At 41.4% G+C, this 144179-nt stretch overlaps 1 protein-coding gene and 1 pseudogene across 1 annotated transcript; one reads left to right on the forward strand and one right to left on the reverse strand.

Moving 5' to 3' along the window:
• Window positions 1-27411: 27411 nt before the first annotated feature.
• LOC124789646 (UDP-glycosyltransferase UGT5-like) lies at window positions 27412-105401 on the reverse strand. The gene is made up of 7 exons (XM_047257078.1): window positions 105279-105401; window positions 79586-79788; window positions 64541-64722; window positions 63986-64445; window positions 52904-53126; window positions 52599-52818; window positions 27412-29437 (listed from the first exon to the last, which is right to left on the reverse strand). Exons 2-7 carry the CDS (start codon window positions 79766-79768, stop codon window positions 29161-29163), a joined length of 1545 nt encoding a protein of 514 aa, XP_047113034.1. The 5' UTR covers window positions 79769-79788; window positions 105279-105401; the 3' UTR covers window positions 27412-29160.
• Window positions 82160-82277, forward strand: LOC124790397 (annotated as a pseudogene).
• Window positions 105402-144179: the final 38778 nt, after the last annotated feature.

The following is a 144179-nucleotide window of genomic DNA, read 5'->3' on the forward strand; positions in this document are numbered from 1 at the left end:
AAGGACGTTACAGATTGAAGAACACGACAAAAGAGAAAACCACTACAATGTTATGACAAAAGAATCTTACGATAAATTAGTAGACGAAATTGAAGAAGCACAATCAGCTGAGAAAAAGACACAGAAGCAGTAGAGAAGATTAAATCAATTCAAGGTTAGTAATATTTGTGGGACCAGGAAAATAGTGACAAGAAAACAGCCTGTACATTACTACTTACGTGTCGAAAAAATTTTCGATCTTATTGAAGCAGCTCATCAGGCCGTTGGTCATGGAGGTCGAGACATATTAAGGTTTGAAACTTCAAGAAAATATGCAAACATAACATTGGAGATGATAAACATTTATCTGTCCACGTGTGCAACTTGTCAGCGCAAATGAAGCATTAAGAATAGGGGGCGTGTTTCGAAACCTATACTTCATTCAGAAATGAACACTCGTTGCCAAGTTGATCTGATCGACATGCAAACTCAAGAAGATCATGGATTTACGTATATGATGGTGTATCAGGACCACTTGACAAAATTTGTTTTGTTACGTGCACTGCAAAGGAAGAGGGCAGAGGAAGTGGCACATCATTTAGCAGATATATTTTTAACATTTGGTGCTCCTTGTAATTTACACTCTGACAACGGCAGAGAAATTCATGGATGCAACACAACATTACCACCAACTGGTCAAACTGTCTTCGCTTTGTACAGTTTATGAAAAATCGGGCATATCATTCTGGTATCAAGAAAACATCTTAGAAAGTCATGTTTGACAAGACCACGAGTAGGGCTTATGATTTCGAGTTTGCCTCTACATGTTATTAAGGAGATACAAGATGAAGATGATCTTAAAGAGGATTTAAATAAAATTAATGTGGTAGGGGCAGTAAATGAGACACCAGATGAACTGAAAATATTACACGGCTCAGAGGAGATTGTGATTATGGATAGTAGCAATGGACAGATTACAGCTCCAGCCAGACAAGAAGATGCAGAAGCTTTGCCCAGTACAAGTATACAGTCTCCAACAACAGCAACAGCCAATCAAGAGGATCCAGAAGCCGTAGCTAGTACGAGTGCAGAGCCTCAAATAACTCCTGCTTGTCACGAAGATCCAGAAGCTGAGGCTATTACGAAACGACAATCTCAAATAGGAACAGCTATAGAAAACGCTCATGAAAACCTGACGAAACAGGCCAAAAGAATGAAGATGGCTTCAGATTCAATACACGCCATTGCAGAAACCAGTGACAATATAATTATACCGATTCCTGTTATCGACAGAGCCAAAGCAGATCTCCCCAATATTATGGGAGTTGTTCTTCAGAAAGATGAACAGGGCTTGCACAAGATTGGAACGAAATATGGGATATTCGACAAATTGTATTGCAGGTATGTATTTCTGAATTGATTCAAATAATTAAGGACAAATGTCAGACATATTCATTACATCACTGATTTAATGCTCTGAAAATGTTGCTAACTATTCAAGTAATTAATTAATATTTTAAGTTTTAATACTTACATTGTAATATATTTTATAATATGTATTAAGTACCTAATCGCCTTTCAAACTAGCTAATTAAAAGTTCTCTTCCAGACCTGAATTCTACGTGTCCAAAGAAAAATTCTTGCTGCTGGAAGACATGCCAGAGGCAAAGGTATCAGTAAGAATTGCTGCCGAGATGGCAGCCTTAGGATTAGGGCAAGGATTTGTTCGCTGTGTGTGTTTTAAGGTACGTATTTCAAAAAGGTGCTTTTGTAGGAAAAAGGGAAACCTTTGTAACTCAAAATGTCACGACAGTTTTCCTTTAGAATAAGAACAATCAAAATTTAATTGTTAATTTTTTTGGTATGTTTATCTTTTATTGAGACTGTAGCAACTTTTGTCAAATGTATGAGTAATTAATATAATTGTACTGTATGATTATTTTATTTCCACTTTCGTAACTAATACTGTTAATATGGCTCTGTAATGTTCCTTAAAATGATCCTTCAGTGTATGGTTATTTTTGTATTACTGTGGTTGACTTTAATGACTTAGATGCATTATCAATATTCTCAATGAGTATTGCATTGCACAACACAAAAATGCTTTTTTTTTATTTCAGTCAAGACGTAGGTGGTCTTAATTTTAACATTCGCCCCTGAATAAATTTAGTGAAAACTAGATCTGTCTAGCTTAGTTAGAACACGTTCTTACTCGTTGAAACTAGGTGATACTGATAGCCTTAGTTACAATTAGAATTTACAGACTCTCAAAAGCGAAAGTAAATTAAAATTAGTTTCACAAGGCAAAACGCGTTTTCACGAAGTGGCTCAGTATAAACTAGTTTTAACTAGTAAGAACGCGTTCTAACGGGTTTTGACTGTAACATTATCACTTCGACGAATGTACAGACACTTATTGATGACAGATAGTAATCTAGGATGGAGAAATAGTAATTAGGATTTAGGTGTTCCGAAGTTCACCCAGAGTTCTATATCATACATCTCTTGAAACCGTTCGCTTTTCGTCCGCAGCTCGTGGTCGTGTGGTAGCGTTCTCGCTTCTCACGCCCGGGTTCGATTCCCGGCGGGGTCGGGGATTTTCTCTGCCTCGTGATGACTGGATGTTGTGTGATATCGTTAAGTTTAAGTAGTTCTAGGGGACTGATGACCATAGATGTTAAGTCCCATAGTGCTCAGAGCCATTTTTGAACGTTCGTTTTTCCCGTTTCCTTAGACATCTGGTCAAGTATGAAACGTTCAGCGTTATCAACTTAGGATTTCCCATGGAATGATTTGTTGAGGTCTGAAATCGTGCTAGTAGGTTCCTAGAGACAAGTAAACATAGGGGAGATACGTGTGACTGTGTCTTGGTCCCAGTGAGCTGGGATTTGTCTTGGAGCTTTTAATCATTTCCCTAGATGTTTCGTCTTGTCAGCCTCCCAGATCGTCGAAAGGTATCGGTAGTACGCTCCTGTGTTTGTTTGTCCATTACGAGCATACTGTGTTAGCGTTTAACTTTTTATTGCCAGAAAACACTCGACATCAGCTTGCGTGATGATGGTTAGGTCTCAGACCTTTTCGGCCATCGTGAATCCGCATGATTCCATTGTATGGCTTGTTCGTTTATCTCGAGGTAATAGTGATACGAGTGTCGTTCAATAAGTAATAAGAAACATGTTTTCTTGGTCAGTTTCGGTCGAAAAAATGCAGAATAAGATGTGAGATGTCGTGGAATACTCCTACTTCAGACCTTTTGTTTCATGAAGTTCCGAGAGATAGTGACGCTAAACATAGCCTCCAAAATGGCGTCTCAAACGGAGATGCGTTCCAAGGAGAGAGCTGTTTCTGAGATTTTTTTTTTTTTTTTTTTTGCATAAAACTAGAGCATCGCAGATATTGATAGGCGCTGGCAGAATGTCTACGGAGACCTGGGAGTGAAAAAAATCAAGATGAGTCGCTGGGCGGACCGTCCGTTATCACCGCAACAAGGTCCCGCAAATCCTTCCCATGTCCCACGTGCCCGCCTGCCCGTCACAGCTGTGACTCGTGAAACATTGGAGCGCGCGGACATTCTCATTCGACTTGACCCGCGAATCACAATCAAACATCATGTTGCGCAAATGGACGTCTTTGTTGGCACTGCTGACACACTCGTTCGCCAGTTGGTGTACTCACAGGTGTATGCCAGATGGCTTCCTGGCCGCCTAAAGGAAGACCTAAAGAAAAATATGGTTAAAATGGCTCTAATACTATGGGACTTAACATCTGGGGTCATCTGTCCCCTAGACATAGAACTACTTATACCTAACTAACCTAAGGACATCACACACATCCATGGCCGAGGCAGGATTCGAACCTGCGACCGCAGCAGCATCGCGGTTCCGGACTGAAGCGTCTAGAACCGCTCGGCCACAACGGCCAGCTAGACCTAAAGAGCAACGACGGATCATCTGTACTGTCTTGCTTGCGCCTTACGAGGCTGATCGTGACAATTTTTGTCGAACATCGTCACAGGCAATGAAACATGGGTCTGTCACTTCGAATCACAAACAAAATGGCAATGTGTGAAGTGGTGCCACTCTGCATCACCTCCGAAGTAAAAGTTGAAAGCCTCTCCCTCACCCAGTAAAGTAATTCCGACCGTCTTCTGGGAATCTGAAAGGATTATTTTGTTTGATTTCAAACCTCACGGTGCAGGGATCAACCCGCAGGAAACTGAAGAAAAAACTTCAGCGTGTTCGTCGCCACAAAAATGCAAATGTACTTCTGCGTCTCCGTGGCAACGAAAAGCCTCACACAAGTCTGCACTCCTGAGAGGATATCATTGGACTGTTTCCCTTATCCACCCTACAGCCCGGGTCTCACGTCCACAGACTTACATTTGTCTGCCCACAAGAGTGTATGATATATGGCGGGGAGGCTATTGATGCAGCAAGACGCCGATCAGTAGAGTGGTTGTCGCATTGAACGGAGATTGAAAAAGAGGGAAGGGGGAATAGTATGCTGTATTCGAATTCTGAATAAAACCAATTTCCTTTCAGAAAAAAGAAGAATGTATTGCATTACATACTGAATGAACCTCGTACATACAACACCCGTCTTAAACAGTGATTAAATGGCTCTGAGCACTATGGGACTTAACTTCTGAGGTCATCAGTCCCCTAGAACTTAGAACTACTTAAACCTAACTAACCTAAGGACATCACACACATCCATGCCCGAGGCAGGATTCGAACCTGCGACCGTAGCGGTCACGCGGTTCCAGAGTGCAGCGCCTACAACCGCTCGGCCACTCCGGCCGGCAAACGGTGATTAGTTGGCTAAAGAAGTCATCCAGACTGACACATCTGAGACGTGTCTGCTGCTGCCGAACTTCGGAGGGCCCTCTGAATTGGTGCGAACACTTGCGGAATGCAGCGGACGGCGACCTTTTCCATGATCCCCGTACGTCGGTCCTCGAGCACCAAGACCTCCACTTCTCTTGTTATTCCCAGTGTGTCACAAAAAGATCGTCTGTCACTTCGTTCTTCGTCATCCATAGTTGTTTAATCACATTGGGAGCGTCTGCATCATCTAACCACTGAGACATGTTGCTTTGTTCCACTAATTCACAAGGACTGTAGTAAGTTTGTCCTTCAAGTGCGCAGTGCTCCACTTTGTCAATGGGCTGAACTATTTCCTTTTGGATCATCTAGTGAGCGTGCTGCGGTACTATGACACTGTGATTTTACTGTGTATCAAGACAGCGGACATATACCTGAAAACATTTACGTAACTACATAATTATGTAACCATATGTTTATAGGTGCCAATTAATTTTTATGGCGTCTCTAGCGGTCTCGTCACATTTTAAGCAAAGTGATAAAACATCCTAAGAAAAAAAATAAAAAATAAAAAATAAATAAAAAGACGCACCACGAAAGAATAATGCGAATGGCACGGAAATCGGTTACGTAACGTACCTGGAAAGACTAACCAATAATTAAAATTTCGGAGAAACTGGATGATTTATTCAAGAGAAGGAGCTTCACAATTTGAGCAAATCAGTGAATGCTTGGTCCACTATGGACCTTATGCAAGCAATTATTCGGTTGGGCATTGACCGACAGAGTTTTTGGATATCCACCTGAGGGGTATCTGTCGAGTTGGCACATTAGATCGTCAGTTTTGCTACCCTTCTTGGCAAGACATCCTGAGCTTACAATGAGAACAAAAAATTCGTTAAATGTGTGCGAATTCCTAAGGGACCAAACTGCTAAGGTCATCGGTCCCTAGACGTACAGTCTACTTAAACTAACTTACGCTAAGGACAACACACATACCCATGCCCGAGGGAGGACTAGAATCTCCAGTAGGAGGGGCCGCGCAAACCGTGACATGACGCCTAAGACCGAAAGTCTACCACGAGCGGAGTCAATTCTTTCTTCTATCGAAAGTCATTTTGCAAACCGCAAACAGAAACGTCTAACTCCCCTAACGAAATAAACTGAAATTCTGACAGAAGAATGCTAACAAACGATTATTTCCATATATCTCTCCATTGTAGTAATTGTTTATTTCAGATGTTGAAATATTGTATTCGCATTCAAAGGGCAGGCGGGTAAAATTTAACTGCGCTACCCTGTATACGTGACACACTTTACATAACATCATTCACACGTTGACACATATGACGTTACTACTTACTTTCTATTTGAATTCGCTGCCACGTTAAATAGTTTTGTAGCAACCTTATAATAAAGTGGTCTCTAAATGGTATGACTACATTGTTATGTTAGTGAATCAGGAAGACATTATCTATGAAAGACTGAACATTTCGGGTTTTAAGTAACACAAAAAATATTCACTCGGACTTAAATGGTGACTTACTGTTATTATTTTTGAGAGATTTTTTTAAACATTTTTAAAGTTGATAGCCGGCCGAAGTGGGCATGCGGTTCTAGGCGCTGCAGTCTGGAACCGCGAGACCGCTATGGTCGCAGGTTCGAATCCTGCCTCGGGCATGGATGTGTGTGATGTCCTTAGGTTAATTAGGTTTAACTAGTTCTACGTTCTAGGGGACTAATGACCTCAGAAGTTGAGTCCCATAGTGCTCAGAGCCATTTGAACCATTTTTTAAAGTTGATAGCTTATTCTTGGTATTCGTTGAAAGTGATGCGAGCTCTCTTTTTATCCGATGTGTCATACTTCGTGTCTCTACACTGGATACTTTTCAAACAGAAGTCTTTAATAGCCGATATGCTAGACCACAGAGATTATGAGTACAAGCAACTTGATTTCTAGTTGTAGTTAGTATTGTCGTTGGCAGTGCAGCATTCAGTTTGAAGCATGTGAGTGAGTCGGATGTTGGTCACATAGCTGAGCGGTCTGAAAATAACGCAGAGCTTCAAGTGCAGAGGATGTTGCTTTTTGGAGATTCATTTGAGAAGTGTGAACATATTCAGGTAATGTTGCTTGCAATATACTTGCTCGCGCGTAATTGAACATGATTTAGAAAAAGGCTTAGAATGATTTCTCTTTATTGTTTCGGGTCAGTTAGTTTGAAGGTCGAGACATGATTAAACGAAGTTATCTGCTCACATAGCTTGGACTCAGAGCAATAGTTTCATCACCCCTTTGCTATTTCAGTAACGTGTATATGGTAGATAATATTTTTTAATGAGAAATCAATTTTGTGAAGAATGTTGTAATTATTAAGGAATGAGTTGCATAACACAGAATACATATATAAATGCTAGTCTCTTCTACATCAGTCAGTAAATTCAGCTGCTACCACGTTCTCCTAACTAAAGTTTTATTTCTTAATAGTGAGTTACCACACCGTATATAGTAGAATACATTTTCTCATGCTTAATGTATGATGTGGTTAACATATGTATTGTGTCCACCTACCCTGTCTATTGAGTGACATTTATAAGTTCGACTTTCATTTAATATGATTTATGTAGTACCGTACCTTGATGTTAACGACGGTGTTACTGAACAATACTTACACTGCACTCAACCATAATAAGACGCACCACGTAAATCAGCAAAAAATTCTTTGATAAATAATGTGGCCAAGAGACCTGATATACTTCTGATTCCAGTACGCAGTAGAATAATTTGCAGTTTCTGGTATGGGTTTAGCTGAGGACACATCATCTATTTTTCTCTAGTTATTCTTTTTGTTAGAACTGCACTTTCAGAATTCGTTAAGCTTATTAACATTAAATAAAATTGTCACTACAGAATCAAACATATCCCTGCAACCCCGTCTACGTGGCGAATGATTAATCCAAGTAAAAAATTCTGTAACATCTACCAAGTATCAATAATTCATTGCAAAACCTACACAGGTTTTTGTCACTACAGAAATACATGTACAACTTTAAGACACATCTTCCTTTTATTAGTCTATATTCAGAGTACCTAGTCGAATTTCGATGACCACTTCGTAAGTTATTCATCTTTGTTGTTAATAAACAAAGAATTTTAAAATATTTTCCTTTAGACTCTATATCTTGTTAGAACCGATGTCTTCCTGTGGTCAATAGATTACTTTTAATAATATAATATTAAGTAGCTTCGTAGAAATTCTCAACTTCTGTGAATGAAAATTTTCTCTTTGTCTTTTGTTTATATCAGCGGTGTTAATAGTATATTTCCCTATTTCAGTTTACTGAAACCAATAATATCTATGACCGCTGAGTATGTATTAGGAAGAAAATGAGAAAATTCAATTTATTCCCTCATTCAATATTAATTATCGTAAGGGATCTTGTTCTGATATCTCCCAAGATATTCAATTTTCTCCATGCGAGTATAGTAGTCGTAATTAAAGAAGCCACACAAATTACTTTGTAGTGTGTCACTTTACGACGAAAAGAACTCGAAAAATATCATTCTAAAATTCCGTAAAACTTATACGTTGAATTAAGAATACTGATTTCTGTTTTAGACTTCTAGGGGTCTCCTTTGTGTTTATACTTTAGTTTGTTAATTGAGTTCTGCATTTTACACCTTTTGCAAAAGGTAGTGACCGAGTGACGGCAAATCAATTTAATCCCCTCTAACGAAATCGAAAGGACAACAGAAATAAAACAAAAACCCTAAGTGTAACGACCACTTTACACTTATCTTAGAACAATTCATAGACAAAGCTACGACTCTTCAGGCGTTGACAGTTCGCGAATCCCAATAATGAACTCAAGATTAATATCGGTCATTCGTCACAATCACTAAATTACAGCACAGACACATGCAGTCTCCTAATACGGTTCCATATTACTATCACATCTACGGAAGATCACAGCTATACCACGATTCGCTGCTTTCTGTAATCTTTCATCATAAAGTTTCCTAATTTTCTCATTGCCAGAAACTGTTATATCAAATACAATAATCACTTACACACCTCGAGACGTCATCGTGCTATAACAATCCCAAACCGCTATTAACTGTCAAATCAAAAGAATGCTCACACTCAGTTACATTTGAGTGGGCCAACAGATCCTCTACATTTACTTTAAAGGAAACAAATCGGATCCTCAGGCTGACCAAATCCACAGTACCAATCGACATTTCAAAAATACCGGAAATTAGTAAGAACTGCAGGTGCTAAACTTTTTGTATTAATCTACTTATTCGCATCAACTCTTAAAGAGATCTTCCTAGCTACAGCATGAGCTATCTCGCACCAGCATTCCCAATTAAGCATAAAAAGGAACCTGTTCGCTTGAAATCAGAAACATTTACAATAGGTAAATTCGTGCCTCGCTCTCAGCTTTGCTGTGTCTGTTTTTAAGAAGCAGCCATCCTCGTACCGGATTTTAGTACAAATGAATAAACAATTATCTGTATACAATTTTGAATTAATTTCCTCCGTAATTTATGATTATTTGCGTAGCTTTGCAAACATGTCCCGACGATAAGTAGACCAAAAAAACATGAAAACAATTCGACACAGTACACATAGATGCCTTTCCTTGCATTGCACTTGGGCATAGTTTCTTTTCTTTAGCTAGTTCACATTCATCACTTTCGAGAAGTACTGAGTTTCCGTGTCCACTAGTTAACTCGCAAAATTTGTTAGGACCAATTTGATATTACAGTCAGGACACAGTAAAATCATTCAGTTAGGCTTTGTATGTGAAAACCAATATCAGGGTCAGTTTAGGTAAAGTTCAGTTCACATCTCATTTTTACTCTTATAGTGGAATGTTGCATTCGTGTGTGTGTATTTCAAGGTTTGGAATTTTATTTAGTTAATTTGCGTACATAAATTTATAGGGTATTTCTTGTTTCAGAGTTTAGAGTTCTTACACTGCTAGTTTCGTGTGATGGAACTGCAAGAGACGCATTGTAACGTCACGCATTTTATCACTGTTCGCTGCACTGTACTGCACAAAAATCAGGCATTTCCTCTCACCGTAGACGACGCAGTGGCCGACGGCCTTCAATTAACGACAAGGATCGGCGGCGTTTGCATAGAGTTATCAGTGAGCGCTAACAGGCAAGCAACACTGAGTTAAATAACTGTAGAAATCAATGTGCGACGTACGACGAACGTATCCGTTAGGACAGTGCGGCGAAATTTGGTGTTAATAGGCTATGGCAGCAGGCGACCGAAGCGAGTGTACTGACCATATAGGTTGGATCCTAGACGACTGGAAACCGTGGCCTGGTCACACGAGTCCCTATTTCAGTTGGTAAAAGCTGACGGTAGGATTTGAGTGTGGAGCAGACCGCGCGAAGCAATGGGCCCGAATTATCAACAAGGCACTGTTTAACGTGGCGGTGGCACCATAATCGTGTGCGCTGTGTTTATATGGAACGGATTGGGTCCTCTAGTCCAGCTGAACCAATTATTGACTGGGAATAGTTCAGTTTGGCTACTAAGAGACCATTTACAGTCATTCATGTACTTCATGTTGCCCAACAAAGATGTAATTTTTATGGATGGCAATGCTATGCTTTACCGGACCACAATTGCTGACAACAGGTTATAACACTACTATAACGTTTGTTGTATCATTATGCAGTTTACCTAGTGACGATAAGACTTTAGTCCTGTCACAAGCAAGCCAAATATAACACTTACTGCCCAACAGACTGTACTGCAGCGGGAAAAGCCAAATACGACACTATACTGCGCCGTTTCTTATACAGGCACAACGTGTATTACCAAATATGGCGTTAGTTGCAGTAAATGTTACCCTCTTGGAGGATTGAAATAAACTGACCGTGAGTTACCTAATGGATTTGGATTATCGAACCTGAATTTAATGTAACAGTAGAAACCAGAAAGCTAAAGATTGAAATTTGGAAAACTGCTTAAGTAACCAAGTTTACTTAAATGAAATAAAATACGGTCGCAAGCTTAATTAGGCGTAGTAATATGCAACATTACTTTTAAAAAATCTGTATTGAATTTTGGTAAAGGAAAGCTACCGTTACTTCTTTCCCAGAGAGGTGTAATAAATTCTAGCATAACCAGACAAGTGGTACAGTGATGCTAGCAGCTATAAATAGTATATGCAAGTTCTCAGAGATACCGCTAACGGCTTGTTTCTTCTCAACAGAAATTACTTTGTTATATATGAATTATGTGATCATCAAAAGTTATGAAGTCAGTACTAAACCAGAAATTGGACATGGACTTAGTCCTATTTCAACAGTACTTTCCAAATAGTACAAATATATTTAAAAGTCACTCGCAATAGGATTTTTACACTCATTGAGAAGTAATATTGTTTCTATTTTTATTGATAAGGGCAATTACTGTAACTTTATCTTTCATAGGCAAAGACTTAGGTGGGGGCCCTCAAACTGTCTTTCCAAATTTTACTACACAAAGCACACAAAATTATAGAATTTCTTCAAAATGCAATTAGTAAAGTCATTGTTCAAGAATGTTTTCTCATATTAAGCAACAGAAAAATGAGGACCTGTAAACTGTCCAATACCATAAAGCAAACTAAACACACTTTTCTGAGACAAATTGTGAGATGCAAAGTTTGGTATTATTATTTAACTAATTTTACTCACCTTGCAGGACCTTTAAAACAGTTAATGTCAGTGATCTTTTATGCAGGTCCTTAAGTATGACTTTAAATGCAGTTTACTCTAACTAACCTCAAAACAACGAGATTCCTTTTGTTATTAGCACAACCAGTAATTTTCAGTGACGGAATTAAATGCAGTTAATCTTTGCAGCACAGATGCTTTGAATTAAAACCAATCAAATATTATGGAGGTTTCACAAATGCAATCCTGGCTACCTCACTTGATTTCAATGAAATCCACAGTATTTCTATACATCTTGTTCCATTCAAAATTAAGCAACACCAACCATCGTTTATTTTCAATCGTTTTTCACATACAGGGTACTCGGCTATTAGTAATTATGTGGAATGGATCCTAAGAGGTGTGATGAGAGGAAACAGTACAAGGGTCGGACACCCCAGCTTAACATAATTTGCCTTATTATTGCAAATTAAACAATACTTAAATCTACTGGTCCATACTTTGACATAAATCTGACTTCTTAGATTTGCTGAAGTGATGGCGCAACATTGGTGGCGAGTACATAGTGGCTACCTCGTCTTTCCTCTGGATGTAATTTACTCTATTATTTTCTTCTTAGCGCTGAAATTACCAACTTCAGAGCATTTTCCAATAATAGAGCACCATTTGAGAGTCGTACACACATCCGCGGCCTTTTCATATTAATCCAGGTACGGAATGCCTCACTCGGCACTTGCGCTGTTCACTCACTAGCTGCTCAGACCAGATTTTCCAGTAGCTAGCTGCCAACTGACTGTGCTCTCTCACTTGACGCCGAGACTGAGCGCCACATCCACCTTTTAGCCCGCGCCAACCACTTTTTGGCGCGCATCAACTCACTTCCATTACAAATGGGAAGTACTGTTGCTTTTCATTTTATACAATGCACCCTAGATATGAACCAGCTTGTACATAGCTGTACACAAACATCTTTTAAATAATCTTAATATTTAAATACATTAACATTTCAACACAAAAGCCACATAATTATATAACATTTTCCTCAATTTAATACAAAGAATTTAAATGGTAAAGAGAAAATATTTTACACAACTTTTCACTTCATTACAATAGGTGAAAGATATTACATAGTAAAAAAAATACACTACCGCCCATCAAGATTGCTACACCAAGAAGAAATGCAGATGATAAACGGGTATTCATTGGACAAATATATTATACTGGAACTGACATGTGATAACATTTTCACGCAATTAGGGTGCATAGATCCTGAGAACTCAGTACCCAGAACAACCACCTCTGGCCGTAATAACGGCCTTGATACGCCTGGGCATTGAGTCAAACAGAACTTGGATGGCGTGTACAGGTACAGTTGCCCATGCAGTTTCAACAAGATACCACAGTTCATCAAGAGTAGTGACTGGCACATTGTGACGAGCCAGTCGGTCGGCCACTATTGACCAGACGTTTTCAGTTGGTGAGAGATCTGGAGAATGTGCTGATCAGGGCAGCAGTCGAACATTTTCTGTATCCAGAAAGGCCCGTACAGGACATGCAACATGCGGTCGTGCATTATCCTGCTGAAATATAGGGTTTCGCAAGGATCGAATGAAGGGTAGAGCCACGGGTCGTGACACGTCTGAAATGTAACCTCAATGCGAATAAAAGGTGACGGAGACGTGTAACCAATGGCACCCCATACCACCACGCCGGGTGATACGCCAGTATGGCGATGACGAATACGCGCTTCCAATGTGCGTTCACCGCGATGTCGCAAAAAACACGTATGCGACCATCATGATCCTGTAAACAGAACCTGGACTCATCCGAAAAAATGACGTTTCGCCATTCGTGCACCCAGATTCGACGCTGAGTACACCATCGCAGTGTGGTAGATTCTTTTATGTGTTTGTCTGTTTTTTATTTGTCTGTTGTCGATGTATTATGCTCGCGGTAAAAGGTCGTAATAACGTGATAAAATTGTCTCTGGTAGTGCTGTTAAAAGAATTACTGTTTGTTGCGCGTTTGAAGAGTCTTGGGACAGACGGCTGGATATTTTTAGCAACTATTCATACATGAGATTGCAGGTTTGAGTGCTGTTGTCCACGTCTCTTCCCGTACACGTCGCATTCAATCTGAAACAATTCTGCTATTTCAATACCTCCAAAAATACTAATAAAGTTCCTGACGCTCACCTTTGTTCTCATGAAATAATAACGGTTTATTGTGTCTCTTGTACAATTCTCCACATAAAATCAAAAGAAGTGAACAGAAAACTCTAGTTACCTTTAGTTACGAATAAACCACAGAGAGAGTAATATTCCGAGTCAACGATATAATTATCATAGAGTCTCTCAGATAACGTCTTTGCCACTTAGCTTTCTCACAGCCAATTCAGTACATTAAATATTTATTACACTACAGCAGGCGCTCCTGTCTGAGATGCAACGTCAAGGGTAGCTGCAGTCATGGTCTCCGAACTGAAAGTCCATACTTCTACAAACGTCGTCGAACCGTTCGTACAGATGGCTGTTGTATTGCAAATGTCGCCATCTGTTGACTCAGGGATCGAGACGTGGCTGCACGATCCGTTACAGCCATGCGGATAAGATGTCTGTCATCTCGACTGCTAGTGATACGAAGCCGTTGGGATCCAGCATGGCGCTCCGTATTACCCTCTTGAACCCACCGATTCCATATTCTGCTAACAGTAATCTCGACCGACGAGACCAGCAATGTCGCGATACGATAAACTGAAATCGCGATAGGCTACAATCCGACCTTTATCAAAATCGGAAACGTGATGGTACGCATTTCTCCTCCATACACGAGACATCACAAGACGTTTCACCAGGCAACGCCGGTCAACTGCTGCTTGTGTAAATGCTCTGAAAAGCTAATCATTTGCATATCACAGCATCTGCTTCCTGTCGGTTAAATTTCGCGTCTGTAACACGTCATCTTCGTGGTGTAGCAATTTTAATGGCCGGTAGTGTACATACTTAACATTAAACAGAATTAATCAGTACAAAATATTTACAGAATTAGTGTTGGTGTTAGAAGGTCTGAAGAACAATCTGGACACCCATTGAATTTTTATGGGACATAATCTACAGGTCAGTTAGTGCACCAAATCCTGCATCGTCAACACTGTCACAATTATGGACGCCCCGTCGATTTACTGCACTATGTCGGGTAAGAAGAGGTTCGTCACGAAATTAGGAGGTATCCCATCACTTTTATCACGTCAGTCTATACCAGCGTCATCCGACTTTTACTTTATTGGAGCGCTGGATCCACCATACAAGCGAACCCAGAAGATTTCTAGGGAACGGAGATGTAAGGGGTGCCAAATTTCGAGCTTAAATTCAAAAAACCGGAACAGCTGATGTTTCTTGCCGCTATAATTGTTAGTTGTTTTCTTTGCTGATGCACATTTAATAAAATCATTACTGTTACTCTACTCATATATCACGTACCTGTAACGCCATTTGTTAGTATTTCCAAAAGAACTTGAAAAGCTACAAGGTGTATTTATAATAGTGTTTTATACCAGGGTTGGAACTTCAGTAGTGGCAACTATTTATTTACATCTCGTACAAAACAGATACGTGTCAAAGAGTTACTGAACTTCAAAGTAGTCATCAGTAATGTGTATAAGCGGTTGCCAGCGATGTGAAAGTCGTAGGATACTCTTAGCAGTGCCAGTTGTGGTGACAGTTCGAGCGGCGCCGTCTGTGGCCCGACGAATTTGTAGCGGTTCTGAATCGAATGCCCTGAAGTGTTTCCTTCAGTTTAGAAATCGAGTTGAACTCACGAGGGCTTAAGTCAGGGGAGAGCAGTAGTTGGTATAGCTCTTAGCAGCCCCATCGGTCAAACAAATCAGTAACAGCTTGCACTGTATGTGCTTGAGCATTGTCCTGCAAAAATAATGGCCGGGTCCTGCAGAAAGTGTCATCACTTCTGTCTCTAAGCTGGTCGTAGGTTGTGTTCGAAAAATAAACAGCATTTGATCTGAAGGCCAGTATGGCAGATGCAGCATCTCACCAACATCTCCGGTGCTCATAATCAGCATATTTTGTAAGTGACTGTTAATAACAAAATCAACATTATGCCTTTCTCACTTGTTTGACCTTTTCTGCACACGTCCCATTCCTAATTCATTAGATATGAAAACATTTCTATATATCTTTCTTCCATTCACAGCAATAGATTGACACCTGATGACCAAAATCGGTACAATGTTTTATTCCAGCATAACTCGGTTCTACATTAACGCATTAGTACGTCTAGGAAGTTTCTCCCGCCGGCCGGAGTGGCCGAGCGGTTCTAGGCGCTACAGTCTGGAACCGCGCGACCGTTAAGGTCTCAGGTTCGAATCCTGCCTCGGGCATGGATGTGTGTGATGCCCTTAGATTAGTTAGGTTTAAGTAGTTCTAAGTTCTAGGCGACTGATGACCTCAGAAGTTAAGTCTCATAGTTCTCAGAGCCATTTGAACCATTTTTGAAGTTTCTCCGCCGTGCAACAATTGCAGCCCAACTCTGTGAGTAGCTGCACTTTGATTTTAAGCATCGAGTACCTCCAATTTGTATTTCACAAAACATAAAATTTGTATTTTGCGAAGAAACTATTATCGGAAACTGAGACACGTATTTAAAAACTGGCGTAGATACAACGGCTGAATGCTGTTATGGTAGCTGAAGGACCCTTGATAACATTATTGTTTCTTATATGAAATGCATTGTAATGATAGTCCGCCACAGCAACTACTATTACAATGCATTTAATACTGTTTTGATTTCAAAAGAAATGTTGTTGTTTTACCTCCCATAATAATAACACACAATAAATTTTCAATTGTGATGTTACTCTTGGTGTTTATAATTACATTTCACATTATTTTAGTAATTAAATTTTTGATGTCCTATAATTTTTATGCCTTAGATCTTAATAACGTAATAATGATACCCGGAATTGTTTTCTTAGAGGCGAGGTAAGAATGAGGTCTTGACGGGGGAAAAAGGGTGACTCCAAATGCATTTGTTTTCTAGGGCGTCTAAATAACTGAGGCTGGACCTGTTATATTGTTATCCCACATCTGGAAGCAACAGTTGAGAACTAAAAACTTTCGCCTTCGATAGATCTGACATATATCTTTCTGCCTCACATAATCATAATTCATATTCCAATGTGCTACGTACAAATGTTCGTTTTGTAATGAGCTATGTGCGTTGCATTAGAAATGACGTGCTTAAATGAAATCAGGAATTAGCTGCATTACCGATAGGGTTTCTTCATAGTGAGTAACAATACCATTGGGAAGCAATTAACCTTGTATTCCGAAAAAATGATAGCTCACCCCACAACGTTATCCATACTTTCCACAACGAATTTTGTTTCTTACAAGCCGTGTTCAAATCTGATCAAGATATGCTCATTTACCACTGCCAACAAGATTAAAATTAAATGCCAGACCTTGACTGGAACCGGAAATCTTGACATTCGTTCTCTTATCGACGTTCCGGAAAAATGATAGTTTACCCCGCAACGTTATTCGTACTTTCCACAACGAATTTTGTTTGTTACAAACCATGTTCAAATCTGATCAAGATATGCTCATTTACCACTTACAACAAGATTAAAATTAAATGCCAGACCGTGTCTGGAACCGAAAGTTTTGACATTCGTACTCTTATCGACATTTTTACATACCCATTTCTTTCATAGAACCTGCATCGACCCCCTCTAGACCAGTGTTAAACTCTTCAAGAGTCATTTCTTTGACCGGTTTCATGCTAATAAAATAAGAAATATTGTTAATGAAAAATAAAAGTATTCTTTGATTGTACAGAAACCAGAAGACAGTGATACGAGTTGAGGGGCATGAAAGGCAAGCATTGGTTGGGAAGGGAATGAGACAGGGTTGTAGCCTGTCCCCAATGTTATTCAATCTTTATATTGAGCAAGCAGTGGAAAAAAAAAGAAAATTTGGAGTAGGAATTAAAATCCGTGGAGAAGAAATAAAAACGTTGATGTTTTCCGCTGACATTGTAATTCTGTCGCAGACAGCAAAGGACCTGGAAGAGCAGCTGAACGGAATGGACAGTGTCTTGAAAGGAGGATATAAGATGAATATCAACAAAGAGAACAATAGAATGTAGTTTAATTAAATCAGGTGATGCTGAGGGAGGTAGATTAGGAAATGAGATAGTTAGAGCAGCAGATGACTTTTTCTATTTGGGGATCAAAATAACTGATGATGGTCGAAGTAGAGAGTATATAAAATGTAGACTGGCAAAGGCAAGGAAAGCGTTTTTGAAGAAGAGAAATTTCTTAACATCGAGTATAGATTTAAGTGTCAGGAACTCTTTTCTGAAAGTATTTGTATGGATGTAGCCATGTATGGAAGTGGAAAATGAACAGTAAACAGTTTAGATAAGAAGAGAATAGAAGCTTTCGAAATGTGGTGTTACAGAAGAATACTGAAGATTAGATGGGTAGATGACGTACCTAATGAGGAGGTACTGGATAGAATTGGGGAGAAGAAGAATATGTGCCACAACTTGACTAGAAGAAGAGATCGTTTGTTAGGACATGTTCTGAGGCTTCAAGGGATCACCGGTTTAGTACTGGAGGGCAGCGTGGAGGGTAAAAATCAAATATGGAGACCAAGAGATGAATACACTAAGCAGATTCAGAAGAATGTAGGTTGCAGTAAGTACTGGGAGATGAAGAAACTTGCGCGGGATAGAATATCATGGAGGGCTGCATCAAACCACTCTCTAGACTGAAGACCACACAAACATGCTCCCCAACCAGCAAAGTAGCAAGAAAGTGTTATATGTATGTATTCAGTTATTTATCCTCTCTGGCGTAGTGGAAAGAAAAGATAAGAACAATAGTAAATCACTGTATACGAACGTGTATCTTTGGTTGTACTATATTTATACATGAATATTCCTCTTCTTTTTTGCTTGTCTTTCTAAAGGTCCTTTGTCTGAACCTTGCCATTCCATGAAACAGTTAGTGTCCTATCGAATTTTGAAGCCACAACTTCTGTTTGTGTTCTTTTTTTTCTGTTTAGGAGGACACTGTTACTGTTAAGTAACCTTCGTAATAGGTTTCGTACTTCCGAAGATGCGTTAGCTTATTGTGCTCTGTTGTTCGGTAGTGTTAATAATTCACCATGGATGTTCCTCCTTTCCTGCAAATAAAGTAACAAGTGATAATGACTAACAGTCAGCGGTACCTAATCCATCACGTTTTTGGAAATCACGTGTCGTCTGCGAGCGTTGTATCTCTAGGTCTGAATGTATTTGCAGCTCTTACATATGTATATGACAACCACCTTTTAACTCTTCCATTGACAACTTTGTTCTGGAGTGGCAGTTAAGGACATAGAAAATACGACACCGGACTCTTTTTAAAATTTTTATTGTTTGTGATTGTCCGATAGATTATTCTACACTAGAATTAGAGAGAGTTGGAATTGATTAATGGTTTTACAGTGGTACTCTATTTCTAATTCGTTGTGTTGTGTTGTATATCCATCCAATCGCGATATTTCTATTTATGGATTTCTCGATATATCTGTGTTTTACAAAACTTGACGATCGCTTTGTCAACGGAATCGGAACGGTGCACTGTGGTGGAAACGTGGAGAAGAGCCTGGCACTTTTGCTCCTGCTTCCCATGGAAAGTAATTAAAGATAATTTATGGTCCTTCAGTGCACACTCCATTTTCGTGTGCTATTCTGTTTACGTACAGCAACACAGCAATCAGATTATACAAATCAGTCGTCCCTCATGAGCTAAAATTTTTAATAGTGGAATCCAAACAACAAAAGCTACCATACTATGTTGAAAAAAATTGTAATGAAGCTTAGTATTACCTATCTGGACTCTTGAGGGTTTGCTATTCAATTGTTGTTTCTTAGCAATAACAGAGGTAGCTGCTTCAATACCAGACGAACAGTGTATCCTTAGTTTCAAATTCGTAATTGGTAGGCTTTGTCAAGCAGTTCTTCCAGTACGCACAAATGATTCTTCGTTAGATCGTAGGAAGTTTGTGTATGCCAGGCAGCTGACAGTCATCCACAGAACACGGTTCAAAAGCAAACTAAGTTTAAAAAGTAGACAGAATTCGATGTTAAGGTTTGTCGTGGTAATTTATCAGTACGGTGACGACTTTTCTGTAATTTCAACTAGCAAGGCTACAGAAAGTACTCTGGAGTACTTCTGATACCTGTTGCACAAATAATGTATTTTCCTTGGAAACACTTGAAACGCTCAGCCGTGTTTAACGAATTATTTAGCTATCTGGACAATATAATAAATACGAAAAATCTTAATAATTCTCTATTCATAGCGCTTAAACTGTTTTTCTTATCGCAAGGGACATCATGTATCTAATACACTGAAACATTATCTGTGAAACACAGCCCGTGCTTTTCACTTATAATATTAACGCATTTGATTCAGACAGGCGCTGAACGTTCATCATAGCAAGTTTTTAAGAACTTTTTAGTAACTCTCTGGTGAGTGATACAAACGTTGTATCTCCATTTATACTCTTTTTTGTATTTATAAAGACAGCACTTCTTGTTACTTTTACGTGTTATAGACGTCATCCACTAAAGTATTATCCAATGCACAAACAATCTGTTAAGCAGACAGACAATGCATTCGCAGTATATTACTGATAGAATAAAGCACTGAAATTAGTTTATCTATGTAATTGTCTTTCTTTACTTCCCAATTACTAGTATGATAAAATTAACCAAGACGTCACTCATTAATTCGATAGTCACAGAATTTTATATTTTTAAGCACAATAAAGTAGTCAGCAGTATTTCACTATACATTTCTTGGGAACCAAGTATTTTCATAAGACACCCCATCGTCAAACTATAAACGTGTACTCCTCACGACTTTTGTTTGACGTACGTCTCATCAATGAAATACACACTCGTTAATAAGTCTGATGAACATAAAGTGATCTAGCCTTTTGTCATATGCAGCTAAAGTCACTTACCTTTCTGTTTGTCACTATGTTGGGATACCTAGTGTCCATTGGTTATGATCTCAGGAACTATAGAAGACAGGCATTGTTTGTTATGGAGATGTTTGTAGAAATCATGCTGTCAGCTCTTGAGACTGTTCTCGTTACTCTTTAGTATGCAAATGCTTTGTGATGCGTTTCGAAAACTATGTTTAGTTTTAGTGAAAAGTCGTTTGGGTGAAGTAATGTAATCCGTTCGCCAGAATAGAATTTCGTGACGTTGTCAAATGAATCATTCTTCACTAAAGGTTAACGTAAAAATCACAAAAACTGAATAATAAATGAATTGTAATTAAATAATACTTATCCATCAACAAGAAATTGTCAAATTTATATATATGCAATGGCAAGATTTTTAATGGTTTATTTTGTTACCATTTTCAAACAAATACAGACTTCTTCGTATCGAAAGATACGAGTCAAATAGTATGTGCATATTTATATGTAGCAACAGTGCAACAACAAAAAAATCAGTAAAACTGTGACATCTGAAATGATTAAATATCATCGTAGAGCAATATACCTTTCTTAATAAATTGGCTTAAGAAACATAAAAATTTTAGCAAAAAGGATGGTAGAAACAGAAAATACAGTACGTGATGAAACTGAAAGGTAGACAATGACATTACTTGAGCCATACGATGGGCCAATGCCGGTAAATTATGCTTGCAGTCATGGCGCAGATAACTGAAGAGGCTTAGCCTACTGGTGTCGCAAGCTGTATACACAGTTTACAATTGCATGTGACAAAGGATTAGTAGAAGTCTAAATTAACGTACGTTAACTTGAGCCGGAAGTAAATTGAAATAATAGAATTGGACGATATAAATTAAATCTAAATTGAAATAATAATTTATACAATTGAATTATTATAAATTAATAATTATATAATTTAATATCTCTACCTAAGCCGGTCTCAAGCCAGGTTGAAAAAGAAGGAGAGGGAGGAGTAACAGCTCGTGAAAAAACCTTGGTTCACCTCCCTGATGATAGTGCTTGGTAAGGGTTCCTTGCCAGGATAACGGCAAAGACCTCAACGGCAGTAAAAGCGGAAATGAAGATCATCGAAACTGTGGTACTGGTGGAAGACTCAAGGCTTATAAACAAGATACAACATATTTAAAAGTCCAGACACGTCTGTGTGGTAACTACCGGTGCACGGACCAACGCCTGTTCACCAAGTGACGTGCGGCTGAACACTGGGCTCCAGGAACCAACAGTTCCTGTTTCTGCCCAACCAGCTTTAGCTGGAATCTAATTACTAGCAAAATGATTCGTGCAAGTAATATTAACGTTAAGTCCAGGTGTTCAATCCACTCGCCCTGTGACTACAACCAAGCTGTCGGAATCTGGGGTGCTTGAGTTCGTACGACAGAGGAAGTCAAAGTTCTCTGGTAAATTTCGACGAAAGTCTCACATACATATATTGGAACATTTATTATCCAAACAGTTATTCAGACTGGCAAATTACCGAATCTCACTACAGAACTCGACAGACAGAAAATTCAAGTCCTCGTACTTCAAGAGACTTGATTCACCGATTCGGAAACAACAGACTACCACAACTACCTTATCTTTAGAAACAAAACAGACAAGAAAATATGCAAAGGAGGTGCATTATTCGGTATGGCCTTTATTGAGAATAAGGACATCCTTGACTCTGTTACAGATGTAAATCAAATCATCAACAGACTAATGACCGTGCGAATTAAGCACACCAACAAAACATATAGATTTGTTAATGTTCACGCATCTGCTAACATTGATAACGAAAAAGAATCTGAAAAGTCAGAAAAGTTTTGGAATAGACTAGATACTGAAATGTCCAAAATTCCTAAGGAGGACGTAAAAATTCTTCTCGGTGACTTCAACGTACAAATTGGCAAAGAGCGGAAATATTAAAAAAAAAAAAACAGTCGGCAATTACACTGTACACAAATTCACGAACAACAGTGTCAGGCTCAGCGAGTTGTGCCAACAAAACAATCTCAAAATCATATCAATACCATTTTGAAAGAACCCTGAGAAGCAGAAAACTTGGCGATCCCCGATCCTTCAGCTAGGTGAGTTTCAAATAGTCCACGTAGCGGTCTCCTATGTTTAAAAAAAATATTACATGACTCTGAAGTTTGCAGAGGGCAGTTATAGATTTTGATCACTATCTTACCAGAGTAAAAATTAAATTCACAATAGAAAGGAAATTCCGAAGAAAAACACCACTAATTCCCAAATTTGATTTGAAAAAATCCAAGAATCGAAAGTTACAGAAGTATGAGAAAAATAACCTACAAACAACTCGAGAGATTTCCAAACGAAAATTATACTGAAAGCCAGAGAACTGATCCCATTAAAGAAAAATTCCGTGCACCCATGGTGGAATTCAACCTGTGATAATACAACAGAAGAGAGACAACGAGCCTTCTTCAACTATAATTGTGACAAATCAGAACCACACAAGAGAAAGATTTCGAAGTCAGAAAATAAACAACTAAAATGCTTAGACAAACTACAAAAATATATCATAATGAACAACTAAACTCAGTTGAAGAGGACTTTAGGATCCGCAAAACACACAACTTTTGCTAAACGTTTGCAAATCAAATCAAAAGATACAATCCACGAAATCTCTGTTTCAGTAAACAATATGGAAAATTGGCACTAACTAACAAAGAAAACTGTCAAGAATTAGCCAAATATTTCTCACAACTTCTAATTTGCTAACAACCCATTACGATATTCCATAACTTACAAACCAGAACACACGAATGGAACTTCACTACCGCCAACTCAAGAAGAAATTTATAGTCACATTAAAGAGCTCAGAAACAACAAGTCATTGAGAGATGACGGAATTGCAGCTGAACTACTGAAGAACCTTGGTCCAAATTTCTTAAAAGAGATCACTCAAATCATCCAAGAAATTTGGCCGACAGAAAAAATTCCAGAGGATTGGATCTGTGCACTAATTCACTCATTGCACAAAAAGGGACAGAGATCAGATGTAAACAACTACAGAGGCATTTCACTTTTGGCGGTCACTTACAAAGCTTTATCCGTGTGTCCTGTAAAGACAGCACAAAAACAGCTAGAACATACAATTTCAGGTTACCAAGCAGGCTTTCGCCCTAACAGATCATGCCCGGAATAGATCGTTAAATCTTGAAACTATTTTAAAAATTAAAGCAATCAGGTCCAAAACCAATAGTCTGCACATATGTTGTTTTTTAAAAAGCATACGATTATATAGATACACAATCTCTATCTAGTATTCCAGAAGAACGCGAACTAGACACCAAAACTCAAAAACTGATGGAACAAACACTGTCAGAAACCAAATCAAAAATTAAATTCATAGATGAAATTTAGGAACCATTCTTAGTTAAGACAGGGGTAAGCAAAGGTAACGGTATCTCGCCACTATTATTCAACATAATTTTAGATGAAGTAATGAAAGAATTGGAAATGGAACTAAGAAAACAAAATTTTTGGAAGTCAGTCGAACTAGGAAGAAGTCACGACAGTGGAGAAACAGCAGTAAAACAAATCGAGACCCTCAAAGAATGTGTAGAGAAGGTTGCCCTGCTTTGAGAAGACCGAATTAATGCGCTCTAAGTTAGACGTCTCAAAAATGAGATCGACAGGAAGTGCAAAATGGCTAAGCAGGGATGGCTAGAGAACAAATGCAAGGATTTAGAGGCTTATCTCACTAGAGATAAGATAGATACTGCCTACAGGAAAATTAAAGAGACCTTTGGAAAAAAGAGCGCCACTTGTATGAATATCAAGAGCTCAGATGGAAACCCAGTTCTAAGCAAAGAAGGGAAAGCAGAAAGGTGGAAGGAGTATATAGAGGGTCTATACAAGGGCGATGTACTTGAGGACAATATTATGGAAATGGAAGAGGATGTAGAAGAAGATGAAATGGAAGATACGATACTGCGTGAAGAGTATGACAGAGCACTGAAAGACCTGAGTCGAAACAAGGCCCCGGGAGTAGACAACATTCCATTAGAACTACTGACGGCCTTGTGACAGCCAGTCCTGACAAACCTTTACCATCTGGTGAGCAAGATACGTGAGACAGGCGAAATACACTCAGACTTCAAGAAGAATATAATAATTTCGATCCCAAAGAAAGCAGTTGTTGACAGATGTGAAAATTACCGAACTGTCATTTTAATAAGTCACAGCTGCAAAATACTAACGCGAATTCTTTATAGACGTATGGAAAGACTGGTAGAAGCCGACCTCGGCGAAGATGAGTTTGGATTCCGCAGAAATGTTGGAACACGTGAGGCAATACTGACCCTACGACTTATCTTAGAAAATAGATTAAGGAAAGGCAAACCTACATTTCTAGCATTTGTGGACTTAGAGGAAGCTTTTGACAGTGTTGACTGGAATACTACTCTCTTTCAAATTCTGAAGGTGGCAGGGGTAAAACACAGAGAGCGAAAAACTATTTACAATTTGTACAGAAAGCAGAGTCGAGGGTTATGAAAGGGAAGCAGTGGTTGGGAAGGGAGTGAGACAGGGTTGTAGCCTATCCCCGATGTTATTCAATCTGTATATTGACCAAGCAGTAAAGGAAACAAAAGAAAAATTCGGAGTAGGTATTAAAGTCCATGGAGAAGAAATAAAAACGTTGAGGTTCGCCGATGACATTGTAATTCTGCCAGAGATAGCAAAGGACTTGGAAGAACAGTTGAACGGAATGGCCAATGTCTTGAAAGGAGGATGTAAGATGAACATCAACAAAAGCAAAACGAGGATAATGGGATGTAGTCGAATTAAGTCGGGTGATGCTGAGGGAATTAGATTAGGAAATGAGACACTTAAAGTAGTAAAGGAGTTTTGCTATTTGGGGAGCAAAATAACTGATGATGGTCGAAGTAGAGAGGATATAAAATGTAGACTGGCAATGGCAAGGAAATCGTTTCTGAAGAAGAGAAATTTGTTATCATCGAGTATAGATTTAAGTCGTTTCTGAAAGTATTTGTATGGAGTGTAGCCATGTATGGAAGTGAAACATGGACGATAAATAGTTTGGACAAGAAGAGAATAAAAGCTTTCGAAATGTTGTGCTACAGAAGAATGCTGAAGATTAGATGGGTAGATCACAAAACTAATGAGGAAGTATTGAATAGAATTGGGGAGAAGAGGAGCTTGTGGCACGACTTGAAAAGAAGAAGGGACCGGATGGTAGGACATGTTTTGAGGCATCGAGGGATCACAAATTTAGTATTGGAGGGCAGCGTGGAGGGTAAAACTCGTAGAGGGAGACCACGAGATGAATACACTAAGCAGATTCAGAAGGATGTAGGTTACAGTAAGTACTGGTAGATGAGGAAGCTTGCACAGGATAGAGTAGCGTGGAGAGCTGCATCAAACCAGTCTCAGGACTGAAGACAACAACAGCAACAAGTTAGACATTCCGAAACTTAAAACAAATTATAGTGAAATCAACAGACACTTTAAGCACCTCGGTGAAATTATTGAACCAACAGGGCTTGAAAAAGGACAAAATACATTGCAGAAAATCAAGAAAGCGCCTGAACTTATTTTATACTTTTATGACAAGAAATGCCTGTCAAAAGGCACTAAAATTGAACAGTACAACCCATTAAACTAACCGAGTCACATATGCAAGTGAAATACTCTCACAGAATCGAAAAATATATTTACAAGAAATTAAGAAAGCAGAGAGGAAGATTATTAGAAAAATTGTGGGACCACTTTACACACAAGATGGATACACACTGCAAACCATCGAGACAACAGAAAAATTATCAAACATCGAAACTGACATCAGAAACAGACGAATGAAATTCTGTGGACACCTAGACAGATTATCTGGAAACAGACTAACTAAACGTCTATTGGACTACGTGACATCCCTTAAAGCATCAATACATTGGATAACTGAAGTTAAAACAGATTTGACAAAAGCGAAAATTGATGTAGCAAACACATCATACAGGGATACATTCAGAAGCAAAATTGATAAGTCGAAGTGTATTTCAGAGATGCAACCAAAAACATACTGACCAAAGTGGACAGAAGAAAGGAAAAAAACGCTTCAGGGAGAAAGTCAAGAAATATTGTGAAAATAAGAACTCTAAGAAAAATTGAAAATTACTTGCTTATCGTTCTCCAATGGAGGCTTTCGCTAGTAACAGTAATGATATTAAAATATAACTTAATATCTGTTAGTGTAGAGTTTTGTCATTCTTATCCACAGAAGAGCAAAACGAGTATGCAACGAGTGACACCGACTAAGTGTGTGGTAACTGATATCACAATATGGGACACATAAAAATGTGTACTTTTCACTTAACTCGTGCTTCATATTATCTGACATCCATTTTAGGCTAAAAAAATTGTTTCTATGCCAATTTGTTAACACAGGTACGTTGCCCTAAGGCGATATTTATCACTTTTCGCAATATCATCCTACGAAACGCCTGAAAACCTTTAAAGCAGTTTTTAGCCTGGAAGCCGCATTGCTCATTTTCATAACTATGCAAATTCTTATTCTTTTTAATAGTGCAGTCTGAAGATGATATTGTGCAATTTCTACGACACAATGCGACACGTTGCCAGAGAACGTGTCAAAAAGTTACTAACGTCGGGAAAGCTTCAAACTACAGCATTTTATTGTACCATTGCTCTACCTTATAACTGTGAAAATTATTTTTGTCTTTTAAAGTGTTACCTAAAGTTGCTCTTAACTGATCGAAAGAGTACATAAAAAATGCTTGAAATTAAAGAACGATGGTAATTCTACAATTTCATACACTGGATTTTTTTCCCTTCATGTCACACTTTATCAAATATAAATAAGAAAATCTCAGAAAACACATTTGTGTAAAGATATCTTTATTAGGCGACAGTAACAGGATAAATTTTCAAAAATACATTTCCGTTATACAGCATTGATTTCATAGTAACATAAACAGGTGCTGTTTGAAAACAAAAGTGTGTTCATATGACTGCCTAACACACAACAGTGCTGCAAAAATACTTTTGCTCCATGGAGGAGGTGCAGAATAACGCAGTACATACTTCGTTAAGACTTAAATAGATATGAAAGTGGAGTTGTATTAGACACTACTTACACAGAAGAAGTAGGCAGTTGCGGGTTGCAGATATGGAAGTACTTCAGTTTATGTTAAAATTAAGTTGATTCCGGTTAGGTTATCCAGCAAGAATAATATTTATAGAGGTATCAACATAGTACATTTCAAGACTAAGAATAACATAACAAAACTTCAGAGCCATTTCAAGAAATAGAATATTACAAAAGTTGTGGGTGAAATGACCATATGAAAAGTTACTACGAGGATCAGATACACGCAATGTGTCTCTCAGCATGGGGTTACTACCATTATACCTCTTTTCACGGGCTGGTGTTAATAATACAAATTGTATTAGAAAGATACACGTGTAGTCGGTACATAGGTTTGTGGCCTCTTGTAATGGCCAAGAACATGGACAAGATGTGAACTGTAAAAATATAAATGTTTAAATCTGTCTGAATGTGTATTAACAAGTCTGATTCATTGTAGCATCTTCAGTAACGCAATGAGTTTATTTGGAAAAAGGATTAACTTCCTGTTGATTACAAGACACTTACAGGAAGCGTGCTGGTTCACTTGGGTACATGAGGGGAAGGAAACTGGCTGTATTCCTCTTGAGGGGACTATCTCTAAATAAAGGAACAAAGGAAGATTATGGTTTAACGTTCCTCAGACGTCTTCAGAGACGGAGCACAAACACGGGTAGGGGAACAAAGGAAAATCAAATTGGACCTGCTCATTTCAAGGAAATAGTCCCGGCATAAATCTTAAGCTTAAGATATTTCGAGCGACTACGAAAAGTTCAAGTCTGGATGACCAGGCAGAAATTCGAAACACTTGCATCCCGAAAGTCTGAAAACATTTTGTGTTCAATACAGTCTCAAAACAATATTTTCGTGGTCTGTGTACAATGCAATACAGTACAGTCACTTATGTGTCCTCTACAACACCCACCGTTCAAGGTTACCCTCAGCTCCTTTCATATTCGCTGAATTTAGCTGTGTGTTCCTGAGTTGATTTTCATCGTTAAGCAGCATCAGCAAGGAATGTCCTTGACCAGATATGAAAACCAGTGCAGTCCGTAAAGGGAGGGAGTAGTGTTAAGAGAAAAAAAAATATCGAAGATAATATGTTATTGGGGAAGGAGACACTGCATGCAATTCTCGTTGTACTTGCGGAAACATATAACTGATACACTTGAGAACAACATGCTCCCTAACTCATGACTGTATTTACACTTAGAATGAACAGTCGGGGGATGGGTCTGATTGTCTTTATCCACAAGTATGTTCACATATTCACGAAAATTATAATCAATTCCACTGAAAACTGTTCAACCTGCGGATCACTGCCTACACAGAGAGACACTTGGTAATAATTTTGACACTTGGTAATGAGACCGAAGTGCCCACAGTTGCGAATTATGGATTTGACCACTAAATCTTTATTTCTGTTTCATATATTTTGCACTTTTGTTATGCAAACAACTGTGGAATTTTATTGTCGTCATCCCATTATGACCTCTGAACGGCTCACGAACTTTTCAATTTTCGAGAGAGACTTAGCGTCCTCGCTACATAGCTGACTCCCTTGTAGGTGACGTAGAGAGCAACGCTGGCAGTCACCACAACGAACGCGATGACGTCGAGCAGCAGCAGCTGCCACCAGGTCAGGTCGAGGGCTGCACTACGCATGTGCGGAGCTCCCTTGTGGCGTATCACGTACTCGATCCACCAGACGGCTCTGTCCAGCGACGTCTCCTGGTGCTCGCGGTACACTGCTGAGAAGCGCTCCATGTTCTCCCGATAGCTAAGCAGTAAATACAGGGGTGTAATTTCACTTGCTTACTATCACAGAAACATTTTTAAAGAGAGAAAATGTCATAACTTTTACAGTTGTTGCTGTTGGTTAACTAAACAGAATACACACAATACCTAGTACAACACATAAAAGTAGAACTAGAAAAGTACCACCAGACTTACAACCTTTCTATAGCACTCCTATAAATCATGTTGGTCACTCTGAATTAATGGAACACTCGTAACCATGTCGAGCAACAATCAAAGTGTCAGTCACAGCGTTGTGAATGTGAGACTCATTTAGTATCACAACCCTCATCTTGGCAATCACATTAAGATTAAGAAGTTTGAAAATATCACCTACATTGTATTATACTTAACTGAAACAGAGAAGACTAAAACTTCAAATGACTGAGTTGTGGTGCTATATAAGAATATGAGAAAGTAAATACAGAAATTAGATAGCAGAGGAAGGTACCCTAAGGGTAACAAAGTGTTACGAAAAATAATTTGCAAAAGAAGGGTCATATTAGTAAGTAATTCACTTTTGCATCTATTAATACTTAAGCCGGAATGTGAGTGTTTAACAACGATCATTGTATGATAAAAGGATTAGTTAAGATACTGGGCTTAGGAAAGATCCAGAAACAGGGTTTACATCCTATGGGAAACGACAGAATATGACAAAGAAACAAACAAAATGCTGCTTACTAGAAAATCGAGTGAATTAAAGAAAAATCACAAAACTCTAATTTAAATCACATTTATAACAATTAATATAGTTGTTCAGAAAGTTTGGTCAGCTTCATACTCATTATTATAGCATAAAATATGAGGTAAGTTAGTAAATTGCACAGTGAAAACATCCATGAATGGTATATGCATCACTATCTAAAGATATGAAAATGGTGTTGAAGCAAAAAAAATATTTACTAGTAAAAACAAGTGAATTAAATAGACATTACAAATCTTTCATTGTAATCAGTTACGAAAACATAAATTTTATACACGTTCAGAAAGTATTGAGCTGCTGTGTACACATAATGAAATCTGAAAACTGAGGTAAAACAAGTAATAATATCATAATCATATTGATAAAGATGTAAGAAAGTATACGAAAGTATGATCCCCAGTGAATGTAAAGTTCTGTAATTTATAGTGCCCCAACAAAAATTAGTAGGGGATATGAGGTGGAGAATAGCCATGTTTTTGTCAATTAAATAAAATTTTGCTTAGAAAGGTGAAGCTGTAGAAGTAGCTGAGCTTGCCAACTGAAGTCGGTTCTTCAGTAAGCTACTCCCAATACTTCTTTAGGCAAGCCAGAACGCCCAGTCTCAAGAACGCAAGTGTTAGTAGTGCCTCGGACAACGCCACGCATGATGTCTAACCGGACAGGACCTGAAGAGTTTCCTGAGGCGTATGAACTGAGCTTAATTTTGACAAAGTCATTTTCACTGCAGTCTGCATTGATGCCTGTTTCATTTTGTATCTTTCAAACTGGGCTTAACATGAACAGATGGTAAACTGATGATAGTGCAGCAGAGTTTGGCTCAAATGGCTCTGAGCACTATGAGACTTAACATCTGAGGTCATCAGTCCCCTAGAACTTAGAACTACTTAAACCTAACTAACCTACGGACATGACACACACCCATGCCCGAGGCAGGATGCGAACCTGCGACCGAAGCGGTCGCACGGTTCCTGACTGAAGCGCCTAGAACCGCTCGGCCACATCGGCCGGCACAGCAGAGTTTTCTATTCACCAACCAGTGTAGTAGTTAGGCAATCTCTTTTCGCCTCACCTGTAATATGTTTGCCGAAATGGTAGCAGACTTTGACTGGCTCACTTCTCTATCTAAAATAGCAAATGGAGTGCAGATTCTACGTATTAGTTCCTCACAAAATTGTGTATGAAGATGGTTGCTTTGTAGATACTAACAGTTATATATGCAATACTTTCCGGAATGCACTTCTGCGTGTATTCTGTTTGGTTCATTTAAATCTAAGATGTAATTAAACCTCTTCCATCGTTATTCCTAGTAGAATCATCTTTTGCATCCATTGAGGGCTCTACATTTGTACAAAGTAGTCGGTAACCATTACATTACAATGACTAAAAGTGTCTTTTTTCTGTTACCAACAAATTTCAGTAGCTGCTGTTTAATTTATTGAATTATTAGCAGCATAACGGAACATATATCAGATTTTTCTGCGAACCTTACACAGTATTTGTTGTCTTCCTGATTACCGTTTAGATTACACCTTTATTTCAAGCCGTGAACAATAACCACCTAGTATCATGTGGGTGAACCCACAAGTAACTTACTTTAGAGCACCACAAGAAGGTCCTTAATTATCCATCACACATGAGCTATACAAACATTTGCTTTGAAATCCTAATTCATAATATATTTTAGGGCTCCACATTGTTACCCAGAGATTGCGCACAATGCAGGCTTGTGATACACGACCGTGCAAGTGCTCATTACCGTAATCCCACGGCTTGCTATAAATAGCCAGAGCAGCATTTCACCACGACACCCATCTCGGTACACCAACGTACCACTTGGTCAATGACTGATAGCATTAGCGGTATGCTTGACGCTTTGATGGCATTGGGGCCAGTGGAGTACGTGACACCGGGGAATATCTGCTCGTCAAGAAGCCATCCAGCCAGCAATACGCGTCAAATCAGCGACCACTTTACTGCGGGTTACTGCTGTCAGGCCGTCGCTGTATGTAAACTGCAGGGAATAATAGGGGTTTCCCTCCCCTCTCTTTCAAATCATCCCATCCTCTGACTTTAAATCACCTATCCCAGCCAGGGATGTTTTTCTTTTTCGTTCACTGGATATACACTCCTGGAAATTGAAATAAGAACACCGTGAATTCATTGTCCCAGGAAGGGGAAACTTTATTGACACATTCCTGGGGTCAGATACATCACATGATCACACTGACAGAACCACAGGCACATAGACACAGGCAACAGAGCATGCACAATGTCGGCACTAGTACAGTGTATAACCACCTTTCGCAGCAATGCAGGCTGCTATTCTCCCATGGAGACGATCGTAGAGATGCTGGATGTAGTCCTGTGGAACGGCTTGCCATGCCATTTCCACCTGGCGCCTCAGTTGGACCAGCGTTCGTGCTGGACGTGCAGATCGCGTGAGACGACGCTTCATCCAGTCCCAAACATGCTCAATGGGGGACAGATCCGGAGATCTTACTGGCCAGGGTAGTTGACTTACACCTTCTAGAGCACGTTGGGTGGCACAGGATACATGCGGACGTGCATTGTCCTGTTGGAACAGCAAGTTCCCTTGCCGGTCTAGGAATGGTAGAACCATGGGTTCGATGACGGTTTGGATGTACCGTGCACTATTCAGTGTCCCCTCGACGATCACCAGTGGTGTACGGCCAGTGTAGGAGATCGCTCCCCACACCATGATGCCGGGTGTTGGCCCTGTGTGCCTCGGTCGTATGCAGTCCTGATTGTGGCGCTCACCTGCACGGCGCCAAACACGCATACGACCATCATTGGCACCAAGGCAGAAGCGACTCTCATCGCTGAAGACGACACGTCTCCATTCGTCCCTCCATTCACGCCTGTCGCGACACCACTGGAGGCGGGCTGCACGATGTTGGGGCGTGAGCGGAAGACGGCCTAACGGTGTGCGGGACCGTAGCCCAGCTTCATGGAGACGGTTGCGAATGGTCCTCGCCGATACCCCAGGAGCAACAGTGTTCCTAATTTGCTGGGAAGTGGCGGTGCGGTCCCCTACGGCACTGCGTAGGATCCTACGGTCTTGGCGTGCATCCGTGCGTCGCTGCGGTCCGGTCCCAGGTCGACGGGCACGTGCACCTTCCGCCGACCACTGGCGACAACATCGATGTACTGTGGAGACCTCACGCCCCACGTGTTGAGCAATTCGGCAGTACGTCCACCCGGCCTCCCGCATGCCCACTATACGCCCTCGCTCAAAGTCCGTCAACTGCACATACGGTTCACGTCCACGCTGTCGCGGCATGCTACCAGTGTTAAAGACTGCGATGGAGCTCCGTATGCCACGGCAAACTGGCTGACACTGACGGCGGCGGTGCACAAATGCTGCGCAGCTAGCGCCATTCGACGGCCAACACCGCGGTTCCTGGTGTGTCCGCTGTGCCGTGCGTGTGATCATTGCTTGTACAGCCCTCTCGCAGTGTCCGGAGCAAGTATGGTGGGTCTGACACACCGGTGTCAATGTGTTCTTTTTTCCATTTCCAGGAGTGTATAAAATTTAACATTCAATTTAAATTTGTAGATCTGTACATAGAAAGTTTTATTACACTGTCACTATTTTAACACAACAAGCCTGCTCATTAATTTTGGAAAAGACGTTATTTGTTTTAACATTTCAAAACATTTCACACAGAATCTTCAATCTCGCGCTGTCATTGTTGCTTTAATCTAACGTAAGTTCCGATATCCGTTATTCGCGAGCTTGCGAGGCATCTAACATTATTTTTCATTTGAGTGCGTGCAGGAGGTGGAAGAACTATGGAATTTCCTCTCATCCTTCAAACAAAGCAAAATTTCGTCATTCCTGAAGAGCAATACTTTACCGGGAACGTGATTAAACATTGGCAGTTAGTATACTGAGAATACTGCTAAAGGAGTTAAAATAATCGATGAATCTAAAAGACGAAGTGGTAATGACGATGATAACGAAGAGAAACATAGTGAATGTTTGGGAACTGAAAACTGTGAGAAGTCTCAAGGTAGGGACGGGAGTGGCAGTAGACTTGAAACTACGTTTTCAAAATTGGCATAAGACTAAGCTGTTGCTGCCTGTACGTGAAAAAAAAAAACCTTGGTAATATGCAGCGTGTTTAGTAGTTCGTGAACTTACGGTGGGAAGTATGGAACATGTACGAATCGCTAATACATTTCAAGAAGTGATTCTGGTAATAATGCCAAAAAACTACATGATTAAACGGTGATCATGAATTGCGTAGAATCATACGAGCAAAGAAAAGGAAAGTATAGAAAGATGCATGAGTGACAGCGAAAAGCTGTGGGAAATGCAACACCAAATAATAATAATAATAATCAGAACTGCTTTGTTGTTCAGATCTGAAAATGTAATAGCTAAACAACAATTATCATCCAAATTACATCCCGTGCTAATCGAACTAAAAATTTTAACGGTTTACAAGTCGGTAAAATGCTTCATTCTGACCAGGCATGCCGGAATATCATTACGGTTATTGAAAAATAAATGATAAATTATCTTGTTCACTTTCTTATACAATAGAATACAAATTTTAGTATCATGATGGGCGAAAGTACAACGCCTTCAAATAAAACGTGTTTAATAATACCTCTAGTTTGAGAGAGTTACTTCCAATTATTTTTTCGATATTGTTAAATTAGAAAGTAGAACGGAAAAGGTATTTTCAGTACACTAGTACAATTGTAAGTGAGACGGAAGAAGACGCAAACACACAGCTCGACAACTTAAGTAAGGTAGCCAGAAAGGTGGGACTGAGGATAGCCTATAACAAGACAAAGATATTAAATACCACTGCAGACTGGGAAACACCGGAAGGCACTGTGGAAATGGTGGACAAATTTAAATACGTGGGAGACTTTATAACAGGAAGGAACGGGAGCAAGGTGGGAATAAAAGAGAGGATAAAGAAGATGAGGTCAGCCTTCTGCATGACTAGAGAGATATACAATAAAAATAATATATCCACAGAGGCAAAGATAAGCCACTACAAGGCAACGGTGAGGAATGCAGTATTATATGCTGCTGAAATGATGACACTAGGAAGAAATGGGGCAGAACAACTAGAGAAAGAAGAGAGAAAAATACTGAGAAAAATACTAGGTCCCAAAAGAGGTGGAGAGAAGTGGATGCGAAGACCTAGGGAGGAACTGTACCGGAACATGAGAATAATATCCGGGGAAATCAGACTCAAAAGGACAAGGTTTGCTGGATATGTAGTTAGGATGAGTATGGACAGAATGACGAAGAGAGTGTGCGAAAAAACAGGGAGGAGAAGGGGAAAGACAGGAACCAAGTGGGTTGTTGAACTTCGGAAGGACTGGTTGGAATTGGGGATCAAGGTCGAAGGAATGGAAAATTGCACGAACAAATATACACCGACCAATGACAGAGAAGAATTCAGAAAAAGATTAGAGTGTCACCAGTGGAGCCAACAGGAGAAACGGACACTGAAGATTTCGGAAGAAGAGCGGGAGAGAAGAAAGAATGAAGAGGTTCTGGGAGAAGAAGAGGAGAATGCAGTCCATGAAGGGGCTACCCGTGGTCTTACAGAGGCCGTAACGCAAGAAGAAGAAGAAGAAGAAGATTTTCAGTACACTGGTAGAAGCTCTTGAAAAGTGATAAATTAAATGTGGTGTACTAAAAACCCATCTTGTAGGTATCGCAACAGATGGTGCATTAACAGGCGTAGTGTAGCTGCTCTATTGCGAAACCATATAGAAAAGGACTTAAGTGTCGTTCTTTGTACCAGCCACAAAATGCTAGTAGCTGTCCTTGAGTTATGAATGACGTCACAGATGCGTACCACATACAGATTATTTTTTTTTAAATTCCTTATTTTCTGTGTTTTATGAAAGTCTCAAACTTAGAGTCTACTAAAGGAAGTTCCACAAGAATTATCCTCTCAGGTATCAAAATTAGGCCATGTTTTTCATGTACCTCGGGTCACCTCGTCACTTAACGCTGTTCGAGCGCTTTCTGAAAGTCACAGTTCTGTAGCCATCTTTTTGAAAAAGACATGATATTTCCTCATCAACTAATGTGAGGTCTATCTTTGAAGGTTTGCTAAAATGTCTCGCAAAGCGGTCTCTTATAATGGAACTGGTTGCGCTTTATGAGACGCTAGAAGTTTTGTAAGTATTATTATTACTTACGCGAAACATTAATTCTTCAATCCTTAATGCAAAACAAGAGATCGACGTGGCTGTAAAAACTCTGGAAACACTGAAAACAGTGACTCCCCGCGAATTAGGATGATACTATCAAGGTTGGAAGAAGAGCGCACATTCAAAGGAGTCATAATTAATAAACCATCTTGCCTAGAATATAACAAATTTCAAACGTTTGGAAGACACTTATTTCTGTCTTAGGTTATACATAAAACCACTCTAGAGACTTGGATTTTGTTTTTTCTGATGTCACGTGTCAATTCTTCGTTTATGTAAGAAGGTGCATTTTAAATGGAGTAAAAGAAAATATGTGCAACTATTTAAAAATTTTCGACTCTATAAAGAAACTCAATACAGTCCCACTGCTCTGAAATAATTTCTGATAGCAGTCGAAATTACAGCTACATCTATGGTTGAACGTAAACGCAGAATTATTACCATTAATCTAATACTGACTAGTAAGAGAAATCATTTACAAATCCTGACACTTTCTAATCGACTTTTTATGTCAATAAACTGACTTCCACATCATTGCTGCTGCGCCACGAATAGATACAGGCGTGGATTTGGGGAATTCTTGTCAATTTCACGCAATTATGGCTGGAAGGTAGTACTTACGGGACCGGCTGTTACATCGGATGGTAGGTGGAGGCAACCTTGATATCCAGCAAACGATTCTGCGAGGCAGGTTTACCCGACACCACTCACACGAAAGAAGGTACAGTCCTACGGGAACTGCATACAAGTGTGAAGTAATCACGGAAGCACAGGGCACTAACGTGCTGTGACGAACCACGTACACTATCTGGTCAAAAGTATTCGGACACGTGACTAAAAATGACTTACAAGTTCGAGGCGCCCTCCATCGCTAATGCTGGAATTCAGTATGGTGTTGGTTCACCCTTAGCCTTGATGAGAGCTTCCACTCTCGCAGGCATACGTTCAATCAGGTGCTGGAAGGTTTCTTGGGAATGGCAGGGATGTTATTGTCGTGCAACCACTCCGCCACAGGCCGTGTGTTATGAACAGATGCTCCATCGTGTTGAAAGATGCAATCGCCATCTCCGAATTGCTCTTCAACAGTGGGAAGCAAGAAGGTTCTTAAAACATCAATGTTGGCCTGTGCTGTGATATTACCACGCAAAACAAAGAGGGGTGCAAACCCCCTCCATTAAAAACACGATCACACCATAACATCACCGCCTCCGAATTTTATTGTTGGGACTACACACGCTGGCAGATGACCCTCACCGGGCATTCGCCATACCCACACCCAGCAATCGGATCGCCACATTGTGTACTGTGATTCGTCACTCCACACAACGTTTTTCCACCGTTCAATCGTCCAATGTTTACGCTCCTTACACCAAGCGAAGCGTCGTTTCACATTCACCGGCTTGATGGGTGGCTTATGAGCAGCCGCTCGAGCATGAAATCCAATTTTCTCACCTCTTTCGTAGTACTTGCAGTGGATCCTGATGCAGTTTGGAATTCCTGTGTGATGGTCTGGATAGATATCTGACTATCACACATTACGACCCTCTTCAACTGTCGGCGGTCTCTGTCAGCCTGTACGCTTTTGTTCTGTACGTGTCCCTTCACGTTTCCACTTCTCTATCACATCGGAAACTGTGGACCTAACGATGTTTTGGAGTGTGGGAATCTCGCGTACAGACGTATGACACAAGTGACACCCAATCACCGGACCACATTCGAAATCCTTGAGTACCACGGAGCGCCCTAATGTGTTCTCTTACTATGTCTAATGAGTACCTGGCAGTAGGTGGCAGCACAATGTACCTAACATGAAAAACGTGTGGTTTGGTGGGTGTCCGGATAGTTTCGATCACATAGTGTACGTCGAAGTTATAACAGCCCAGAGGAACAAAGTCAGAAACGTAGGAAAAATACATAAGCAACCGATCCCAGAGGCTCGAATGCGGGCCATCGACGACGACCTTCTGGCGATGGATATTGGCAGCCAACTGGGCCATTGAAACTAGCACTAACATCCGCTGCACAGACGAGCCATAGTCGTGGCCGGGCAGGCTTAACCTTGGAGCTGCACCAGTGCGAGGAGTGAGAGGGCTGCTGGCCTCTACTCTCTGGGGACATCGTCCTGCGGACTGCAAGCAGTCATCCATAGGGGCAGGGGCAAGGCCAGGGCGGGATCTCGCGACCTCCTGGGAGCAGAGCTATCTGTGGTTACTGACCCAACTGCCCTGGGCGGACGGCCAGAGCTGCTGAGCCTCAGCACCACGACGGCGTTCGCCTGCTTCCGTTATACGCTCTACATGGGGCCCACGACTTGTGCTTGAGGGAGCAGCCAGCCGTGTCCCGGGCTACCGATCCCGGGCCAGTGGTGCAGCCAACACGAGTGGGGACTGCTTAGTCGTGGTGTGAGCGGGAGCGCATTGTCTGCAAGGTAGACGAACGCCGACGCAGCAGATTCTGGAAATGCCAGTGGCGCTGAGACACGCACGCTCGCCGCGTGGCGCCACCACCGGGATCCGTGGAAGGGTCGCTGTGTAGTTTTGATGCAATGAAGTCAGTGACATACTTCCCTGTGTTTCTCTGCACGCCTGAGTCACCCTTCTCTCCTCCCAGACTCTAGCTCTCAGTCGTTCTGACGCATTACAACTCCCAAGCTCGGGGGGGGGGGGGGGGTTGTAACATTGCTTGCATACAGAAATATCAGCAGCAAGATGGATCAAGATCAAGTCTCAGTACCATTGCGACCTCGACAAATCTACTGTTGAACCCTCAAATCTTCAGGAGCACTCTCATTCATGTCGTTTGTTCAAGTAAACTCTCAAAGTTAGAATCAGAAGTATATACCGAAGTATGATTTTGCAAATATTCTTTATCTGTAATTTGCAGATAACGTAGAGTTACGTAGGGAACTACAGAGGTTACGAATGGCCATGTTAGTGACTGCTTTTTTCAGTTAATCGGGGGAGGAAATATTTAGTTTTATAAATAACCTACAGATGGCTGTAGGTTTTGAGGGCTGGAATGACTATCGATACTGAGTATGTCTCGGTTATTATTGAAATGGGCTGCAAGGGATTTGTGGAATATTTGAATCTGCCAGTATTTGCATAATGTGCTGTTGGAGCGCCTGTAGGTATTATCGACAGCAGCGCAGTAATTTTACTCAGAGGCAACAGGAGTTCATGGAACATATCATTGATCGAATTACGAAATTAAATACTAATACTTGCAAACTGACACATAATGCCAAAGTCAACAAAACTGTTCTTCAAGAGGCAGAGCATAGGACACCAGATGCATTCTTTCTGGGCTTGTCAGCTGAAATTTCTTCTAACAAGGGAACCTCCCCATCGCACCCCCCTCAGATTTAGTTATAAGTTGGCACAGTGGATAGGCCTTGAAAAACTGAACACAGATCAATTGAGAAAACAGGAAGAAGTTGTGTGGAACTGTGAAAAAATAAGCAAAATATACAAACTGAGTAGTTCATGGGAAGATAGGCAATATTAAGGACGATGGGCCTGCAGGAGCGCCATGGTCTCGTGGTAACGTGAGCAGATGCGGAACGAAAGGTCCTTGGTTCAAATCTATCGTTGAGTGAAAACTTCATTTTTTTATTTTCAGTTTATGTGACAAACTCTTATGTTTTCATCACTTTTATGGGAGTGATTATCACATCCACAAGAAAACCTGAATCGGGCAAGGTAGAAGAATCTTTTTACCCATTCGCCAAGTGTACAAGTTAGGTGGGTCGACAACATATTCCAGTCATGTGACGCACATGCCGTCACAAGTGTCGTATAGAATATATCAGATGTGTCTTCCTGTGGAGGAATCGGTTGACCTATGACCTTGCGATCAAATGTTTTCGGTTCCGATTGGAGAGGCACGTCCTTTCGCCTACTAATCGCACGGTTTTGCGATGCGGTCACAAAACACAGACACTAAACTTATTACAGTGAACAGAGACGTCAATGAACGAACGGACAGATAATAACTATGCAAAAATAAAGCAAGTAAAATTTTCACTCGTGGGAAGACTTGAACCAAGGACCTCTCCTTCTGCAGCTGCTCACGCTACCACGACGCTCCTGAGCTCACGTTCTCCTTGATGTTGCCTATGTGGTCCATGGACTACTCAGTTTGTATATTTTGCTTATTTTTTCACAGTTCCACACAACTTCTTCCTGTTTTCTCTATTGATCTGTGTTCAGTTTATCAAGGCCTATCCACTGTTCCAAGTTATAACTAAATCTGAGGGGGGTGCGATGGGGAGGTTCCCTTGTAAGTGAGAGTACAAGTTTCGGCAGCTTTGCTGGAAACAGATGCGGTGACTAGGCCTAGGGAATGAGGGTGGTTTTTAAAGTGGGAATCAAAACTTATCATTGTGGTCAGTCTAGACATAGTCGATCTACCCGTGGGAAAAAATCAGTTTGGAATGTGTAAGCATATTGGACATTCTGAGCAGGAACGTCCACAGGCGCAAGGAAGGTCGTCGCAGCACGGAACTCGCACTTCGACGTTAAAATAAAACAGAAACACTGCCCCCACTAGGCGGATTTCCCAGTAAATACATTGACAGAAGAGACATTACAACGCGAACAAATAATTAATGTAGAGTAATGAAATTTCGGGAATACATCTATATTTAAGTGATTAACACTGCAAGATCACAGGTTAGTGTAAGCACGAAATAAGCCACCGCAACTGTGAAATGCTCGTACTTTAATAACCAGTGTAATGGTCAGAATGTTGAATGCAAACATGCAAACGTAAATACATTGTGTTGCACAGATGCTGGATGTCAGTATATGGGATGGAGTTTGTAATGTGACAACGTGGCATTTAGTGAAGGCCAGGCATAATCAAGGCGCAACGGTAGAGAAAGTGGACGCTTAAGCCATCTGTGGGCCAGAATCGAAAGCAAAGCGGAAGTGCTTCCGCCTGGTGGCAGCTAAATTAAAGAGCGCTATGCGGGAGACGATCAAGAACGAAGCGCTCGTGTTAAGAAGGGTGTAAGACAAGGCTGTAGCCTTTCACCCCTACTCTTCAATCGGTACATCGAGGAAGCAATGATGGAATTAAAGAAAGGATCAGGAGTGGAATTAAAATACAAGGTGAAAGGATATCAATGATACGATTCGCTGATGACATTGCTATCCTGAGTGAAAGTGAAGAAGAATTAAATGATCTGCTGAACGGAATGAACAGTCTAATGAGTACACAGTATGGTTTGAGAGTAAATCGGAGAAAGACGAAGGTAATGAGAAGTAGTAGAAATGAGAACAGCGAGAAACTTAACATCAGGATTGATGGTCACGAAGTCAATGAAGTTAAGGAATTCTGCTACCTAGGCAGTAAAATAACCAATGACGGACGGAGCAAGGAGGACATCAAAAGTAGACTCGCTATGGCAAAAAAGGCATTTCTGGCCAAGAGAAGTCTACTAATATAAAAAACCGGCCTTAATTTGAGGAAGAAATTTCTGAGGATGTACGTCTGGAGTACAGCATTGTATGGTAGTGAAACATGGACTGTGGTAAAACCAGAACAGAAAAGAATCGAAGCATTTGAGATGAGGTGCTATAGACGAATGTTGAAAATTAGGTGGACTGATAAGGTAAGGAATGAGGAGGTTCTACGCAGAATCGGAGAGGAAAGGAATATGTGGAAAACACTGATAAGGAGAAGGGACAGGATGATAGGACATCTGCTAAGACATGAGGGAATGACTTCCATTGTACTAGAGGGAGCTGTAGAGGGCAAAAACTGTAGAGGAAGACAGAGATTGGAACACGTCAAGCAAATAATTGAGGACGTAGGTTGCAAGTGCTACTCTGAGATGAACAGGTTAGCACAGGAAAGGAATTCGTGGCGGGCCGCATCAAACCAGTCAGTAGACTGATGACCAAAAAAAAAAAAAAATGCGAGAGACAGTGTCTGGCTTGTGCTGCACTCTGACAGCGAAATAACAAAAGAATTAAACTAAATAATACTGTTATGTGTAGTAAAAACATAAATGTAATATTACTTTAATATATGAAAATGACTGTAATTGGATATTTTAATGCTATGGTATGTTTAATTGTAAATAGAGAACGTGGCGTAATGTAAAATAGTGTTTAGGACTGGGGGGAATCACCGAGAATGAGAACAGTGTACAGACTGAGCGCGTAATACTGGCGGTAGAAGGTAGTTGGCGTAGCTCTGAGGCAGAACAAGTGTTAAGTGGCATAAAAGTGACTGCAGGTGTCTGCTACGGTAACGTTGCTAACAGACCAGATTAAAACCGAAGAAACTGCAAAAAGGTGGGAATTTAGGGAGATGGGACCTGGATAAACTGAAAGAACCAGAGGTTGTACAGAGTTTCAGGGAGAGCATAAGGGAACAATTGACAGGAATGGGGGAAAGAAGTACAGTAGAAGAAGAATGGGTAGCTCTGAGGGATGAAGTAGTGAAGGCAGCAGAGGATTAAGTAGGTAAAAAGGCGAGGGCTAGTAGAAATCCTTGGGTAAGAGAAGAAATATTGCATTTAATTGATGAAAGGAGATAATATAAAAATGCAGTAAATGAAGCAGGCAAAAAGGAATACAAATATCTCAAAAATGAGATCGACAGGAAGTGCAAAATGGCTAAGCAGGGATGGCTAGAGGACAAACGTAAGGATGTAGAGGCTTATCTCACTGGGGGCAAGATAGATACTGCCTACAGAAAAATTAAAGAGACCTTTGGAGAAAAGAGAGCCACTTGTATGAATATCAAGACCTCAGATGGAAACCCAGTTTTTAGCAAAGGAGGGAAAGCAGAAAGGTGGAAGGAGTATACAGAGGGTCTATACAAGGGCGATGTACTTGAGGACAATATTATAGAAATGGAAGAGGATGTAGATGAAGATGAAATGGGAGATACGATACTGCATGTAGAGTATGACAGAGCACTGAAAGACCTGAGTCGAAACAAGGCCGCGGGAGTAGACAACATTCCATTAGAACTACTGACAGCCTTGGGAGAGCCAGTCCTGACAAAACTCTACCATCTGGTGAGCAAGATGTATGGGACAGGCGAAATACCCTCAGACTTCAAGAAGAATATAATAATTCCAATCCCAAAGAAAGCAGGTGTTGACAGATGTGAAAATTACCGAACAATCAGTTTAATAAGTCACAGCTGCAAAATACTAACGCGAATTCTTTACAGACGAATGGAAAAACTAGTGGAAGCCAACCTTGGGGAAGATCAGTTTGGATTCCGTAAGAAATATTGGAACACGTGAGGCAATACTAACCTTAAGACTTATCTTAGAAGAAAGAATAAGGAAAGGCAAACCTACGTTTCTAACATTTGTAGACTTAGAGAAAGCTTTTTACAATGTTGACTGGAATACTCTCTTTCAAATTCTAAAAGTAGCAGGGGTAAAATACAGGGAGCGAAAGGCTATTTACAATTTGTACAGAAACCAGATGGCAGTTATAAGAGTTGAGGGACATGAAAGTTAAGCAGTGGTTGGGAAGGGAGTGAGACAGGGTTGTAGCCTCTCCCCGATGTTATTCAATCTGTATATTGTGCAAGCAGTAAAGGAAACAAAAGAAAATGCCAGAGTAGGTATTAAAACCCATGGAGAAGAAATAAAAACTTTAAGGTTCGCCGATGACATTGTAGTTCTGTCAGAGACAGCAAAGGACTTGGAAGAGCAGTTGAACGGAATGGACAGTGTCTTGAAAGGAGGGTATAAGATGAACATCAACAAAAGCAAAACGAGGATAATGGAATGCAGTCGAATTAAGTCGGGTGATGCAGAGAGAATTAGGTTAGGAAATGAGTTTTGCTATTTGGGGAGCAAAATAAATGATGATGGTCTAAGTAGAGAAGATATAAAATGTAGACTGGCAATGGCAAGGAAAGCGTTTCTGAAGAAGAGGAATTTGTTAACATAGCTAGTGTAGATTTAAGTGTCAGGAAGTCGTTTCTGAAAGTATATGTATGGAGTGTAGCCATGTATGGAAGTGAAACATGGACAATAAATAGTTTGGACAAGAAGAGAATAGAAGCTTTCGAAAGAATGCTGAAGATTAGATGGGTAGATCACATAACTAATGATGAAGTATTGAATAGAATTGGGGATAAGAGGAGTTTGTGGCACAACTTGACTAGAAGAAGGGACCGGTTGGTAGGACATGTTCTGAGGCATCAAGGGATCACCAGTTTAGTATTGGAGGGCCAGTTTGGAGGGTAAAAATCGTAGAGGGAGACCAAGAGATGAATACACTAAGCAGATTCAGAAGGATGTAGGCTGCAGTAAGTACTGGGAGATGAAGAAGCTTGCACAGGATAGGGTAGCATGGAGAGCTGCATCAAACCAGTCTCAGGACTGAAGACCACAACAACAAGAACATGAGTGGAAAATCTGTGCCCTTCAGGTGCAGTTGAAAAACGCACAGGAGGAGCTACATAGGATGAGGAGGCAGAAGGGGTAGGGGAATGGGAGCTGGCTGTTGGTAAGAGATCTGCTAGGAGAAGGAAATTTTCAGATAGTTTAACTATTGGTGTTTTTAATAGATATGACCAACTTTCAGAGTCTAGTGGCGAGGAATCTTTAGTAGTTGTAGGTGTAGGAAGTATGCAGCAGACCTCAGCAGTTACGGTGGCTAGGACAGTTGCAAAGTCTAAGAGAAAGAAGAAGGTTCTGCTGTTAGGTAGTTCTCATGGCAGAGGTGTAGGCCAGCAGTTGCAGGAAGTGTTGGGCAGTGAGTACCAGGTCACCAGCATTGTGAAGCCTATTGCAGGATTGACTCAAGTGACTGTTAACATAGGGGGGTTATGTAGGGATTTTACTAAAGAGGATGAGGTAGTGATTGTGGGTGGGGCTGGTAATAGTATTGACAGGAATGGGGAGTATGACACAGATGGTGACCTGGAAAAGATAGCCACTCAGACTGGCAACACGAATGTGCATTTCGTGGGACTGTTTCAGCGTCACGATCGGCCTCAACTTAATACAACCGTCAGGTGTAATAACAAGAGACTTGGGGGTGCGCTGATGACAGAAGGCATGGGTCACATTTCAGTGGTGTCGGTGGAGTCTATCAGCAGGATGGGATTCACTAGACATGGCCTGCACCTCAACAGACATGGGAAGGGGAGGTTGCCAAAGCTTATAGGTGACAGCATAGGTGGGGGTAGTGGAATCACTCATGGGAAAATTCCTGTAGTAGTGGGTGTTAGAGCTGCACCTTTTTTAGATTGAAGTCAGCTGCTAGGTATTTTAACAAAGGAACCACTTTCGACAAAGCTTAGGTATCCGAGTAATGAGGGAATTAGTATATTTCAACAAAATATACAAGGTATTAGAGATCAAGTTAGTGAACTGCTTATAGATGTTGAATCTGAAATTATTGGTATATCTGAACACTTCTTAAATAGGGGGATAATTCAGAGGCTTGCTTTACCAGGATACAGATTGGCTGGCAGCTTTTCCATGAGCTCTTTGCGGTGTGCGGGAGTAGCCATGTATGTGAAAAACGGCATCCCATTTGAGTCAATTGATGTTTCAAAGTTCTGCACTGAAAAGGTGTTTGTATGCTGCACAAGTGTGGTTAAAATTAGTGGAGCTAAACTTCTAACTTGTTATTTATAGATCCCCAGACCCCGATTTCACAACATTTTTGCTAAAGCTACAGGAGGTTCTTGGCTCACTTTATAGGAAATACAAAAAGTTAGTTATATGTGGTGACTTCAGTATTAATTGTATAAGTGACTGTGCAAGGAAACGCATGCTGGTAGACCTCCTTAATTCATATAATCTTATGCAAACCGTATTCTTCTCAACGAGAGAGCCAGGGAACAGTAGAACAACCTTAGACAACATTTTTGTTCATTCCTCATTACTAGAAGGGCATTCTGTTAGCAGAAAGGTGAATGGCCTTTCAGGTCATGATGCGCAAATTTTAACTCTAAAAGATTTTTGTGCTGCAACACATGTTAAATATAGTTATCAACTTTTTAGGAAAGCTGAGACAGTTGCTGTAGAGACCTTTGTAAACCCTATCAAGGAACAAGAGTGGCAAGATGTTTATAGTGCTCATACCGTAGACGATAAGTATAATGCTTTCCTCAAGACTTTTCTCGTGATCTTTGAAAGTTGCATTCCGTTAGAACGTTCAAAACTGGGTACTAGCACAAACAGGCATCCTGGGTGGCTGACTAGAGGGATAAGAATATCTTGTAGAACAAAGTGGTAATTATATCAAAACGTTAGAAACAATCAAAATTTAAATGTAGCAGCCCAGTACAAACAGTATTCCAACGTGCTTAAAAATGTTATTAGGAAGGCAAAAAGTATGCGATATGCAGATAGAATAGCTAAGTCTCTGGATAAAATTAAAACAGTATTCAATAATCACTTTCTGAATATAGCAGGTGAACTAAATAGAAACCTAGTCCCAACAGGGAATCATATAGCGCTCTTAGAAGAAAGTGTTCCGAGACTGTTACCTGAAATGCTCCTCCATGATACTGACAAGAGGGAGATTGCGTTAATAATTAAATCACTAAAGACCATGAACTCTCATGGATATGACAGGGTATCTAGCAGAATACTGAAGTATTGCTCTATGTATGTTAGCCCAGTACTTAGCCATATCTGTAACTTTTCCTTTAGGAGTGGTCGGTTTCCTGACCGATTAAAGTACTCGGTAGTGAAGCCACTTTATAAAAATGTTGACAATTTTAGAACTATTTCTATGCCATCGGTGTTTGCTAAAGTTATCGAGAATGTTGTATGTACAAGGTTACTGGAGCATTTAAAATCACATAATTTGCTGTCAGATGTACAGTTTGGTTTTAGAAATGGTTTAACAACTGAAAATGCTATATTCTCTTTTAACTGTGAGGTTTTGGACGGATTAAATAAAAGGTTGCGAATGCTAGGTGTTTTCTTTGATTTAACGAAGGCTTTTGACTGTGTTGCCCACAAACTATTACTGCAGCAGTTGGACCATTATGGAATAAGGGGAGTAGCTTACAGTTGGTTCGCTTCTTACTTTAAGAACAGAAAGCAGAAGGTAATTCTCCGCAATATTGAGGGTGGGAGTGATGTTCAATCCCAATGGGGCACTGTTAAGTGGGGCGTTACCCAAGGATCGGTGCTGGGGCCACTGCTGTTTCTTATTTATATAAATGATATGCCTTCAAGTATTACAGGTGATTCAAAAATATTTCTGTTTGCTGATGACACCAGCTTGGTAGTGAAGGATCTTGTGTGTAATATTGAAACAGTATCAAATAATGTAGTTCATGAAATAAGTTCGTGGCTTGTGGAAAATAATTTGATGCTAAATCACAGTGAGACTCAGTTTTTACAGTTTCTAACTCACAATTCAACAAGAACCGATATTTTGATCAGACAGAATGGGCATATTATAAGCGAGACGGAAAAGTTCAAGTTCCTAGGCGTTCGAATAGATAGTAAGCTGTTGTGGAAAGCCCATGTTCAGGATCTTGTTCAGAAACAAAATGCTGCTTTATTTACCATTAGAACACTATCTGAAATAAGTGACAGTTCCACACGTAAAGTAATCTACTTCGCGTATTTTCATACGCTTATGTCGTATGTATTATTTTTTGGGGTAATTCTTCTGATTCAAAAAGAGTATTTTTGGCTCAAAACCGGGGTGTTCGAGCTATATGTGGTGTAAGTTCGAGAACCTCTTCTCGACCACTATTCAATAGTATGGGAACTCTGACATTGCCCACACGGTATATATTTTCTTTAATGTCGTTTGTTGTTAGCAATATTAGCTTATTCCCAAGAGTTAGCAGCTTTCAGTCAGTTAATACTCATGGCTCACTCCTTCTATTCTGTCGAGGAGCTCCTGGAAGAGCTGAAAAATTAAGCAAATTCCAGTGTTACATTGTTGGTTTTCTTTATTTTAACTTACGACTTGTCGCCTGAATATGTTTCCTATATTTAATTTTATCTGTTTCTACTATCGTGTTATGATTTCATGTATTGACTCGTTCCATGACCATGGTGACTTCTCCTTAATTTGGTCCCATGGAACAATAAAAAAAAGTAGAGCTATCACAAAGTGTACTGACAGACAACCTACAAGTGTTGGAGGAAGAAGAGTAGACAGAGATTTCATTATACCTGTCTGTGTCATAAGTTTAGGGACTGGATTAATAAAAACTAGAGTAACATTTAGCTGGTTGTTCTACTGCTTCAGGTATCCTACATAGTCTTCTCCCAGGTGTGTCCTACGCACACAACTTTCATACAGCCATGTGAAACTGTCAGAAAAGTCCTTCTTTGGGATTCTGTTCAACTCGTGCATCACATTGTCTTTAATGTCGGTTACATCGTCAATGTGTTGACCCTTTATGTGGATTTCCGCAATTTCGTCATTTTGTGAAAGGTTCGTATTTAAATTCTCATCAACCATGATGATTTTTTCCAGAAAATAGTTTTCATCGTTTTGAATTTCAGTCAAGCTGAAGCAGCTTTCACGTGTTGTTGTTTTTCTTTATGAGTCAAGATGTGAATGACAAACTTCCTCTTCTACAAAACATTCTGAATAAAGTGCTAGACTTGTGATTTAGAGGTATTGTTCCATTGGGATTTGTGACACGACAACACTTACAAGCTATGGCTGTACTTCTACTACTTAAAACTGCCTTTTCACAATAACTGATCGAATCCATGTGTGTTGTTTACAGTTGTTATTTAAAGCTACTATCATAGTAATGGCACTCACATGCCTTATAAGAGAGGAATAAAATCAGTCTCGGAAGTCTTTGATGGATAATGTAGAATGCTCTAAGCGGCGACAGCGTTCCAATTTAGACACACAATGGAGAAGAGTGTCAAAAGAGCTTCACATTTGCAATTAAGTGACAGGGAGGAGACAGAAAATCTGTTAGAGGAATGCGTGGAATTATCTAATCATCCCACATAATTGTCAGCAACACAGATAATGCAGCATTAGATTCCCATAGGGAGTTAACCATGACAGTACAAGAAACCATACTGAGTTTCACATCACATTCAGTCACTGATGCAGGAATGTCTAAATCAACAGCACCGTGACAGGATGATAGAGAAGAGTACGAGCCCTTAGGGCTGTATGTAGAAGGCCTGTATATAGAAGAAGGAATGCAAATAATGTAGGAGCCAAAACAAAGACTGCTGAAGGTACTTCAAATAAAGCAAAACGCATTTGGTCGAAATAAGACTTTATACACAAGAAAAGACAGAAATTCTTCATTACTTGTTTAAAAACAATTAAAATCATCCTCAATGTATGTGTTTACAAGTCATGTTCAGTTTTGTTACAACTTCAAAGCAGAGAGGCGATGACCAAGACAGGAAACTAATTCTTTCCTCCCCAAGTGTTTTAAATTGTGAAGACCATGAAATAAAATTACATGAGACTAGCGTCCTAATCAAAAGTTGTATTACCATGCATGTTTGCATAGAGAGTCGCAATAAATACAAAAACATAATAATTATATTAAGAGAAAGGAATAAGTATATAGATTCTTTGCAAAAACAGATGAACTGTAATGATCGATTACTTGTAATCGAGTATATTCTCACCTGTCAGACACTCAGATACATTCAGCGTTATGTGAAGATAAATGGAGTTCTATATACAGCTTATAATTTCCACATATTCTGGAGTTCTTAAGCTTTCAATGCAGTTCCCAGGGTTCTACCTCTGAAGCTTTATCCCACAGATAAGAACGTAACATTAGTCCTATGCACTGACCAAGTCCTCTCAGTCATGATATTATAATAGAAATTGAAATCCATTTTGGTTGATAACTGCTTCTTTCCTGCAGCCTACATTTAAATATATTTACACAAAGAAAATGTTATTTCCTTAAAGTAATTGAGACTTTCCATATCTTAATGAAATCTAACAAACATGTAATTTGCTAAATACCAAACAATAGTTTGTATTATATAATACTGATGAGGAGACTTCAACAGTTTTAATTCATTTGAAGCAAAGAAGGTAAGTATCTAAAGAAAAGAAAAGAAAATAATTAATGAATTTTTAAGATAAATGAATTGCTAATCATGAGTTAAAGTTTGAACAATATCTATAAAGCCTGTGCCTCATTATTACAAGTACCACTAGATTTAGTCTATCCTGAATAACAGATATATTAGGAAGCGTTTAATAATACTGTACCAGCATTAAATGAATTTTCCACCAATGCTGAACAGAACGCAAGAATAACTACAAAATGAAATAATTTTCGATGTTTTGAAACAATTATTTAAAACTATCGCTTTTATGTATAACTGCATTTTAATGTGTGACTATAAATCAAAAAATACAGCTAAGTGAAAAAGGTATAATTATGTTCATCCATTACAGCATTGTTTCTGTTCACTAGTACACCTACATGGATTTGTCATTTCTGAGTGAGATCCATGTGAAAATGATACAATATAAATAATATAAATGGCATGGTTGAATCATAAACATGATAGAATCTCTCTGAAGTTACTTACATCTGGGAATGCATACCACTACTGCTTTTGTTCTGCTTTCATCTTCTTTCCTTTGCAATGTTCTCAATTCTGTTTTATGGTCATCGTTAAATCGATGATTTCAAATTGTTATTTCAGCGAAGACTGTACATTAAGAGTTAGTAATTGCTTTGAAATGTTTACACATACAGGGTGTTTCAAAAGGACTTTACAACTTCAAAAATTCGTATAAATTTATTGAAAGAAGATCTAGAGCTGGGTTTAGTGCTAGTTTGTAGGGAAACACATCAAGTTTTTTTTTTTTTATCTTAAACTAAAGATGTTGTATGTGGCTTCCATTGGTTATCTTGCTAACATCCCATCGGAAGTAAATTTCTTCCCACATTCTGTGTCGCATTGTAAGTGTAACTTGCTGAGTGGTGGTGTAAATTCTTGCTCTAATTTCAGGTAGATAAGCCAGTACAGGAGGCACAAACACAATATCCTTGGTGAATCCCCATAAAAAAAGTCAAGTGGTGTCAGGTCTGGGGGGGGGGGGGAGGGGGGAGTCATGTAGTTGGCACATCATGGTTAAGTTGTCACTTTACTTTAGGTAATCCCAGACATCAGCCAGGTAGTGAGGTGGTGCACCATCTTGCATGAAGCAATCATTTCGTTCTTGGTTATCCTCATCGATCTGTGGTATCAAAAATTATTGTAACATACCCAGATACACTATCCCATTGATGGTTCTCTCATGGTAAAATATGGGCTCTACACTTTGTTCTTGCTCAGTGCACAAAAAGCATTCAGTTTAGGATAATCACGAACATGTGGAAATGTTTGATGTGGAGTTTTCACTCCCCAAATCCTACAGTTCTGTGTGATAAACATGCCACTTAAATGAAAAGTCATCATTAAAGATGATTTTGACCAAGAAATGTTCATCCTCATGTAATCGATATAACATATCCGCACAGAAGTGCTTGCGTGCAATTTTGTCAGTTTCTTTTATCACTTGTGTGATCTTCAGTCTGTATGGTTTCAAAAGCAAACGGTTTCTCAACACATACCAAACAGTCATAGGTGGGATTTGCAGTCCGCGAGATGCACACTGGGACGTAGGGCTGTTGACAAAATGTTGTCTCACTCGCTCAACGACGTCATCAGATGTGCTTGGTAGATCAGATGATTTCACATGTCTTACCGAGCACCCTGTTTCTACAAAACATTTATGCCAATAATAAATTGTAGGCCTTTTAGGAGGATCTTTAGTATACTTGGTACGGAAATTACGCTGAACTGTTATCGCCGACTTCGATTCTTCAAACCAAAACACACAGCTAGCACGCTCGAGTCCAGTGAAGGCAGCCATCTTTAACGCAACTGCCATTAGCGCTCCTTACGGTGCGTTTCGGCACTAGCGAACTACGTGAGATAAAACTTTATGTATTTCCCTACAAATTGTCACTACAATCATCTCTGTAGGTACTATGAATTAATTTATATGAATTTTCAAGGTTGTAAAGTCGTTTTTGAAACACCCTGTATTAGTTTGTATTCTCTACTGATGTAACAGTCTTCTCATTTACAGATGTTGGTATATTACGTAAATGCAAAGTTTTCGACTATTTGTAAAGTTTTGTATCTCTAAAGTACTCACACAATGTCAGTAGTGTTTGTCTCATTCCCTATTATGAGTTTTGTGCAACTTTGTGCTGAAAGTATCGCTGTGAATTTGTGTTTTACCTTTGATCGCCGAGAACAGTGCGAATAGCATTCAAAACAGTAGTAGTTGTGACATCTTTAAACTCAAGATGATAGCCAATGCCTGCTTGAACCATTTTCGCCACATTGTTTTGTTGGTCACCCATGAATGGAATTCCGATTAGAGGAACACCAAAGTAGCCTGCCTCATTCATACTCTGGAGCCCACCTTGTGTAATGAACAGTTTGATGTTTGGATGAGCTGCAGAACAGAAGAACCACGTCGCCTCATTATGCCAATATATGCTACCATTAGATATCCTGACAGACATAAAGGTTTCACATACCCAACACATCTTGCTGTGGCAGCCACTTGGATATTTTGACATTTCCTGGACGGCCAGGGAGGTCATCTGCTTCCCACTTCCACAGTACCCTCTGTGGCAGCTGCGAGAAAGCCTCCAGGAAGGCCCGACGCTTGTGCTCGGGCATAGTACTGCCTCGGACGTTGGTGCCCAGGCTGAAGTAGATGACTCCATTTTCCGCGCCATCAAGAAAACTTTGAATATCCTATGACATTTCATAAAACAAACTTTAAGTTATACAGCATTAACAGTCATAAGGCCTTGACGTCTTAGATACCATCTTCTGTTCCTCCATTAAATATTACAATATGTGCATCCCTACATAGCCTATTACATTTCTAGTCGTCCATAATATGTATAGACATTTTATTGTTTTATTTCTTCGAAATTCATCGTTCTAGCCCTCATCACCACCCGCAGCTCCCAACCCCACCCTCACACATACTCGTCCCACCAAACAACTGTTTTTTTCAAATGTCAAATTATCTCACTTATAAAAGTCCAGGTCAACCATTACAATACAACCTTTAACGTGATAAGTAATGTGTAAAATCTTATCTCCTCTCTTATTCTTTGCAAAGAATCCCTCGGTGGTGCTCCGTCACTGTACTTAAACTGTACACATTTTTTTTTGCACTGTCCAACTGCTCCTGTTTCTTCTACACAAATTTCCCCTCAATCCACACTGCACGCCTGTAAAATGGCTTTCTGTCATACCTACTGTCGTAGGAGCTGCTTTTCCATTGCTGTGTTATTATGGCTATCAGCAAACTTATTTTGTTCAAAAGGCATTATTCTCCTGTATGTGGATGTGATATCTCTGTCTTTTAATGAGTTTTTCCCACTTTTTGTACGTAGGTGATTAGTTATTCGTGTCTGCTATATTTCAAAACTTATATCTTTACTTTTTTATCCCTGAAACCCATATTTTATATTAACTAATCTGTCCACTACATTTCTCAGTTCTTCTAAGTCAGTCTTACCTTCAGCCAAAAGTCTATGTGGCATTTGAGCTTTATCAGCTTCCTCCAAACACTCATAGTCTTGTTTAACGTCTCATGATCGGGGTTCACAGTCATGCAGAATTGTTTAAAAGACATCATATTCGCCATTGTCTGTAGGGTATTATTCATTTCACAGTTGCAGTTTCGGTCTTTGGGCAATTTTCAAGTGGAACGGCAAAAGATTTTGCTTCAGTGCATGTCAGACTTTAACATCCTCCGACATGTACGCATGTCATCGTGATGAACAGACCTTTTCACTATAGAAATACAGTAATATTAGACGAATGCGAAACTGTGTACACAATTTACGTCATTTGACGACGTACAGAACTTCGCACTTGTCTGATGTTGCTGTATCTCTACAATGAAAAGGTCTACTTTTGACGTTGTTCCAGAGGATTTGTGCTGAAGCAAAATCTTCTGCAGTACCTAATGAAAATGGCCCAGAGGCCGAATTGGCAATTGTGAAATAAATAATCCCACACTCAGTGACTAATATGATGTTCATTAAACAAAACCACTGTATTTCTTCTTAAGCTGTCGTTCATTATGTCTTCGACATACTATTTAGACAAGAATGGCGATCAGTTACTTCCCATCCTACACCTTTCTGAACGTTAGCATATCTTCCTAGATTTTCCAATTACATAACCTGTAATTGTCTTTATGTTGGACAGTCCATTAGTGAGATGACTGTGTACATTATCCTCTTCCATCTAAAAAATTCATAAATATTATTTTTATTAATAAGCTTAGAAACTGTGCCATGCATGTGCGGGTCTTTTCCTAATATCGTTTTTTTTTTCTGCTCTGGGTTTGTCTCTGGCTCATCGCTGGGAGATCAGAGGACTCTTGGCCACAAGAGTGCGGACGTAAGTAGTGGCGGACCGGATTTAAGCCCGAGCTAGGTGAGCTATGGGAAATTGACAGGTTAGCAGCTGTGGCGCTTGGAGGTCAGCGTTTACCAGGGGCATGTAAGCACTCCATTTTGGCCGAACATTGCTGAGAGATGGCGAGCCCACCTGTGGAGTGTTTTTGGCGGAATCAAGCCGGGGATTTATTTAACTTGCAGCTATTCAACCGTGGAAGGAACGAGTCTGTTTGGAGGAAGCACTGTGAACCTTCCCTTTGATAAAAGGCATTAATTTTGAGCTCAGTAAATGCATCCTGTTTCCTTTCGCACCTGCTCGGTATTAGTCTTTTTACATCTGTCTGTTGTGGACGAAAGGCGCTTATTTGTGGTTTTGATCCAAAGCACGTTTTCGCAAGTTGTGGCGAACGTGCATCAAGTTTGTTGTCTCGTCGCCATGTCACTGAACTTTCTTCAAGGCGCTTTCATTAATTTCAATCTGTAAATTTCTTGCCATGATCTTGCTTACTATTTTCCTTTTTAGGCGCCTTGTATTTTAGTCCCTATTACTGCCTCCCGTTTTAATGAAAATAGTGTTGCTTCGAAGTTGTCAGGCTCTGCTCGTTTTTGAATTTCATTCAGATACTATTTAGCCCTCAGCCTAGTTGACTTTGTATAGTACTTAGGCCTACTGGAACTCGTGTATTGGCTTATATTTAAGTATAGTAAGGTTTAATTCTATCTGTATGTGTTTGACGAAGGACAGGCTAGTCTTTATTTCATGAAATTTTTGCTAAGGACTTCACTGCATGCTCTAACAGATCCGGTGATATTCACCAGTTTTGTAATACAATTGTTGAAAAGGTATCTATTTTAGTAAGGCAGCTGGACAGTTGATTAGATAAAATTCGTATTACTCGTCTTTTGCTGCCTGTTTGAAGAAGCTGAGTGGATGTTATTTGTCGTCCCTTTATTTGCGTTGCTGCCTGCCAGGTCTTACACATTGTGTTTGTGTATTTGATCGGCTACTGCTTTTGTTTCCCGGTCGTCCCGAGGTTAGGGGTTTACCTCACTTCAAACTTTTCAATTATCTAGGCAGTAGGTGATTTAATATAAATGGTTTCTTTTAAATTTTCAAGTAAATCTAAGAAACATCGTCTTTAAGATCAGCCTGTTGCTTGTTTCGTCATTTTGTTGTAAATCTCAGTACGTAGTTACTTATGCATTCCTTACGATTTAGGCAAATTTCAGGCAAACCTTTGAGCACTTTCACCGGTTATAAACCTTTTTTGCATGGTCAACAGCCATTAATTCGATTATGCTGTACATGTTCTTATTTATCTGAATACTACTGAAGTTTAGTACATGTAAAATTTGTGGTGCTCCTAAAATTTTGTTTTGCTTCAACATGGACCGTTTGGTGAAGCTGCTATATATAGTCATTGGTTTCAGCATTTATGTTGTATTCAAGGTTCTCGGGTGTCCAACCGGATCCGTTCGTCGAAGTCCCACGATATTTCGGCGGATAACCGTTCCGCCATCATCAGGTGGTGCTGATGGAATGATCTGTTTGCGCTGTGTCCGTGGTATTTATGTCCGTGGGGTCCCGAGTCGTACCCCAGTGCGGGCGGCCGGCGGGGCGCCGCGTGTTGGGAGGGGTGGGGGAAGCTGCAACCACGCCCGGTGCTAGGCGCAGACCATCTCCGTCCGCCGTGGCGGAAGTATCTCGCGTCCGCTCGTGCCGTTGCTCTTTGATGGTGTTTAATAACGGTTTCCAGGCCTTGCTAAGTTGAAACCCGGTGTCCCTGTTGATGAGGTTATCTGTTACTCGAATTTCTTCTTGCGGAACACGGTCTCCAGGTGTTTGAGCTCCGTTGGCAAGTTCTGTTCATCAGAGATCGAGTGTGCTCTATGTACCAAGGTGTTGAGCATTCGATTAAGCTGCGCCGGATGGTGGCAACCGCCAAATCCAAAGGGCCTTCCGACAACAGAGGTGCAGCAAGAACCGAGATGAAGAACAACCCGAAAAGAAAAGCAAGCTCTGGCCTTTCTGCGTTTGCTGGCAACGTGTCGTCAAAAATAGGGAGACTGTTAAGGCGACACAAGATTGACACAGCCTTCCGGCCACCAGCAAAGGTTCGTGACCTACTAGGAACGGCAAAAGATGACGTAGGGCTGAAGAAAGCGGGCGTATATAAAATCCCGTGCGGCTGTGGCAAATCCTACATCGGCCAAACAGTTCGCACGGTCGAGGGCCGATGCAAAGAACACGAACGTCACACCCGCTTACGCCAACCCAGCCATTCGACCCTAGCAGAACACTGCATTGAAACCGGACACACAGCGAAATTCGAAGAGACAAAAATCCTGACTGCCACAAGTGCCTACTGGGACAGTATCTACAAGGAGGCATAGAAATTCGAGTAACAGATAACCTCATCAACAGGGACACCGGGTTTCAACTTAGCAAGGCCTGGAAACCGTTATTAAACACCATCAAAGAGCAACGGCACGAGCGGACGCGAGATCCTTCCGCCACGGCGGACGGAGATGGACTGCGCCTACCGCCGGGCGTGGCTGCAGCTTCCCCCACCCCTCCCAACACGCGGCGCCCCACCGGCCGCCCGCGACGGCGTACGACTCGGGACCCCGCGGACATAAATACCACGGACACAGCGCAGACAGATCATTCCATCAGCACCACCTGATGATGGCGGAACGTTTATCCGCCGAAATATCGTGGAACTTCGACGAACGGATCCGGCTTGACACCCGAGAACCTTGGATACAGCACATTCGCCAGGAAAGCCTGAGATCTCATAGCATTTATGTTCTTAATCTATAGTTATTTATTCCCACTGCAACTGCTTACCGTATTGTGACACGCTTTTATCATTGGGTCCTAACCCATTGGTGCAGTTGATAAGAATAATTTTCGAATGGTATTGCACTATTACTCTGTTAACTGTTTGTACTGTACCTAATTGTAACCTAAGTTAGTCTGGCTTACCAATGAGACATATGTTTTATTGGGTCTAAGCCAATTTGTCACCTTCTAAGTTTGTTATTTGATTTTCTTACTGTCATTCCCCTATTGGAGTATTTTTCTTATCTTAAAGATTTTGATTGTTTTAATAACTTCGTCCGAACAGGCTTTGGAAGTCCAAACGATAGCGACCGACCGCTGCGTCATTCTCGATCGATAGGTGTCACTGGATGCGGATCAGTAAATTGCTCTCCTGGCCGTTGTCAGTTTTCGTGGCCGGAGCCGCTACTTCTCTATAATTGCTTCTTTTCCTCTGAGTACTATTCCAGTCTGTAATTAACAGTCCTCATACACCTAGCAGATTTATTCGTGGCTTCTCATGTTTTCTGGAAGTATGAAATTAAGCTTCTAGTTTCATAAAGTTTTGACTGTCATACTACTGTGTAGAGCAACCATTAGTTTTAGAAACTTCGAAGGTGTCTCATTGACTCACGCACACTTGTTTCAGCTCCTACCAATCAATGCTCCATCAAACACTGGGTATTTCACAGAATAACTTATTTCTTCCACGTCGAAATCCTCCTCCATTTCTACCACACTAAAGTAGAGAGCTATTTTCCACCAAACGATCTCACAGTATACTGTTGCCAATAATTTGTCTTGTTTTGCTCTACCAGTTTGAATCTTGTTGAGCAGCAGACGTACTATGACTTTTCCAAAATTAGATAAAATCTTCCAGTCAACACCTATTGCAATTTATTTCTCGTGATTTCTTTTAGTATCTCTTAAAGTCAAAAGGCACATAAATTCAGATTATATATTTTGTAAGTTCGAAGAAACTGGCGATTAAATACAATTAGCCTCTAATAACAATATTCAGAAACACAGAATTTAAATATGAACAGTGTGGAGCAAAAATTAAAAATTAACTGGTATTATAAATATTGTTTATATTTAGCACCCTTAGTATCGAGTTCCGTGTTTCTTATAAAATGAACCAATGCCTACGGAGTACATCGAGTGACATTGTTAAATTTTTTTAGTTAATCCGTATTAACCAAAAAAAAAAAAAAACGAGAGAAGTGGAAAACATTTACAGAACGGGAACGCACATTAGACTCCCAGCTGCCAACCTTGTAGGGTAGGGAAACATTGTTTCACTAAAAACGAATGTTTGAAACGCATATCTTTTTAAGGAAACCGACTATGATGAGAATTTAGTATATTGCTTGTTTACTGTCCCCGTTGTTATAAGCAACAGGGCAGCTCAGACCTGGTACCGTCACATCACGAATTACGCACCAGCAAAATACAGTTACGGAAAATTTCATCCACAGCCACAGACTCTGACGGCCCTCTACTTGTCAGAGCACAAGTCCGGGACGTGGAGAAACATTTCAAACATAGGGATCCTTCAAAGATATGTAAAAAAGTATAATAAAGAAAACCAAGGGGACAAATCTAGTCCTAGACATAAGTTCCTCGAAAGACCAGATACAGCAAGAGGTCATAAATGGATAGGCAGCTCATATCCATTCTAGACTGATTAACAATAGAAAAACTGGATATGAATTACGTAACATTCACTTCTCTGAAGATAGGGAGCGTGAGGTATGAAGTAATGGAAGATGAAAGGACACAGAAACTGGTTCCTGGTAGTCGAATAATCGATGCTTTTATTAATAAGAACACAGTCATTATGTACAGAAATTCTCATCTACGAATCTAGACTTCGAGAACCTATAGAGGTACTCAAAGTACCCTCCGTCAGACACCGTCAGGTGGCTTGCGGAGTATGGATGTAGATGTAGATGTAGACTTAGCGTAACCATACTATTTAGCTAAGTCTATAGATAATGTAATAACTCATTTTTCCGAATTTCTCAACTATAGTGTGTTACTTACATACAACTGTCTACGGAAGTTTATTTATTTTCGACTTCGTAGGGAACTGACACAACAAACTATGCGGACCGTGGGAGATGTAATTAAGTTCGTACAACTCTAGAATATTTATGAATTATAAGCAGACTTGTAAACGAGAATAAAATGTGTGGACATGTACGAAAATTAATGGTTTTATACACTACTTAATGTAGCCACACGAAAAACTGACGCCAAACATAACTCGAAATTTTCATCGTTATCAAAACATTTGTTTTAGTTGTGAAATATATGTAGAGAACTAGTAACTAAACAAATTTCACATTTACCTGAAGTAACAATATACCGTTTACAGAAAACATTTTAAATCTGCAGTGGGCTTTATAACTACTGCTGAAAGTTTACATAAAATGGTCGATGTAAGTGACTCCATCTGACGCTTAATGTAGAGGAGCAACTGTAATACGCTTTGTGAAGAAATAATATGGGACCATTATCAAACAACCATTCAAATATGAACCCCCTCCCGCTGGTTTCTGTGTTGAAAATGTCTTGTACTCACTATTTCTAAACTTAACGCTGCGTCAGAAGATACTAAGATTAGTGATATCCTTTAGGATAAGGATACTTCATTAGTGTGGTCGCCTCCTCTTTTCCTTCTATTGAACGATGTTCTCTTGCTTTTAGCTTTTGGTGTTTTATTTTGTTATTGCAGTTTCGGCATTTGCGCCATTTTCAAGCATAATATATGGAAGTATAGGTTGTCACTAAGCAGAGATAACAACGAAATATCCACATATCTGTCTAATGTCTGCCTATATTCAAAAATATTATACCTGAAAATGGCATAAATGTCAAAACTGCAATTGTAAAATAAAACACTAACAACTAAAAGCAAGATAACATCATTTAAAAAATTAAAAATGCTGTAAACAAATATTACGAGAGAACAATGCTTCGTCTTCTGTTCGATGCTTTTTACTCTCTAATCAGTTATAGGTACATCAGTCTTCCCTAATGGTTTTAACCGCCATAACCATCGCTTCTCCAGATCCATGCACGTATTCCTGAATTTAGATCGACAGCTTCTTAGTCTTTATGACAGCCTGCTAATGTACAATCTTAAAACACATGACATCAAGAGTATTTATGAAGAACGTTTCACAAACATCACGAAGTTTGCCAACACTACACACAGTTAAGACATTTTTACCGCCTCTTTACCGCCATTGCGCAGAGGGTACTTCCTTCGGTTAAAAATACCATTACTTACGCCTCACATAATGGCATTTCACCCCTATGGGTCCTGCTTCATGTGCCTTTGTTTCTAGAAAAAGAACACGCAATTCAGCTTGTCCCTCTAATGAGTAAGATGCTTTATGTATAAATAAATTTATAGCTCTTGAATAGATAAGGTTTTGTTTGTCGTGAGAAAGATCTGGGACTTTGATTTATTTCGTACATTTTGTTGTTTCCGTACGTTTATCGGTGAGAGACTTAAGAAAATCATTCAATCTAAAAACTTTAAAATGCTACTGAAATATTTTCCTAAATATTCCCCAGAATTACCTATATGAAGTACAAGGTTATTCTGACACAACTTTATAAAGTTAGCTGTTGCTTTTTAATTTATCTGTGCCTTTAAGTTGCGAATTGCTGTTTTCCAAACTTGTCGCCAGTATAAAAGACTCTTGAAGTTAACTGCCTGTCATGAAATGTTCTCGATGTAAGTTATGTTGGTATGTTTCCATTGTCTGCGAAGTACAAGCCCTTAGCCCTAGGATTACATGATTTGCGTGTAATGATTCTTTCAGTAACATTCATGTGCATCATGTAAGGAAATGTGGCACGAAAATTACTGTTCTTCATTTACTGTAGTGATCAACAGACAACGTCGACAGCGTGCTGACGGTGATCGTGGACAGTGAAATTTTATGTAGAATACTATTGAAAAACGATTACAAAAGACCTGTAGATCACTAACAGTTTATACAGATATCTAGGACCATGGATGTCAGTACCATCTGGGAGTGATTAACAATGGTGTAATAATATGCATCTACGTGGTTCTGGACTGAATATTAATAGAAGTTACAAGTAAGAAGTTGTACGTTCCAGAAAATCTGGCTAATGAAATTTAGGCAGTGTGCATATACTCCATAAATTAACAGGAGGTAGTTTGGGAAGCAAAGACTCCAAAGCACCTATAAGGAGGTACAGTTTACGCATTCTTGTTGTCTATGATTCGAAAAGAAGTTGTTTGTAAATAAAATTAGAATATGGATATAATTTCATTACTAAACACAGCCTTCAGAAATGCCTTCACAAAAGAAGACGAAGGAAATATTCCATAATTCGAATCGAGAACAGCTGCCAGCATAAGTAACGTAGTAGTAAATATCCTCGGAGTACTGAAGCAACTTAAATCACTTAATAAAAGCAAGTCTTCTGGTCCAGACTGTATAAGAATTAGGTTCCTTTCGGAGTATGCTGATGCATTAGCTCCATTCTTAACAATCATATACAACCGTTCGCTCGAAGAAAGATCCGTACCCAAAGACTGGAAAGTTGCACAGGTCACACCAATATTCAAGAAAGGTAGTAGGAGTAATCCACTAAGTTACAGGCCCATATCGTTAACGTCGATACGCAGCAGGATTTTAGAACATATATTGTGTTCGAACACTATGAATTACCTCGAAGGAAACGGTCTATTGACACACAGTCAACAAGGGTTTAGAAAACATCGTTCCTGTGAAACACGACTAGCTCTTTATTCACATGAAGTGCTGAGTGCTATTGACAAGGGATTTCAGATCGATTCCGTATTCCTGGATTTCCGGAAGGCTTTTGACACTGTACCACACAAGCAGCTCGTAGTAAAATTGCGTGCTTATGGAATATCGTCTCAGTTATGAGACTGTCAAAGAGGTCACAGTTCGTAGTAATTGACGGAAAGTCATCGAGTAAAACAGAAGTGATTTCTGGCGTTCCCAGAGGTAGTGTTATAGGCTCTTTGCTGTTCCTTATCTATATAAACGATTTGGAAGACAATCTGAGCACCCGTGTTCGGTTGTTTGCAGATGACGCTGTCGTTTATCGGCTAATAAAGTCATCAGGAAATCGAAACAAACTGCAAAAGATTTATAAAAGATATCTGAATGGTGCAAAAAGTGGCGGTTGAGCATAATTAACGAAAAGTGTGAGGTCATCCACATGCGTACTGAAAGGAACTCGTTAAACTTCGGTTACACGATAAATCAGTCTAATCTAAAAGCCGTAAATTCAATTACATACCTAGGTATTACAATTACGAACAACTTAAATTGGAAAGAACACATAGAAAATGTTGTGAAGAAGCCTAACCAAAGACTGCGTTTTATTGGCAGGACACTTAGAAAATGTAACAGATCTACTAAGCAGACTGCCTACTCTACGCTTGTCCGTCCTCTTTTAGAATACTGCTGCGCGGTGGGGGATCCTTACCAGGTAGGACTGACGGAGTACATCGAAAAAGTTCAAAGAAAGGCAGCACGTTTATCGCGAAATATGGGAGAGTGTGTCACAGAAATCATACAGGACTTGGGCTGGAAATCATTCAAAGAAAGGCGTTTTTCGTTGCGACGGAATCTTCTCACGAAATTCCAATCAACTTTTTCCTCCGAATGCGAAAATATTTTGTTGACACCGACCTACATAGGGCGGAACGATCACCACGCTAAAATAAGGGAAATAGAGCTCGTACGGAAAGATATAGGTGTTCATTCTTGGAATAATAGAGAATTGTGAAGGTGGTTCGATGAACCCTCTGCCAGTCACTTAAATGTGATTTGTAGAGTATCCCTGTAGATGTAGATCTGTTTTATTCACCTAGGTATCTTTATGAATCATGGATAAAATGGTCCCTGCAGGTTAAAATGTGTTGCTGATTTGATGCAGAAAATTTTTAACAGTGCCTGTGTTTCATATCTCTGTTCCTGGTTCTCTTGCAAATAGATTATAACTTCTTTCCTCACTTGATACTTACTTTGGAGTAAAACACACCTGATATCATTCCTCCGGGTTTGTCTTTGGGAGGTTGGTGATTCACTATCGCCCCCTTCCAGTCATCCTGCTTTAGGTTTGTAGGATACATCCAAATCGTTTCGTTTCCTCCATCAACGAGCAGCTGATTCCTCGCTTAATTCTTTTCCCTCTAAGATACTACTCCATATATGTTAAATTTTACTTCTCCCTGATTTGCATGCATTCTTGTCTTCTTTCACATTATGTGGAACTAATATTGTATCAACACTGATTTATTTAACTAAGCACTTAAGTGCAGCAACATTAGTACCTACCTTGGGTAGAGGCTTTCGTTGCTTTTCGATGTGCAGCCCTGTCAGTTCTATCACATTTGGTAGCATCGGCCGTGGGTAGTTCATGCTGAAGTGATTATTCACAAGGATCAGGCTTATGTTTGTTTCTGTTTTCAGCACAGATGGCGGTTCAGCACCGAAATACGTTCTCATGACCTCATCTTGAGTCTTCAGTATTACATACCGCCAAAGGTAATTCAGACGGAGTATTATATACGTGTTGTACATTCGCTCCCAGAAGGACATGTGATCGGAGTAGCCAAGCATGAGATCTGGGCAGTAGGAAGGATTGTTGGGATTTCCATACGAGGTATGGACGGGAGAGGGGATACCTAGGGACACGAAACCAACCAGCGGCGGTGATCCCAGCTCATATACCAAACCGTAGTAGCACTGGTACATGAGATGCTCCAGAATAATGACGTCGAAAGACGGCCGGGATCTGAAACATGAAACCGCTCGTTAACTACTCGATATCAAACCTTGGAAAGCTATCAAATATAGCTTTTCACATCTACACTCCACTGTGCCACTTACCTGAGGAAGTCTTTGATCTGAGAAGAGCCAAGCTGTAGTTCGCAAATACGTTTCCCAGCTTCATCCATCATACTCATCAATGCAATGGGACTTGTTTCAGACATGGATGTAAAATCAAACGTTGCTCGCCAGTAATCGTACGTACTAGACAAGTCTATTTCCGTGTAATTCTGTACATTTTTCTGAAAAGAAATGGTAAAGTATTTCAGCAATAATTTTGTGTACATGGCTACTTATACTGTCTACTCACTGCATAAGTCTGATTTGCTGGCATCGACAAACATCAACTTGCTGACACATATCTTTCAATTTTCTGGCTAACTGCTTTGTGTGTAAGATCGATATCATTCTTGTTGTTGCAAACTCTGTGATGGGGTTGAGGCGTGGCGCCTTATGCCCCTATTACACGATGCGCGTAAACCGTACACCTATGCACCAGCGCTGCAAGCGTGCGTGTCTGTAACTACAGACTGGTTCACGTAGACTTATTACACCATCCACGCGGGATATACTTGCCGCACGTGCGCAGTACACAATGATAACGAGCAAAACACAAACAGAACTTCCTGACCTCTTGCAATGTCGTTCGTTCTACCGCGCGAAACACAAGGGGTGCCCTGTGACATATTAGAACAACATTTTTTCAAATTATTTATGTGACTCGAGGTTCCTATTTAATAAGAAATTGTTTTTTATCATTATTTATTAAGTGACTACTATTATCTTATTTAGGTTACTACTGTACTGAATTACAGACTCAACAGTTAGTTTTATATTACGAGACTTGGTTACACAGCTATATGTATTCATACAGCATTTTGCACAAGGAGGACCCACTTGTTTTTAGAACTATTGCTCTGGCAGTGACAGTAAATCTTCGGATTAGGGCACAACGAAGACGAAAACAAAAAGCCTGACGTTTTTGAGTTCGACCACTGCTGAAAGGAAGGGATAGTGGTGGAGGATTATATTCATTGCTTATGAAAGAACTGAGGCCCGAAGATCCACATGAACTTTGGAGCTTCGTGAGGATGAATATGGTCAGTTTCGAGAAGCTGCTATCTATCATAGAAGATGGGATTAGCAAAAAAATGGTCCAAATGGCTCTGAGCACTATGCGACTTAACTTCTGAGGTCATCAGTCGCCTATAACTTACAACTAATTAAACCTAACTAACCGAAGGACATCACACACATCCATGCCCGAGGTAGGATTCGAACCTGCGACCGTAGCTGTCGCTCGGTTCCAGACTGTAGTGCCTAGAACCGCACGGCCATGGAATTAGCAAGTGTGACAGTAATAAGGGAGGCTGTCTCACATTTCCGAAAGGAGAATTAAATCATATGTTTATACGTTTTGTGATCATACCAGCTTACGGTTCTAGACGCTACAGTCTGAAACCGCGCGACAGTTACGGTCGCAGGTTCGAATCCTGCCTCGGACATGGATGTGTGTGATGTCCTTAGGTTAGTTAGGTTTAAGTAGTTCTAAGTTCCAGGGGACTGATGACCTTAGAAATTAAGTCCCATAGTGCTCAGAACCATTTGAACCATACCAGCTTAGATCACGCATAAAACACCGGTCAAAGCCCTATTACGTTGCAGGCTGGTTGTAACATTACGTTTCCTGGCTACTGGAGAAGCATTTTAGCCACAGAATAGCACAGCCAATCATTTCGAAAGTTGTTGTGGATATATGCACTGCAATTTGCAACACGTTAAAGGACCAGTACTTAATGGTGCACCTGTGTTAATTTTTCCGAATTTGTATATATATATATATATATATACCGGGCGATCAAAAAGTCAGTATAAATTTGAAAACGTAATAAACCACGGAATAATGTAGACAGAGAGGTAAAAATTGACACACATGCTTGGAATGACATGGGGTTTTATTAGAACCACCCCATATTGCTAGACGAGTGAAAGATCTCTTGCGCGCGTCGCTTGGTGATAATCGTGTGCTCAGCCGCCACTTTCGTAATGCTTGGCCTCCCAGGTCCCCAGACCTCAGTCCGTGCGATTATCGGCTTTAGGGTTACCTGACGTCGCAAGTGTATCGTGATCGACCGACTTCTCTAGGGATACTGAAAGACAACATCCGACGCCAATACCTCACCATGACTCCGGAAATGCTTTACAGTGCTATTCACAACATTATTCCTCGACTGCAGCTATTGTTGAGGAATGATGATGGACATTTTGAGCATTTCCTGTAAAGAACATCATCTTTGCTTTGTCTTACTTTGTTATGCTAATTATTGCTATTCTGATCAGATGAAGCGCTATATGTCGGACATTTTTTGAAGTTTTGTGTTTGTTTGGTTCTAATAAAACCCCATGTCATTCCAAGCATGTGTGTCAATTTGTATCTCTCTATCTACATTATTCCGTGATTTATTCAGTTATCAAATTTATACTGACTTCAAATTTATACTGACTTTTTGACCACCCGTTTTATATATATATATATATATATATATATGTGTGTGTGTGTGTGTGTGTGTATGTGTGTGTTCTACTCAGAGTTTTGCAGTCCCCGTCTGTCTCACTGCGTCAAACTCACGGACTTTCTCCCCTACCACGGCCAGTTTCTCTTTTCTGACACGCTGAAATAAAGCAAGAGACGCAGTCAAATCAAACATGAACTTTGTAAATTAAGGCATTACGATACAAAACGAAAATCACCGTATAACGTCATATGCACATTACTCAGAAGGAAATAATTGCCGACGTACCTTATTATTATACAGCTGTTCATACATACATCTTCCCTCGCTGTATGCTTAACACCTCTTTGTTCTATTTCATTTCTAGAATACGAAGCAATCAATAGTAAATATGCTTTCACAAGCAGCCAGTATGAAAGAGAGTCTACTGCAAAAAAAGCTTTTTTCTGTATTTATGAAACCTACTTACTAAAAAAATGCGGAAAAATCCCCAGATGAAAATCTGGAACTAGCCACTAGCCGCCTAACAGTAAGCAAATACCAAGCAGAAAGCACTGTGGTACCGCCTTATGCACATGCGCGAGTTATCGCTGCCTAGTGCGCATGCGCGGATTGGCTGCAGTTTATAACTACTCTCTATTCTGGCGGGCGGATAATGTGTCTGCAAATTTTCGTAGTTTCGCGCGCGTTCTACCGAAATAATCCGTACGTCATAAGAATAAACCTGATGTAAACATTGCACTATGTATTATTCCGCCGGCCGCGGTGGTCTAGCGGTTCTAGGCGCGCAGTCCGGAACCGCGCGACTGCTACGGTCGCAGGTTCGAATCCTGCCTCGGGCATGGATGTGTGTGATGTCCTTAGGTTAGTTAGGTTTAAGTAGTTCTAAGTTCTAGGGGCTGATGACCACAGATGTTAAGTCCCATAGTGCTCAGAACCATTTGAACCATTTTTTTGTATTCTTCCGCGTTTGGTGGAACCTCAATAGATTTCAGTTTCACGTGGGACTGCAGCCAAACTGTCTCGGGTATTGTCATAATAAGGGTACGTTTTGTGCTGTGCGTTAAGGGCACATCGACTTAGCGATAACACGGGACAACAGCTTTACCGACGCATTTAACTTGGACAGCACTGGCCGATCAGCTGGTACAGCTAGGCTGCAGTGATGTGACCAGCTGCAGTTCACAAGTAAAAAGAGACGAGCAGCGGAGCAATCTGGCTTCGAATATCATTTAATTTTTAAGCAGAATGAAATAATACACTGCAAATCTCCCACAATTCGCTCCTTAAACCACTAGACGAAAACCGCAACATGTTATCGTTTTTAGCTAACTTACTACTTTAATTAAAAACAAGAATGATGAAAATTGCTGACGTAACGACAGGGTAATTTTTCTGCATAAGCTGTGTTTAACGTTAGAGAGTATTGAAGGATTTCACCGCATAGTTAAATATTCAAGCCACTGAAGGTATTACAGTCAGTCGTCCGGTAATTTCTTAGCTCCTTCCTTATCGGAATCGGAGAAATACATTTCAGTTCTGGAAGTGTCACCTCCTACGTTGATAACGAGCCAATCAACAACAGAATCCACGAATCCAACCACGCGCAGCATTTTCTCTTATTCTTTTATGACGACCGTTCTATATCCCGCCAGCGTTCGGCAGTGACGTGTGAAAAAGCTGCGTGCTTTAGTTCGAGTACATCTGGCAACTTAACAGTGTTGTTACTTCTCGGGCCAAATCTCGCAACTTGGCTCCAGATCAGTGCTGGTGGGTTCATATTTTAATGGTACAGTAGCAAATGCAGAAATGCAGCATTTGTATAATGTGCTCGATATTGTGAAAATGATTATTTTTCATGTTTCTGCGATACGTATATATACGATACTCTGTGGTATAAAACGATGAACATAGTCCAAATATAGAGGATTTGGTTTTTAATTTTTGCCTTAAAAATTAAATTATTATGTTTTGTGGTGTCACCGCCAGACACCACACTTGCTAGGTGGTAGCTTAAATCGGCCGCGGTCCATTTAGTACATGTCGGACCCGCGTGTCGCCACTGTGTAATCGCAGACCTAGCGCCACCACCAAGGCAGGTCTCGTGATACGAGAGAGCACTCGCCCCAGTTGTACGAGAACCTAGCTACCGCCCAGTTGTACGAGAACCTAGCTACCGACCAGATGTACGAAGCCTTTCTCTCTCATTAGCCGAGAGACAGAATAGCCATCAGCTAAGTTAATGGCTACGAACTAGCAAGGCGCATTAGCCATACAGTGATTGAACTTAAAGTCTCCTGTGTATCGTCAAGATCGATGTACCACAATGATATTAAAGATAAGTATTAATCCTGCTCCGTACTTTTCTTCCTAACATTAATTACGTATCCTGTTCCAGTACATCACGCCCGTCTGCGTTAGTCTAGCTTGCCTTTTCAGCCATCTCAACTTCACGGTGTCGGCCCAGCTACCGACACAACATGTTTTCTTAACTTTAATTTCTTAATTTAAACAACTTTTATGAACAGTCTTTCATAAAACATCGATAATTAAGAATTTGTATTTGAAATGGAAACAGGAATTTCGAGTCAAATATGTAATTAGAAGCAAGAAGACGTGCATCATTCACAAAAAGTGATGATGAGTTTTATAATTACGTGATGTAGGTGTTTCAAATTGAATGAGAAAAAAATGATACTGGGGAGATTTGAAGCAACGCACGAATGGCATGATTGGATCTACATTCAGTCACACTACCGACTGCGCTGTACGTTCAAGGTGGCTTTGTCATTTGCAGTATATACAACGCTCTGAAAATTTTATAGCCGATAATCTCCGTAAATTTATGAAAAACATTAAGAATAGCTCATTTCTCGGCCCTTTGTAACAGTGTTCCATGTGCGTGTTTCACTACGGAACAGAAAGCAGCTTCAGTCACTTTCATGCTGCGATTTAGCAGCGCGACAATGAGAGCACAACAGTGCAGAGGCTGTAACTGTACACGATTTTTGAAATAAAAACTACACAGCTAAAGCGTGTTTAAGAAAAACATTGATGGCTGTTAATACATTTGAAATCTTAAAGTTTCATTTAACGTAACTTCTTAATAAGATATCTAATACATAAGTAGGACCTACTTCCAAGAGCGTAACAACACTAGTATACTAGTGCTACGGCTTCTGACCAATCATCGCGTTTGTGTTTGTTTACATCACGTTTATTCTTATGATGAACGGATTATAGATGGCTGTTGCACTAGACCAGTACCGCTCGCGGCGGATCGCCGTGTAGTACCCACTTTACATCGCTCCCGTCTAGAGCTTGTGTATCGGGAGAAGGACTCATGCGTTCACAGTGACAGATGGTCTGAAGCGGATTCAGTCCAGTACGTAGTTTTAATTTTCATCCACCAGAGTCCAGTAGTGTACAGAGGCATTCAAGAAACATGTCAAGAGAATGTGTTTATAAACTTGTCTGTTTATTTCTTGGGGCTTTTTTTTGTTATTTATCTTTGTAAAGTTTTGCATATGCTTTTAGTAGTGTGAATGATGCGTGAATGTGGTCGAAAGTAAATATGTAGATCATTTCTCTACTGATGAACGCTCTACCAACGAGTGTGAGAAAGTTTTAAGACAGTGTGAATGCAGACGACGGGGAATTTTGTATCATAATATGACAAGTAAGTTTATGGTAAAATGAAAGCTAATCGAGTGCAAATGAAAATAGTTAATAATGTAAAGTATAAACAAAACAAATATTTATTACGGGACAAAGTACAGTTCGAAAGTGGGTTATTTTTTGATTTGTTAGTCATGCAAGGCGCGAACTAACGGGCGAGAATAATGTTTTTCTATTGGCCTTAAGGAACCCCCCCCTCCCCCCCATGAACCATGGACCTTGCCGTTGGTGGTGAGGCTTGCGTGCCTCAGCGATACAGATGGCCGTACCGTAGGTGCAACCACAACGGAGGGGTATCTGTTGAGAGGCCAGACAAACGTGTGGTTCCTGAAGAGGGGCAGCAGCCTTTTCAGTAGTTGCAAGGGCAACAGTCTGGATGATTGACTGATCTGGCATTGTAATAATAACCAAAACGGCCTTGCTGTGCTGGTACTGCGAACGGCTGAAAGCAAGGGGAAACTACAGCCGTAATATTTCCCGAGGGCATGCAGCTTTACTGTATGATTAAATGATGATGGCGTCCTCTTGGGTAAAGAGGTAAAATAGTCCCCCATTCGGATCTCCGGGCGGGGACTACTCAAGAGGACGTCATTATCAGGAGAAAGAAAACTGGTATTCTGCGGATCGGAGCGTGGAACGTCAGATCCCTTAATCGGGCAGGTAGGTTAGAAAACTTAAAAATGAAAATGGATAGGTTAAAGTTAGATACAGTGGGAATTAGTGAAGTTCGGTGGCAGGAGGAGCAAGACTTTTGGTCAGGTGAATATAGGGTTATAAATACAAAATCAAATAAGGGTAATGCAGGAGTAGCTTTAATAATGGATAGGAAAATAGGAGAGCGGGTAAGCTACTACAAACACCATAGTGAACGCATTATTGTGGCCAAGATAGACACGAAGCCAACACCTACTACCATAGTACAAGTTTATATGCCAACTAGCTCTGCAGATGATGAACAAATTGATGAAATGTATGATGAGATAAAAGAAATTATTCAGGTAGTGAAGGGAGACGAAAATTTAATAGTCATGGGTGACTGGAATGCGAGAGTAGGAAAAGGGAGAGAAGGAAACATAGTAGGTGAATATGGACTGGAGGGAAGAGATGAAAGAGAAAGCCGTCTGGTAGAATTTTGCACAGAGCACAACTTAATCATAGCTAACACTTGGTTCAAGAATCATAAAAGAAGGTTGTACACATGGAAGAATCCTGGAAATACTAGAAGGTATCAGATAGATTATATCAAGGTAAGGCAGAGATTTAGGAACCAGGTATTAAATTGTAAGACATTTCCAGGGACAAATGTGGACTCTGACCACAATCTATTGGTTATGAGCTGTAGATTAAAACTGATGAAACTGCAAAAAGGTGGGAATTTAAGGAGATGGGACCTGGATAAACTGAAAGAACCAGAGGTTGTACAGAGTTTCAGGGAGATCATAAGGGAACAATTGTCACAAATGGGGGAAAGAAATACAGTAGAAGAAGAATGGATAGCTCTAAGGGATGAAGTAGTGAAGGCAGCAGAGGATCAAGTAGGTAAAAAGACAAGGGCTAGTAGAAATCCTTGGGTAACACAAGAAATATTGAATTTAATAGACGAAAGGAGTAAATATAAAAATGCAGTAAATGAAGCAGGCAAAAAGGAATACAAACGTCTCAAAAAATGAGATCGACATGAAGTGCAAAATGGCTAAGCAGGGATGGCTAGAGGACAAATGTAAGGATGTAGAGGCTTATCTCACTAGGGTTGAGATAGATACTGCCTACAGGAGTATTAAAGAGACCTTTGCAGAAAAGAGAACCACTTGTATGAATATCAAGACCTCAGATGGAAACCCAGTTCTAAGCAAAGAAGGGAAAGCAGAAAGGTGGAAGGAGTACATAGAGGGTCTATACAAGGGCGACGTACTTGAGGACAATATTCTGGAAATGGAGGAGAATGTAGATAAAGACAAAATGGGAGATACAATACTGCGTGAAGAGTTTGACAGAGCACTGAAAGACCTGAGTCGAAACAAGGCCCCCGGAGTAGACAACATTCCATTGGAACTACTGACAGCCTTGGGAGAGCCAGTCCTGACAAAACTCTACCATCTAGTGAGCAAGATGTATGAGACTGGCGAAATACCCTCAGACATCAAGAAGAATATAATAATTCCAATCCCAAAGAAAGCAGGTGTTGACAGATGTGAAAATTACCGAACAATCAGTTTAATAAGTCACAGCTGCAAAATACTAACGCGAATTCTTTACAGACGAATGGAAAAACTAGTGGAAGCCAACCTTGGGGAAGATCAGTTTGGATTCCGTAAGAAATATTGGAACACGTGAGGCAATACTGACCTTAAGACTTATCTTAGAAGAAAGAATAAGGAAAGGCAAACCTACGTTTCTAACATTTGTAGACTTAGAGAAAGCTTTTGACAATGTTGACTGGAATACTCTCTTTCAAATTCTAAATGTGGCAGGGGTAAAATACAGGGAGCGGAAGGCTATTTACAATTTGTACAGAAACCAGATGGCAGTTATAAGAGTCGAGGGACATGAAAGGGAAGCAGTGGTTGGGAAGGGAGTGAGACAGGGTTGTAGCCTTTCCCCAATGTTATTCAATCTGTATATTGAGCAAGCAGTGAAGGAAACAATAGAAAAATTCGGAGTAGGTATTAAAATCCATGGAGAAGAAATAAAAACTTTGAAGTTCGCCGATGACATTGTAATTCTGTCAGAGACAGCAAAGGACTTGGAAGAGCAGTTGAACGGAATGGACAGTGTCTTGAAAGGAGGATATAAGACGAACACCAACAAAAGTAAAACGAGGATAATGGAATGTAGCCGAATAAGTCGTGTGATGCTGAGGGAATTAGATTAGGAAATGAGACACTTAAAGTAGTAAAGGAGTTTTGCTATTTGGGGATCAAAATAACTGATGATGGTAGAAGTAGAGAGGATATAAAAGGTAGACTGGCAATGGCAAGAAAAGCGTTTCTGAAGAAGAGATCGAATATAGATTTAAGTGTCAGGAAGTCGTTTCTGAAAGTATTTGTATGGAGTGTAGCCATGTATGGAAGTGAAACATGGACAATAAATAGTTTGGACAAGAAGAGAATAGAAGCTTTCGAAAGAATGCTGAAGATTAGATGGGTAGATCACATAACTAATGATGAAGTATTGAATAGAATTGGGGAGAAGAGGAGTTTGTTGCACAACTTGACAAGAAGAAGGGACCGGTTGGTAGGACATGTTCTGAGGCATCAAGGGATCACAAATTTAGCATTGGAGGGCAGTGTGGAGGGTAAAAATCGTAGAGGGCGACCAAGAGATGAATACACTAAGCAAATTCAGAAGGACGTAGGTTGCAGCAAGTACTGGGAGATGAAGAAGCTTGCACAGGATAAAGTAGCATGGAGAGCTGCATCAAACCAGTCTCAGGACTGAAGACCACAACAACAACATTAAGGAAAACTGACCAGTCGGAACGGAGTGCTCTTCGCGCGTCTGTTCTCTTGGTGATACAGAATGCTTACAGCTGTCTAGAGTAGTCGCAGTCTAGAATAGTCGGAGCCCAGCCTTTCAATGGTACGGTCATGTGTAGTATGAGCTCCGAAGGAAGTTATAATTTGCCAGTTTTAGTTATACTACATGCTTCAAAAGTGTTTTAAAGGGAAGGCATATTTATTCCGGTGTTTTTTTCAGGAAGTACGGATTTTTTTAGAAATTTTGTGTATTTCGCATGTCATATTGAGCAGATCGCTGACTAAAAACTTGAGTGCATTAGATACCGATAAACCTAATAATATGGCGAGCATTTTCATTTAAGAACAATCCGTGCTTAGTAGCTGTTCAGATTTCGGGAAATATGTTACCATAAACTTGATAACGCGAATGAATGGATTTGTGCATGGCTATGTTAAGATTAGCACGGGCTTGGCAGGGAAAGTGTACATTATCAAGGTTCAGAATATACCGAAGTTTCCAGTATTTCCACCTTTAATTCAAAATTAAAACCTTCTCCCGATTCTTGGAATAGTTATGTTCTATGCTGCCTGGTGCGAGTTGCAGTACGGTAGGTTTCTGCTCAGTTTTCCTACCGTCGACCTACTGCAACACGTTCACAGGTAGGTGTAGGTAATGGACGAAAGGAACCACGCTGCCGCTGGGTGTTTCACTTAAATCATTGGCATAATACTGAGTTGTTATTATAGTACAGCAAACAGTGTGTTTTTGCTTAGAAGGTCTCCGACTTGTCAAGTTGGGTAGGTTACGATGAAGATGAAATAATGTGACTGGTCACCAAGAAACTAGGTTGTTATTGGTAGATCTATGTGGGTATGTTTCCTTAAAAGCTCTCTTACAGACCAAGAATCGTGGCTTAAGATAATTGAAACCTCTTTGACTGGTTCATTTCCAAGAAATGGGGTGTTACAAGAAGATATAGACAAGGAGTATAGCTTAGGATGTTATGATTGCTGTTCATACTGAAGAGCCATAGAAACTGCCTAATATCGTGTAGGGCCCGCGCGAGCACGCAGAAGTGCCGCAACACGTCTGAAGTAGTGCTGGAGGGAAATGACACTATGAATCCTGCAGGGCTCTCCATAAATCCATAAGAGTATGAGGGCGTGGAGATCTGTTCCGAAAAACACGTTGCAAGGCATCCCAGATATGCTCAATAATGTTCATGTCTGGGGAGCCTGGTGGCCAGCGGAAGTGTTTAAATTCAGAAGACTGTTTCTGGAGTCACTCTGTAGCAATTATGGACATGTGCGGTGTCGTAACGTCCTGCTGGAATTGCCCAAGTCTCCATACCCTTACACCTCGATCCGCTCGATACAATTTGAAACAAGACTCGTCCGACCAGGCAACATGTTTCCAGTCATTAGCAGTCCAATGTCGGTGTTGACGGGCCCAGGTGAGGCATAAAGCTTTGTGTCGTGCAGTCATCGAGGGTACACGAGTGGGCCTTCGGCTCGGAAAGCGAATATCGATGATGTTTCAAATGCGTGTGTGAAATCTTATGGGACTTAACTGCTAAGATCATCAGTCCCTAAGCTTACACACTACTTAACCTAAATTATCCAAAGGACATACACACACACACATGCCTGAGGGAGGACTCGAACCTCCGCCGGGTCCATCCGGATGATGTTTCGTTGAATGGTTGGCACAATCACACTTGTTGATGGCCCTGCACAGAAATCTGCAGCAATTTGCGAAAGGGTTCCACTTCTGTCACGTTGAACGATTCTCTTCGGTCGCTGTTGGTCGCGTCCTAGCAGGATCCTTTTCCGGCCGCAGCGATGTGGGAGATTATCTTGATGTTTTACCGGGTTCCTGATATTCACGGTACACTCGTGAAATGGTCGTACGGGAAAATCCCCACATCATCGCTACCTCGGAGATGCTGTGTCCCATCGCTCGTGAGCCGATTGTAACACCACGTCCAAATGCACCTACATCTTGATAACCTGCAATTGTAGCGGCAGTAACCGACCTAACAACTGCGCCAGACACTGGTTGTCTTATACAGGCGCTACCGACCACAGCGCTGTATTCCGCCTATTCACAGTATCACTGTATTTGAATACTCATATGCCTATAGCAGTTTCTTCAGCGCAGCCTCTAAGGTATTCTATCCTGTGAGAGCCTCTTCATCTGGAAATAACCACTGCAAGCTACATCTTACTGAATACGCTTCTGTATTCATCTATTGATCACTTTCTACGATTGTTACTCCCCCCCCCCCCCCCAATTTTCCTCCAGTACTAAACTGGTGATCCCTTGACGTCGCAAAATGCGTCCCATCAACCAATCCCTTCTTTAGCTCAAGCTGAGCCACAAATTTCTTGTCTCTACAATTCTATTCAGTACCTCCTCATTAGTTACGTGTTCAACGTACCAAATCTTCAACATTCTTCTGTAGCACCACATTTTGAAACCTTCCACTCTCTTTTTGTCTAAACTGTTTATCGTGTATAATTCACTTCCATACATGGCTACACTGCAGACAAATACCTTCAGAAAAGACTTCCTTAGAATTAAATCTATATTAGAAGTTAATAAATTTCTCTTCTTCAGAAATGCTGCCAGCCTACATTTTGCATCATCTCTACTTCGGCCATCATCAGTTATTTTGCTGCCCAAATAGAAACGCTCATCTGCTAGTTTAAGTTTCTCGTTTCCTAATGTGTTTACCTTAACATCACCTGATTTAATTCGACCACAATCCATTATCCTTGTTTGGTTTTGTTGATGTACATCTTATATCTTCCATACAAGACGCTGTCCATTCAGTTCCACTACTCTTCCAAGTCCTTTACTGTCTCTGACAGAGTTACAGTGTCATGGGTACGCCTCCAAGTTTTGTTTCTTCTCCCTATTCTTTAATTCCTACTCAAAATTTTCTTTGGTTTTCTTTACTGCTTATTCAATGTGCATATTGAATGATATCGAGGATAGGTTCCACACAAGCTGTAAATAGCCTTTCGCTCCTTGTATTTTACCCATGCTACCTTCAGAATTTCAAAGATAGTATTCCAGTCAACATTGTCAAAAGCTAACTATACGGTAGAGCTACATGTCCTCGGGAAAAATTACTGCTACTTTCAGCCGTTCGCAGTACCGCCACAGCAACGCCGTTTTGCTTGACGTTGAAAGACCAGATTAGTCTGTCATCCAGACTGTTGTCCCTGCAGCTACGTACGATAGGTACAATCCTTTGTAATTCTATTGCTTTTGCAATATTTTAAGTACAGGTAGCATGCAGTCTCCTTTAATCAATGTGAACAAGAACCTGCTTGATATAGAGATGTATTTTTTTATAATTTCCTTTTGAAGAGAGTAGCTAAATAACAAGCTAATATTGTACAACGCCAAAGACGTTTTTTTTTTTTTTTTTTTTTTTTGAGTGCGAACGATTGCAGCTATCTTTCGGCACCACTGGTATTCCCAGCAACATATCTTATGAGCCGCGCGGGATTAGCCGAGCGGTCTAGGGCGCTGCAGTCATGGACTGTGCGGCTGATCCCTCGAGTATGGGTGTGTGTGTTTGTCCTCAGGACAATTTAGGTTAAGTAGTGTGTAAGCTTAGGGACTGATGACCATTGCAGTTAAGTCCCATAAGATTTCACACACATTTGAACAACATATCTTATGATGTGAGTGTCGCAGCACTGGATCATGTGGTAAATTCTGATTCTGTGATCAAAAATATGGTTTGTGAGCTGTATAATGCTGTTATCTAAGTTTTCGTTAAATAAAATTGGAGGTTTCCTTTCTTCTATTTTATACTGAGGGAACTGAGCAAATTTTGTGGCAACCGTTAGCACATGGTACATCGCGATCATGTTATCCTGCTACGTTGGTCTTCAGCACGTCTGATGTTATGCAACTGTGCCTGTGACGAAGAGCTACTGTGAGGAATAATTTTCTGTGCACTGTCTACAAATAAATTAGCTGAATACCCCGTAAGATGTATTGCAAGCAATCTACGTTACAAAACCGCATAGACATATTCACAATGTAGATAAATAAAATATCTGCCTCTACAAGATGTGCCTGGAAAAAGCCTTTATAAAAAAGTCTTCTCGGTTAGCATCAACCTACAGCGTCCCTTCAACGCGACGTTTCGATAAGACCAGTGAGAAGAAGATTAGCATCCGGTCTCATACTTTTGCGTTACAGGCGAAATAACAACGTACATTCCGAAACGAAAGATATTAGGTGTTTGTGGAACCAATGACAGTGATACTGGTAGAGTACTCTCCGTATTATCAATAGCTGCTTCTTTCTTAGGTTCGATCAACACGTAAGTATTACGGCCATGCATCGGGAGCTGAAATGGGAATCTCTGGAGAAAAGGCTACATTCTTTTCGAGTAACACTGCGGAGAAAATTTAGAGAACCGGCATTTGAAGCTGAGTGCCAAACGATTCTGTCGCCGCCGACACACACATTGGGTGTAACGACCGTGAAGATAAAATACGAGAAATTAGGTCTCTTACTGAAGCATATACATAGTTATTTTCCCCTCGCTCTATCTGCGAGTGGAACAGGAAAGGAAATGTGTTGTAGTGGTACAGAGTACCCTCCGCCAGGCACCACACTGTGGCTTTGGAGTATCTACGTAGATGTGGATGTAGATGTAGATGTAGAAGTCAGAATGTTATCAGCGAATTTGTGTTGATGTATAATTTCCAAGCAGAGCTTATGTGGAAGCCACTGACCCAGCAAACCAGCTAACTGTATCACCATAAATCTCCACTACTTCCTAGCATCCGTAGGGATAGTATCACTAGACCTTATTAGTCGAACATTGTTGGCTTGCTGAGTTTGCGTTCTGTATCACCTTATAGCGTCGTATTTGGTCATATATTGAAGACCACAACTGCGCATGGTGCTGTAGTAAAAATAATAAAATAAAATATAATAAAGACCCCTATACCACAATTGGATCGTTAATAGAATGTGAAACGAAATCTCGTAGTTATGTATTTTAAGTGCGAAATTTACATATACCCATCCTACCGAGGTTCCTATAGCTGGGCTTTTTATGCGTGGCCGAGTTGCCAAACACTTGTCTTCTCCACCATTGTCCTCTCCACCTTTTCCTCATCTGCGCGTCTGCGAGGGAGTACCTTCTGTGCATCTGTTACCTTCTTCAGGACGGGTAAAACGATGTTCGGAATTTATAAAAAAAGATGCTTGACGGACTCCAATATTTTACCACGTGATGGTGCTTTGATCAATCGACGAAACATTCCACCAAGATAGTGCTACCCAGCCGAGCGACTCGTCAGTGAAAGTCAGTGAGTTTCATCAGTTCAGTTTATGAAGATAAGATTTTACGCTTCAGAGTAAGATTTATATAATGGACTCATGTTCATGTGTTGGTTTTTATGGTTTGCACTCTTACCTTCACAGGGTCCGTTGTAATAAGTGTGACCTGGTGCCCTCTCTTGGCAAGTTCGAGAGCTATCAGTCGGAAGGGCAGCTGGTGGCTGATAGAGGGCGTTGGGATGATGCCCAAAATCCTGGCCGAATGCGTACCTCCAACAACCAAAATCAGCGTCAATGTATGCACCAAAATGGTCTTCATGGCACCACTGTCAGGAAACTCTGTAAACGAAAGTTATGTTATTGTACTGACGTACGTGGGAGCAGTATTAGCTGTATATACATCTACATCCGAAAGAAAGAAAAAATGTGATGCCTTGTCGATTGTATTGTCGCCAGAGACGGAGCACTCGTTCTGGTGATTAATGAAGTAAGCGGCTGCAATACCGAACACCCTGTCCCTCCAAATTCTCACCTCGCTTCCTGTATCCGCTCACTCTCCCGCACCCATACCGTATATGCCTGTTCAGTTTGCCACGTGTTTTATAGTACCCGGAATAACTTCACCCCAAAATTGAATCCCAGCAGCACACAACCCCAGCAGTGAGAATCCTGGCCCACCTCGTGCCACCTTACTTACCTCTCCTTACACTCTACGTCCTTCCACACGATAATTTCAAACCCTTCCGCTCCCAGATCATAAAATGATTCCTGACATCCATCCAGACTACGCTGTTAACCTGTCCCACCACTACCTCTTCCAAGAGAAGGCTCCAACCTATCCAACAATTCTACACCTCCCCTCCCCTCACTCTTCCCAATACTCATTCCACATCACATAACTTCCTTTCCGATAACACTACATTTAATATCCTCAGCTAGAAGTTCGTAACAGCACCCTAAAGCACTGTACTCCTCACAGTTTTCACTACTCCACGCGTCATCATCCTATTAAGTACATCAAGGTACTTATCTCTATACTTGTCAATATCGTTTATGCATTTTATAATTATATCGTTAAAATCCGTCTGTTGGGGGCTGTAAGTAACAAATAATCAATAAAAATACCTAGATATTTGGACGGAACAAACCAGAAAGCACATAAAATTACGCTATGGTATCAAAAGTGTCCGGACACTCCCAAAAACATACGTTTTTCATATTAGGTACAGTGTGCTGCCACCCGCTGCCAGGTACTCCATTTCAGCGACCTCAGTAGTCATTAGACATCGTGAGAGAGCAGAATGGAGCGCTCCGCGGAACTCACGGACTTCGAACGTGCTCAGGTGATTGGGTGTTACTTGTGTCATACTTGTGTCATACGTCTGTACGTGAGATTTCCACACTCCTAAAGATCCGTAGGTCCAATTTTAAGTGATAGTGAAGTGGAAACGTGAAGGGACACGTACAGCACAATAGTGTATAGGTCGACCTCGTCTGTTGACTGACGAAGACCGCCGACAGTTGAACAGGGTCGTAATGTGTAATAGGCAGACATCTATCCAGACCATCACACAAGAATTCTAAACTGCATCAGTATCCACTTTAAGTACTACGACAGTTAGGCGGGAGGTGAGCAAACTTGGATGTCATGGTCGAGCGGCTGCTCAAAAGCCACACAGCACGCCGGTAAATGCCAAACGACGCCTCGCTTGATGTAAGGAGCGTAAACATTGGACGATTGAACAGTGGAGAAACGTTGTGTGGAGTGACAAATCACGGTACACAATGTGACGAACCGATGGCAGGGTGTGGGTATGGCGAATGCCCGGTGAACGTCATCTGCCAGCGTGTGTAGTGTCAACAATAAAATTCGGAGGCGGTGGTGTTATGGTGTGCTGGTGTTTTTCATTGAGGGGGTTTGAAGCCCTCTTTGTTTTGCGTGGCACTATCACAGCACAGGCCTACATTGATGTTTTAAGCACCTTCTTGTTTTCCACTGTTGAAGAGCAATTCGGGGATGGCGATTGAATCTTTCAACACGATCGAGCACCTGTTCGTAATGCATGGGCTGTGGCGGAGTGGTTGCACGACAATAACATCCTTGTAATGGACTGGCCTGCACAGAGTCCTGACCTGAATCCTATAGAACACCTTTGGGATGTTTTGGAACGACGACTTCGTGCTAGGTCTCAACGATCGACGTCGAGACCTCTCCTCAGTGCAGCACACCGTGAAGAATGGGCTGCCATTCCCAAGAAACCTTCCTGAACCTGATTGAACGTATGTATGCCTGCGAGAGTGGAAGCTGTCATCAAGGCTAAGGGTGGGCCAACACCATATTGAATTCCAGCATTACCGATGGAGTGCGCCACGAACTTGTAAGTCATTTTCAGCCAAGTGTCCCGACACTTTTGATGACAAAGTGTATATAGAGACTTAAGCTTTAATACTTCGTATTTAAAGCGCACAAATGCAGATGTATGCCAGTAACACTTTTCATTATTGTCGATTTCATTGTTTTAAGCTGTAGACAATCTGCTAGTGTATTTATGTTTTTCCCGTATTTTTCTGCAGATCAGAAGATGGTTATTATAGACCGAAACCGGCAGTTTTATGACAAAAATATTTGTGACCATTGACATGAAGTAAAGGATATTTACTTTAATACTGGATGTCCAGATGCAAATCCATAGTGGACAACAGTAATTTAGGCAACGGCCTTGCCGCAGTGGCTACACCGGTTCCCGTGAGATCACCGAAGTTAAGCGCTGTCGGGCGTGGTCGGCACTTGGATGGGGGACCATCCGGGCCGCCATGCACTGTTACCATTTTTCGGGGTGCTCTCAGCCTCGTGATGCCAATTGAGGAGCTACTCGACCGAATAGTAGCTGCTTCGGTCAAGAATATCATCATAACGACCGGGAGACCGGTGTGCTGACCCCATGCCCCTCCTATCCGCATCCCCCCCTGAGGATGACACGGCGGTCGGATAGTCCCGGTAGGCCAGTCGTGGCCTGAAGCCGGAGTGAGTACAACAGTAATTTAAGAGTCCTCTCGCCCTCGCCCCCCTCCAACCCCATCTGAAAAACAAGAGAAGAAATAACGTTCCCAGCGACGACGGTACGATAATTTTGAGGGACGTGTGACAGTAATTTGCACAGATTTAATCTAACGTGGTCGAAAATTCTGCCGAAAGTACTACAGTTCAGGTAAAACAGTTTCTACTAAGGCTGACTGTTATGAGCAACGAAATACGGCTTCGTGGAGTCACCATCTGCTACTTTTACTTTTAACAATTGATAAATGAGTCACACGGCAATTGGCCACTGGTTTATTCTGGCTAAAGCAAGAACAAATGTGAGAACTAATCCATAGAGTTTCATCTTCTCGTCAAAGGATTCAGAAGTTACCGTCGTGCGTAAGTACTTGTGACTCGTCACAGGACACCAAATTAGTACGGCTACTTGAATAATTTCTCGACGATGAAATCGTGGAAGAAGATAAGGCCGAAAGCTCATGACGGTGTTGATCCTCTTCCTCGATTACAACTATGACTGAAATTCTTATGGCATACGGAGAACAGTGAGGCACAGACTTGCTACTACGAGGGTTATTCGGAAAGTAAGGTCCGGCGAGGTGCGAAATGGAAACCGCAGTTCAAATCCGATCAAGCTTTGCACATATGCGTTGGGCACTGTCTCTAGTATGCTCCTCGATCGCGTCACGCCACTATTTTCGGTTCTGAGCGCACAGTGAGCATGTAATGTTGCTTAGAACAATAGCGTCTCCCGCCAGGCATGAGGGCCTGGTGTGAGATTTCGCCTGATGTCATGCAGTCCACGTAACATAACACGTAACATAACAAAAAAAAGGCCACGTAACATTCCTCCTGACACTTCTCGGCCCCTCTATGAAAGGGTAACGAAGATGCTCCTGCAGCGTTTCCGATGGGAAGTGTTTGATCACCCACAACAGAGCCCGTAATTGACTCTCCCTAAGTTTCATCTCTGCTCATATGAACCGCTAGCTGTGAAGACGACGTTCTGGCACAGACAATGAACAGTAGACCAGCGTAGAGAAATGGCAGAAAGCACAGGCTGCTTCCTTCTGTGATGAGGATATTGAAAAGTTCGTAGAACGCTACAACAAATGTCTAAATCAAAGCGGCGACTACGTAGAGAAGTAGCTGGAAACTGTACCTACTGTTGCAAATAGTACATTTTTAATTTTCACAGTGGTTTCCATTTTGCAACCGATCGGACCTTACTTTCCGAATAGGCCTCATAGATGCTACAAGCGTGATGATTCTTCGTATTTTTCTTTTTTCTTTGTTTAAAGGATTCCTTTGGCAGATTTTTCCAAGCTTACTGTACTGCAGGTAAGATAGCGAGCAAATGATTGCGTCTACCGAACAGCGCTGGCACCATAAAATTGACCTGGAGAAATCTTTACATTCGGTGTAATTTTGAAAGAGAGGTTAATACTGCCGTTTCTATGGCATTTCGATAGCCCATACGTGCTCAATGGCTAGTTCTAAATGGCGAGTACTTCAATGGATTCATTCTGTCCCGGCTGGGCTCAGGTTTGGTAGAAGTAACAACACTATAAAAATGTAGCGAAATACTGGAAGACCTGTCGCAATCGATGCTTAGTGCAAGGATTCGCAGTTGACATGATGTATGTGACGTGAAGTGATGTATTGTGCACAAATATGTAGAAAAACTTGTTATGTTATGATTACACGATTGACGAACACTCAATGGAAACATGTACATCCGTTAAATATCCGAGTGAATGCGTACGCTGTGGTTTTAAGTGTTAACAGTACATAAAACTAATCACAGGAAAGGAGCAAGCCATTCATTGCTTGATCCTTGGAAAGTGTAGTCCACCAGCAAAGGAGATATCTCTCAGCCTTGTTCTACCGATATTTCTGTATTGTTCGCCAGCCTGGGACCCTTACCAGATAAAAAATCCAGAGAAGAGCAGCGTATTTCGCCATGTGTTCGTTTAGGAATGACAAAAGCGCAATGGATGTGCACAAGCAACTACAGTATCAGTTTAAATGCTTATGGAAAAACTGTTCTGAAAGTCTTACCGTCTCTGAATTCAATAGGACCCTCAACATCTGGTGTGCTAGAGAACTGAAGTAAAAGGTATACCAAAGTAATGACCTGGCCATGTTTTCATTATTTCTTTTAATTGAAGCATACTTGTATTAATGGAACATATAGCATAAAGACGATTATATTCCTCACGGGTCGTCTGCTTAAGGTGTTAACGTCATAACATGTTACTTATTTTAGTGTTGCAGACACACCACTGTTCTAAACGCAAAGTTACGGGCTGTAAGAATGTGTTATCAGTCCCTGGATGTTAAATGGAATCTAAGTGCCTTCGTGCACTTGTAAATTAGCTTGTATTTATTATGCTGAGGGACATAAGGCTACAGAAAAAATTCTGTATTTCTTAAGAATGAAAAATTTTTGTATAACGCAGGCACGTAACTTTGCTACCTTGTTTGCTTTAATACTTTCAACCCTGTTGATTGTCCTAATGTGCTTTGGCCCTTAAGTGTGCGCGTCTAAGGGATTTGTTTCATCAGTATCCCAGAATTATATACGTTTTTTCATATTCCACCTGATATAATGAGCTTTTTCATTTGTTTCCTAACCAGACAACGGTACAGTATTGTTGTGGGCACGTCTTGCGCCTATCCAGCCAGCAGTCAACACTACATCCGAGGAAAGTGGTTACATAACCGAAAGGAGCCGGCCTTCCCGGAGACAGACCTACCTTAGCCATCATCCAACCTACCGCGAAATCGCATCCCATGTAGCAATAGAGGTCCTTGACTCCAACTGTGCCATACGGTTGTCCATACTTCCCTCACCTATGGTTCGACAGCGTGAGCCACGATTAGTGGCACAGTCTCCAGCGCCTGCAGAGTAAGGTGCTTCGGGGAGCCTGCATGTCCCTCAACTCATGAGCATTGTTAACTCTGCAAGAGGAGACAGACATGGTCTCTCTAAAGACGACCATTCGAGAGAAGGTGAGGCGCCTGTACGACAAATTGGACGCCCTGCGTGACACGGTCAATGGCTTTCAACACATTGGCACCACGACTCCCAGGCTTTGGCACCACCACCCTGTTCCTCTTAGGATCCTCGAGGACTAGGATTTGGACCACGGCTAACGATAGCCCTGCTAACAGCAACTCATACTGCGGTAGATTTTGATGATACCACTCATTATGTGCAATCTTTGGTATGGCCATTACTATAACTACCGATGTAGTTGTGTCACTTCTTACTGACAACATTAAAGTTCCACCACAGGAGGCTGGTACAGGACTTCAAATCCCACCGCCATACCTTCAACGTCCAATACAATGGTGTCATTGTATTTATGTCATTGTAAAATAGAAATATTTTATTCCTAAACTATGGGAGTTAGACGAGTATAAATCAGTCACCCTGTACCGCAACCTCTGCCCCCCCCCCCCCCCCCCCCCAATGCCCAAAAAGAGAGAGAGAAGAAGAGTATTTCACTTTCTGGGCCAGGCGCCAAATGCAGTCGCATTCCATCAATCAAGAAGGACGCTGTGTTTCATGTCAGTGATCAGCTAGTGGACTTGTAACATTTCATCTCTGCGTTTCTACTCTAGACTAGGCAGCGTTTCATCATACTGGAACTCTGAGACTGAGGTGTCGTTCTGGGAGTTTTAACTCATACAGAGTGTAAGTGCACAAATCTTTAACTTTCACCTGTCCCATCAGAACTTGAACTTTGATTAACAGAGTGAATTGTGTATATACTAGTTAGTGATATTTTCTAGCGGTGTTTGTTTTCTTCTTATAGTTCTTACATCTTCAGACAACGTCGATGTTTGGTTCAAATGGCTCTGAGTACTATGGGACTTAACATCTGTGGTCATCAGTCCCCTACAACTTAGAACTACTTAAACCTAACTAACCTAAGGACATCACACACATCCATGCCCAAGGCAGGATTCGAACCTGCGACCGTAGCATTCACGCGGTTCCTGATTGAAGCGCCTAGAACCGCACGGCCACACCGGCCGGCCTCGATGTTTATCTATTCTTCCTGTAAATACATCTTCATTTAGTACTCAAAAAGATACTTTCTTTCCAGTACTATTTTTTCCTTATTCAAGAATAAATGTCTTTGTCAACTGATTCATTCTAACATTGTACTAAAACACACAACAGAAAAGATACATTCTGTTAAATAAACTTAGGTCTCCCAAATCTATGTGAACATTTATTGTCTGACAAACCAGGTGGACACAACAAGTATTTGATCACCAACAAACCAGTATCAAACTATTTATGTACTACGTTGGATTCATATTGAGCCGTTGAATATGGTACACCCCAAAATCGGCCAATAGTGCGAAAATTAATGACTGTGACCATAGCACTGATAAGATGTGAAATTGAATTGTATTTCAACGTCGAAGTTCAGATACGAAGGTAAGTCGATAACTCATATATGAAATGATTTCTGTTTCGGAAATATTTTAAGTTGCATCACTGACCGAAGACGTCATGTAAAAAGATACGAGGTACTTTAAGTTGCCCCACTGACTCAGGCAAAAGACGCGAGTAGATCACCCAATAAATTTCGAAAAAGACATGCCAGGCTGGAATGTCGGTCTTCATAACATAAAATAAAAGTATTTCTTTATTTGGCAGTTCACTTTCTAATCGCATTTATCTGTACAATTTCCCATTATATGACGTTCTGGAGGGACTCCGTGCATCCAGAGAAAATGCTCTTAGTTCAGGAGGGAGCAGCTACGCACACTGTAAATGTCGCAGTAAAACTACGCCATTTCTCCTTGAATCGCACTAAAATTAGGCCATTTCTCTTCAAATGCGAGCTAGATATCACACGAAAATTTCGCCATTTCTTTGCGTGCTACTATACAAATAAAATGTAGGATTACAGGTTTTGTAGTGCTCTCTCTGCAATAACTATAAACTAGTGTTGAGTGCTGTAATCTGGTCAGCCATGCTACGATGAACTCAAAGTAGCGACGCAGTTTTCTCTTTCTGACTGAGCATGAGTGCTACGTTGCTCACAGACTTCGTGCACGCTGTTGTTAAGTGAGTCGATATTCTAGCTACTCTATTATAGCACATGTTGTCCCCAATAAGATCAGTGGTTAATAATATGGCCTCATTCAAAAGAAACTGCAGAATTTACTCATTGAACAGAAATACCATCTGCTCTTGAAAAACCCTTCCATAACCGTTGAATTGCTGCAGTCCTCTCGAACATCAGAGTGGCAGAAAATTGCAAACTAGCTGTAAAAATCAAGAAACCACACAGTATGGTGTTGAATGCCTATTGATTACAGATATGTGAAGCAACTTACGTTGTAGGCAAATGAAAAGAAAGAGAGTGGTAGAATTCACATGATGACTTTACTGGAGAAATGTTTGTTTGGGACTGATGTGACACGAGTTAAATTCTGATCCAGCAAGTAAAGCGAAAACGAATTTCTCGCCAACGCTTGGAACATTTCGAAAACATTCCAGCTATGTTTGTGCACTAATATGTACTGTAAATAAAGCATAGCTTCATCACTTGAAACCAACAATCAATACAGTCATTGTAAACTGGTTGTTCTGCATCCACAAAAGATAAAAACGAGAATAAATAAATTAGTTTTATTATGTATCTCTAAAATGAAAAATAATAGCTGACAATTATCACACAAGTTTTGTAACTACTCGTAGTAGGATGAAAAAATAATTTGAGGGAATAACTGGGCAAAAAAACGATTAAATGTTAATCATATTAAAATCTGATCATATGGAAACTGACGCATTTCATATGCACAAGATTCCGTCTTCAGGCTCTAAACATCACAAGGATTAGCACTTCAAGGAACGGAACAGACGCAGATGGACTCCAGATGTGCGCATGTCGAGTACGCGTTTGTGCCTATTTACACTGCACGAGAGCCTCGAAGTCGCACAGACTGTGTAAATTCGTCACCCCAACTTTCCTGCTGCATGTTGCACAGAACCAAAGGCACATCTATATCCGTGCGTGTCAAAGCACACGATGTTCCACGAATGGTGCCGATAGAAGCCGATGCGTTCACTCAGAAGAGCTACTGTAGCGAAGATGTCTGCAGCTGTGTACTTCACAACTCCCGCTGAGCGCTAACAGACTGATATTGAGCGGAAAGAACAAAGAATATGGCAACTCGGTGCAAAGAACACATGGTCGTTTTAACTTAATAAAACGAATCGAAACAGTGGCTTCTTCACATAGACGGTGAAGATTGTTGCCATAATAACAAACGTGATGTAGCGTTAAACTAAATACTCTGGTCAATGATCACTGTGGAGGGAACTGAAAAGAAAATAATAACTCAGCGGCCAAAGTACTGCTGGAAAAGCCATGTAATTTATATCCGAAAGAGAAGTGGTTATGGCAGTGGGGCTTTATAAGTACAGTTTTTTGACAAACTTCGATTCAACGATGACATGGAATCTTAAAGTTGCCGGTAACTTCTCGGAATTACGCTATGGGCCATTAAAATTGCTACACCAAGAAGAAATGGAGATGATAAACGGGTATTCATTGGACAAATATATTATACTAGAACTGACATGTGATTACATTTTCACGCAATTTGGGTGCATAGATCCTGAGAAATCTGTACCCAGAACAACCACCGCAGGCCGTAATAACGGTCTTGATACGTCTGGGCATTGAGTCAAACAGATCTTGGATGGCGTGTACAGGTACAGCTGCCCATTCAGCCGGCTGAGGTGGCCGTGCGGTTCTAGGCGCTGCAGTCTGGAACCGCGAGGCCGCTACGGTCGCAGGTTCGAATCCTGCCTCGGGCATGGATGTGTGTGATGCCCTTAGGTTAGTTAGGTTTAACTAGTTCTAAGTTCTAGAGGACTCTTGACCTCAGAAGTTGAGCTCCATAGTGCTCAAAGCCATTTGAACCATTTTTTGCCTATTCAGCTTCAACACGATACCACAGTTCATTAACAATAGTGACTGGCGTATTGTGACGAGCAAGTTGCTCGGCCACCATTGACCAGACGTTTTCAGTTGGTGAGAGATCCGGAGAATGCGCTGGCCAGGCAGCAGTCGTACATTTTCTGTATCCAGAAATGCCCGTACAGGACCTGCAACATGCGGTCGTACATTATCCTACTGAAATGTAGGGTTTCCCAGGGATCGAATGAAGGGTAGAGCCACGGGTCGTAACACATCGGAAATGTAATGTCCACTGTTCAAAGTGCCGTCATTGCGAAGAAGAGGTGACCGAGATGTGTAACTAATGGCACCCCATACCATCACGCCGGGTGAAACGCCTGTATGGCAATGAAGAATACACGCTTCAAATGTGCGTTCACCGCGATGCCGCCAAACACGAATGCGACCATCATGATGTTGTAAACAGAACCTGGATTCATCCGAAAAAATGACGTGCCATTCGTGCACCCAGGTTCGTCATTGAGTACACCTTCGCAGGCGCTCCTGTCTACGGTGCAGCGTCAAGGGTAACCGCAACCATGGTCTCCGAGCTAATAGTCCATGCTGCTGCGCCGGCCAGAGTGGCCGTGTGGTTCTAGGCGCTACAGTGTGGAACCGCGCGACCGCTACGGACGCAGGTTCGAATCCTGCCTCGGGCATGGATGTGTGTGATGTCCTTAGGTTAGTTAGGTTTAAGTAGTTCTAATTTCCAGGGGACTGATGACCTAAGAAGTTAAGTCCCATAGTGCTCAGAGCCATTTGAACCATGCTGCTGCAAACGTCATCGAACTGTTCGTGCAGATGGTTGTTGTCTTGCAAACGTCCCCATCTGTTGACTCAGGGATCGAGACATGGCTGCACGAACCGTTACAGCCATGCGGATAAGATGCCTGTCATCTCGACTGCTAGTGATACGAGGCCGTTGGGATCCAGCACGTCGTTCCGTATTACCCTCCTGAGCCCACCGATTCCATATTCTGCTAACAGGCATTGGATCTCGACCAACGCGAGCAGCAATGTCGCGATACGATAAACCGCAATCGCGATGGGCTACAATCCGAACTTTATCAAAGTCGGAAACGTGATGGTACGCATTTCTCCTCCTTACACGAGGCATCACAACTACGTTTCACCAGGCAACGCCGGTCAACTGCTGTTTGTGTATGAGAAATCGGTTGCTAACTTTCCTCATGTCAGCACGTTGTAGGTGTCGCGACCGGCGCCAACCTTGTGTGATGCTCTGAAAAGCTAATCATTTGCATATCACAGCATCTTCTTCCTGTCGGTTAAATTTCTCGTCTGTAGCACGTCATCTTCGTGGTGTAGCAATTTTAATGGCTAGTAGTGTAGTAATTGTTTTTCCCATCCCAGTAGCCCGCTTTTGTTGTATAAGGTGCAGTAGAAACAGAAATTATGCTAGCTCATCCTCAATTTCGAAACGAGTATTCGTCCTCTAAAAGATTTTTTTTTTTTTGTTTCGAAGAAATATCAAGTTCCACTTTACCCATTTTTTCGCCCTTGGTAACAGTTTCGTTCTTTTGCGTTGTCCACTGCCCAGTGCGTAAGATGTAGCGGCTGCTGAGATAGCAATAGCTTCTGATTTACTATTAGCAATTAGCACTCGACACCATAAAATCCGTGCACTGACGTGCGCTTTGTGGCGCGTCTCTCTCTCTCTCTCTCTCTCTCTCTCTCTCTCTCTCTTTCTCTCCCTCTCTCTCTTTCTCTCTCGCTAACTACATGACATTTCTCATGTTCACGTTATTACTCTTTGAGGAACTTGTAAATCGACACACAGTCGCTGCATATCGATGAGCAGGAAAACAAACTTCTGGAAGCCATGGCAGATGCTACTGACCTAGGAGGCACTGTTCAACACACCGCACGCTCACAACGTATCCGGTGCCTGATGAGATGACTCCCGATATTAACAAAAGAACACGACTTAGTCGAAAAGAGTTTTACCATTTTTGTGAAATAGTTTGTGCTCCTATTCCTTGATGACCGATATCTATGATGGATTGAATCTGGAGACGAAATCTTGTTCATTCGAGTCACTTTCAGTGTGATAGATTCTAATGCGATTAGCATTATAAACATGGTTAAGCCCAAGCATTCTCTTACTACCTCAAGTTTACTCCATCGCCCTATCTATAAGGTGCATTAAAAAAGGAATGAACCAGATACTTTAAAATGAAACCTGCTAAAAGCACCGTAATGTCATGCGTACGAAAGAAAGTGTGGATCCTGTAAAAGCACTGAGAACCGAAACTCATCATTAGAGGGACATGGCCTCACAACCACGTGACCACAGAGCGATCACAACACGTGTCAAAACTCAGTAACACCAAAACCAGAGAAATGGAGGCCTTAAACGAAGAGAAAACGGAAAAAGTGCGTTTCCTTACAGCGGAAGGGATACGGGGGACGAGAATTCATCGAAGAATGACACAGATGATCGGAGAGCCAGCTTCGTTGCAAGGTGTTTTGCCGCCCTAGGCGAGAACTGAAAAATGACGCCCCCTCTATTTTACTTCCATTGACCTACTCGATATCCTCTTCCCCAACCCCCTCCACCACTACCAACATGCGACTGCACGACAACGCTAATCCACTATTACCCATTTAATCATTAAATTAAAGTGACTAGACATCGTCATTTTCTGGGGACTGTCCTCAGTTTACATACTCTGTCCTCAATTGGTTTAAAACTGACTGAGGGAAACAAATGTTTTCAGTTTCTTATTTCTTGTCCCCAGTTTTTGAAATTTCCCAAAAGCATTGAAGTAGGAAGACTGTGCCGTTAGAACTCAACTGAATACACCAAATTTGGCATCAGTTACTTATTGTTTTTGACTGCAATGATATGCAGTACGCACAAATACAGGGACAATAGCTTGCAAGGACAAAGCATATAATTTCTCCAATTATGTACCGTCGATAAACAAGTCATGACACTCTCTTCCTGATTGTTATTTGCGTGTACGCGAAATTTTAAGAAAATGAAAGGCGATTTGTTTGAGGAAAGACAAGTAGTGATTTTCTCGTGCTGCGAGAGTCAGACACTAAGAGAGAGCGTTAGAGACAAACACCAACTCCTTTCTTTGTGTGAGTACAATGAACTGCACTTACCTTTTACTCCTTTTAGATATGTTGAAGGAGAAGTACAAGACCTCGGTTGTGAATTCGTGATCGTTTATTCACAGGTAGTAATAGTAGAACCAAAAACATCAACAAAACCACTCAGTGCAACTGACGCTTCACAAATGATCTGCCAAGGCAGAAACAAAAGGAAGGGCTGACGGACGTATGGTATCAACTCGCAGACACGATCGCAGGTCAGTGCACAGGCCCTGCTCCGGCGCTCGATGGACATGAATTAAGGTCGTGTTTTGTTTACATTTCGCGCTCAGTAGCGGCTGCTTTAGTTTTGAGATAGATAAAGGCGATGTGTTTACTTTCGTCAAAGTAGATAAAGACTTATTAAGCCTTCTATATGAGGCTGAGTGAGTAACAGGTTAAAATTATATTTTTGTCTGACGTTTTAGAATTTGTGTCTATTTTAATTTCAGCTGCTGATATACATGGTGGTCCATTGATAGTGACCGGACCAAATATCTCATGAAATAAGCATCAAACGAAAAAACTACAAAGAACGAAACTCGTATAGCTTGAAGGGGGAAACCAGATGGCGCTATGGTTGGCCCGCTAAATGGCGCTGCCATAGGTCAAACAGATATCAATTGCGTTTTTTTAAATAGGAACTCCCATTTTTATTACATATTTGTGTAGTACGTAAAGAAATATGAATGTTTTAGTTGGAACACTTTTTTCGCTTTGTGATAGATGGCGCTGTAATAGTCACAAACGTATAAGTACTTGGTATCACGTAAAATTCCGCCAGTGCGGACGGTATTTGCTTCGTGATACATTACACGTGATAAAATGGACCGTCTACCAATTGCGGAAAAGATCGATATCGTGTTGATGTATGGCTATTGTGATCAAAATGCCCAACGGGCGTGTGCTATGTGTGCTACTCGGTATCCTGGACGATATCATCCAAGTGTCCGGACCGTTCGCCGAGTAGCTACGTTATTTAAGGAAACAGGAAGTGTTCAGCCACATGTGAAACGTCAACCACGACCTGCAACAAATGATGATGCCCAAGTAGGTGTTAAGCTGCTGTCGCGGCTTATCCGCACATCAGTAGCAGACAAATTGCGCGAGAATCGGGAATCTCAAAAACGTCGGTGTTGAGAATGCTACATCAACATCGAATGCACCCGTGCCACATTTCTATGCATCAGGAATTGCATGGCGACGACTTTGAACGTCGTTTGTAGTTCTGCCACTGGGCGCAAGAGAAATTACGGGACGATGACAGATTTTTTGCACGCGTTCTATTTAGCGAAGAAGCGCCATTCATCAACAGCGGTAACGTAAACCGGCATAATATGCGCTATTGGGCAACGGAAAATCCACGATGGCTGCGACAAGTGGAACATCAGTGACGTTGGCGGGTTAATGTATTGTGATCGATGGCAATATAAATGGTGCAATGCATGGTGATTTCCTACATACTGTTCTACCGATGTTACTACAAGATGTTTCACTGCATGACAGAATGGCGATGTACTTCCAACATGATGGATGTCCGGCACATAGCTCACGTGCGGTTGAAGCGGTATTGAATAGCATATTTCATGACAGGTGGATTTGTCGTCGAAGCACCATGCCATGATCCCCGGATTTCTTTCTGTGGGGGAAGTTGAGGCTATTTGCTATCTTGATCCACCGACGACGCCTGACAACATGCGTCAGCGCATTGTCAATGTATCTGCAAATATTACGGAAGGCGAACTAGTCGCTGTTGAGAGAAATGTCGTTACACGTATTGCCAAGAAAAGCGTTTCAAATAAATTTATCAAATTATAAGCCTCATTCGTTTTAAATCTACTTTTTACAAGTATTCGTGGGGATATGGAAATCAATTGCAGCTACTCATGGATCATTTTCCACAGCAGATCTTCTCGACACAGTGGAACTCATTATACCGTTTGTAGTTGCTTCAAAAATCGCACGTTTGTGGGTTGACGAGGCGAACAACCGACAGCAGGCGATATCATACGCGACGGGTCGCTACCGCCGCTATCGGAATACTTGGGGCGAAACGCTGCTTAAGTCAGAATTAATTTCGTCACTTGGTCAGTATCTGTCTCCTCTAAGGTTACTTATTGAATAAGGTTTCTTCAAAAACGTGTGGATCTCAGCCACTAGTCAGTTTTAAAATTAACTTGCTCGTTTATTTCACAGATACTTTGCCTTGCTGTGTTTTGCGTGTTTTCGTACAAGTACTGGTTCGTAAACTTGCGTAGCTAGATGTTGGTTGGAGTTTCTTGCCTTTGTGTGACTTCACATGATGCTGTTGTGCTCGCGTGTTTGGTAACTATTCGGGAATCTGTTATATGGAAATGTATAGTGTACTTGTAAATTCGAGATTTTGTTCCCCACTTTGTGACTAACAAGCTCAAAATCCATTGTCTGAACAAGTAGTGATTAATAAGCCCAGAATCCGTACGGCTTTTACGAGGTAAGACTTCTCTCTCATATGGATCGCAAGTTATGTTTATTTGAGTCAGCGTCCAGACAATTTTATTTTCTTTACTGTGAAAAACCGTGGCCTCCGACACTAATATGTATAAAGTGTGACAGGTCTGAAGGGTCGTCTTATAGTTTCACATTTAAATTATGTATCGTAAAATTTTTATTGTTAATTCGATTTTTTATACAAAACCTAAATAAAAATGGGCTTCATGAGTTTCGGTTCCTTTGTTCCTGAATGCTTTGTCCTGAACAATGTGATGAACACGTGTACCTTTAGTTTAAAGTATACCGAGTATAAATTTTGCTACGTGGTAATAATGCACACGGATTTTCCTCTTGCTTTATTAACTTGTACTGTAGATTTATTACGTACTTGCTCGTCACGTGATGTCTATGTCTACAGCTTCGATTCCTTTTGTAATGTAACAATCCTTCCGTCTGAATATTAAGCTATATCTCAACGAAGTTAGTACAAGATGGCTAACACTAAAGGATGCGAAAGTTTGGGTCACCACGTGGTCTGCAGCAAGCTAGTCCACTGCACGATTGCTGGTTACAAAGCACTGTACAGCACTGCTTCTTTTCGGCTTTCTGTTCGGGCATAAAGCGCGCTGCAAGCAAGATCACAGGTAAGTGCCAATTGTCCATTATGTCCCCAAGTTAACTAGAATGTTGAAGACTTGTTTAGATACAGAGCAATAGAGCATATAATATTGTGGCATATGCAACAAAAATCGTTATCTATGTATGGATTATGTTTTTAAATAACAGTCAATGAATTCTGCTGGTTTTAAATTTCCGTTGTAGCCAGATACCGGTTCGTAATCAGTCCTTTGCATTTGTATACTCATAATTAGCCAAATGTGCTTAAATAATCATGTTTAATCAGTTGTACTACAGTTTGCTAACCTTTCAACATTTGTTTTTCTACGCCTGCTCAATTGTGGTTATCGCAAAATGATGTTGAACCCCGTTTCTCTAGCACATGGAGGTCCAATACGTGAACAGCATCCACTAGTTTCGCACCGAATCATATATGTACACGGCTCTGCCAGTTTTACTGATTTGTAGTAGTCAGCTATCACAAAAATGTTTTCGGTTTCGTTATATTAAGTGTCGTTGCTATGTGAAGCAGAAGTAATTGTGAAGTTTCATCTGCATCGTAACACCAAGCAAGTGTATTCCACATTTTCGTACTAAGTGGAAAGTTCGCCATCGGAGAAGAGTAACAGCTTCAAAAGTTTAAAATTTCGTAAAATTAGCATATCGTCTTAAAACTGTGCAGTTTTCAGGCCATAACGTTATTATTTCCATCGTTTGGTTCCTTGCTGGCATATTAGTCGAATATACGTGGGAAAACTGAGACTTCACAGCAACAAAAATCTGCATTTTAAATATATGTATTTAAGCACTGCTAATGAGCGAATTTAAAAATTTAACGCAAAATTACTTTTGAATGGCTTTATTCGTGCGCCATCAAGTATAATAAAGAGCTGTGGTGCCACCTCAACATAAAAGACAATGTATGCTCCGTTAAAACTGTGCGTACTCTGCTCTATGCCTCGAAATGCTGACTTCTCAAAGAATGGCTTGAAAGTGACTGACACATTTCAAACTTAAATCTGTAAAACAATCCTCCAAACACATTGTGTAACAATAGATGCAGTCTGTTCACAGCGCAGACAGTCTTAAGGGAACGGCAGATCTTCGATAACACAATATGACAATGAAAGCATAGTTGAAGAGAGGCTGTGTAAGTACGGTACACTAACTTAATTAAAAGTAGTACACTGAGTACACTTTCATTACATTTCTTACATCCAAAGGAAAATGTTTCCCACATGATTCTAATTTATTTACATTTACTAACGAGAATTTGAAAGTCCGGAAAATCGGAAAGTAGGTGCAAAGAAAACATTCAGTTTGCAAAAACCATTACCATTGATCTAATGAAACCAATGATTATTTGGACAACATTCACAGCATTAATGTCATTGTTACTAAGCGATCAAGCTACAGAAAATCAAGAAAATAACAGTAAATACACAGCAGCACTAGTTGTATTATAGTCTTTATCTACATCCGGTTTAGATCCACTGTGGTTATCAAGATAACAAAACTAATAACGCCATATCGATGTGAAGACAGATTTCCTATCTCGAATATGAGTTTACGTCGCAGGCATTGTGGGCAACTCGGCACCTGATAATGAACTTAGTGGGAGGGAAGTACATAGTAGTGTAATAATGGCTTGTTTACTATTTCAACTGATGTTTGAAGCGTTACCTCTCTTTCATGCTACGTGTATATAAGTTATCGGTCGCTATTAGAAATTAATACTCGAAGATACCACAGAAATTATATGAAATTTTGCTACAGAACTATGAAAAGTAATATGTTAAAGAAGATCTTTTGCAAGTATTAACTAATATGTAAGCTGAATACTGTAAGCAAAATTCTAAGCTTAATATCTGGTGCTGTTCACTTACTGCAATAAGTGTATGACCATGAAAACAACTCAAAAATGAACGTAACATGAGAAATTCGTTTACTCCGCTGCAAGACATTTCATTTAAGAAAGCTGACATCCTGGTAATAAAGTTTTACGTGAGATTTGAAAAATTGCTCGATATCTGCAAAATTTCTTTAGGTACCTATTGGGTCTTAGATTTTTAGTGTGAGAATGACTTATTAAATTTCTCCAAGGCTTCAGAGTGTTGTGCATTTCTTACGGTTAGCATTTTTATAACATCTTTCTCAAACGGACTAAAAAGTATAAAACATTTTCTTCTAACCCGATACAGGTTCATAATCCCCAAAGAGATAGTTCTGAACATTTCTTCTTGTGAATCTTTAGTACTTATGACAACATTTCTAAAAATAAAAAGAAAAACTTGGGGCACAGTTAGGAGTCAATTAATGCATGAATACTTCACCTTAGTAACTAACAATTTTATTGCACTGCAAATGATATCTACTGTTGTGTGATTATTCTTAATTATACCTACTCTTTATGCTCCTTACTATTATCTATTGCATGTGCTTCGCATTTTTCGTTTTAAATTTTATATGTGTTGTCATAGCTTCTAAAAATTCATAGCACAGATTTTCAGGACTATCAGTATGAGGCAAGGACTCCGTCTGGGGATAGGAGAAATTATTTTATATTAACAACTTTTTATTTAAATAATTACCTTTTGTTTTTAGTCTCGTGAGTCTGAAATTTGTCCATCAATTTCAAACTCTTTGATGAGATCATAACAGACACATTTGGTAAATTTCAGATTCATTTTAGTTTCTCCTCATCCGAGGATCTTCCTACAACGTATGTACTATATCGCGAAATGACCGAGAAATTAGAGAGATTCGAAGTCACACAGAGACCTACCAGCAATCGTGCTTAATTGCGAAACATTCGCAACTGGAACGTTGAAAAGTGAGAAGTAGCAGTGGTACAGAAACTACCCTCCGCCACACAACAGACAAGAAAGCAAATTAATATTTCACTGTCATCCTCTTCTAAGCTATATGGAAAGTTTTAAGTTTCTAGCTCATCGGGAAGTTAGTTTAAAATCAATGTGTACTGTTCACCAGATACAAAAACAAAGTACGCTCTGGAACACACAGGACAACTAAGCCAGTTATTATTGTAGTATAATCCGCTTCTGAGCTATATTGAAAGTTTCAGGTCTGTAGCTCATCGGGAAGTTAATTTGAAATCAACTGTGAGGAACCAACAGAAGGCGGGTGGTTATTTCCTTATAAGAACCAAAATACCATCTGCTTCGACCTACAGAAGTCCAGGACTCAGTTGCCATCTTCTAGGTTATCTGCATCAGCACGTCCTGATGTACTGTCTGTTGTGCTAGCCCGTAACTCCCAGAGAAAAAGAATTGCCACAGGACAAAAAGTTACAGATATACTGATCTATTGACGGCTATCCACAGATTACGATCAATCTGTCAGTTATAACTGCCACAGAAAAATAACTTCTACTCATCATTAGCGACAATTTCTACAAGCTTCTAAGGACTGAAAGCTTGTTAGTCAAATGGCGTTTAGTAACGTTTATTATAAAGCTATGTGACAAATGATAATTTATTATACAGACATCAAAAAAAGTTTTGCATCACCCCTGTTCCCAGAACTCCTGAAGATAGACGTTGACTGCGGATATTGTATCACAGACACAGTCCATTTGACTGTTCAGAGACGTGACTAAACCCTCCCAAGGATGTAAACAACCATGCATGGGCAGCACCTATTAGACGGAGGGGGTCCGACAGCCGATCAGTTCCAGCCATTCCACGAGGAAGGAGATACACGGCTCGTGTTGTCTGTAGTTTAACGATGCCCTAGACGGTCAATACCGCGGTTCGATCGCGTCCGCATAATTACTTTGTGCCATAAAGGGCTCTTAACATGGGAAGTGTCCAGGCGTTTCGGAGTGAACCAAAGCGATGTTGTTCGGACATGGAGGAGATACAGGGAGGAATCGCCGATGACATGCCTCGCTCAGGCCGCGCAAGGGCTACTACTACTGCAGTGGATGACCGCTATCTACGGATTATGGCTCGGGGGAACCCTGACAGCAACGCCACCATGTTGAATAATGGTTTTTGTGCAGCCACCGGACGTCGTCTTACAAATCAAACTGTGCACAATACTGCTTGATGCGCAACTTCACTCCCGACGTCCATGGTGAGATTCATCTTTGCGACCACGACACAATGCAGCACGGTACAGATGGGCCCAACAACGTGCCGAAAGGACCGCTCAGGATTGGCATCACGTCCTCACCGATGAGTGTCGCATGTGCCTTCAACCAGATAATTGGAGGAAACCCAGTCAGGCTGAACTCCTTAAACACATTGTCCAGCGAGTGCAGCAAAGTGGAGGTTACCTCCTGTTTCGGGGTAGCATTATGTGGGGCCGACATACGCCGCTAGTGGTCATGGAAGGCGCCGTAACTGCTGTACGATACGTGAATCCCATCGTCCGACCGATAGTGCAACCCTATCCGCAGTATATTGGCGAGGCATTCGTCTTCATCGACGACAATTCGCGCCCCCATCGTGTACATCTTGTGAGTGACTTCCTCCAGGATAACGACATCGCTAGACTAGAATGGCCAGCATGTTCTTCAGACATTAACGCTATCGAACATGCCTGGGATAGATTGAAAAGGGCTGTGTATGGACGACATGACAAACCAACCGCTCTGGATTTTCTCTGCCTCGTGATGACTGGGTGTTGTGTGATGTCCTTAGGTTAGTTAGGTTTAAGTAGTTCTAAGTTCTAGGGGACTGATGACCATAGATGTTAAGTCCCATAGTGCTCAGAGCCATCTGAACCACCAACCACTCTGAGGCATCTATGCCGAATCGCCGTTGAGGAGTGGGACAATCTGGACCAACAGTGCCTTGATGAACTTGTGGATAGTATGCCACGACGAACACAGGCATGCATCGATGCTGGAGGACGCGCTACTGGGTATTAGAGGTACCGGTGTGTACAGCAATCTGGACTACCACCCCTGAGGGTCTCGCTGTATGGTAGTACAACATGCAATGTGTGGTTTCATAAGCAATAAAAAGGGAAGAAATGGTGTTTATTTTGATCTCTATTCCAGTTTTCTGTACAGGTTCCTGAACTCACGGAACCGAGGTGATGCAAAACTTTTCTTGATGTGTGTATATTAGGACTCACACGGGGAGGCCACGGATTTACTTCAAACTTTGTACATCTCTAACAGCCCATTAACGCACACAATATGCAAGTTATAAGGTGCACTACGCTGGCAGTTCTGAGAAGATCACAAGAGAAGTTTTACACGACTCTTATGTGAGTGAAATACCTGTTTGAGAACGGTGGCTGTAAGAAGTAATTGTAGTCAAGTGTTTAGCGTTCGCGCGTAGTAATAAGGTCGTGAACGAGGAGGTGATTGGAATCCTTCTGACATTTAAATTTTTAACTACATTTTTCTCATCACTGGCCACAGTAATTGATTTATATGACATTTTTGGGTAATATAAGGGGGAAAACCATGTGCATTTTCATGAAATTGTAGTGAATTTCATATGTTATTTGACTATTTACCATTTTTAATTCAAGTTTCAAGTACGAGGGACAGGCTTGGTAAGCACAGGGCAAACCTCGATAAACAGAGATGTGAGTGACGTTATTCACAATTAGTAATATAGTAAGCCACAATGTGCCACTCGATGGATGGGCTCTGGACATCATGCATTGCAGGACCCTATATGTCGTATAGACATGGAAAACATAAATTGAAAGGGCATCTACTTCATCGAATGAAAACAGTTTTCTCGCATTTACAGAAAATGTTTAGGGTTTCTAAGGGAAAACAGACTTCGCTGACATTTTGCAAAATTTCCCCATTCTTTCGCTAGTTTGGATGCAAACCGTGCATAGCGCAACATTTTGACAAATATAGGTTTTGTACGATGGAATTTAATTAAAATTAGTATGTAGTCAAATAAGATGAAATGCGCTAAACCTTCATGCAAGTGAACGTGGTTTTTCATATTTATATTACCTCTCAAGCGCCATTCAAATTAAATAATATGATCAGTAATGAAAAACTAGATTAATAATTAAGTCTGAGCGGAGTTCGTATTAGATAGATCGAACGCTAGTCACTTGTCCACCAGGAACTCTAACATCCACCCCTTCTCACACATACATAAACCACGTGACAGACGCGTCAAATTTCTGTTGTGATTTTCTCGGAATTGCCAGAGCACCCTACTACTTGCACATTATGTTGCTTTACTGGCCTACTAAAGGTGTGCAAAGTTTGAAGTAAATCTGTCACCGCTGCGTCGTCTACATCTACGTCTACATGGATACTCTGCAAATCACATTTAACTGCCTGGCACAGGGTTCGTCGAGCCACTCTCACAATTCTCTATTATTCCAATCTCGTATAGCGCACGGAAAGAACGAACACCTGTGTCTTTCCGTACGAGCTCTGATTTCTCTTATTTTGTCGTGGTGATCGTTTCGCCCTATGTAGGTCGGTGTCAACAAAATATTTTCGCATTCGGAGGAGAAAGTTGGTGATTGGAATTTCGTGAGAACATTCCGCCGCAACGAAAGACGTCTTTGTTTTAATGATGTTCACGCCAAATCCTGTATCATTTCAGTGACGCTCTCTCCCCTGTTTCGTGATAATACAAAACCTGCTGCCCTTCTTAGAACTTTTTCGATGTACTCCGTCAGTCCTGTCTGGTAAGGATCCCCCACCGCGCGGAAGTATTATAAAAGAGGACGGACAAACGTAGTGTAGGCTGTCTCCTTAATACACTCCTGGAAATGGAAAAAAGAACACATTGACATCGGTGTGTCAGACCCACCATACTTGCTCCGGACACTGCGAGAGGGCTGTACAAGCAATGATCACACGCACGGCACAGCGGACACACCAGGAACCGCGGTGTTGGCCGTCGAATGGCGCTAGCTGCGCAGCATTTGTGCACCGCCGCCGTCAGTGTCAGCCAGTTTGCCGTGGCATACGGAGCTCCATCGCAGTCTTTAACACTGGTAGCATGCCGCGACAGCGTGGACGTGAACCTTATGTGCAGCTGACGGACTTTGAGCGAGGGCCTATAGTGGGCATGCGGGAGGCCGGGTGGACGTACCGCCGAATTGCTCAACACGTGGGGCGTGAGGTCTCCACAGTACATCGATGTTGTCGCCAGTGGTCGGTGGAAGGTGCACGTGCCCGTCGACCTGGGACCGGACCGCAGCGATGCACGGATGCACGCCAAGACCGTAGGATCCTACGCAGTGCCGTAGGGGACCGCACCGCCACTTCCCAGCAAATTAGGGACACTGTTGCTCCTGGGGTATCGGCGAGGACCATCCGCAACCGTCTCCATGAAGCTGGGCTACGGTCCCGCACACCGTTAGGCCGTCTTCCGCTCACGCCCCAACATCGTGCAGCCCGCCTCCAGTGGTGTCGCGACAGGCGTGAATGGAGGGACGAATGGAGACGTGTCGTCTTCAGCGATGAGAGTCGCTTCTGCCTTGGTGCCAATGATGGTCGTATGCGTGTTTGGCGCCGTGCAGGTGAGCGCCACAATCAGGACTGCATACGACCGAGGCACACAGGGCCAACACCCGGCATCATGGTGTGGGGAGCGATCTCCTACACTGGCCGTACGCCACTGGTGATCGTCGAGGGGACACTGAATAGTGCACGGTACATCCAAACCGTCATCGAACCCATCGTTCTACCATTCCTAGACCGGCAAGGGAACTTGCTGTTCCAACAGGACAATGCACGTCCGCATGTATCCCGTGCCACCCAACGTGCTCTAGATGGAGTAAGTCAACTACCCTGGCCAGCAAGATCTCCGGATCTGTCCCCCATTGAGCATGTTTGGGACTGGATGAAGCGCCGTCTCACGCGGTCTGCACGTCCAGCACGAACGCTGGTCCAACTGAGGCGCCAGGTGGAAATGGCATGGCAAGCCGTTCCACAGGACTACATCCAGCATCTGTACGATCGTCTCCATGGGAGAATAGCAGCCTGCATTGCTGCGAAAGGTGGATATACACTGTACTAGTGCCGACATTGTGCATGCTCTGTTGCCTGTGTCTATGTGCCTGTGGTTCTCTCAGTGTGATCATGTAATGTATCTGACCCCAGGAATGTGTCAATAAAGTTTCCCCTTCCTGGGACAATGAATTCACGGTGTTCTTATTTCAATTTCCAGGAGTGTAGATATGTTACATTTTCTAAGTGTCTTTCCAATAAAACGCAATCTTTGGTTGGCCTTCCCCATAACATTTCCTATGTCTCCCATACAATTTAAGTTGTTCGTAATTGTAATTTCTAGGTATTTAGTTGAATTTACTGCCTTTGGATTTGACTAATTCATCGTGTAACCGAAGTTTAACGGATTCTTTTTACCACTCATGTGGATGACCTCATACTTTTCGTGATTTAGGGTCAGTTGCCAATTTTCGCACCATACTGTTATCTTCTCTAATTCGTTTTGCAATCCTGATGACTTTATTAGTCGATAAACGACAGCGTCATCTGCAAACAACCTAAGACGGCTGCTCAGATTGTCTCCCAAATCGTTTATATAGATAAGGAACAGCAAAGGGCCCGTAACACTACCTTGTGGAACGCCAGAAATCACTTCTGTTTTACTCGATGACTTTCCGTCAATTACTACGAATTGTGGCATCTCTGACAGGAAAACACGAATCCAGTCACATAACTGAGAAGACTTTCCATAAGCACCAGTCTCACTACAAGCTGCTTGTGTGGTACAGTGTCAAAAACGTCCCGGAATCCTGCCTTCTATAATCAGTATTTATAGGCGCAAAAAAAAAACTTTGAAAAATATCAGTATGATGAAGCAAACATTCAGCTACTAATAGCAGATATATAATATCTCTATAGTAAAGCTCAGGAGGAGGCAGCATAGTTTTTTTCTTTTAAGTAACAGCCTCCTCTCTAAATTTAGATGACTGGGTGCTAATAGCATTATGCATTATGATAGTCTGTTGTTGCTACAATATACATATTACGCTTCTCTGACGTTTTACCTTGTGTGCATGCACAGCACGACTCGTTCCATAGCCCTGAAGTTTCTTGATAGTGTCTACGGAACACGATGAATGAACGAATGAATGAATGGAAACGAGAAGACGGAGGACACCTAAAGTGTTTGCATATTTACATCTGTCAACGCCTTCAGCAAAAGACTGTTTCTTCTTGATTTGCGTTCACCAAGATATACGTCCGTACCGCTGCAGCCCCATTGATAAACTGCTTTTTCTAAATACCTCATATCGTTGCGTGTCGTATGTGGCTGTCTACTGCAGTTATACAAATATTATTTTCCGTTGTTTCTCATTGTATGATCAGCCAGTTTACTGATTAAATTTCTCGAATTCGTTTCCTGCTTTGGACCGGCAGATCTAAATATAATTTTTTACCCTCAAAAATCTTCTGCGTTACGTCTTTATGGCTGGTGAGATATTTCGCTCCATAGAAAGTAATGCTACTACTGTTTTCCTCAAGGCAACAAAACCTAACTAATGAATTATTACACAATGACTATATTTTGCGTTTGAACCTTATTACGAAATTGTAAAGAAAAAAAAAGAGACAATTGAGCTGGTCGCTAGAGAAGTACGTTTACCTATTATACAGGGATGGCGACCGTAGCGACGTCGCTACTCCTCCTCTTGGTGGCGACTACAGCGACCGGTCTTCCCGTTTGAGTGTTGCTGCGGTGGCGGCAGCAGCACAACTTATCCCCTCCCGCTCCCTCCGCGGTCCTGACGGACGTAACCACTGCAAGGTCACAGAAGCGAACTTCCAGCCGGTCACGGACGAAATCGTGCTCCTCCACGCTGGTGGGGGGAACGTGGGCTCGGGACAGGCCTTGTCTTGCAAAAGGCGGTCCAGAGCCACAGTCAGCATGACACACATATTTGCAAATGATGTAACACTGAGCTACCGCACAGTGTAACGTCTCACAACAACAGCGGCTTTAAAAGATGACGAGGCTTCTCCTGAGCAGGACTAGGACCCCCAACAGCTCTTTAGGACCCGCGCGGTATCAAGCAACTGCTACCTCATTCTGTGCGCAGGTGGGCCACAGTTTTGAAGGATTCAGAATTGCCACTACACTTTCTTGGCCACTAATGTTATTTAACATGTAAGTAACGCCTCATTAAGGGTGACAGTAGAATCCTGCGCGGTTCTCCAAACTGCGAAAATCTCTGCCAATATAAGAGGCCGAAACTACGTCTCCATTGTGCCAGTCTTTCATGTTGACTCCTTAGAATCAGGAGCGGGCTGGAATCCTGCACGTGTGCGGTGCACTTGCACGTGTGCAGTTAACAGGCGTTCTGCGTGCACACCGGGGCAAGGTGGCCACCCGCCTCTCTCCCCTCCACACCATCTCTCCGCTCCTTCCTCTGTAATGCAATTTGTTTCCTAGCTTGCTTTATTGAATCAAGGAATGAGGTTAGTAGGAGTGCTTGAAAGAAATCATGATTTGGAAGAGTACCTATTACCTACGATACGTTTCATTTAATTATCATAGGTGGAGTTTACAATACGTTTAATGTCTGGAACAAAATTTCTTCATACAGACAAACGCAAACAGTTATGTAAATTTTCATCACTGATGTTTGCTCTTAACCGAGACTTATTAATTTTCATAACAGAAAAAAAATCTCTCACAAACGTATGTCGAGCCAAACATGACATTATATTCGCGGCTTCACAATGGAGACGAGAAAACTCTTGCTGTGGAAAGTCGTGATAAAAGTCTATTACACGTCTTGCCAAAAGGAAGTTGTCTCTCAGACGAGAATTACACCCTAGATCTATTAATTCCATTTGCAAAGTGGGATGATTATCATCTACAGAAACATCAAATGGTCTCGAGAACCATACAAAAGCTTGGGATAAATATGATATATCCCAAAATCGCTTCAGAAATTCCGTTCTTATTGCACTAAGTACGGAAACATATTCTTTGCAATTCTGTTCTCGCACAGTAGACAGAGTAGGGAAATGCACAGCGTTCCCTGACGAGAGCTGTCGTTCCCACAGATCAAGCTTGCTAGTGAAAGCTTGCACTTTTCAGCCTTTTCACAAATTAGCTGATTTTCTCCTTGCAAACTTGTCTTCAATGCATTCATGTATCCGGTAATGTCCAGTAAAAATGCGAGGTCGACAACCCGCTCTGGATCTTCTAACTTGGGGTCGTAACTTTCTTTGTCCTTTAAAAACTGATTTATTGGTATTCTCAGCTCAAAAATTCTTTTGAGTACATTACGGAGACTAAGCCAGCGGTGTGGTATGGTAGGTCACCCTACTCTACCCCAATTTCAGCTAAATATGTGAGAAACTTTCTATGTGTAAGCCCGTGGGATCTCAAATAATTAACTGCCCGAATAACCACTTGCATGACGTCCCCCAGTTTTGCTGCTTTTGCACAGTGTACTTCTTGGTACAAAATGCAGTGGATGCTGTACAATGACTCTTCTGTACGCTGCAGCTTTTTCCTTAGTAATCCAACAAATCCCATTTGTTCCCCTTTCATTGCAGGTGCTCCGTCTGTTGTCGCTGACACCAAACGTTCCGAGTTTAAACCACCTGAAAGCTTCTTCAACGGCTTCTAGGATGTCGGAGCCAGTGGTCGTGCTTCTCAAAGATATCATATCAAAAAATATCCTCTGTTCTGTGGAGAGCAGTGTCCACACCGCGGACATAAATCACTAATTCCGCGGTGTCTGAAATATTTGTGGACTCATCAAGTGCGATGGAAAACGCAATAAACGCCTGAACTGCACTCCTTAATTAATGGTAAACGTCACCCGCCACGGCACATATACGACGACTTACAGTCCGCCGGGAAAGAATGATAGCTCAAAACTGATTTGCATTCAGTGGGCAAAGTAAATCAGCAGCGTCATTGATGCACTCCTTTATAAACTCACCTTCAGGCAAATGGTTTTCCAGCTCTCGCTAGATTAAGCGCAATGTTATAACTCACACGTACCGCCGGGCTATCGTTGCTGTCGTCCTGAAAAATTGAAAACAGTGCTCCATAAAATTTTAAATCAGTTAGACGAGAGACATGACGGAAGAAAGTCGCAGATCTCTCGTGACAACAGCAACTTAAGTCAGATTCATCTAGTATCGTCAGATCGCTCTTCTTTAGCACAGTCAGTTTCCCCATCCGCTCAGAATCCGACAATAAATTGTACTCGTCCTTGTGAAATTTATTATAATGGCGTTCAATACTAAACTTCCGCTGACCAGCGAGAATACTGCCACATATTAAACATTTCGAATTTTCACGTTTTTGCACAAAGACAAAATGATTCTCCCATTCCATTTAAAAGATAGCAAATCTCCGTTTCCTTGATCCTCTCTGCATTTTCCGGCTCTCGAAATACAACGTTCACTACGTAGCGGTCGCTTCGCGTCAACGTCCGCAGCTTAGCCTGGTACTACACTGCCGCAACCTGCCGGCTGTAGCCACTGCCCCGGTCAACGACTGCACGCGAGCAGCACACGTGCAGCGCTGTGCGCTCATGAGTCGCGTGCAACGTTTGCCCACCCCTGCCGTCTTTTTTCTTTAGTTTTTTTCATTACTGTTCGTTGTATTTGGTCGTAGCGGACGTCACATGACATCCGTTAAAGTTCGTTTGTTGGTTCATTGACTCAGTTTTTTTATTACAGAGACCAACCAACTCTCTGACCGAACACGCTGAGCTACCGTGCCGGCGCCTTAGATAGTGAGGTGGACGCACCACCCCCAAGTCGTTTGTTCAGTCATATTACGTAAATAGACGCTGAGAGGACAAAAGTCATGGGATAGCAATAGGCACACATACAGAAGGCGGTAATTCGCGTATACAAGATATAAAAGGGAGGTACAGTGTCAGAGTTTTCATTTGCACTCAGATGATTCATGTGAAAAGGTTTCCAACGTGATTATGACCCCACGACGGGAATTAACAGACTTTTAAAGCTGACTAGCAGTTGGAGCTCGACAAATGGGACATTTGGTTTCGGTGATCGTTAGGGAATTCAATATTCCGAGATCCACAGTGTCAAGAGTGTGCTGAGATTAACAAATTTCAGGCATCACTCCTCACCACGGGCTTCGCAGTGGCCGACAGTCTTCCCTTAACGACCGAGAGCAGCGGCGTTGTTAGTGCTAACAGACAAGATGCACTGTGTGCAATAACAGCATAAATCCATATGGAACGTATGACGAACGTATCCGTTAGGTCCTTGCGGCGAAATTTGGCGTTAATGGGCTATAGCAGCAAACGACTGACGCGAGTGCCCTCGCTATCGGCACGACATATGGTCGTGACCATATCGTTTGAAGATTAGACTACCGGAAAACCGTTGCCTGGTCAGTTGAGTCCAGATTTCAGTTGATAAGAACTGCTGAGAAGGTTCGAGTGCTGCACAAACTCCACGAATCCATGGACCCAAGCTGTCAACAAGGCACTGTGCAAACTGGTGGTAGCTTCATAATGTTGTGAGCTGTGTTTACATGGAATGGACTGGGTCCTTTGGTCCAACTGAACCGACTGTTCACTGGAAATGGTTATCTTGATCTACTTGGACACCCTTTTCAGCCATACAGGGACTTCATGTTCACAAAAACTAAATCATGCCACCAGGCCACAGTTGTCCACTTTTGACTTGGAGAACATTCTGGACAATTCGAGCGAATGATTTGGTCATCCAGATCGTCCGACATGAAGCGCATCAAACTTTTCTTTTTCTTAAGTCACCAATCTTCTGACTCAGTTATTTGCCGGATGTACTCCAATCTCTGTCTTCCTCTAAAGCCTTTGCCCTCTACAACTCCCTCTAGTACCACAGAAGTCACTCCCTGATATCTTAACAGATGCCCTATCGTCTGTCCCTTCTCCTTGTCAGTGTTTTCCACATATTTCTTTTCTCTCCGATTATGGGCAGAACCTCCTCATCCCTCACGTTATCAGTACACCTAATTTTCAACATTCGTCTGCAGCACCGCATCTCAAATGCTTCGATTCTCTTCTGTTCCGATTTTCCCACAGTCCATGTTTCACTGCCATAGAATGCTGTGTTCCAAACGTACAATCACAGAAATTTCTTCCTCATATTACGGTCTGTGTTGGATACTAATAGACTGCTCTTGGCCAGAAATGCCCTTTTCGCCAGTGCTACTCTGATTTTAATGTCCTCCTTGCTCCGTTCGTCATTGGTTATTTCCTGCCTAGGTAACGTCAGCTACATCGTGACCATCAATCCTAATGTTAAGTTTCTCACTGTTCTCATTTCTGTTACTTCCCATTACTTTCGTCTTTGTTAGGTTTACTCTTAGTCCATATTCTGGACTCATTAAACTGTTCCTTCCATTCAGCAGATCATATAATTCTTCTTTGCTCTCATTTAGGATAGCAATATTTTCAGCGAATCGTATCATTGATATTCTTCGCCCTTAAATTTTAATCCCACTACTGAACCTTTCTTATATTTCCATCATTGCTTCTTAGATGTGCAGATTGAACAGTAAGGCTGAAAGAGTACATCACTGTCTTACACCATTTTTAACCCGAGCACTTCGTCCTTGGTCGCCCACTCTCATTATTATACCCTCTTGGCTCTTGTACATACATTACCGATCTCACCCTGTAACTTACTCCTATTTTTCTCAAAATTTCGAACATCTTGCATCATTTTACATTGTCGAATGCTTTTTCCAGGTCGAAAAATCCTATGAACTTTTCTTGATTTATTTTCAATCTTGCTTCCATTATCAACCGCAACATTAGAATTGCCTCTCTCATGTCTTTACCTTTCCTAAAGCCAAACTGATAGTCCATCTAACACAACCTCACTTTCCTTTTGTATATTATTCTTGTCAGAAACTTGAATGCAATAGCTGTTAAGCTGATTGTGCGATAATTCTCGCACTTGTCAGTTCTTGCAGCCTTCGAAATTATGTGGATGATATTTTTCCAAAAATCTGATGGTATGTCGCCAGTTTCATACGTTCTACACACTAACGTGATTAGTCGTTTTGCTGCCGTTTTCACCAATGATTTTAGAAATTCTGATGGAATGTTATTATCCCTTCTGCCTTATTTGGTCTTAAGTGCTCCAAAGTTCTCTTAAATTCCGACTCTAATTATGGATCGCCAGTCTATTCTATAGCGACTCCTGTTTCTTCTTCTATCATACAAATCTTCCTCCTCATAGAGGCCTTCACTGTACTCTTTCTATCTGTTCTCTCCTCTGCATTTAACAGAATTCCCGCTGCACTCTTAATGTTCCCTCCCTTGCTTTTAATTTCACCGAGCCGGCCGCGGTGGCAGAACGCTTCTACGCGCTTCAGTCTGGAACCGCGCGACTGCTACGGTCGCAGGTTCGAATCCTGCCTCAGGCACGGATGTGTGTGATGTCCTTAGGTTAGTTAGGCTTAAGTAGTTCTAAGTTCTAGGGGACTGATGACCTCAGATGTTAAGTCCCATAGTGCTCAGAGCCATTTGAACCATTTGAATTTCACCGAAGTTTGTTTTGACTTTCCTATATTCTGGGTCAGTCCCTCTAACAATCATTTCTTTTTCAATTTCTTCACATTTTTTATGCAGCCTTTTCGTGATAGCTTCCATGCACTTGCTATTTGTTTCATTCCTCAGCGACTTGTATTTCTCTATTTCTGAATTTCCCTGAAAATTTTTGTACTACTTTCTTTCAAGGAGATGTTACAATAATTAGACGTGATTCAAAGGTCTGTTCGTCCACGACATTCTGCACCGGCAACTTTTTCGCATTTACTGACGGCTGTAGGGGAGGCATGGCTCAACATTTCTGCAGGGAACTTACGACGACTTGTTGAGTCCACGCCAAATCGAACTGCTGCACTTCGCCGAGCAAAAGAAGGTACGACCCTATATTACGAGGTACCCCATGACTTTTGTCACCTCAGCGTGCTGTGAATTTCCCTGTGTATTTGGACAGCCATAATTCCTGAAACACGAGTTTCCTCCTTCTATGTTTTGTATCTGGAGCCACCTGATGCTCCGTCTCCTGATCCTGGCATACAGTGAACTTCTACATCTACAGCTTCATTCTGTAAACCACCGCAAAGCGTATGGCAGAGTGAACTCTCGTTGTACCACTTATTGCGGCTTGTGCTCGTGGCTCTGAGCACTATGCGACTTAACTTCTGAGGTCATCAGTCGCCTAGAACTTAGAACTAATTAAACCTAACTAACCCAAGGACATCACACACAGCCATGCCCGAGGCAGGATTCGAGCCTGCGACCGTAGCGGTCGCTCGGCTCCAGACTGTAGCGCCTAGAACCGCACGGCCACTCTGGCCGGCGCTTGTGCTCGTTCCATTCAAGTACTGAGGGTGGGGAGAGTGATTGCTGAAACGCTTCTGTGCGTACTGTAATGAGTAGGATCTTGTCTCTGTGGCGATATCTCAGATAGCTATGCTATATTATTACATTCCTTACTTGAAGGTGGTTTCTAGATATTTGTAAGTGACCTTTTACGGGATGGTTTATATCTGTCTTCCAGGGGGTATGGCAAGGTTCCTCCCTATCCCCGTACTTACTTAACGTGTATAACAGAAAGCAATCGACAAAGTGAGAGAAGTTAACATAGGAGTAGAAATTCGTGGAGATAAAGAAGACATGCTGATATTAGCCGTTGACATAGCATTAATCGCAGAAGGTGAAGGAGACCTGCGAAAAATTCTGAGCACAATGGATCGAATATTGGAGGAGGAATTCCACATGACAATCTTTCATTCTTTCTTTCATTTGCTGGTGCCTCGTCCCGCGGTTTCGCAGGGTCGGCACGGTTAGGAACGGATTTGGTAAAGTTAGTTGTAAGGGGTGGCCGGATGCCATTCCTGCCGCCACCCTGTACCCCCCAGGACTGAATGAGTGCACCCCAGGTGTCTGTGTCTAGTGTAATCCAGGGAATAGTGCGAACATGTTCAGATGTCAGCGAGTCGTATAACTGAGGCGGAACGTGGGGACTAGCCCGGTATTCACCTAGTGGGATGTGGAAAACGGCCTAAAAACCACATCCAGGCTGGCCGACACACCGCCTGCCGTCGGTAATCCGCCGGGCGGATTCGATCAGGGGCCAGCGCGCCTACCCGAGTCCAGGAAGCAGCACATCAGCGCTCTCGGCTAACCTGGCGGGTTGAATTCCATATAACAATAAATACACATAAACCAGAAGTTTCAGTCTGCAGTAGAAACAAAGAAAGCAAGACAGCAGTAAAATTGAAAAATGAAACAACTCAGGAAGTGAACGAGTTTAATTCAAATGTTCAAATGTGTGTGAAATCTTATGGAACTTAACTGCTAAGGTCATCAGCCCCTAAGCTTACACACTACTTAACCCGAATTATCCTAAGGACAAACACACACACCCATGCCCGAGGGAGGACTCGAACCTCCGCCGGGACCAGCCGCACAGCCAATGACTGCAGAGCCCGAGACCGCTCGGCTAATCCCGCGCGGCGAACGAGTTTAATTACGTAGGAAGTAAAATTACGAATGATGGAAGGAGCGACAAGGAGACAGGTTCCAGAATGGCACAGGCCAAGAAAGCTTTTAATAAGAAGAAAAACACATTCACTACAAAGAATGTGAGCCCTGACGTGAGGAAACGAATGTGGAAAACTATGTGTGGAGCATGGCAACACACGGCAGCGAAGCTTGAGACGGTAGGAGTGAGAGAGGAGAGGAGACACGGAGCTGTCTGAATATGGTGCTACAGAGGAATGATGAAAATCAGCTGGAGAGGAATGGTGCCGAACGATGAAGTCTTCGTTAGAGTAACAGAGAGAAACACTTGAAAAGAACAACCGCTCAGCTGATACGCCATACTTTTCGACATGATGGTCTGTTGAAAGAAATTACAGAGAAAGACCCAGAGTGGAGTATTTTGAACAAATAATGGAAGATATGAATTGGTTTTCGTGCTACGAGCTGAAACGGAAGTCTGACAAGCGGTAAGAAGTGGGAGCTGCTGCCAACCAGTCTCACGGCTGCTGACTAGAGAGAGAGAAAGAGACAGAGATGTACAAGCGTCTGCCAGTCCAGTTTTCATGGGGTTTACGTGACGCTCTCCTACAATTGAAACTAACCTGTGATCATTCGTGCTCCATTTTTTGTTACATGTTCAGTATCCGCTGTAAGATAAATTTTGGTGTCTGCCAACCACACATCCGATCAAAAATATGTGCACATCTAATTCGGAAGCCTTAATTACGCTTTGAGCTCTGACCGGGACACTTGTAACGGGGTGTCTGAACGACTGTGGAGGAACTGCAGATCATTCTTTCTCAAGAACCTAAACCAGAGATGGTAGCTATGTTAGAGGCTGGGGTCTGAAGCGAACGCGACATTCCAACTCAACCCAAAGATGTTCGATTTGATTCAGTCTGCTCTTGGCAGGCCAGTCTGTTTCAGGAATGTTACTGTTCTCATAGGTGTTGTTTTATGGCGGTGTGCATTTTCGAGCTGATAACAAACAACAACCGTCTCCGAACTTTTCCTTTACTCTAAGCAACACACAGTTCTCCTTTCCATTTGCTTTGGCAATCATAAGTGCTTACTTTGGCTACTTTCACGCCTCTTTTTAAAACACCCCTACACAATGGTCGACTGTCCCGTCTTGATTCAGATGTGGTTGTCCCTTCGCGTTTCCACTTCGCACTCACATCACCAACAGAGAACTTGCTCAGCTTTAGAAGGGTATAAGTGCCCCGATGAATTTATTACGCAGGTGACATTCAATGACTAGTCTACATTTGAGGTTACTGATATCAAGTAACCGATCCAGTCTGTAATTACTGCTTCTCTACTGATAACTGAATACTCCCCGTGATATCTTGTGATCAATTCCGCATTACATAGGGGTATCCGGAGACCTTGAGCAGGTAGTGAAGGCTACGACATGTTTTCTAAGCGTCTCCTTTGTATTCTTACTGCTGTAGTCTCTTCACCTGTGCACAACAACCGCCACTACCTGTTCACTCCAGAGTTATTACCCTCCCTCCCCCCCACATACGCATCTCTTCCTGCCGTTACCAAATTACCTATTCCTTGATGCCCCTGGATGTGTCCTGTCAAACTTTCCTTTGTTTTTAGTTAAGATATGCTGTACACTACCTTCCATACTGATTCGGTATAGTACCCTTCTAGCCGGCCTGGGTGGCCGAGCGGTTCTAGGCGCTACAGTCTGGAACCGCGCGACCGCTACGGTCTCAGGTTCGAATCCTGCCTCGGGCATTGATGTGTGTGATGTCCTTAGGTTAGTTAGGTTTAAGTAGTTCTAAGTTATAGGGGACTGATGACCTTAGAAGTTAAGTCCCATAGTGCTCAGAGCCATTTGAACCATTTGAAGTACCTTTCCATTTGCTGTTCAGTCTATCCTCCTAATCTTTAACGATCTTCTGTAACAGCACATTTCAAAAGCTTGTATCTTCTTTTGGCCTGTACTTTTTTTGTCCACTCATTTTCGTGTATGCCTGTATTCCCGATACATGCTTTCAGAAAAGACTTCCTAACATTAAAATTTACATTCAATGTTAATGGATTTTTTTTTCAGAAAAACTTGTCTTGCTATTACCAGTGTATGTTTTATAATGTAACATCCTCTTTCCTTCTGCCACGGTGACCAATTGTGTTGCCTAAATAGCAAAACACGTCCATTTCGTAGTGTCTCATTTCTTCTCTGATTCCCTCAGCAATGAGTCCTTTTCCGTACCTGACAGAATTACAGTGTCATTGGCAAACAATGAATTTTTATTTCTGTCACCTTAACTTTATTTCATTTGAATCGCCGTCCGATCGAACGCAATAAACAACTATACCAACTCGCTCGATGGGGATATCGTAAGTGAGAATATGCTCTTTGGGAGAATTATTTAGAAATATAAATTGTTTGCCATGCTCGTCGTTTACAAAACTACTGTTCTTCACTTGCGAATCATTTCAAAGCTTATCGAAGGAGGGAGTGGGAAGAATTTCACGTTTCAGTAAACGACTGTTCTATTCACGCAAAGACTACTTTGACTCAAGTGTTGGACGGTATCAGATACACGTCGAGCGTCAAGGAAAAGCTATTTCTTAAATTTCAGAGGTCAGACATTTGAATATGAATATAAAGCACCATGATTTCCTCCGATATACATCTCTCACGTTGACGATCTACATCTACGCATATACTCCGCAAGTCACTGTACAGGACATATATCCTTTCCTATTACATTCACGTATTGAGCGAGAGAAATAACAGTGTATGCCTGTTTACGCATCCTAATCCCTCTTCTCATATTCACATGACCCCTAGGACAGATATACGTATTCGGCAATATAATGATCACATCGTCTTCTAGCAATACAGGATCTCTAAATTTATCCAAGAGGGTTTTGTGATAACAAAGCCGTCTTTCTTCCAAGGATTCCGATTTATGGTCCCCGAACTACACTACTGACCATTAAAATTGCTACACCACGAAGGTCACGGGCTACAGACGCGAAATTTAACCGACAGGAAGTAGATGCTGTGATACGCAAATGATTAGCTTTTCAGAGCATTCCCACAAGGTTGGCGCCGGTGGTGACACCTACAAAGTGCTGACATGTGGAAAGTTTCCAACCAAATCCTCATACACAAACAGCAGTTGACAGGTGTTGCCTGGTGAAACGTTGTTGTGGTGCCTCGTGTAAGGAGGAGAAATGCGTCCCATCACGTTTCCGACTTTGATAAAGGTCGGATTGTAGCCTATAGCGATTGCGGTTTATCGTATCGCGACATTGCTGCTCACATTGGTCGAGATCCAATGACTGTTAGCAGAATATGGAATCGGTGAGTTCAGGAGGGTAATACGGAACGCCGAGCTTGATCCCAACGGCCTCGTATCACTAGCAGTCTAGAAGACAGGCATCTTATCCGCATGGCTGTAAGGGATCGCTCACCCACGTCTCGATCCTTGAGTCAACAGATGGGGACGTTTGCAAGACAACAACCATCTGCACGAACAGTTCGACGACGTTTGCAGCAGCATGGACTATCAGCTCGGAGACCATGGCTGCGGTTACCCTTGACGCTGCATCACAGATAGGAGCGCCTGCGATGGTGTACTCAACGACGTACCTGGGTGCACGAATGGCAAAACGTCATTTTTTCGGATGAATCCAGGTTCTGTTTACAGCATCATGATGGTCGCATCCGTGTTTGGCGACATATTGGTGAACGCACATTGGAAGGGTGTATTCGTCATCGCCATACTGGCGTATCACCCAGTGTGATGGTATGGGGTGCCATTGGTTACACGTCTCGGTCACCTCTTGTTCACATTCACGGTACTTTGAACAGTGCACGTTACATTTCAAATGTGTTACGACCCGTGGCTCTACCCTTCATCCGATTCCTGCGAAACCCTACATTTCAGCAGGATAATGCACGACCGCATGTTGCAGATCCTGTTTGGCCCCTCTGGATACAGAAGATGTTCGACTGCTGCCCTGGCCAGCACATTCTCCAGATCTATCATCAATTGAAAACGTCTCGTCACAATACGTCAGTCACTACTGATGAACTGTTGTATCGTGTTGAAGCTGCATGGGCAGCTGTACCTGTACATGCCATCCAAGCTCTGACTCAATGCCCAGGCGTATCAAGGTCGTTATTACGGCCAGAGGGGGTTGTTCTGGGTACTGATTTCTCAGGATCTATGCACCCAAATTGCGTGAAAATGTAATCACATGTCAGTTCTAGTATAATATATTTGTACAATGAATACCCGTTTATCATCTTCATTTTTTCTTGGTGTAGCAATTTTAATGGCTAGTAGTGTATAATCCTATCAGGGTGTTTCTAAGACCATTCGATGTCTGATTCCTGCTTCTTTCATAAACACTCAAACCAACGTCGGTATGATTAGAGAAAATCCTAATTATATGTAGATTTGGTGAGGTTCTCTTCTTACACATTATATGCTTCAGGAAGGGCAAAATGTTCTACGTCTACATTCTGCAGTAGTCTACGAATAATGTAGTACTTTAAGAAGGTGAAGCAGTGGCTCTAGGTGCGATGAATCCACAACAACAATTTGAAAGATATAATATTCTCACTGAATTATTTGAACCTTCTTCTCAAATGAATGTTAGTTATCCGAAATTATTGGATCGTTTTGTTCGTGTTCCACTAACTTTTGCAGCTTAAATCAGACAGAAACCCAGTTCCGGGGAGTCAACCTTATTCGCTCTGAATTAAAATGCGAAGTGATTTTCTTCGTTGATTCGCTCCCGCTAATATGAGCATTACAGCCGCTTATCGTCGCTTACAAGCCTGAGCAGTCTACTTCTTACAACTACGTAATAAATTGGTTTTGCAGGTGTTGTAGCATTAACACGCTCTATCATTCTAACCGGCACCGTTTTCTATCTGTTCTTCCGCAACAGTGGGCCGCAATTGATGAGTGTAGCAGTAAGATTTTTATATCGACAGTGTCGGAGACAGATTTATAACTGTCTTCAAGTATCCTTGTTATCATGAGCAAGGATTAAAATAAAATGGCCCCTCTAAGAAGCAAACATAATTACATAGTGTCCAACATAAGTTATGCGGATCATTTGTAGCTACGAGAGAGGTAGCCATTTTCTCACTAGAAACTGTTTGTAACACATATTATATTAGCTCAGGATTTATTATGCAAACTCTGACTGTGGGTTCCTCAGACAAATATACACAAAAAACAATCATATTAGCAGAAAGATGCTACTGGAAAGTAAATTGTATTATCTGAGGCGTACCGGATGTGGTTACGCTGGTTTGGTTCATTAATTAATTAACCAGTGTGGAACTATGAGCACTGATAATAAGTCTACGCTAAACGTACACCCTTTGACATAAAATCTGTCTGGCGTCCGGTATAATGATCACACGGTCCTCTCGCAGTGCAGGATATCGAAATTTATCCAAGAGTGTTTCGCGATAACAACGCCGTCTTCCTTCCAAGATTCAAGTCTAAGTCTGCGTCGATTGCAATATGAGACAAATAGCCTGGCCACGCTGAGGATACTCTTAAGTCCAGGTACCTGCGCGTTATGGCGGCACTGTGGGCTGCAACAGGTCCTCGAGAAAGTCTCGTCTTCTGTTCGAATTGTTATACTACCTCAATGCCCGAGGTATAGGGGTAAACCGCGCGCCGCCTGAATGCAACGTCTCGTTGCCAAAACCGCTAGTTATCTAAATTCTTTAAAGCACCTTTTGTCTAAATGCTGAAGCCTTTAGTGTAATTTACATTTGTGCGAAAAATTTCTGAGCAGACTGTCTGCCTCTAAACGCGCATGCCTCAGAGCTCTCCGAGCGAAGTTGGTGGTGTTCTGGTAGCTGCTACCGCGACGGCACTGCCCTTCCTCGTACTTTGTTGAAAGCGTCAGCTACTGCTCATCGCTTTCGAGAGTATAATACACTTTAGTCTCGTTGAATGATGCTCCAAAAAGTAGTCAACGGTTTGCATTTACGCTCGATAGCAACGGAGGCAGCCAACGCGTTTTTATATGATGTGTATTGTATTACTCTACTGTGCAAGACAAGAGTATGGCTCAAAATTAATTTTATAGTTGGTGATCCAGTCTGACTACCTTACTACTTCCTTTAATGTTATTCTTAATGCTTCAAATCTCGTTTCTGTCTCATTTAGAAGCGATTCTTCTTTTCCGTCAGAAATTCGTATGTTTCCGTCAAGCCACGGCCAGTAACTGTGGTGTAACGAGTTCTACTGTAGTGATTTGATTTCTTAGAATAAACGTATGCAATAAATTGTGTAAATACTTTGCAGTGCATGCTCAACAGAAACGCAGGCGAACTGTCCATGTTGAGATCTAATTTATAGAGAACTTGACCCTGATCGGAAGTGATATCTAAAATATTCAATTAGATTTAAACCAACAAAATTGCCCATTTTGGAGCTGTCCAGTCTGGTAGGAAGGCGTTAACATCGGTGTCACTTTGGTGAGTAATTGCTGTTTCACAGATATAGCACAGATAAAGTATATTCGCTTCGTAACTGTTCCCCTGACATATGGCTTCTACGTGACGAACAAAACTCAAATTCGTATGGTTGACGGTCGAGTTGAACTTCTTCAGAGACGGTTTTATGGTGAAGAAACTTGGTGTTCACCTATGGCAATTAACACACATTGCATGAATACTTAATGTATAAAGGTTTTCTTCAGATTTTGTTCAGGAAATTCTTGTAACAATCTGTAGCTGCATAAAATAAAACGGAAAATAATAACCTAGATTGTACTGGTCCGCACTGTGGTTAGAACTAATCATTCATACCGCCCTTGCATTGCAAGACATGTACAGTCTTCATCGGCCTGGTTTCTTTATCATTTAGAATAAGAAAAAATGGGTGCTTCCTACAACCATTTCTAAATATTTTTTCGTTTTTGCTTTTTTAATTTTTTAAAGTCTTTTTCGTCTGGAACCTGTTAAAATTGAAGTCTTATGTAATGTAAGTTATACTTCCTCTATGATGAACCTAAATTCTGTGAATGCTTAGTGCCTGTTCTTTCGGACATGTCCGAAAAACAGACACCACACGGAATCCGCAACTGTGATGCATGTTAAATTGCAGATGGAGGAGGGAGAAAGGAAAGGAAAGGGGAGGAAATATCCATGTCAGCTGCACTGGGACTTTATGCGGAACCAGTGGCGACGAGACCTGGGATCTCCTGCTAACTAGGCAGTTGGTTAAACAAATTCCATGTAAATAATTAAATCAAAAACTTTCTTAATGAATCAGAAACTCACTGGAACACAGTGGTGTTTTGTGGTTGGACCAAAATAAAGGTATAAACGTGAAACAAAATACACTACTGACCATTAAAATTGCTACACCACGAAGATGAAGTGCTACAGACGCAAAATTTAACCGACAGGAAGAAGATGCTGTGATATGCAAATGATTAGCTTTTCAGAGCATTCACACAAGGTTGGGTCCGGTGGCGACACCTACAACGTGCTGACGTGAGGAAAGTTTCCAACCGATTTCTCATACACAAACAGCAGTTGACCGGTGTTGCCTGGTGAAACGTTGTTGTGATATCTCGTGTAAGGAGGAGAAATGCATACCATCACGTTTCCGACTTTGATAAAGGTCGGATTGTAGCCTATCGCGATTGCGGTTTATCGTATCGCGACACTGCTGCACGCGTATGTCGAGATCCAATGACTGTTAGCAGAATATGGAATCGGTGGGTTGAGGAGGGTAATACGGAACGCCCCGTCTTGCTGGGTCCCAACGGCCTCGTATCACTAGCAGTCGGGATGACAGGCATCTCATCCGCATGGCTGTAACGAATCGTACAGCCACGTCTCGATCCCTGAGTCAACAGATGGGGACGTTTGCACGAACAGTTCGACGACATTTGCAGCAGCATAGACTATCAGCCCAGAGACCACGGCTGCGGTTACCCTTGACGCTGCATCATAGACAAAAGCGCCTGCGATGGTGTAATCAACGACGAACCTGGGTGCACGAATGGCAAAACGTCATTTTTTCGGATGAATCCAGGTTCTGTTTACAGCGTCATGATGGTCGGATCCGTGTTTGGCGACATCGCAGTGAACGCAAATTGGAAGCTTGTATTCGTCAACGCCATACTGGCGTATCACCCGGCGTGATGGTATGGGGTGCCATTGTTAACACGTCTCGGTCACCTCTTGTTAGCATTGACGGCACTTTGGACAGTGGACGTTACATTTCAGATTTGTTACGACCCGTGGCTCTACCCTTCATTCGATCCCTGCGAAACCCTACATTTCAGCAGGATAATGCACGACCGCATGTTGCAGGTCCTGTACGGGCCTTTTCGGATACAGCAAATGTTCGACTGCTGCCATGGCCAGCACATTCTCCAGATCTCTCACCAATTGAAAACGTCTCGTCAATGGTGACCGAGAAACTGGCTCGTCACAATACGCCAGTCACTACACTTGATGTACTGTGGTATCGTGTTGAAGCTGCATGGGCAGCTGTACGTGTACACGCCATCCAAGCTCTGTTTGACTCAAAGCCCAGGCTATCAAGGCCGTTATTATGGTCAGAGGTGGTTGTTCTGGGTACTGATTTCTCAGGATGTATGCATCCAAATTGCATGAAAATGTAATCACATGTCAGTTCTAGTATAATATAATTGTCCAAAGAATACCCGTTTATGATCTGCATTTCTTCTTGGTGTAGCAGTTTTAATGGCCAGTAGTGTATTCATCTTCTTGTCCTTATTACAAGTCAGTTAAAGTACGAAGGTTTTTTACTCCTTACATGTCTTAATTTGCATTTAGAAGCAGTACATGTTAACGGGTTGTCGATGTTCTTTTCTTTTCTGTGGGTGGGGTGAGCGAGGGAGGGTGGCCACAGTTCTGTTCAAGGACATGATGACTGTTCAGGTCAGTATCCCAAAATGTTAGCAGCTGAACTTTCATAGTTTGTTTGAGTTTTACGACTGGAACAAAAGCGGCATCGACTCGAAAATCTAAATACATGTGACAAGGAATGAAAGCACTGTAGTAGAATAATTGCAGTGCTTATTAGGGATGGGTCATTCACGAACGGACGAGTCCGAAGGAACGGTTTACCAAAGTGAACAGAAGGACCGAGGAACGGTCGTGCACCATTCACAATAGTAGCGGCCAGTCCTCGTTCCTGGAACGATCGTGACCGCTCTCGTTGCTCACCTCGCCTCTTTCTTTTAGTGGGTACTTACTCATTCCCCTTTCCATTTCAACTTTTTTATAACTATATAAATTATATAACATTAAGTCGCATATAGTATATACATTTCTTTCAGGCAGCAAACACAAGAATCTATTTCTCACTGTATTACCTTGATCAATTGTAGAATAGAGAATTATCACAAGGCGAGATTTGTATTTTATTCATAGATTTTCTGATTTCATCTGCGTGATTTAACGACTAGTGTTTAAAACACCTTTTAATAAATTTTCTGATTGTGGTGTAAGAAAACTGACACAAAACTCTCAGTCTTCACATTTGTTGTTTCCTTGTGCTACCCTATGTTTTGTTTAATTGCACAAAAAAATGAATTGTTTGTGATTTCGCCTCCGTAGGAGAAGGGATGCCCCTACATTTGAAAAATCGTAGAATGGCATAAAATAATATTTACTTTTAACTTAAAACACCTCAGAAGTACTCCCGTAGTGAATAACTTTACTACTTTCAATTATAATTATTAATACTCTAATGCTGCATTATTTTCAATAATACAACCTATAAACCTACTACTCAAACATTTGTAAGACAAATATGAGGAGAAAATCAAATTTTCTTTTAAATGTGTATATTCTTTGATGAAGTGTCTTTTCTTTGCGCTGGAACCTCATGATGATGTTCAAGCAAACCCTGAAGTATATACAGCTTCTGTTCTTGCGCATAATTTACAACTTTTTGTTTAGTAACTAGGTGTAGAGCGTTGTCATCATCATTTACATGCCATTTTGAAGAATCTGTCTTTAGGAACTTGTCATTCTTATCAAATGTTTTAAATATGCTCTTCTTTTATTAGAAACGATCAGTTAAGTCACATTAGCAACAACGTCCGGGATTTGATAGATTCTCACTTCAGTCCCTATGTATCAACTTGAAACACTATATATCTTAGTTTGTTTGTTCTGTTTCGCGGTTCAATGTTTTGACTGTTTCAGGAGCCGGCCGCGGTGGTCTAGCGGTTCTAGGCGCTCAGTCCGGAACCGCGCGACTGCTACGGTCGCAGGTTCGAATCCTGCCTCGGGCATGGATGTGTGTGATGTCCTTAGGTTAGTTAGGTTTAAGTAGTTATAAGTTCTAGGGGACTGATGACCGCAGATGTTAAGTCCCATAGTGCTCAGAGCCATTTTTCAGTTTCAGGAACCATTAACGATATTTCAGTTTTTGTAGAACCACTCGCAGGGTATCACTATCGACAAGGTGAATGATGCGTGTGAAGTTTTGAAAGATTTCTGAAATCCAAATACGGAGCTTTGGCTACTGAAGCGCCACTGGCCCATGTTTTGCCGTACACGGCGGTAAGGAAATATACAAACAACACAGTCTGCTCTTGTGGTCGCAGTTCAGCTTCATCAAGGAACACAATTTTTTTCAATACATAAATGATTTTCGCCATCCACCTTGCGTGATGAATTCCTTTGGAGCACGGGAAGATACTTAATGAGACGGTTCTTCGAAAGGATAATTTGTAGTTACTTCAAAAACTATCAAGTTAATCGTCTCTCATATCTTACGTCTGCAACGTAAATTCAAGAGATCTCTTTCTGAAATGTTGACGTCAAAACATACGCACCTCTAAAAGTGGTCGTATTTCATGCAGTTGTGACAGAAACTAATGACTAAACAGGAAAGCCATTCAGTGCGAGTTTCATGGACAACTTTTTCCCGGATTGTGGTCACTAGCCCGTCACATGACCCGACTAATGTGATGCGTTCTGAGAACTCGTTCAGCTAAGGAAATCGAAGTAAACAAGTTGTCTACATAAGGTATTTAATAAATTTATCATTCAGGTGTAATAACTGGGCGTATATGATTTTTTTGTGAAATTTATCTGAAATCCGTACAGCACAAAAACAGAAAAAAAGAACTTTGAACAAATAAAAGTGAACTGTTCCGAAAAAGGAACCATCACAAATGAACTACTTCCCAAAGACGAAAGAGTCTGCTCATCTCTAACACTTATTGATATTTGACACCTGTAAACTACATTGTTAAAAACCATTCAACAACTAAGATCGCATAAAACATCTTTTTATTTAAGACAGCCGGTTTCAACAGAATATGCTGTCATCTTCATATCTGTAAGATAGTGCATATACAAAGTGACAGTTATTGTACTATATGACATAAAATCGCCATAACTTCTGAACGGTTTGCGTTAGGACGTTCAAACTACACGTTTGGCAGGGGGACATGATGGGAGTTACTATGCGCTTTGCTGTTTGATTTGCCGGTGAAGCCCACTTTCATTTCGACGGGTTCATCAGTAAGCAAAACTGGCACATTTGGGGGACTGAGAATCCACATTTCGCAATAGAGAAGTCTCTTCACCGCCAATGGATAACTCTGAGGTGTGCAGTGTCCGGTGACGGAATAATCGGTGCGGTATTCCTTGATGGGATAATGACTACCGAACGCTAGGTGAAGGTTTTGGAAGATGATTTCATCCTCACTATCGAAAGTGACCCTGATTTCGATAACATATGGTTTATGCAAGACAGACCTCGACCCCATCGAATCAGGAGAGCGTTTGATGTTCTGGAGGAGCACTTTGGGGCCGCATTCTGGTTCTGGGGTACCCAGAGGCCAGTGGTATGCGCCTCGATTGGCCGCCATACTCTCCGGATCTGAACACTTATGACTCCTTTTTGTAGGGTTACATTAAATAGAAGGTGTACAGAAACAACCCCAAAACCATTGCTCAACTGAAGACAGACATTCAGGAAACTTCCTGGCAGATAAAAACTGTGTGCCGGACCGAGACACGAACTCGGATCCTTTGCCTTCGCGGGCAAGTGCTCTACCAACTGAGCTACCCAAGCACGACTCACGCCTCGTCCTCACAGCTTTAATTCCGCCAGTACCTCGTCTCCTACCTTCCGAACTTCACAGAAGCTCTCCTCCGAACCTTGCAGAACTAGCACTCCTGGAAGAGGGGATATTGCGGAGACATGGCTTAGCCACAGTCTGGGGGATGTTTCTAAAATGAAATTTTCACTCTACAGCGGAGTGTGCGCCGATATGAAACTTCCTGGAGTTTAAAACTGCGTGTCGGACAGAGACTCGAACTCGGGACCTTTGCCTTTCGCGGGCAATTGCTCTGCCAACTGAGCTACCCAAGCACGACTCACGCCCCGTCCTCGCAGCTTTAATTCCACCAGTACCTCGTCTCTAGCAGCCTCGTCTGTGGCTAAGCCATGTTACCACAATATCCTTTCTTCCAGAAGTGCTAGTTCTGCAAGGTTCGCACTAGAGCTTCTGTGAAGTTTGGAAGGCAGGAGACGAGGTACTAGCGGAATGAAAGCTTTGAGGACGGGCCGTGAGTCGTGCTTGGGTAGCTCAGTTGGTAGAGCACTTGCCCGCGTAAGAAAAAGGTCCCGAGTTCGAGTCTCGGTCCGGCATACAGTTTTAATCTGCCAGGAAGTTACATATCAGCGCACACTCCGCTGTAGAGTGAAAATTTCATTCTAGAGCCATTCAGGAGGTTATCGACAGCGGGCCATGCAGAATTTCGCTATTCGTCTGCGCCACATCATCGCCATTGATGGTAGGCATCTCCAACGTGTCAGAATCTAAATTCGAATATCTGTAGTGATGCTTAAATGTTGAATAAAATGTGTGCACGCCGTAGTTTGTAAATAATTTACGTTTGTTTTTCATATAGTTCAATAAATGTCATCCTATACTTGGAATATGCCTCAAAAGTTAAGATGTAACATTTGATATAAGAGTTTTAGACTGGTATTATAAAAGCCAGAAGTGGACCAGTATATTTAGGAACTTTAAAATCTTTTGAGGTAAAACATATTCACTTTACGCTGACCTCACGCAACAAGATGTCAAATGGATAAAAGCAGTACATTATACTAGGTTTGTCACCGTTAAATGTGCTACTTTTCTCCACTAGACATCTTGTACTGAGGTAAAATGAACATGTTTTACAACAGATTTTAAGGTATGTAAATCTGCAGGTCCACTTCCAGTTTTTACAGCACCAACCTAAACTTTTATAATAAAGTCAAACTGAGAAAATTCAATGCATATTATGTGACAGTCCCCTTCAAATGCTTACTGCCTACAGGAATATTTAAGATATCTTTGGAGAAAAGAGAACCACTTGTATGAATATCAAGAGCTCAGATGGAAACCCAGTTCTAAGCAAAGAAGGGAAAGCAGAACGGTGGAAGGAGTATATAGAGGGTCAATACAAGGGCGACGTACTTGAGGACAATATTATGGAAATGGAAGAGGATGTAGATGAAGATCAAATGGGAGATATGATACTGCTGAAGGGTTTGACAGAGCACTGAAAGACCTGAATCGAAACAAGGCCCCGGGAGTAGACAACATTCCATTAGAACTACTGACAGCCTTGGGAGAGCCAGTCCTGACAAAACTCTACCATCTGGTGAGCAAGATGTTTGAGACAGGCGAAATACCCTCAGACTTCAAGAAGAATATAGTAATTACAATCCCAAAGAAAGCAGGTGTTGACAGATGTGAAAATGACCGAACTATCAGTTTAATAAGTCACGGCTGCAAAATACTAACGCGAATTCTTTACAGACGAATGGAAAAACTAGTAGAAGCCGACCTCGGGGAAGATCAGTTTGGATTTCGTAGAGATATCGGAAAACGTGAGGCAATACTGACCATACGACTTATCTTAGAAGCTAGATTAAGGAAAGTCAAACCTACGTTTCTAACATTTGTAGACTTAGAGAAAGCTTTTGACAATGTTGACTGGAATACTCTCTTTCAAATTCTGAAGGTGGCAGGGTAAAATACAGGGAGCGAAAGGCTATTTACAATTTGTGCAGAAACCAGATGGCAGTTATAAGAGTCGAGGGGCATGAAAGGGAAGCAGTGGTTGGGAAGGGAGTGAGACAGGGTTGTAGCCTCTCCCGGTGTTATTCAATCTCTATGTTGACGAAACAGTGAAGGAAACAAAAGAAAAATTTGGAGTAGGTATTAAAATCCATGGAGTAGAAATAAAAACTTTGAGGTTCGCCGATGACATTGTGATTCTGTCAGAGACAGCAAAGGACTTGGAAGAGCAGTTGAACGGAATCGATAGTGTCTTGAAAGGAGGATATATGATGGACATCAACAAAAGCAAAACAAGTGAGAGGCACCCACATGCCTTGCTCATACTGTGGCATCAAGCAGTCAGGCCTGCAAGATGAGTGGTCTGCCAAGCGAGGGGATTCATTCTTATTTATCGAGTAACATGAACTCTCGTACCCACAATTAAGTTACAAATTATCCTCCTGTATGAATAATACGCAACGGAAACGCATATCTGACTATGAGTGATTTACAAAATTCTGACTGTTCACTATGCACTGGCAATACCACATTTTCTTTTTGTCTTTTATTTAACGGCTTTTATCAACACGTGGCCACCGCACTGAATGTGAATGGCGCAGACATTATAAATTCGGGACATCATGACAACATACAATTCGAAGGAAAAGTCCACCAATCTTTTTCTTTTCACTATCTTATTTATTCCGATAAATTCTATAACCTAAACAGACAAATTCTATAACCTACAACAATAACACATGAGAAATTCCGCCCAGTGGGCATGGCTTTACATTGGTGAATCTCTATATTATGGTCTCGTAATTATTTAACGCTACAGTGCACTTTCTGGATAGGATGGTGGATCTTTTATTATTTCTCACACTTCGACTCTCACAATCATCAACACGAAACTTTCCTCCAGACCGAGCAGTACAAAAGGAACACGCATAACCCACTAATCTTTTGAAACTACCTCGCTACTCTCCCATGCAATCCACACATACCCAAATTACATGACATACACCACACTACGATATGAAATACTACACAGGGAACAGTCACAACATCATCACTTTCAGCTTTCCCACTTCAATTAATATTTATCCCAGTTTCACACGACACTGCCCCACTTCGTAATTCTACTTTCCTACTATGAACTCTGGAGATATATGCACGGCTTCCTGTGCAATGCAAGCCAAGTGGCGTTGCTGGATAGACGGCCGACTCACCTTGCTTCTCTCGTAGAGTTTGAAGCTAGCGTCATACGGAATCACATCACGCAAAGTAATATTAAGAACGTATTCATCACACACGCGAGTCCTCAACTGATACCATGGACGAGTACTTCTCTTTATCTTTTGTCTCATACACAGTTTGGGACTCACACAGTACTCACCACGTGGAAGTACTCGTCTCTAATTTCAAGTCCTGCACACGCCATTTCTTAAATATTTCAACTTATGGTACACACGCTAGTAATTCAGCTTAACTTAATCACACGGAAGTATTTCAACATATTGCTACACGTGGTTTCATCGTGACCGTTGGACACTTCCGAAGATTACTACAATCCCATTAATATTACCTGCCTGACATTTAATTCTCCCCACCAAAGTTCCTGAAATAGAGAAATTATTATTTCAAACTACTCTTAAATACTCCACATGCATACCATGTCTCCACTCTTTTGTGTTTACGGAGCACAACTAAAACAGGTCTTAACAGCACAAGATCCAGCGGCAGAGTGCTGAAACATGGCCGTTCTTCAGCTCCTCTCGCACCTCTGTCGAAATGGGGGAAGACCATGCTACCGTATTGGTCCGCCACATTTCAGGCGCTCAAAGCTCCGGTAAGTTTCATCTCTTTGGTTCCACCAAAGGTGGCCAAAGGCTCGTCTCAAAGATGATCATATATTCACATTCACTATCTGCGGTTAGCAGGTGACTAGACATTCATTAATTTCACAGATCTCACCAAACTGGATGTAGGGATTTATTTTGTGGGAGTGATCATGTGATCAATTAAATAAATAAATTGTCATTCTTTCCCACACTGGTATCCGGCTTTGCTGTATTAATTGAAATTGAGTTATTATTAGAAAAAATATGTTGTTCAGACAAGAATAATGAAGTATGTTGTACCTATTTTCAATGTCGGGCGGTACTGTACCCTTTCACAAGGATAATGGAATGTAGTCGAATTAAGTCCGGTGATGCTGAGGGAATTAGATTAGGAAATGAGACACTTAAAGTAGTAAAGGAGTTTTGCTATTTGGGGAGCAAAATAACTGATGATGGGCGAAGTAGAGAGGATATAAAATGTAGAATGGCAATGGCAAGGAAAGCATTTCTGAAGAAGAGAAATTTTTTAACATCGAGTATAGATTTAAGTGTCAGGAAGTCGTTTCTGATAGTATTTGTATGGAGTGTAGCACTGTATGGAAGTGAAACATGGACGACACATAGTTTGGACAAGAAGAGAATAGAAGCTTTCGAAATGTAGTGCTATAGAAGAATGCTGAAGATTAGATGGGTAGATCACATAACTAATGAGGAAGTATTGAATAGGATTGAGGAGAAGAGAAGTTCGTGGCACAACTTGACTAGAAGAATGGATCGGTTGGTAGGACATATTCTGAGGCATCAAGGGATCACCAGTTTAGTGTTGGAGGGCAGCGTGGAGGGTAAAAATCGTAGAGGGAGACCAAGAGATGAATACACTAAGCAGATTCAGAAGGATGTAGGTTGCAGTAGGTACTGGGAGTTGAAGAAGCTTGCACAGGATAGAGTAGTATGGAGAGCTGCATCAAACCAGTCTCAGGACTGAAGACCACAACAACAAAGTAAAAGAGTGGGTAGCCGAAGTAAGGTGATTTTCTAGAATATATGTTTTCTAATGCGTAATCTGAAAAGTCAGAAATTAATTAGAATCAAATGTTTACGAATTTCACAGACTGACTTTGGTAATTCTCCAGAAGTTTCGAAAAAAGCGCAGTATTTTATTCATTACAAGAAGAAAACCATTAACTTTTAAGATATTGGTATGGCAGTCAGTAGATTAATTTTTTTCATTGGTTGATTAGCTCCGTTGGGTAAATTAAAGACTGTGATTGGAGTGTTGTGAGTTACGTTTCAGCGATTTACACTCCAAGTTTGAAGGGCTGAATATCTGGCTTCACAATCTCTTAGACCTAAGCCTCCTTCGTTCAGTGGTTTCGTCAGGTGACAGCTTGCTACCCGAAACAAGCTACCATTCCAAATAAATCAGTCTATGTACTTTTTTTAATTCTGCGATACATTAGCTATTGTCGATATAATTTGCGCGACATACCACATTTTGGACAGGGCCAGTACGTTTACACAAGATCTGATCCTCTGAATGATGCGTACTATTCTCTATATGGGCACTTCTAACTTTTTCTACCATTCATTTGGAATTGACATCAATTAACTCGTTTATGTTTTTCCTTAATTTCACTCCTAACTCTTTCATTTCAACAGATTCGGTGGAGTGACGTGGCTCGGGATGAGTACCTTCACCCATCAACTAGAACTGTGTTGTTTGTCTTTACCCCTGTTGCTTCTTTATATTAGTCCATCACTGCTAATATTTCTGCAATCTCTTGGGGTTCTGTAATTATAATGGTAACATCATCAGCGTAGGTATTCACGGTGAATCGTTCTGCACCAACATGTAATCCTGGTATTGTGATACTGGGTCCTAAATAGATGACTAACAGAATCAATGATAAGGGACAATCCTGCCAGACTGACCGTTGGGTTTAGAATGCTGCTTTGAAATATCCGTCATTTGCACGTTGGAAGCTAGGTGGTATTGAATCGCTAAACAATAAATCTGTTGTTGCGTGTGGAAATCTGAATTGCTCTTGCATACTCCTTAAATACTGACGGCCGACGTTATCGAAAGCTCTCTGTAAATCTATGTTCAGTAGAGCTAGTATTTGTTCCTCGTGCTTCCATGAGTAGAATGTTGTACCTCTCAAGGAGTAAATTCCATCTATAATACTTCCGTTATGTACTCTACCCGTCTGTTCCGGCCCGAGGATGTCTGAAAAGCTCTGCTTTAATCTTGCCGCTACGACACGAGAAATAATTTTAGAGTCAGCACATAAAAACGTTATCTACCTGAAATGTGTTACTACTCGTGATATCGGTTTCTTACTCCTTTTCGGAGTATATGGTGTCCCCATCGCTGTCTCTTTCTTGGTACTTCCATGAGCTGTTTCTTAATAGATGACCAGAACAGTTTACAAAAATTCGTAGGCGATACCGTTTGCTCCTAGACCCCTGTGTTTTGGTAAAATTCAAACAATATCATCAGTTTCTCCCTAAGATACTAGTTTTGACAGCAGAGTGGTACTTTAGTTTGTAAAATGTGACGTACCATTTTGTAGCAGTTGCGCTTAGATTGTTGTGCACTATACACTCTGGAAATATTCTCTGATCCCTTCACGACTAATATAGCCGTTCCAAACTGTAGATAGTATTTTAGCCAAAAATCTCTATTTTTACTTTTTCATTCTCTTGTAAGGTGATAAATAAACCACTTCTCATATGGTATACGTGCGTAATCCTTGCAGGTGGTTTTTTTTACGCAGTTCACGAGCGATATGGTAGTAGTACAATATATTATTTCTCCTGGTTTCTATAATCCTGTAGGCAACATATATAAATAGCTTCCGAGTAACGGGTTTTGCAAGAATCTCCCACCACTCAATCATCTTACGAAACAAATGTTTCCGGTTAACATACGATTTGCAAGGAGCATTGAACTCTGTTTTTACATTGGTATGTGGAGTACGTTACACTTTAATTTCCCGTGTCCTTCGCTAATTGTTCTGGGACGAGGTAGACCTTTTGCTTTAACGGATACAGCGTGATTGTCGGAGAGCTGACAGGGAGTACCTCATAATCTTGCATAGTTATTCCCGTTGTGATATAGATTCTGCCAAGCCCTGAGGCTGCTGCTGCCGAGATGCACGTGTAGTGGGGACGCGTGGTACCAAGTCGCTCAACAACTTAATTCAAGTTCAGACCTCCGACCACATTTTGCAGGGGACCACAGATGTGTGTTGCGCCTTTCGAATCTATCGTCCGAAAAATGTAATTAACATCTCATGCGATGGTGATGTCACCCTTGGCGTGAATACAGAACATCTTCGGCAAAAACAAATTTGTCCTTGCAGCTCCGTTATTGGGTCCAGAGGGAGCTTAGAGATTTTAAAGGGCGACCCCATTCAGAACGCCTATAGCTCTGCCCCCTCCCGGCTCTTCTTCTACGTCCTGTAACTGTAATCCATCCTTAGTTAAAATACATAACATACAGCAACCCCTTCCGCCGTTGCCAACGTTGTTATATACAGTATATGACTCTTCACAAACGACTTATTGCAAAAAGGAAATATTCACATCGTTAGTTCTAAGAAATTTCGCCAAAAAGGTTTATCGTTTCTCTGTTCCTTATCCTATTAGTATTTTAAGTTAAAAACGTAGGCACTCTTCTGTTTTCCGTAAAACTAACAATTAATTTGTTACCACGTATTTATGTCTTTAATTTTTTGGTCCAGGTTCTTTTTCTGTTTGTGCAATTTGCGTATCTACCTTTAGTCTGTCTTCTCGGTGTTCTTTCACTTCTTCACTTATCGTTTTGTTACGTGACATGTTTAGATACGGTTTGAGCTTCACCCACGACGAACTTGCGGTACTTTCGGGTTTGAGCGATGTCTGACCGCTGGCGACTTGCTCAGAGTCTCTAACGGTGCCTCAGCTGAGCTGTTAGTCACGGAGAAAGTTATTTTTGAGGGGTATCTTACTTTCCTTCTTTGTTTACTCCATTCCTTGTCTACTATTGAAGCCTCACTGTGCTGTTGTCACGTTGTAGCCTGTTGTCATCGAACGCCCGCCGGCTGCTGTTTACTTTCCCGAGTAGCATGGTTCAGGGGTCTGTTACGTCCGGTACAGGTGACGTATGTACCATTGACAGTTCTAAAGGTGCGTCAGCCGCAAGTCCTACGGCTAAATTCGATATTTTATAGGCTGGTGTTTGTAAAGATTTGCCACCGTCGTCTTCTGCTTCCAAGTTAGAGTTTTCCTTTTCCAGGGGCCGTTTTTTGGTCTTCTGAGGTTCACTGACAATAGGATGTTCATCTACTGTCACTTCGTTTCATCTACTCTTGTACTGGTCTCTTGTGTAGTAATTACAGGTATGACATCGATCGTTCTTCCACCTCCCTTGCTACATGTCTGCACGTTCAGTGACGCTCCGCTTCATCAAAGGAGAAAGGTCTTCACAAGTGATCAGGGGTGGTCGTGTACCGACCGTTAAGGTAACAGCACAATTATCTCGTACAGTACCGGTCGGTGTTACATGCTGTAATTGCACCCTGGTACAATGTTGTAGATTGTTTCTCAAAACAAACACACCCTGCGGAGCTGCCCTGCTTTGTTACACCATGTTATAGTTCTGGGTGGAGATTTTAATTTGCCAGATATAGACTGGGAGACTCAAACGTTCATAACGGGTGGCAGGGACAAAGAATCCTGTGAAATTTTTTTAAGTGCTTTATCTGAAAACTACCTTGAGCAGTTAAACAGAGAACCGACTCGTGGGGATAACATATTAGACCTTCTGGTGACAAACAGACCCGAACTATTTGAAACAGTTAACGCAGAACAGGGAATCAGCGATCATAAAGCGGTTACGGCATCGATGATTTCATCCGTAAATAGAAATATTAAAAAAGGTAGGAAGATTTTTCTGTTTAGCAAAAGTGACAAAAAGCAGATTACAGAGTACCTGGCGGCTCAACACAAAAGTTTTGTCTCAAGTACAGATAGTGTTGAGGATCAGTGGACAAAGTTCAAAACCGTCGTACATTATGCGTTAGATGAGTATGTGCCAAGCAAGATCGTAAGAGATGGGAAAGAGCCACCGTGGTACAACAACCGAGTTAGAAAACTGCTGCGGAAGCAAAGGGAACTTCACAGCAAACATAAACATAGCCAAAGCCTTGCAGACAAACAAAAATTACACGAAGCGAAATGTAGTGTGAGGAGGGCTATGCGAGAGGCGTTCAATGAATTAGAAAGTAAAGTTCTATGTACTGACTTGGCAGAAAATCCTAAGAAATTTTGGTCTTATGTCAAAGCGGTAGGTGGATCAAAACAAAATGTCCAGACACTCTGTGACCAAAATGGTACTGAAACAGAGGATGACAGACTAAAGGCCGAAATACTAAATGTCTTTTTCCAAAGTTGTTTCACAGAGGAAGATTGCACTGTAGTTCCTTCTCTAGATTGTCGCACAGATGACAAAATGGTAGATATCGAAATAGACGACAGAGGGATAGAGAAACAATTAAAATCGCTCAAAAGAGGAAAGGCCGCTGGACCTGATGGGATACCAGTTCAATTTTACACAGAGTACGCGAAGGAACTTGCCCCCCTTCTTGCAGCGGTGTACCGTAGGTCTCTAGAAGAGCGTAGCGTTCCAAAGGATTGGAAAAGGGCACAGGTCATCCCCGTTTTCAAGAAGGGACGTCGAACAGATGTGCAGAACTATAGACCTATATCTCTGACGTCGATCAGTTGCAGAATTTTGGAACACGTATTGTGTTCGAGTATAATGACTTTTCTGGAGACTAGAAATCTACTCTGTAGGAATCAGCATGGGTTTCGAAAAAGACGGTCATGTGAAACCCAGCTCGCGCTATTCGTTCACGAGACTCAGAGGGCCATAGACACGGCTTCACAGGTAGATGCCGTGTTTCTTGACTTCCACAAGGCGTTCGATACAGTTCCCCACAGTCGTTTAATGAACAAAGTAAGAGCATATGGACTATCAGACCAATTGTGTGATTGGATTGAGGAGTTCCTAGATAACAGGACGCAGCATGTTATTCTCAATGGAGAGAAGTCTTCCGAAGTAAGAGTGATTTCAGGTGTGCCGCAGGGGAGTGTCATAGGACCGTTGCTATTCACAATATACATAAATGACCTGGTGGATGACATCGGAAGTTCACTGAGGCTTTTTGCAGATGATGCTGTGGTGTACCGAGAGGTTGTAACAATGGAAAATTGTATTGAAATGCAGGAGGATCTGCAGCGAATTGACGCATGGTGCAGGGAATGGCAATTGAATCTCAATGTAGACAAGTGTAATGTGCTGCGAATATACAGAAAGATAGATCCTTTATCATTTAGCTACAAAATAGCAGGTCAGCAACTGGAAGCAGTTAATACCATAAATTATCTGGGAGTACGCATTAGGAGTGATTTAAAATGGAATGATCATATAATGTTGATCGTCGGTAAAGCAGATGCCAGACTGAGATTCATTGGAAGAATCCTAAGGAAATGCAATCCGAAAACAAAGGAAGTAGGTTACAGTACGCTTGTTCGCCCACTGCTTGAATACTGCTCAGCAGTGTGGGATCCGTACCAGATAGGGTTGATAGAAGAGATAGAGAAGATCCAACGGAGAGCAGCGCGCTTCGTTACAGGATCATTTAGTAATCGCGAAAGCGTTACGGAGATGATAGATAAACTCCAGTGGAAGACTCTGCAGGAGAGACGCTCAGTAGCTCGGTACGGGCTTTTATTGAAGTTTCGAGAACATACCTTCACCGAAGAGTCAAGCAGTATATTGCTCCCTCCTACGTATATCTCGCGAAGAGACCATGAGGATAAAACCAGAGAGATTAGAGCCCACACTGAGGCATACCGACAGTCCTTCTTTCCACGAACAATACGAGACTGGAATAGAAGGGAGAACCGATAGAGGTACTGAAGGTACCCTCCGCCACACACCGTCAGGTGGCTTGCGGAGTATGGACGTAGATGTAGATGTAGATGTAGACATGACACTTAGGTTCCTGACCGGGGTAGTTAACAAGGGCCTCGCAGCCAGATGAAATAACGTTGGAGGGAAGGGGTGAAAACTTTTATGAACATCTGTACTTACCTGATACCGTTATAAGATCGAATTTTGTATCCGTAGGACCACTTTTCAAATTCAATGTAGTTAGTGTTGTAAGGTCCCTAGCTTATTTTTGATATTCGATGAGAGTGGTGAGTTGTCTTTTTATTCGATGAGTCACTCTTCATACGTGTACACTGGATACTTTTTCAGACATAAGTCTTTAGTAGTCGATAGTTACGCCACAGAGTTTCTGAGTACGCGCAGTGCGATCTTGTGGTTGTCAGTTACATTGTTCTTGCTAGTATAGCACTCGAGAGTATAAAGTCAGAGAGTCTGAAGTTGGTCACGTTGCTGGGCGGTCTGGGAGTAACTAGCAGGACACAGGAACGCAACGCAGAGAGTGCTGATTGTTGGAAATATGGTTTTGTAAAGCCTGACTTTAGAAAAGTGAAGATATTCAGGTACTGCTGCCAGTGCGTAATTTATGATGAGTTTCAGAAATGTGAACTATCGGTTTGACTTTTTTTTTTTTTACTGATTTGGGGTCGATTAGTTTGTTTCTGGAGACGTGATTAAGCAAAATTGATTGCTCACATGGTATGGACTCAGATTTTTAGATTCACTACTACTTTACCATTTCATTAAAGAGCCACATGGCAGAATTCAAAATTTTATAGGAAGTGAATTTTGTAAAGAATGTTCTAATTGACAAAAGTCAGTTTTATAATACAGTTTTTAAATGATAATGTCCTTTATAGCATTTAGCCAGTTTAGTTTCATCCACCGTCCCCTCGCCAAAATTTTATTTTGTAAACGTGTGTCACCGCACAGCACTTAGCGGAACACTGGTGCTCAAGCTTAAAGTGTAATTTGCTCAGCAGAGCTGCATTTCCTTGCGTTGCACTTGGACAAGATTTCTTTTGCTGCTTTGCTACTGTGCTACATCCTAACATTCGCCACTTTCAAGCAGTACATCTGCATCTACATAGATACTCATGCATGGCTGAAGGTACCCTGCACCACTATCAGTCGTTTCCTTCCCTATTACACTTTCAGATAGAGCTCATTTCAGTTTTGCTTTGATCTCTTCCTTTAATCCGATCTCGTGTCGGTCCTAAACACTCGGGCAGTATTCAAAACTAGGTCGCATAGCGTCCTACGTGTGGTCCCCTTTACAGATGAACCATACATTCCCAAAATTCTCCCACTGAACCGAAGTCGACGATTCGCTTTCCCCACCACAGTCCTCACATGCTCGTTCCATTTCACATTGCTTTACAACGATAATCGCAGATATTTAAAAAGCGTGACTGAGTCAAGCAAGACACTGCTAATGCTGTATCCGGGTTTGTTTTTCCTACTCTTGCGTACTAATTTACTTTTTTCTACATTTAGATCTAGCTGCCATTCATCACACAAACTCGAAATTCTGTCTAAGTCATCTTGTATCATCCTACAGTCAGTCAACTTCGACACCTTCCCCGTACACCACAGCGTCGTCAGCAGACAATTGCAGACTGCTGCCCACCGTGTCCGACAGATCATGTATACATAGAGAAAATAATAGCAGTCCTGTCACACTTCCCTGGGACACTCCTGACGACGCCTTTTCCTCTGATGAACACTCGTCGTCGAGGGCAACGTACTGGATTAAATTAATTAAGAAGTCTTCGAGTCACTATCTGGGAACTTATTCCGTATGTCGTACCACCGTTAACAGTCTGCAGTGGAGTACGGTGTCAAATATTTTCAAAAAATCTATAAACTGGAAACTGCATGATGCCCTTCTTCCATAGTTCGCAGTATATAATGCGAGAAAGGGGCAAGCTGAGTTTTATACGAGAAATGCTTTCTAAAACCAGGATGATTCGTGAAAGTTAGCTTTTTGGTCTCCAGTAAATTTGTTATATTCGAACTGAGAACATGTTCTACAGTTCTGCAGCAAACCGATGTTAAGGATATTTTGTAATTTTGTAAGTCCGCTCTTTTACCTTTCTTGTATACAGGAGACCCCTACATTTTTTGCCGTAGTTTGGGACTTTACACTGGGTGGATTCGAGATAGGTAAGGGGCTAATGCGCTAAAACTGAATTGGTTGTAAAACTGAATTGGGATTCCATTCGGACCTGTCTACTAATTTGTTCTCAAATTTTCTAGTTGCTTGACTACGCAGGGATTCTTATTAATATCTCACCCATAACGAAATCTGTCCGATGGTCAAACGACGGAATGTTTGTACGATTCTCCTGCGTCAACGGTTTCTTAAACTCAGAATTTAAAACGTCGGATTTCGCTTTACTGTTTTCAGATGCCACATCAGACTGGTCAACAAGTGACTGATTGGAAGCCTTAAACCCGCTTAGCGATTTAACGTGTGAACAGAATTTTCTCTGGTTCTCGAAAAGATCTTTTACAAAGCTATGACTGTGATAGATCCTGTATGCTTCTTTTCACTGACGCACGAATATCTACTTTCTTTTGAATATTGTCATTTGCACGTTCTTTTTTGAACCGAGAGTGCAACCGCCTTCGCTTCCTCAGCATTTTCCGAATTTCCTTGCTAAACTACCGTAGCTCTTTCCCGTCCTTAATCCTCTGAATAGGCCGATATGTACCGAGACCACAGTTTAAAATCAATTTAAACTTTGCCCATAATTCCTCAATGTCCATCATACTTTAACTAAATGGAAATGAGCGTATGGCATCGTTGGCCGGGAGGCCCCTATTCGGGGAAGTTCGACCGCCAAGTGCAAGTCTTATTTCATTCGACACCACACTGGGCAACTTGCGCACCTGTGATGAGGATGAGACGATGATGAGGACAACACAACACCCAGTCCCAGAGCGAAGAAAATCTCCAATCCGGCCAGGAATCGAACCCGGGCCCGCCTGCACGGGAGACGAGCACGTTACCACCCAGCTAAGCAGGCTGACACTTTAACTAAATGATTGTAAATCATTGTCTAAGTGAGATGCCAATTGCTTATCTGATGTTTCTAACGGAAACACTCTCCTAGCCTTCTTGACTGATTAATTTTCGTAAGCGCTGTCGCCATGATGACGTCATTACCATTGATCTCCGTCTCTATACTGACGCTATCGCTAAGGTCCGGGCTGTTTGTAGATAAAAGGTGTAAGATATTTCGATTGCATATGGGCTGCTGACCTAGCTGCTCAAGAAAGTTTTCGGAAATCTTACTCAAAAGTACTTCACAATACTGTCTGTCTGTCCCCGCCCCCCCCCCCCTCTCCCCCTTGCAAGATATGCAGCACCGAGTTTCCGTTGCCACAAGATAAATCATGAAAGAATTGTGGGGTCATTTTAACATAACTGTTAGGACGCAGCAAGATTATTTACAGCCGAGAATTGCATTTCAAGATTATCAACAGGTCAGTTGCTCATTTCTTTTGCCAGATATTCTTATTATTACAGTGCAGTGTTACATGTTCTTTTCGCCATCAGTCTGTGTGAAGTCTGCATTATCTCCTGAAACATCGAAGTTACTATCTAACCAATCATGGATTTCCAAGGCAGTGTGCTTACCATGACGATATTCTTGTAGAACGAAAATCTAAACGTGTTTTTCTTAGAGATTGCGACACGGTGAACAAGTGGGCAGCGGAAAAACTCCTCTCCTCCACTAAACAAAAACGAGGCTTATATGGTAATATTCAGCACTTACACGTCCGGAAGATGTACAGCCAAACGATTAAGCGCACTTGATAACAGTTCTCCCAGCCATTAGACGTCACACCACGATGCACCGCTAGACTGCGTCCGCACTCGACGAGTAACAAGCCGCGACTACGAACCACTGAGCTGACGAGACACTGGTGGCAAGCAGGTCTGTCTCACCGCCTCAGGAGGATAGCCAGAGAGGAATACGAAAGCTCTTACGAGTGAACGAATAACAATAATAATAGTAACAATTACAAAATAAAAGTGAATAAAGTTCATTAGATTACAGAAGAATGATGACAATTAAAAATAAAAGTATACTGATGTTCAGTTAGCGCAATGCAAAGCTTTCCTTATTTTATTACCGAATTCTGCTCTGGCTATTTCCAGAGAAAAAAAAGGAAAAAATTGAATTAATACACATAGGTAGTACAGCGAGATATAAACCATCATGGGTCTTTTGATTGGTTTCCGCCACGAAGTCCTATTCTGTGTCAAACTTTTCACCTCAGAGTAGCACTTACAAGCTACAGCCTCAGTTACTTGCTGGATATATTCCAATCTCTGTCTTCCTCTACTCTTTTAGCCGTCTACACTTCCTTCTAGTACGATGGAGGTTATTCCCTTATGTCTTAACAGTTATCCTATCATCCGGCCCCATTTTCTCGTTACTGTTTCCCATATATTACTCCCCTCCCGATTCTGCGAATATCCACCTCATCCAGTAACTTGTCAGTCCACCTAATCTTAAACATTCTTCTGTAGCATCACATCTCAAATGTTTCATTTGTCCTCTGTTCCGGTTTTCCCGCAGTCCATGTATCACTGCCATAGAATCCTGATCTTCAAGCGTGCATTCTCAATCTTCGATTTACCCTCAATCCATATTCTGATCTCATTACGCTGTTCATTCCGTTCAACAGATCTTGTAATTCTTCTTCACTTTTACTGAGGATAGCAATGTCATCGGCGAATCTGATCATTGATGTCCTTTCACTTTGAATTTTAATCTTACACAAGTACCTTTCTTTCATTTCCATCATTGCTTATTCAGCGTGTAGATGAAACAACAGGGAGACTACATCTCTGACTTACATGATTTTTAATCCGTACACTTCGTTTTCGGTGTTCCATACTTATTTTCGCTATTGGTTCTTGAACTTGTTGTATATTCTCCGTCTTCCTCTCCTATTTTTCTCAGGATTTCGAACACCTTGCACCATTCTGCATTGTCAAACGATTTATCCGGGCCGACAAATCCTATGAACGTTTCTGGATTTTTCTTCAGTCTTGTTTCCATCATCAACCGCAATGTCAGAACTGCCTCTCTTGTGCCTTAACCTTTTCTAAGGCCAAACTGATGGTCATCTAATAGATCATCAGTTTTTCTTTACCATTTTCTGTATATTATTCTTGGATGCATGAGTTGTTGATCTGGTGGTGCGATAATTCTCGCTCTTGTAGGCTCACAGCTGAGACGGGTTGCTGGGGGTCGTTGCAAAGTAATCAGTTAGGCAAATTCGTACCAACCTTGAATTGTTTTACGATGCTAATCGTATATTAAGAATTTATATAAGAAGACTGCATTCTCTGTCAGTCGAGTCAGTGCTCTAATGAACTAGCTATGCAGTCATTAGCCTGAAAAATGAAGATTTTAACAGTGCCTTCTAAAACAACATAGCTAAAGTTACCTTATTTGCAGTTTTCAATCTCTCGGAGCGCTGCAATATGAGTTAGTCCGATTCGAACGACAGCAGTGATGAATCGTTCCCTCCGGGCCGACAAATTAAGTCACACTGTGCGAAGATTATTTTTCGATAGTGATACTGACAATGAGAACAGAAACAGAAACACTGGAAGCAGTTTTTGTTCAACGCTGTGCAGAATGTGCATCATGTGTTGAAGAAAGAGTACCTATACAAACAAAAGATTTATAATAGGTGGTCAAACGATAGTATCAAAAGGTTTAGGAGGGCATAAGCGCTTATATGATAATGCTGTAATGAAAGCTGTACCGAACAATATATTTAAATTATTTACAGGAGATACAGAATTTGAAAGACATTTTAATTGTCTTTTAGAGGATATGATCATTTCATGAGAATCTCTTCTCTGAAAGAAATAGATTTAACACCCTGGAAACTTTCGATACAATGCGTAAGTCGCGCTATATAATAAAAATTGTCAACTTTAATTATAAATTAATTTCATTAAGTTAATCACATTATTACTGTTTACGACATTATGATCAAATTCGTGAGCCGATTTTGTACAATGTTCTATGCATAGATTGTTATTTAAATTTAATTATTATTAATATGCATGATGAAAGTAAATTACCGAACATTGACTAACAATCATTTTGTTAATCGGCCTAAAATGTACTGTATACAGCAGAACAACCTAGACAAGATCATTACGATTTGGCAAATCAGGAAATTTTATGTACTTCTGAATCTCATTAATTTGAAACAATTCTACAAATTGACACTCATACAGGCCCTCAGTGTGCTCTTTTCACATAATGGCTCTCTTGTCTTCATTTAACAGTGGAATTCCCTCTGCACTCTTAATGTTACCAACCTTTCTTTTAATTTCACCGAAGGTTATTTTGACATTACTATATGCAGAGTCAGACCTTCTGACTTGCGAATTTACTTTTCGATTTCTTCACATTTTTCACGTAACCATTTCGCTTAACTTCCCTGCGCTTCCTATTTATTTCATTCCTAAGTGATTTGTGTTTGTGTATTCCTGAATTTCCCTGAATATTTTTGTACTTCCTTCTTTCGTCGATCAACTGAAATATTTCTTCTGTTACCTATGGTTTCTTCGCATGTACCTTCATGCCACCTACTTTTTTCTCTCCAACTTCTGTGATTGTCCTTTTTAGAGACGTCCATTCCTCTTCTACTGAACTGCCTACTGAGCTATTCCTTATCGCAACATCTATAGCCTCAGACATCTTCAAGCGTATCTTTTCGTTGCTTGATACTTCCTTAGCTTATTTATTCTTCCTGACCAGTCTCTTAAGCTTCTGCGAAATTGTGACGTGAGTCTACAACTGCCACTAGATACGCCTTACAATCTAATATCTGCTTTCGGAATCTCTGTCTGAGCATGATGCAATCTGACTGATATCTTTCTTCACATCACGGCTTTTTCCAAGTGTACCTCCTCCTCTTGTGGTTCTTGAACAGAGTACTTGTTATTACATCTGTAATTTACTTTTGCAGAACTCGTTTAGTCTTTCTCCGTTCTCATTCTTACGACCTAGCCTATATTCTCCTGTAACGCTTTCTTCTACTCCTTACCCCACACCCACATTACAATCCACCATGACCATTAGATTTCCATCTCCCTTTATGTAGTAAATTACCCGTTCAATGAAATTATGTAGTTTCTTTATCTCTTAATCTCCTGCTTGCGATTTGCCATGTATACCTATGCTAATGTTATCGGTGTCCAAATAACCTTATAGCTCGGATAACCACAGCTAAAGTTCTTGTACCTAATGTGAAGGACAATAAAATAATTTAAAATCAAATATGGTAAAATAGTCTGTATTAAACTGAGTGAAAGTCCAAGTCCGCATTAGCTGTTTATTATGTTATTCCCCGCTTGACGACCGGTTTCATACCCTGAAGGTATATTTTCAGGTCATATAAAATAATGTTTCATGTGCCACGATCTCCAAAGTGCAAGCGCGCATAAAACCACGTCACTCTTCGGACCATGGATGAACCGGCTGATGAGCATGCGCTCCGGATGTTTTATTGATCATACACGGTTCGGATCGAATGCCCATCAATCGGTTCATCCAAGGTTTTACCGACGAGTGACATGTTATTATGGGCATTTGCACCTTACAAATCGTGGCACATGAAGTACTGTTTTATATGACCTTTAGATACACCTCCACGGTATGAGACCAGTCATCAAACGGGAAAAAACATAATAAACAGCTAGTGCGGATTTGGACTTTCATTCAGTTTAACACAGACTATTTTAACCTCTTTGATTTTAAATTGTTTGATTGTCCTTCACATTATGTTATCGGTGTTGATTTGCTGTCGATTGCGATGAGAACAATCCTGTCACTGAACTCTTCAGAGTTACTCACTCTCTGTCTCAAATTCTTGTTCATAACGAATCCTACTCGCGTTACAACATTTGCTGCTGTTGCTGATATTACCCTGTACTCGTCTGACCAGAAATTGTCTTCTTTCCATTTCACTTCAGATTTTCTAGCTTCCCTACCACCTCCACACTTCAGGCATTCCACGCGTTGACTCGT

This window comes from Schistocerca piceifrons, chromosome 3 (assembly GCF_021461385.2).
Source record: "Schistocerca piceifrons isolate TAMUIC-IGC-003096 chromosome 3, iqSchPice1.1, whole genome shotgun sequence".
NCBI classification, from domain to species: domain Eukaryota; kingdom Metazoa; phylum Arthropoda; class Insecta; order Orthoptera; family Acrididae; genus Schistocerca; species Schistocerca piceifrons.

What these genes read in the sequence shown, in the direction of transcription:
- LOC124789646 (XM_047257078.1), bottom strand. Translation starts at nt 79,768, where the DNA reads ATGAAGACCATTTTGGTGCATACATTGACGCTGATTTTGGTTGTTGGA. An exon ending in CAGATCAAAGACTTCCTCAG is followed by an intron (nt 64,446 to 64,540) that starts GTAAGTGGCACA and finishes TTCATGTTTCAG; the next exon opens with ATCCCGGCCGTCTTTCGACG. An exon ending in ACTGTTCTCGGCGATCAAAG is followed by an intron (nt 29,438 to 52,598) that starts GTAAAACACAAA and finishes TTTACTGCTTAG; the next exon opens with CTATCGGGAGAACATGGAGC.